Genomic DNA, 109,728 nt, shown 5'->3' on the forward strand with positions numbered 1-109,728 from the left:
GTCTGTCACCGCGTTCGCAGTTGGCAAATCGGAGCAAACGTGTTCGAAATTTCCGGACCGCGTTCGCAGTACACAGAAATTCCGAAAACTTTACTTTATTGTTTTATCTGTCTTATTTAACGTCAATCATTAACTAGTCGTTATACCTTCATCTGCTGAATAACCGCCAATTCTTCCACTCAACACCCTCAGTATTTATTGGCTTCTAACAACATCAACCATGCACTAGTCTTTCGTGTACACAGCATACACAACAATCTGTTCTTATTGGCTTCTAACACCATCATCTACTGGTCTTTCGTTTATACCACATAGACACCAATCTGTAACATTGGCTTCTACTCCATCATCGTCGTTGGGCTTAAGATGTTCGCGGCGAGCGGTTAGGGTTACGAGAAACGTCTAGCCTCCCAATGGCAGGGCTTCCACCAAAGGTTCACGCAATTGCGCATTTTCTTATCCTTTAGCGTGAATCAATCGCCTTATATACCCTAAATTTACAAAAGTTCTGATATAGGTGTTCCCTAGAAGTATAACGTTAAATATAGCTATGTTAAAAATTATTTTAGGAATTAAGTTTCTTAAACCGACTTAACTATAATTAACGTAAAATACTGACGATTAAAATAATTAATATCAGTTATATTTATTTAATTATTTAAGATTAACTTCTGTCTATGTAATGACACAAGTGAGAGTTTATATAGAACGAGTAATGAAGATTGCATCTGAATCGAAACACTACACGAATATCAAAGTTAATATAAAGCGAGTAGGACGAAAAGAACTCTTACAAAACGATAACATTTTTTTTGCAGAATATTAAGTGGAAATAGTTAAAATATTTTTCGGCATTAGGATTCTTTAAGTAGTTGTGTAGCTATAAAGCTCTGTTTCATCTCAATATTCCAAGAACATCTTTTGATATTACATTTTAAATTTGGTGTTTACTTTTTAATTCAGCTTTACTACATTTATATATAGTGTAAACGCAACTCTTAACTTCATTAGATAATATGGATGACAATACTTCATCTCTCCGTAAGTGTTGAAACGATTTTGTCTATGCATAGCTGTCCGCGCTCACCTCAATTTAGCGAGCCCGAGCGCGAATTGAGCGAGGCTCTTCGAAATAATTGATAAAGTCACGATCCCGAGCCGAGCCCGAAAGTTTATGAAAAAGATTTCTGAGCTTGAGCCCAGGCTCACAATACGTCACAAACAAAGTGAGCCTTGAGCTGAGCCCAGGTTCAACTGTAAAATCAACGAGAGCTTGGGCTGAGCTCTCTTACAAATGTTTTGGCTTTCCTGAGCTCGAGCGAGGCCAACTGAAAACTATGAGACCGCTCATTTTGAAAGGGCGCTCACTGTTTTGAGACTGCGCTCAGCTTGGCTCAGCGCCGTATTCAGTGTCAACAGAAACTAGCGTAACTCATTGGTACATGAAGTTTTGAAAATTTTTTAATACAAATGTAGTGCAAGTCATTTGGATAGTAAATATGTATTGTAGTTTTGCATTTATCGCGTAAAAATAGCTGCAAAATTATTTATTTCAACATCTACACTGTTTGGAAGAAATATTCTCCGGAAATATGAGACCAAGCTCGAGCTTGAGCTTACTAAATTGAATGAGCCCGAGCTCGAGGTGAGCCTCAAATTCTATCGATTTTGAGCCCGAGCTGAGCCCGCGAAAGATATTAGAGAGAGATTGAGCTCGAGCTTAGCCCATCAAAATTATGCGAATGAACCCGAGCCCGAGGCGAGCTCATTTATAAAAACTAACTGAGCTTGAGCTCACATTGAGCTCTAAGGAAACATTGTTTCAATTTTGAGCTTGAGGTGAGCTCGTTGTCAATTTCTATAAAGTAACGTGAGCTGAGCTGAGCCCAAGCGATGGTGGACAGGTATGGGTCTATGAAATAAGATATCCTAGATTTAAACCAGAATTGACCTTGTTTCGTGTCCTCTTATAGGAGGTGTTAACGGTTCAGAGTGAGCCGAAAGTTAAATACACACTTAAGTGATAGATATTAGGTCCTCATTAGAATTATTGAGGATACACTGGAAGTTGTTAAAGCTTAAACCCTTACAAATGACTTTGGCAATATCTCGCTAATTTGAACTATTTATTTCCGGCTTTTCTCGTTGGCTGGTGGACCTGTGTTTAGAAAGTAAATTCGTCTTGGCTCGGAGAGGTTATTTTGGTTTCCCAACTTGTTTTTTAATACAATAATAACTTTATATCTCGTATTTTTTGCCTTGTATAACTGCATGGTTTCTTCACATTTGATCGATAGTCGCGGTGGTAAAATAAAACGCGAAAGTTCTATAAAGGTAAGTGTCTTGCTTTGTTGATTCAAATGGCACGCTATGCACGAGTTACAGAACTGTTAGGACCTTAGTATACCAAGGTAATGATACTTTTTCAGCACTGTTTAACATTGGGTGCGAGGTAGGGGGATGTAATTGAAATTGAGGTCACTGTATGTCCTCGGGTAGCAAAATGTTGTTACTTCTTTGTTGTTTCTCTGCAATATTTGAACGCGCCTCAAGGAGTATGCATAAAAGAGGAGACTAAGGTTGTGGACAAGGCACGGGTTGTAAATTTTGAGGCGGGTGGAGCCAGGGTCAACACATAGTAAGGAGGGAGAGCCGTTGCAGAGCAGGACGGTCTTTGATTTAATTAGGAAGTTGGTGCTTTTTGCAAGGTGTGAAGGTCCGTAAAAAGTCTTTTCGAGAACATGTTTAAAAATAAAAACTATACACTCTAAAATATTTAAACTTTTTAGTGTAATAGTTGCGTTAATGAAACACATCTCTCATTAAAATTCCGGGTCATTTGGATTAATAGGGCAGATCATATGGCCAAAGAACGTCATGACTCCCAAAGATCCTCTTGTTAAGTTTCGCCTCATTTGAATTTCCCGCCGATAATTTGAGTCTTGTTTTTCGTCACATCGTACTTGTGCGCAGGGCCGGAAATAAGCACAGGACACTGGACATTGTCCAATAAAATTTTAAAATGTCCCATAACTTTTTAAAAATCTAAGGGGGTCACTGGACATTTTGACCAATAAATTTTCCGGAGTTTTGATAGTTTGACTATGAAGATGCGACATTATTTTAGCACACTCCAGTGGACAATGTTCAATCATTTTCCAGTCAAATGGGGGGTCACTGGACACATGTCCTATAAGATTTTTTTCTTATTTCCGGCCCTGCAAGTTGTGCGTGGGAACAGGACAACTCAACATCGAGAGGGCTATGGTAGAATTCCCTATTTCTCTGTTTGAACAGTTGAATCGAAGTCTCGAAGAACTTGAAAACAGACTGAAAAATAAGGTGGTGACTAGGTCTACTTGCCCTGTGACCAGGGCCGGAAATAAGAAAAATTTGTTATAGGACATTTGTCCAGTGACCCCCTGTTTGACTGGAAAATTTATAGGACATTGTCCACTGGCGTGTGCAAAAATGGTGTCGCTTCTCCATAGTCAAGGTATCAAAACTTAGGAAAATTTATAGGTCAAAATGTCCAGTGACCCCCTTAGTTTTTAAAAAAATAATGGGACATTTTAAAATTTTATTGTACAATGTCCAGTGTCCTGTGCTTATTTCCGGCCCTGCCTGTGACCACTTAATTAATTAATAAAAACGTTCCAAGGTTTCACTATTTTAAGTGGGCAATGTCTGGTTTTTTAATTAGAGGTGCTTAGGCTCTACTGGAACTGGATATTTGACCAGTTTAAAAAAATATTTATTTCTCATCCATGATCCATCCCTTTCCATCCATGCGAATGATATGTCGTCTGCTACAATGTCGTATCCATACGATGGTATTTGCAATTTCGCAGCCCCTGACTGTTCAATGTAATGTCAGTCGAGCGCAATTTATTGGAGAATAATTTTACTTGCAGGTAAATAATTATCTTAATTATTTAAATGTAGTCCATGATATTTGAAATCTGAATTTACGTTTAAGTAAGAAATTCTTACTTGAACGTGGAGTTAGGCTTTGCCCTAATTCTGTTTTCATTTTGGAGGTGGGGCTCCGTAAACCCTAATTAATTATCTACATTAAAATTAACGTGATTAATTTTTTAGGGTGAGTTCCGTGTTGCAAAGAGACGTTAAACAGTTTGGCAAAAATTATATGTTTGATGGTAAAGAAGATACTTGTTGGAATTCTGACCAAGTACGTTTGATATTCGCTTCGTTCGTTGGAAAATACGTTAACTTAAATTCGACTGTTAATTGCGTACGTAGGGTCAGCCACAATTTATTCTTTTGAGGTTTGAGCAACCAGTTTTGCCATCTACTCTGCGTATTCAGTTCCAAGGGGGTTTCGCTGGAAAAGAGTCTTGGTTGGAAGGTGCGGAATCCAACGAGTCTCCGTTAGTTAAAGCTCACGATATCTTCCCAGAAGATACCAATCAAGAACAAGTATCCTTTGAAAATAGAACTCGGGATGTCGGGGTCTGGGATTTTTCCCGACTAATTCTGTTTTTTTAGCAAAAATTTGAAGTGTTCAAATACCACTTTTTGGGTATCGAACTGGTTACCGTATACCAAACATTTTCCTTATCAAATACCCAATCGAATAGTTTATTCCAAATCAAATAGTTAGGCCTTGTTAATTTTTTGCTATCCGATTTAATTGCGAATAGTTAAGCCTAGTATTCGCGAATAATGGAGCCTAGTATTCTCGAATAGTTAAGCCTAGTATTCGCGAATAATGAAGCCTAGTATTCTCGAATAATGAAGCCTAGTATTCTCGAATAATGAAGCCTAGTATTCTCGAATAATTTAGTCTAGTATTCGCGAATAATTTAGCCTAGTATTCGCGAATAATTAAGCCTAGTACTGGCGAATAATTTAGCCGAGTATTCGCGAATAATTTAGCCGAGTATTCGCGAATAATTTAGCCGAGTATTCGCGAATAATTAACCCTAGTACTCGAGAATAATTTAGCCTAGTATTCGCGAATAATTAAGTCTAGTATTCGCGAATAATTAAGTCTAGTATTCGCGAATAATGAAGCGTAGTATTCGCGAATAATTTAGCGTAGTATTCGCGAATAATGAAGCCTAGTATTCGCGAATAATGAAGCCTAGTATTCGCGAATAAAGAAGCCTAGTATTCGCGAATAATGAAGCCTAGTATTCGCGAATAATGAAGCCTAGTATTCGCGAATAATGAAGCCTAGTATTCGCGAATATTTAAGCCTAGTATTCGCGAATATTTAAGCCTAGTACTCGCGAATGGTTAAGCCTAGTACTCGCGAATAATTAAGCCTAGTACTCGCGAATAATTAAGCCTAGTACTCGCGAATAATTAAGCCTAGTACTCGCGAATAATTAAGCCTAGTACTCGCGAATAATTAACCCTAGTATTCGCGAATAATTAAGCCTTGTACTCGCGAATGGTTAAGCCTAGTACTCGCGAATAACAACTGACATGTCATGTGGTTTAACTCTCATTAAAGTGCGCACTGTGACATCTTCTCTGCAAAACACACTCAATATAGAGTAATGGCAGTTTCCCAGCTTTGACTGTATTAAAGTCTATGGACAAATAACATGGGGTGCCATTAGTCACATGATCTAGGCCTAATAAATATTTTTATTAAAAAAACAGACCTTTTTATTTCGAAAATGAGATGCTATTTCATCTATAAAAATTGTCAAATCATTTCATTCTCCGTTAAACATGAGTGTCGAAACATTTCAATACATTTTTTTCTTAACATTATTTCTGAAGATTTTCAAGCTCTCATTCCCAAAAGCAATTACCGCTCTTAAACTGGTCTTTAACAACAGCACCGATTTCTTCGGACGAATCATAGTTTACAAATTAGCGTTATTGGGGTCGGCATAAAGTTATCTTCGCTATGAATGTCGAAATGGAGCACCCTCCAGACATCGGGGACCTGCCAGCGGAACTCTTGGGTCATCCTCAAGCTAACATAGCCTTTGTGGGTTTGGATACGAGCGCGAACGCGGTTCATTCCGCTATTTGGGATTCGTTTAACGCTTCTAGGAGGCAGGACAAATCGCCCTTGCTCATGAAACTCCTGAGCAAGGGACACGTGTTTCCTCAACAAAAGCCAAAGGTCAGTAATGGATTCTCTAATTAGAACTATCCTGGTTAGACAGGGTCTATTAGGGCGTGGGGCAAAGGCTTAGCTAGGTTAAAGGAAAAGGGTGCGGGGCAAAGGCTTAGCTAGGTTAAAGGAAAAGGGTACGGGGCAAAGGCTTAGCTAGGTTAAAGGAAAAGGGTACGGGGCAAAGGCTTAGCTAGGTTAAAGGAAAAGGGTACGGGGCAAAGGCTTAGCTAGGTTAAAGGAAAAGGGTACGGGGCAAAGGCTTAGCTAGGTTAAAGGAAAAGGGTACGGGGCAAAGGCTTAGCTAGGTTAAAGGAAAAGGGTACGGGGCAAAGGCTTAGCTAGGTTAAAGGAAAAGGGTACGGGGCAAAGGCTTAGCTAGGTTAAAGGAAAAGGGTACGGGGCAAAGGCTTAGCTAGCTTAAAGGAAAAGGGTACGGGGCAAAGGCTTAGCTAGGTTAAAGGAAAAGGGTACGGGGCAAAGGCTTAGCTAGGTTAAAGGAAAAGGGTACGGGGCAAAGGCTTAGCTAGGTTAAAGGAAAAGGGTACGGGGCAAAGGCTTAGCTAGGTTAAAGGAAAAGGGTACGGGGCAAAGGCTTAGCTAGCTTAAAGGAAAAGGGTACGGGGCAAAGGCTTAGCTAGCTTAAAGGAAAAGGGTACGGGGCAAAGGCTTAGCTAGGTTAAAGGAAAAGGTCACATGACATAATAAATTAAAATTAACGATCTCTTATTACAAATGATAATTAGCGTTTAATTAGTCTTAAAAACAATCAAGGACTACTGCTCCACCCGCCATAGAGTGCTGTCAGAAGCGGCGGTGTGACGTCACCCATGCTGTTTTCCCATAAAGAAAAAACGGTAACTGTCATGGCCGCCCATTGCTAAAGGCAGACTCGTGATGTTTAACCTTGGATCTGACGTCACAACTGACAGCACTCTATTGCTTTAGTGGCGTCTGTTAAATCGAACCACGTATGCGCGTGATCGAGTGGGTTACGCCCTACCTTACACTTTCTCTCTCAGCCTGAGAGCCAGTGGTGGTTCAATTTAGCAGACGCCACTAAAAAAAATAATGGCGGGTGGCGCAGTTGCAGGACCGGAAATAAGCAGAGGACACTGGACATAGCCCAATAAAATTTTCAAATGTCCCATAATTTTGTTAAAAACTAAAGGGGTCAATGGACAGTTTGACCAATACATTTTCCGAAGTTTTGATAGCTTGAGAGGCGCTACTATTTTTACACACTCTAGTCGACAATGTCCAATAAATTTTCCAGTCAAATGGGGGCAGGGCCAGAAATAAGCACAGGACACTGGACATTGTCCAATAAAATTTTAAAATGTTCCATAATTTTGTTAAAAACTAGAAGCCATCGTTCGAGTGGCACGTTCCGAAAGGAATTTTGAAATCGAATTGGCTTTGTAAGCACTTGTATCAGTTGCCCGCGGTGGCTGTGCTCTTCTATGATTTGGATTGGGACGATTCCAACTGGGCTGACAAACTCATTGACGTCATCACCAAAGTTACCACACTTCGGTTAGCGCCGTCAATCTTACCAAAAATTGAGCTGGGAATATTGTTCTGTCTAAAACGTGGTTTTTTGGTATTGTAGCGATAGTTTGAGAGGACGGAATTCCAAGATTGCTCTTGTGCTCATTCAAAAGAACATTCCTTTACCCGGAGGTCAGTTTTTAAAGCATTCTCACTTTAATACCGATGGGAAACCATTTTGATTAAAGCTCGCGAAATTTCCAAGGCTTAGGTAGCGTATTTTTCGCGTTAATAAGTTAGCGTCTGTTGTGTTAAAGCTGATACCCAATTAAACTGATTCTAAACCTTTTTTAAAACGAGTCTAGTTTAGTTCAAACAAATGCCACTAGATGTCCCTCCCATGGATGAGGAGTAGAGTTAAGTGTTCTGCTAAGCTTAGCAAAGGCTAGTTTTAGCTCCGCCCTTGCGGGCGAGTTCTGATTAGTTCTTGCCTTAGGCAATGGTAAACTAAAACTGGTGTATAGAATATTAGCCAGGCAACACAGGAGCCGACATTCGCCCCAGAACTTGCCTGTTTTAAGCCTTAGCTAACCTAAAGTAACCCGTTTTAAGCCTTACATAACCAAAACTAACCCGTTTTTAAGCATTGCCTAACCTAAACTAACCCCTTTTAAGCCTTGCCTAACCTAAAATATAACCCGTTTTAACCCTTGCCTAACCTAAAATATAACCCGTTTTAACCCTTGCCTAACCTAAACTAACCCCTTTTTAAGCCTTGCCTAACCTAAACTAACCCCTTTTTAAGCCTTGCCTAACCTAAACTAACCCGTTTTAAGCCTCACCCAACCTAAACTAACCCGTTTTAAGCCTTGCCTAACCTAACCTAAACTAACCCCTTTTTAAGCCTTGCCTAACCTAAACTAACCCGTTTTAAGCCTTGCCTAACCTAAAGTAACCCGTTTTAAGCCTTACCTAACCTAAAGTAACCCGTTTTAAGCCTTACCTAACCTAAAGTAACCCTTTTTAAGCCTTACCTAACCAAAACTAACCCGTTTTAAGCCTTATTTAACCAAAACTAACCCGTTTTAAGCCTTACCTAGCCCAAAACTAACCCGTTTCAAGCCTTACCTAGCCCAAAACTAACCCGTTTTAAGCCTTATCTAACCTAAACTAACCCCTTTTAAGCCTTATCGAACCTAACCTAACCTAACCCCTTTTAAGCCTTATCGAACCTAACCTAACCTAACCCCTTTTAAGCCTTATCTAACCTAAACTAACCCCTTTTAAGCCTTACCTAACCTAAACTAACCCCCTTTTTAAGCCTTACCTAACCTAAACTAACGCGTTTTAAACCTAAACTAACGCTTTTTAAACCTAAACTACAGCGTTTTAAACCTAAAATAAAGCGTTTTAAGCCTAAAATAACCCGTTTTAAGCCTAAAATAAAGCGTTTTAAGCCTAAAATAACCCATTTTAATTGCCTTTTTTAATGAAGCCTATATAAGAAGGGAATATTAAAAGAATGAAGGGTGTACGTGTTTCAGGGGAGAACACGGAAGCGACCGAGAAGGCAGCCGAGCTTTGTAGTATTTGCGAACTGTCTGCCAAGTCACTCTTCGCTTTGCCCTACTCCGATCACTTGCACGGTTACACTATGAGGTGCCAATCATTTTCCACTTATTCCCGGGGAATCAAATAAATTAGTAATTAGTAATAAAGATTAATTAATTAATTAACAGAATGGAAGGGGCTTTTTACGAGTTGGCCCAGAATTATTATCAACAGGAAGCCAAGAGGATTAAAAATAGCAGAGACAACTTAAACAAAACGACCCAACAAGTTAAGCCTTTGCTTTGCCTTAACCTTGTTAATTTGTTATTAATTGAAATTTGTTATCGTATCGCAGTTACTTTTTGTTCGATACCAGTTCAAAATAGCCTTCTTTAATGAACTGAAACAGGATTTATTACAAGCTGTCAAGTAAGAATTGAATTGATTTTTGGGAAAGTGGGCCTTAGTCAGTGCAGACTACAATTAGCATAATCACAACCTATTTAGTTACTTAGGGAATTTTTATAAAAATAACTATTCGTTTTAAACCTTTGAAACTTTGCATGATTATTTAAAACACTTCAATATACCTCTCACTAAAATTTCAAGGGATTCGAACCAGTGAAACAGAAGAATTAAACACATTTGAACCGTTTGAATTAAGACTAAGCTTGCATTTTAATTAATGGCTAATTTTCGTTAATTTTTTTTTACAAAAAAACTATGAAAGAGAAACTTTTGAAACTTTGCATACAAATAGCCAACCTTATTCTACACATCTCATTAAAATTTCAAGAGATTTGCACGAGAATTTTCAAAATTAGGGCGAAAAAACGGTGTCCCTCTAATTGATGGTACCATAAGGAAATTATCTCTCTCTCTAAGGGCCCAAGATTCTATGTTACGGTTGATATGTATGTATGTCCGATTTGGTCAGCCATCCGTCTCATCTCAAGTGGTATAATAATTGTATAGCCTAAACAGAGGCCGAGCGCATTCGCTGCAAAGTAACCCGGCATTGAACATTTTTCCCTCCCCTTCAAAGATTTCTCACGACATCTCGCTCTTCGTGATTTTTACTAAGCGCGAATTTACCTCTTGTGTCTGAGAGAGCTGGGGGGTTCTGGAAATTCTCTTACTTATTTTTCCCCTCAGTCCTTGCTCTCTCGCCTCCCCGCCTGTTTTAGTTTGATTCCCAACCGCTTGGGAGCGTTATCTCAGAGCTCGCCTCTAGACCACGACCGGCTTAGGATATCGATATCGGTCGTGGCTGATTTTGAAAATTATTTTTCTCTCCCGCGAATTTGACGAAAAATTCGGAAGGAGCCCCTATACAAAATCTACGTCACATCTACCTAGCAGAACTAGATGTTTTTGCTAATAGATGCGCTTGGGCCCTTAGAGAGATGATTTCCTTATGATGGTACTAATTATATTAAAAGCTGACAACTTTGATTTTTGGCTTAAAATGCGCGATACACGGTTTGAGGCCAATTGGGCGTGAATCCAAAGCAGGATCGAGTGGGCTGTGGTTAGATAAAGTAAAATCCTACCGATTTGGATGTTGTTTTATCAATCTAAACGATTATAAAAGGCCATTTCGTTTTATGCTGTAATATGGCGACACCCACGACTTAATGCAAAGCGCGGGTCCCCTACAAGGCGACTTTCCTCCTGAACTCCAGTTTTGACTTGGCAAAGGCTAGTGGGCGGGATTTATATGGACACTTATAAATCCCGCCCACAAATGCCTCCTGCCTTCGCCAAGCCAAAACCGGAGTTCGTAAGGAAAGTCAACTAGTAGGGGATACACTGGAGCCGCGCTATGCTTTAATGGTGTAGAAACACGCCCTTGGTGCTGTGACATCCAACCCTTTAGTGCTAGATAAGATATGTTCCATCCATAAGTTTGTAATTTCTGGTAACTTAGAAACTGGAGCTTATCATAAAGTGAGGTAGGTAGGTCATAGATTCGAGGTAAAGCGACGCCTGGTGAGGCGCTGCTGTCAAAGGCTTAGTACAGACTAAATAGGACTAGATGGACTACCACCGAGTGTAGGACTTCAATTCTCGCTTGTCGTTATCGAACTAGCTCGAGCTGTAAGTCTCTCAGTAGCATTACGAAGTGCAGGAAGTGTCTTATACTTATGGTATTAGTTATAATTATCAAGAAGTGATATCTAGTTTATTAGGGAGAAGGTATAAGATGCCTAAGTATTCGCGCGTCATAGTCCCAGTCCCCCTTTCAAAATACAAGGGGGGGGGCGTAAAAGGCCACCGGGGTATTTCGCTACACTCTCCTCAGTCGGAAAATACTTGTAATTTTCGTCATTCGCGTCGGACCAAAGAAGATACACGCCCCAGGAATGGAAAGTGTAGCTTCCTCTAGTGTAAATTTTTGTCTGGCCCCTCCTAGTACGCTCCAAAGGCAGGCTCGGTTGACCGAGGTATTTCATTGAAATTGCATAGACCGGAAGTTCCTTGGTCAACCCAACCCCCAGACATAGCTTCCATTCCTGGAGCGTATATTTTCTTTGGTCGGGCTGACGTGAGTTTTCAAGAACCAATGAGATGCTAATTGTAATTTAGAGGGGGCGGGGATTAACTCCGGACAGACTACGTCTTTTGGACTGGTGATGAAGCTAGATCATAAATGTGGAGGCGAATTGATACCTTCTCCCTAATAAACTAGATATCACTTCTTGTTACAATATTAGACCAAGCTTGTTATTGAAATAAAAGATTTTTTGACTCTTGACGCAATCGAAATCAACCTTATTTCATGTATTGTAGAAACTATAAGCAAGCTTACGCTTATCTTATGGAAGTTCGGGCGTCTGATACAAATATGCTCGAAGTCAAAACGGTCGGAGGTTTCCTTAATTATAAGGTAAAGAATAGGGTATACGGACTAAATACCCCCAAGACAAAAGACCCCTGGTCATAATCCCCCATTTTTAAAAACGTACAAAATCCCCCCTCTCTCAAGACAAAATCCCCCGGTCATTTTCCCCCCATCCAAGTTAAGAGTACAAAATCCCCCCACTATCAAGACAAAATCCCCCACTATGTAGACAAAATCCCCCTACGCTCTGGACAAAATTCCACGGTCATAACCCCCAGTTAGGTTTGGTTAGGTTAGGTTAGGTTTGGTTAGGTTAAGTTTAGGTTAGGTTTAGGTTGGGTTCGGTTGGGTTGGGTTCGGTTTTGGAAATATTGTAACAATGGTACGCCTTTTCCAAAATATTATTTTTTACATTTATTTTCTTCCGAAGAACACAGTTTGGGGGAATTTGTCCTGGGGCTGGGGGTATTTTGTCTTCGGCATCCATTCGGGGGGAATTGTCCGGGGGATTTTGTCTCCTACCTGAGGGATTATGTCCAGGGGGGATTATGTCCTACATTCAAAGAATAGACTAACGTATATGTTTACCTTATCAGGCTGCGTAATCTGATTCAAATTAAATTAAATTAAATTCATAGATTTGTTCGCTGTCATTCTCTCTGAATAAACCTCTGGACTCCATTTCTCAGTTCCGAAAGCACGTTGATATCTTTAAGAGTAAGATTGGACCTCAGGAAGTTGCCTTTGAACATAATGGATGGATGGCCAAGCAGTAAGTTGTACATTTTACATTTTATTTTATCATGAAAATGATTTAAATTAAATTTTAAAACATAATTTATTAATTTCCCTTTTGAGTTGATTATTTGTATTAATATTTTTATTTTTCAAGATACTCGTATTTTGGGGATTTGTTCGAGGAAGCCGTGAACCAAGGCTTAACTGCAATTCAGACGCAGCACCCTGGGTTCTATTACCAACAAGCCGCCGCTTGCGCCGTCAATAGAAAACTACAAGCTCAAAAACTGTGCAAGGTTTGAGTGATTAGGGAAATCTTTTTACGTTAGAATGCTAATGAACATTAAGTTTTATAATTATTTCCCAATTAGGATGCTAAGACCTACCCGAATCCAGACCCGTTAGAGAATGCCAATTTCATGGAGTATTATGGACAAAGACCTTGGAGAGGCGGAGTTCAAAGTAATTAAGACAAACACACTCTAATCATCCAGCATTCACTTATTTCTTAATTTTTCCCAAATTAAGGCATTCATTTATTTATTAATTCTTCCCAAATTAAGGCATTCATTTATTTATTTCTTAATGAAAATCTTTCCCAAATTAAGGCATTCATTTATTTCTTAATGAAAATCTTTCCCAAATTAAGGCATTCATTTATTTCTTAATGAAAATCTTTCCCAAATTAAGGCATTCATTTATTTCTTAATCTTTCCCAAATTAAGGCATTCATTTATTTCTTAATCTTTCCCAAATTAAGGCATTCATTTATTTCTTAATCTTTCCCAAATTAAGGCATTCATTTATTTCTTAATGAAAATCTTTCCCAAATTAAGGCATTCATTTATTTCTTAATGAAAATCTTTCCCAAATTAAGGCATTCATTTATTTCTTAATCCTTCCCGAACTAAGGCATTCATTTTTTTCTTAATCTTTCCCGAACTAAGGCATTCATTTTTTTCTTAATCTTTCCCGAACTAAGGCATTCATTTTTTTCTTAATCTTTCCCAAACTAAGGCATTCATTTATTTCTTAATCTTTCCCAAATTAATTAAGGCATTCATTTATTTCTTAACCTTTCCCAAATTAATTAAGGCATTCATTTATTTCTTAATCTTTCCCAAATTAATTAAGGCATTCATTTATTTCTTAATCTTTCCCAAATTAATTAAGGCATTCATTTATTTCTTAATCTTTCCCAAATTAAGGCATTCATTTATTTCTTAATCTTCCCCAAATTAAGGCATTCGTTTATTTCTTAATCTTTCCCAAATTAATTAAGGCATTCATTTATTTCTTAATCTTTCCCAAATTAAGGCATTCATTTATTTCTTAATCTTTCCCAAATTAAGGCATTCATTTCTTAATCTTTCCCAAATCAAGGCATTCATTTATTTCTTAATCTTTCCCAAATTAAGGCATCGAACCTCCCGATTTCCAACTTGAGAAACAAGGTTACCTTGCTTTGCAATATAAAGAAGCCCAAGTTAATCACTCTGTAAGTAAGAATTAAGTCTAAAGTCGATAATTGCGTTTAATTAACAATGCGAAATTAGTTGATACTGCTAGCGCCATCTAGCCTTCAAAATAAGGCGTTAAAAGTATAGTGATTCTAGTCCCTATTAAAAGCTTTAGCCAAAAAATGTTTCTAATCCGAAAACACTTAATGTTTGATACTCTACTATTAATTTAATTTAAATTTGCGTGATTGAATTAAGTTAATCGATATTGTTTATTGGAATATTTTCAGAACTTAATAATCATTCACCTCCGAAACGCCGTTACTCAGTTCAAGAAATATAAATGTCCCAGACTCAAAAGACAATTAAGTAAGCCTTGGGATTTAAAAACACCGGGGAAAATCTGAAAATGGTTTTGGTCCGTGAATTTGCATCGAGCCAGACTAGATGAACTGGACTCTGCTAATGATCCAAATATTGATCGCCCCCCCCCGAATCTGGTCCCTAATCCCCCTCGAATCTGGTCCCTAATTCCCCCCTCGAATCTGGTCCCTAATTCCCCCCTCGAATCTGGTCCCTAATTCCCCCCTCGAATCTGGTCCCTAATCCCCCCTCGAATCTGGTCCCTAATCCCCCCTCGAATCTGGTCCCTAATCCCCCCTCGAATCTGGTCCCTAATCCCCCCTCGAATCTGGTCCCTAATCCCCCCTCGAATCTGGTCCCTAATCCCCCCTCGAATCTGGTCCCTAATCCCCCCTCGAATCTGGTCCCTAATCCCCCCTCTAATCTGGTCCCTAATCCCCCCTCTAATCTGGTCCCTAATCACCCCTCGAATCTGGTCCCTAATTCCCCCCTCGAATCTGGTCCCTAATCACCCCTCGAATCTGGTCCCTAATTCCCCCCTCGAATCTGGTCCCTAATTCCTCCCTCGAATCTGGTCCCTAATCCCCCCTCGAATCTGGTCCCTAATTCCCCCCTCGAATCTGGTCCCTAATCCCCCCTCGAATCTGGTCCCTAATCACCCCTCTAATCTGGTCCCTAATCACCCCTCTAATCTGGTCCCTAATCACCCCTCTAATCTGGTCCCTAATCACCCCTCTAATCTGGTCCGTAATCACCCCTTTAATCTGGTCCGTAATCACCCCTTTAATCTGGTCCGTAATCACCCCTCGAATCTGGTCCGTAATCCCCTCTAATCTGGTCCCTAATCCCCCCTCGAATCTGGTCCGTAATCCCCCCTCGAATCTGGTCCGTAATACCCCCTCGAATCTGGTCCCTAATCACCCCTCTAATCTGGTCCGTAATACCCCCCCCCCCAAATCTGGTCCCAAAATTGGTCTGGGATGTAGTTCAAAATTTTCAAGAGAACCCTGTTTATACTAACGATGATTCTAGATTTTAATTGTTTAATGTGTTGTAATTAATTTCAGTGGTGCAAATGGGCCAAGAATATCATTACTGCCAAGAAAACTCAAAAGCTTTAGCGTAAGATAAATTGTTCTTAATTTCGTGTCTCGGGTTAATTTTTGCTTTATAAAATTTCACCACCACATGTTGCTCAAGTTGTTAGGTCAAATTTAATGCTTGAATGAATGAATGAATGAATTTGTCATTTTTATAGAAGAATGTCATTATAATGAGCAAAAGTGTTCTCTAAGTGGTGTTAGGCTTAAGTTAAAGAGACAAGAGAATGCGCAGTAAGAATCATAAAGTGTATTATGCGCGCGTGTTGCTGAATCCCTCCACGATATTAGTTTGTACTTTTGGACGTTGCCAACAGAAGCATATTTTGTAATGGTGAATAAAACGGTTAGGTTACTGAGTCACGTGTTATGGCACTATCGAATTGAGAAGTGGTGCCCCCTGGTGTCTAATATTTTGCTGACTGCCTTGAAATGCGCCTATTTGTCTGGAAATATTCAGGAGTATTTATCCCTCGGCCTTGAAGCTATTAGCAACTGTATCCTTTTCTAAATCTAAGGGAACGTCAAACGTATGTAATCTTATGGTATAAGTTAAAACGAGTACTCGGGAACGCCAAAGCCTATAAGTTACAATGGGTACAAGGGAACGCCAAAGCCTATAAGTTACAATGCGTACTCGGGAACGCCAAAGCCTATCAGTTACAATGAGTACTCGGGAACGTTACAATAGGTACTCGGGAACGTTACAATGGGTACTCGGGAACGCCAAAGCCTATCAGTTACAATGAGTACTCGGGAACGTTACAATGGGTACTCGGGAACGCCAAAGCCCATAAGTTACAATGGGTACTCGGGAACGCCAAAGCCCATAAATTACAATGAGTACTCGGGAACACCAAAGCCTATCAGTTACAATGAGTACTCGGGAACGTTACAATGGGTACTCGGGAACGTCAAAGCCTCTAAGTTAAATCGAGTTCTCGGGAACATCAAATTCAAAGCCAATAAGTTACAATGAGTACCCGGGAACGTCAAAGCCTCTAAGTTAAATCGAGTTCTCGGGAACGTCAAATTCAAAGCCAATAAGTTACAATGGGTACTCGGGAACGCCAAAGCCCATAAGTTACAATGAGTACTCGGGAACGCCAAAGCCCATAAGTTACAATGAGTACTCGGGAACGCCAAAGCCTATAAGTTACAATGAGTACTCGGGAACGCCAAAGCCTATAAGTTACAATGAGTACTCGGGAACGCCAAAGCCTATAAGTTACAATGTGTGCTCGGGAACCCCAAAGACTATAAGTTACAATACTCGGGAACGTTTCAATGGGTATTCGGGAACGTCAAAGCCTATAAGTTAAAACGAGTATTCGGGGACGTCAAAGCCTATAAGTTAATAAGACCTTTGTTCAAATTCGTGATACTATTTCTTTAACCAATGAATAATATCTCAGGGATACAATGCACTTCCGAAGATAGAATCCATATTCAATCAAATATCCACACAATTTTATCGGTAAATAGTTTTTCTCCTTTCTTCTTTCTTGTTGCAACTAACAGTCACAAAATGGCGTCTCTGTTAATTAGGGCAATACTCCATTGCCAATTTTGGGTCTAACTCCCGAAGAAATCGAGTCCTCCGAAGAATTTTGGAAGGAAAATTTGACGGCCATCAAAACTAAACCGTTAATTTTCACTATTCCCATGCCTAATGTGACTCCTTTTGGTAAATGATGCTACAAATCTAAATTTATAAGAAATCCATCCCATTCTTCATTTTCAATATTTTTAGTGGAATGTAAAGCCATGTTCACTTCGAAACATTTCCATGCTGATGAAAAAGTGTCCCTCAAAGTTTATTTAAAGTAACTTTAATTTAAAATAACTTTAATTTAAAGTAACTTTAATTTAAAATAACTTTAATTTAAAATAACTTTAATTTAAAATAAAATAAATTTAATGCCTATAATGTTAGTTATTTTTAATGATAATTAACTTTTAGAACTAACTGCCCGCAACCAGTAAAATTTACCAAGTTAAGCGTCATGTTCGGGAACACCGTGTACAATAAGCCCATGTTCTGCGAGATTCCAAATGAAAGTCAGAGACCGGGCGAGAATGCCAATTTGAATCTGGTGCCCAACAAAACCAGACTCTTTACTTTTGGGTTCTTGCCGAGTCCCGATGATGTTAATCGATCCATTCAGGTATCGTCCCCCTACTTTCTCCTGGCGTCTGCTAGCCCGAACCACTTAAGTTACGATAAGGGATAAAGAAAAAACTTTATGTACTTCTTTATGTTAGATTACGCAAATTGCTTTGCAGTTGGGTAGTGAAAAGTCAATTTGCGCAATATTAGTATGGCCCGATATCAGTCAAGATCAGGTACTGACTTCGGAAGAATTACAGAAAGAGTTTCCCTCTTTTAATTCCGCATCGTCTGACGATTTCAACTTTCACGAATTAATGGAGGAAAAATCTACTATGTAAGTTTGTGTCTTATTTCCTCTACCAGGCTTATTGATTGTAAGGGGTGGGACTTGGTGACTGGTAGGGATGGGACTTGGTGACTGGTAGGGATGGGACTTGGTGACTGGTAGGGATGGGACTTGGTGACTGGTAGGGATGGGACTTGGTGACTGGTAGGGATGGGACTTGGTGACTGGTAGGGATGGATACTTGTTCTAACTCCTTGGTATTGCGCGGAGAAAATGTGTAAGGGGTTTTACGGGTGCTAGTAGTAGATGAGATAATATAAATGAGTAAACGCTCTAGTGCTAGCGACATCTGGCGACGGGAAAACGCATACGCTACTGAACATGCTAATATGTAGTAGGCTTAAGCATACTAGACATTTGCGCATTTCCCCGATGAGTAGCGTCACTATTGCGCGATAAAGAATGCTCTTTGAGGAAACTTAGGCGAGGGGTCGGTCATTCATGAAATCCCGTACGCTGCCCTAACCAAGAAATCCGAAATCAATGCTGATTTCGAAATCAAATAAAAAAATCCGAAATCAGCAATGAAATCACAAAATCAGTAAAGAAATCGTGAAATCAGTAAAAAAAATCACAAAATCAACAAAGAAATCACAAAATCAACATAGAAATCACAAAATCAGAAGCGAAATCACAAAATCAGTAAAACAAAATCACAAAATCAACAAAGAAATCACAAAATCAACATAAAAATCACGAAATCAGAAGCGAAATCACAAAATCAGTAAAGAAATCGTGAAATCCATTGCAAAATTCACGAAATCCAAAATCAAAAGAAATCTAAAAATCCGAGGAAATCACGCGAAAAACCTCAAAATCCAACGAAATCAAGGGAAATATCGCAAAATCCAACGAAATCACGGTAAAAATAGCAAAATCCGACGGAATCACGGGAAAAATCTCAAAATTCGATAAAATCCATTGGATTTTATCGAATTCTGAAATCAAACAAATTCCGACGAAATCAAGAGAAATCCGATGAAATCAAATGAAATCCGACGAAATCAAATTGGATTTTGAAATCCCGTACACTTTTTCCTAAACGTCCGACCCCTCGAACTTAGGTCTAGAGACGAGTCGGGCCCCGATTTAATCGGGCTTTTTCGACCCGACCCGACCCGAACCCGATTCGGGTCGGGTCGGGCAAAATTAATTTCAAAATTTTCCGGGTCGGGTCGAGTCGGATTTTTATTTTAATTTTTTTTTCCGGGTCGGGTCGGGTTTTTATTTTAATTTTTTTTTCGGGTCGGGTTAAGTTTATAATTTTAAAGTTGGACTCGGGCCGGGTCGGGTCGAAAAGAAAGTCGACCCGACTCGTCGCTACACCTAACTAGAGACGAGTCGGGCCCCCAATTTAATCGGGCTTTTTCGACCCGACCCGACCCGAAACGGGTTCGGGTCGGGTCGGGCAAAATTAATTTCAAAATTTTCCGGGTCGGGTCGGGTCGGGTTTTTATTTTAATTTTTTTTTCGGGTCGGGTAGGGTCGGGCTAAGTTTATAATTTTAAAGTTGGACTCGGGCCGGGTCGGGTTAAGTTTATAATTTTAAAGTTGGACTCGGGCCGGGTCGGGTCGAAAAGAAAGTCGACCCGACTCGTCTCTACTTAGGTCTCTATGTAACGTAGTTTTGGGCGTGCTGACAAGAGACGAAAGCAATACTCATTTTCAATATCTAAAATCTCGAGGTGTTAGCTTTCACTAAACATATGGTTTTCGCCTCTAGGATTCTCCCTCGAGAACCCCGTTTGGGCATTCAAATATCGCACCAGGCACCCGTCCTCAAAGGGGAACTGTACCCCCTTCATTTGACCGTTACTTGTGACGAGAGAAACGCCATTTCTAATTTATCCGTTTGGCTGTCCCTTGATCAACAGGGTGAAAATAACGATGTTCGAGAATACAGTAAGATTAAATAAAAAAAATTGTAATTAGGTAAAGAAAATTCATTTTCAATGTTGCTCGTCTCGTTACATCGATCGTCGTAGCTGAATTCTACGATTGCCTACCAAGTGCAACAGCGCCAATAACTAGGGAGATTAAAGGAATTGACTTGGGTCAGTTAGCGCCTGGAGCTATGGTAAGAACATACCCATTGGTCATGCTCTCTAATGAGAAAATAGTTACCAAGCTAGATTTATTTTACCCGAAAAAAGCATCATTATTCTTTCACTTTCCTCGAGTGCCTCTGATATGCTTTTTCACCATACTTATAGGCCTTTATAGAAAGTTTTTACGGCTTGCGCACCTTGTTGATTTGTCCCGCCGCGCCTGCGCATTATAACAGCCATACGTCACCAAAATTCTCTCTGACGTGACGTCACTAACCTTAACCGTTCAGCCTAGGCTTCCATAGCTCAATTTAAGCGTAAAAAAACCCACCATTTTATCAGTCTGCTTTAAATCTTGCCTCCAGTTCGTGTTTTTTATTACACAAAACTGGCTGAACTAAACTGACTCAATTTCAACTACAAGAGGGGCCAAGTACCCATAATTCCTTTAGAACTATTGTTTAGCCCTTTTAATCCTAAGACTATTAAACCCAGATGGACTGGAAAAATGATAAGATAAGACGGTCCCCGTTCTTCTAATGGCATCGCCTGCCAGCAACGCCCCTAGCGGGAGAGTCCCGAAACTTAATTCGACTCATAAGCCTTGGTATGAGTCGAAAAAGTTTTAGTATTGGTTGGTGGCATGGCGCTGCCCTAAAAGAACTGCACGCACCACTCGTATCTCCATTCCAGGGTGGGAAATAAGGATTTTTTTAAACCGGACATTGGGCCAGCAACCCCTCTGGCCTGGAATAAATAAACTGGTCCATGACCACTGGCCAGGGCGCGTCGTCTGCTAAATTGAAGAAGTGTATAATTAAAATATATGAGCTAATGTCTGGACTCTGGAAACCCTTGAATTTTCTTAGTGGTCCTGTGGACCACTGACCCCCCTCCGATTTAATTTTTAAACTGGTCATTTGCCCTGTGCCACCGCCTTATTTCCCACGCTGCTCCATTCCATTCCAATCCATCTGTGTTTAATGCTCTTGCCAATAAATAAAGGCAATTAAGAAACATTGTGACGCAATTGCAGGTTGAAAAATGTTTCTACATGAAAGCTCTGAGTACCCACGTAAGAAACGTGGTTTTTAAGGTATAGTATTGTTTGTTGAGACCATTTGCCGGACCGGATTTGTTATTCTAAAAAAAAGTAACGAATTGGTTAGATTTCCTACATAACCGAAGTAGATGTAGATGATGAGACGCTGCAGTGCCAATGCGTCAAAGAGGAACTGCATACCTTTGAAGTGAAAGAGCCATTCTACTTCACTCCTCAACTACTCAACTTGAAAGTAGGGACTATAGATAGATTACATACTTAGGGGATTCATACCATTTACAACAGAAGGACAGAAGGACAAAATAATAATCTAAGCTTTGTCTATGAAGGGATTTCCACACTAAGCCTGTGGCTTGTTTACAGGTGGGTCCCTTCCCCAGTGCATAGAGGGGTGGTGGCTAGTCAGTCCCTATGCCCCCACAGATAACCTACAGCGCCCCCTATACTAACTATTACCGTTAAAGCAGACGGGTTTTTGTGCACTAGGTAGCCGGGCCTCTTGGTGTAAATGGTATGAATCTTCCATGTGTGTAAGTTATTTAATAATACTATTTAAATCTCAGAAATAATTAGATATGGTGGAAATACACGAGCCGGATGGTTTTCATAGGTTTAATGATGATATTAGTTTGAATTTTATCAATGTAGGCCTTAATAGGCTTAAAAAATGGTTATCACAGCAGAGCCATGCATGGGCCGGACTTTCCGAAATTGGAAATTTTATCGGGTTGGTTCGGGTCGGGCTTTCCCAATTTGGAAATTTTATCGGGTTGGTTCGGGTCGGGCTTCCCAAAAAGTGGGGTGTAAGTGCCAGGCTGGGACGGGCTTTGGTTCATTTTTACAAAATGGTCATCACAGTAGAGCCCTGTATGGGCAGCGCTTTCCAAAATTGGAAATTTTATGGGGCCTGGTCAGGTCGAGCTTTCCCAATTTGGAAAATTTATCGGGTTGGTTCGGTTCGGGCTTCCCAAATTGTGGGGTGTAAGTCCCAGGTCGGGCCGGGCTTTGGTTCATTTTTAGAAAATGGTTATCACAGCAGAGCCCTGCACGGGCCGGGCTTTCCAAAATTGGAAATTGGATCGGGTTGGTTCGGGTCGGGCTTCCTCAATTTTGAAATTTTATCGGGTTGGTTAGGGTCGGGCTTTCCCAATTTGGATAATTTATCGGGTTGGTTCGGGTCGGGTTTTCCTAATTTGGAAAATTTATCGGGTTGGTTAGTGTCGGGTTTTCCCAATTTGGAAAATTTATCGGGTTGGTTCGGGTCGGGTTTTCCTAATTTGGAAATTTTATCGGTTTGGTTCGGTTCGGGCTTCCCAAATTGTGGGGTGTAAGTCCCAGGTCGGGCCGGGCTTTGGTTCATTTTTAGAAAATGGTTATCACAGCAGAGCCCTGCACGGGCCGGGCTTACAAAATTGGAAATTGGATCGGGTTGGTTCGGGTCGGGCTTCCTCAATTTTGAAATTTTATCGGGTTGGTCCTGGTCGGACTTCCCAATTTGTGGGAATTAATGGCCAGGTCGGGCCGGGCTTTGGTTGCTTTTTAGAAAATGGTTATCACAGCAGAGCCCTGCACGGGCCGGGCTTTCCAGAATTGGAAATTTTACCGGGTTGGGCTTCCCCGATTTGGAAATTTTATCGGGTTGGTTCGGGTCGGGCTTCCCAAATTATGGGAATTAATAGCCAGGGCGGGCCGGGCTTTGGTTCATTTTTAGAAAATGGTTATCACAGCAGGGCCCTGCACGGGCCGGGCTTTCCAAAATTGGAAATTTTATGGGGCCTGGTCAGGTAGAGCTTTCCCAATTTGGAAATTTTATCGGGTTTGTTAGGGTCGGGCTTCCCAATTTGTGGGAATTAATGGCCAGGCCGGGCCGGGCCGGGCCGGGCTTTGGTTCATTTTTAGAAAACGGTTATCGGGCCGGGTCAGGTTGGGCTTTACCAATTCGGAAATTTTATCGGGTTGGTTCGGGTCGGGTTTTCCCAATTTGGAAATTTCATCGGGTATTCTCAGGTCGGCTTTCCCTAATGGTGGGAATTAATGGCCGGGCTGGGCTTTGGTTCATTTTAGAAAACCTTTATCATAGCAGAGCCTTGCACAGGCCGGGCTTTCCGAAATTGGAAATTTTATCGGGCCGGGTCAGGTTGGGCTTTACCTATTCGGAAATTTTATCGGGTTGGTTCGGGTCAGGCTTTCCATATTGTGGGAATTAATGGCCGGGCCGGGCTTTGGTTCATTTTTACAAAATGGTTATCTCAGCAGAGCCCTGCACGGGTCGGGCTTTCCAAAATTGGAAATTTTATCGGGCCGCGTCAGGTCTGGCTTTCCCAATTTGGAATTTTATGGGGTTTGTTCGGGTCGGGCATTCCAAATTGTGGGAATTAATGGCCAGGCCGGGCCGGGTTTTGGTTCATTTTAGAAAATCACATCTAAGCTCAAACTTGCATTCTGTGTTTCTAGTTTCAGCCGATACAGTATGCGAGAGCCGAAGAGCAGTTTTTACTTCAGCTTGACCTTCAATCTTGCTCCAATTTGCGCGTTGAGATAAAGGACAGTAGCGTTGCGCTGGTATGTTTCACGCTCTGTAAAATAGTTTCAAATGTATATCGAATAAAGCGTAAGTCTTTCTTATTTTTAAGACTAAGCATTTCACAGCCACTGATGAGGACCTCGAATCGCAAGTTAAGGGATGTAAGTTACCATTTTTGCTTGAGCATTGCTGTCCATTAGTGAGTGGAAAGCGGGGTTCGAATTAAAAAAAAACCATTTAAAAAAATTTCGAATCCCGGTGGGAAGAAAAGGGAACTTGGTTTCAATATTGTGTTCAATGTATTCGTATTAACGGAGAAGACGTGGAAATATCAATTAAATTAGTTTAAAGCTACGATTAACTTTATTCGCAGCTGAATTGAATCAAGATGAAATGGCCAGTGACTTTTATTGTATCTACGCTCCCGCGGATGTCGGAGAACTTGTTTCCCTTGGAACTTATACCTTAAATTGGAGACGGTAAGATGCGGATCAAAGTGGGGTGAAGTTATCGCTTTCACCTCGCAGTGTGAAAGAAATCTGTCGTTTGATTGGGTGGTCGTACCATAAGTTTATAAGACTTGTTCCATAAGTATGACTCTTCCCATACTTCGTGATGCTAGAGCCTTACAGCTCGAGATAGTTCGAGGGAGAATGTCAGAAGCGAGAATTGAAGTCCTACACTCGGTGGTGGTTAATTTTGCAGTCTATCTTTTCCTATTTAGTCTGTACTAAGCCTTTGACAGCGTCTCACCAATCTTCGCTTTACCTTGAATCTATGACCTACCTCACTCACTTCATGACAAACTTATGGAACATTTCTTATAAACTTATACTAGAACCAACTCAAAGACCATGGATTAACTAACGCTAGGGATTGTTCACTAACCGGGTTTCCCATGTATTGCTATCGCTAACTACATGTTCCGAATTATTCCTTGATTCCCCTTTTCATTCCCCCAATTTATTGGACCAAAACGGATGTAGATATAGCGCCATCTCTCGCCAAAATAAATAGGATTTGCCCAATTTAGGCAGTATTTCAATTTTGACGTCATAGACCACGTGATATTTGGCCCAATTTTCTTATAACTTCCTGTTAGGGATAGTAGCTGCTGCTAGGGGGCGTTTGGAACATGCATGCTTTATCTTTTTGGGGGAACGAACTATCCCTAGCGTTAGTTAATCCATTCAAAGACTTCCAAAGCCACACACAACTCCGTTCATATAAACATCATTCAGATCTATAAATGACGGGTCTGTAAAATTTGACCATTTGTAGGAAAGATTGTAATTTTGAGATTCCTTGGGTGCAACAAGTCTTTCGACTCCCAAATACGAATATCGTTAAGTCGCCACTTTACGCCGAGTTGGAGGCGCCATCGCACGGTTGCGTCAGGACGCCCATGACCATTTCGTACACTTTGTATAACCGTTCCACAACGGTTCAAGAACTATCGCTCGTCGTGGACGGAAGCGACGCTTTCATGTACGCTGGAAATAAACAAGTGAGTATAGATCATTGTAAATCTTTCGCCTCTAATGCAGAACACGAAGTCACACAAAGAGTAATTGACATTATTATTGGCCGGTTTTTAATCGGGGTCATTTTGTGACTGTTCATAAAACTTGCATTCTTACTGGTAGATAAGTAATTAAGACGTGTGTGGTATTGTTTGCGTAGCTTCATTTTTGGATATTGCCAAGAAACTCTTATAAAATCGTGTACAATCTGTACCCACTGGTGTCAGGGTGCGTTCAATTACCGAAATTAAAGCTACTGTTGAATCCAGGGAAGGCCACCGCTTACGCTCTTGATGATTTGCTGCAAGAACTTCTTCCAACGCACATGTTTATCATGGTAGGCCTTATTCTAGTTCAAGTCCAACACCGAGATTGCGTGATAAAACTGTTTTACGAATTTAGCCGCAAGGAAAGACTCTGGAATCGATTCCGGATGAAGGAAGATCAGCTTGAAATTAAATTTAATAAAATTAAAGTTATTAATCATAAGTTTTGCGTGCCTTATTTCTGCGTATAAAGATACCTCAGTTGTGACGTCAGTGCCTAGGTAAACAGTCACGGGCTTAGATTAGGTAGTGGGCGGCCATGTTTGATATCGGTTTTGGTTGGTTCTATGGGAAAATAGCATGGGTGACGTCACACTAAGGCTTCCGAGATAACTCGCTGTCAAAGCATAGCGCGGCTCCAGTAGATCTCCTACAAGGGGACTTTCCTCCTGAACTCCGGGTTTGGCTTGGCAAAGGATAGTGGGCGGGATTTATACCTGCACGTATAAATCCCGCGCACAAATGCCTCTAGCCTTCGCCAAGCTAAAACTGGAGTTCGTAAGGAAAGTCAACTTGTAAGGGATCCACTGGAGCCGCGCTATGCTTTAAGTAATTGAAAAACTTCAAAAATAGACCAGTTTGATTGATAAAGCAGTACCTCTATCACAAAATGTAGAGTAATTCCGGTTTGTGGAGATTACATTCACCATCTGAATGATAGCCTAATTTTGTAAAAGCTATTAGTTTAGCCATCGGGGTGGGGGGGGGAAACAAGGAGGAAACCAAAATAAACCTCTCAAGAGTCGAAACGAGGGCTATCTACTCAATTGAAAGGCTTTTCTTAAATAATTAAATATAATGATATTAATTATATTGAAACGTCAGTAATTGACCTTAATTCTAGTGAAGTCGTTTTAAGAAACGTTGTTCCTAAAATCATTTTAAACATTGCTACTGCTAACGTTTGATTTCTAGCGAACATCGGCTTCACAGTTTTCGTAAATTTAGGGTATATAAGGCGATTGATTCACAGTAATGGATAAGAAAACCAGAAATTGCGTGAACCTTTGGTGTAAGCACTGCCATTGGAGGGCTAGACGTTTCTCGTAACCCTAGTCGATCGCCGCGTACATCTTAACCTTAACGATGATGATGGTGTAGAAGCCAATATTGCTTTCTGTGCGAACGCGGTGCGGATATTGCATATAAGCATGATTCTATACAGTTGTATAGATTCACGATATACGTTTGCTCCGATTTCACAGCTGCGAACGAGGTGACAGACACACAGACAGATACGTCCAGTGTAATACCTCTCTCGTACCTATGGCGTCGTTTTTACCACTTTGCGCTATTTCACCTCAGAATTCGTAATATAGTTTTAACATTACACATAAATTGCGTCGGAAACATGGTTTTGAAACGAAAAGGAGCGTCCAAAGGCTGAACGACTAAATGTCTAGTTGCTATCTTGAGAAGAAGTTCATTAACGGCATTTTTATAACCTCTTACTTCAATCGAAGAAGGAAGAATAACTCATTGTTACTTATATCACAATAGTCATTTAATACTGATTCATTAGGTTACATAATATATTTTAGTTATAACAGTTAATTCCTGACTCATACTCTGAGCAGGGGGTTCCGGACGACTAACTCTTTTAGTGCCCTCTAGGTTGGGGACATAACACTCCTCCCCCCTAGGATACGAAGTCCGCTAAATACTTGGGACGGGCGTGAGGACGAGTTGAGCGACGTACAGGGGTGTCTTGATGAGGAGCTGGTGGTACTTGTCGTAAACTACCAGGAGGAGGCTCGTCGATAACCAACTGACTATCGGTTGAAGGGGTGGTATGGTCCGTTGATGAGTTAGGACCAGTTGGGTCGGCAGTCGGAACTGCTATGGTCGACGGAGAGAGAGAGTCTGGGACCGGTTGTGCGTGACGGCGAAGTTGATCGGTATGTCGGCGATAAAGTTGACCATCAGGTGTTTGAAGCCGATAGGACAAAGGACCTGTGCGATCGACGACATCCGCTTGAATCCAAGGCGGTCCAGCCGCAAAATTTTTCATATAAACCTTGTCATGTGGTTCGAAGGTTCGAAGTGTGTGGTTATCAAGAGAAGCCCGGGCGATATCTTATTTTTTATTTCGAATCGCGTCGTTGAGATCAGGATGTAATCTATCCAAAAGTGATGTTAGGCGGCGATTCATTAAAAGCTCGGCGGGTGACTTCCCCGTCGTAGTAGAGGGTAAGGTGTGCTGACCGAACAGAAAGCGGGTGAGGCGTGTTTTCCAATCTCCCTGAATTAACCGCTTTAAGTGTTCTTTAGTAGTAGCGACCATTCGTTCAGCTTGCCCGTTTGAAGATGGGTGGTAAGGGGCAACAAAAACCCCACGAATCTGATTGCAGGCGAGGAAGTTTTGAAATTCAGAAGACGTAAACGTAGCGCCGTTATCGGAGACGATGGTATTGGGAAGGCCATGGGTTGCGAATAACCCGCGAAGTTTGGTGATAGCGGTTGTTGCTGACATGGAAGTTACTGGTAAGACTTCCAACCATTTCGAATGGGAGTCGTCCACGAGGAAAAAGGTTTGACCTTGAAAAGGCCCCGCATAATCGATATGCAAACGAGACCATGGCTTGTCCGTCCATTCCCAAGGAAACAAGGGCGCCTTTGGTGGGTTTCTGCGAGTCACTTGGCAACTTTCACATTTTAAGACTTCCTCTTCAATTTGAGCATCCATACCTGGCCACCACACGTAACTGCGCGCCAGGCCCTTCATTCTAACAACTCCCGGGTGTGCCCCGTGAAGTAGGGTTAAGACTTCCGGTCGAACCGTAGGTGGAATGATTACACGACTTCCCCACAGAAGGCAATCCTTATGAACGCTAAGCTCAAATCGGCGGCGGAAGTAAGGCAAGAATGGTTCCTCATCGGTCTTTGATGGCCAACCGTTCAATACCCACAGAGAGACTCGTGAGAGGATGGGGTCCTTTTTTGTATGAGCAGCTATCAACGCTGCATTAATCGGTGTCTCTAGTGAAGATTCTAAGAGAAGGATTTCCTGTGGGGCCGGAATTTGTACTTTTGTCTCAAAAGGCATTGGGAGACGACTTAGGGCATCTGCGTTACTAATCAGTTTACCCGGGTGGTATTCTAAGGTATAGTTATAGGCTGCCAACAGGAGACTCCAACGCAAAATTCGTGGCGATACCATGTTCGGAAGTGGTTTCTGAGGGTTCAACAAACCCAGAAGAGGCTTGTGGTCTGTTATAATTGTAAAACGACGCCCGTAGAGGTATTGATGAAATTTCCGTACAGCGACGAGAATAGCGAGAGCCTCTTTGTCTGTTTGACTATAATTACGCTCTGCTGAAACCATAGTCCTGGAAGCGTAAGCTACGGGTGCCTGTCGACCATCTGGATAAACGTGGCCCAAAACCGCTCCCACGCCATAGGCAGACGCATCGCACGTGAGAACGATGGGCAATTTATCATCGTAATGGGCCAGTAAGTCGGAAGATTTTAAGAGATCCTTAGCTGCCTGGTAGGCCTTATCGTGCACCTCAGTCCAATTCCATTTCGCATCCTTATGAAGTAACTGATGTAGTGGTTCAAGCACGGTAGAGCGGTCTTTAAGGAAGATACCGTAGAAGTTAAGTAGGCCCAGGAATGCCTGGAGCTCTGTCAAGCATGTGGGAGTCGGAGCCTTATGAATGGCTTCGACTTTTTCAAGAGTTGGCTGAATTCCCTGGGAAGTAAATACGGAATCCAAGGAAAACTATTTCCTTGACTGCGAAAACGCATTTATCCTTTCTTAGGCGAATTCCTGAATCGGAAAGGCGTTTTAGGACTTGTTCTAATTTCTTGTTATGATCATCGAGATCCTTCCCGATGATTAAGAGATCGTCTAGGTATTTGACAAGTGAGTCAATTCCCGCCATTGCTTCTTCGATTCGTTTCTGGAAAATGGGAACGGCGGCCGAAATACCAAAAGGTAATCGCTTTACGCGGAAAAGTCCTTTAGGGGTATTTAACGTGAGAATTCGTGAAGCTGCGTCATCTACTGGAAGTTGTAAATAAGCTTGCGAAAGATCCAATTTTGAAAAAATCCTTCCGCCTTGAACCGTAGCCAGTATCTCTGAGATGGTTGGTAATGGATAGGTGAATTCCTTTATAGCTTGATTTACTGTCGATCGATAGTCTCCACAGATTCTAATACCATCATCTTGACCGGATTCATTCCTTTTAATTACTGGGACTATGGGCGTACCCCAATCTGAATAGTCTATTTGTTCCAAAATGCCCTTACTGACCATAGAATCCAATTCCTGATTCACCCGCTCCCGTAAAGCGAAGGGTACTGGACGGGGACGATAGAATCTAGGTCGTACATTTTCATCCAATAGGATCGAAACCGGCGGACCCTTAAAAGTGCCTAATTCTAGGTTGAAGACGTCCTTGTAACGGTGTAGAATTTGATCCAGGCCAGTTAACGTTACATAGTTTAATTCCAGTGCGGAGCTGTCATTGATCTCAAACCCTAATGGTGTAAACCATGATCGTCCAAGAAGTGAAGTGCCCTTTCCTTCCAAAACACGTAACGGAAGGGTAGCATGTTTAGAATTGTAAGAAACGTCTACTGTGCACGTACCCAAAGTCTTAAGTTTCTCGTGACTCCACGTGCTTAAGCCTTCATTTACGTCAACAGGGATGAGATTGGGTGGATGAACAGGCCAAAGTTTAGCGAAGGTATGCGAGCTTATGACCGCATGCGGCGAACCACTATCTAGATCCATAGTGTGCTCTAATCCATTGAGCTTCAATCGAACCCTATAAGGGAGCATGTATTTTCCACTTTCTTGCCCTTGTGTTAGAGAATACAATCCCTGAAATCAGAAGTAAATAGGGATCTGTGGCAGAAGACGATGTTGAAGCGTCCCGGTAGTCATCAATCTCCAAACAATGTGTTTTGGGAAGTTTTTTAAACTTGGCTGTCTGCTGTGTTCGTGGTTTTCCTTTCTGTGACTTTAGGTTACAGACTTTCTCAATATGACCAATTTTATGACAATAATGGCATTAGGCCGTAGCGAAGCGACAAGAGGTAATAGGGTGAAGTTCACCGCAGCGATGACATGGATTTTTTATGACCGTAGGTTGAACTTTTGGTTCCCGTTTTACTGACTTGTTCTTTGAAGTAACATAATTTACTTCTGTAGAAGTAGATTGACTTGGAGCTCGAATTTCAGCTGTGTTACGTGCTGTAGCCTCTCCCGCAAGGGCTTTGTCTACAGCATCGGTGAAGGATTTTGGAGGATCGTCAACTAGACGAGATTGAAGCTTTTCGTTATGAAGACCAACGATAAAACGATCGCGTAGTAACCGATCAAGAAATGTACCAAAATTACAGTGTTCCGATAAACGGCGAAGTTCAGTTACGTAATCGGCAACTGATTCAGAAGGAAGCTGGTGCCGTTTGAAGAAGCGAAAACTCGCGAGCACCTCCGAAGGTGCGGGGGAAAAATGAGCGTTTAGTTTAAGTACAAGATCGGCGAAACTCACAGTATCCGGACTGGCAGGAGAACATAACGACCGGACAATTGAATAAGTTTGGGAGCCGCACACGCTTAAGAAAATCGCGTGTTGTTTGGCGGCGTCCGTGACAGAGTTTGCTTTAAAAAAGTACTGTAAGCGTTCCAAATATTGAGGCCAGGGAGCACCCTTTCCCGGGTGAAATTCCTCGATGCGACCGAAAGTAGCCATGCGGGCGGCTACGGCGAAGAAAGAAGACGAGCCGTCCGACCGAACCCGAAGACGAAAAACGCGTGAAGCCTTGGCCTCCGGCACGTGGTCGAAAAAGAATCCGCGAAAGTACGGAAAGCCGTCGCCAGTTACTGTTACTTATATCACAATAGTCATTTAATACTGATTCATTAGGTTACATAATATATTTTAGTTATAACAGTTAATTCGTGACTCATACTCTGAGCAGGGGGTTCCGGACGACTAACTCTTTTAGTGCCCTCTAGGTTGGGGACATAACAGGCATTGCCATAAAGACAGGACGATTAATGACAATAAGCTCGATAACAGCTAGTGTGATGTGTTTGAAGCGTTGCCATGGTTATGAATGTAGCTTAATAGTTAGACTTTTAATCACTCGAAAGAGAACTCTAAAATTTCAACAGACGAGAACACTCATATTCGATTCTATGTCTTCAGGGTTCTTAGCATGTTTTGACATAAAGTTTATATTAAACCAAAGCGCGGGTTCAGTGGAAGTCTTTCCTTACAATCTCCAGTTTTGGCTTGGCGATCGAGGAGGCATTTGTGGGCGGAATTTATAAGTGCACTTATAAATCCCGCCCAGTAGCCTTTGCCAAGCTAAACCCGGAGTTCAGGAGGAAAGTCACCTTGTAGGGGATCCACTGGCGCATATATAGCTATGCTTCAATGAACCCTGTCAATGAAATATACACGTTAACCATGGATAATGTTTGATAATGTATGCGCTTGAGGAAATCTGTTTTCACGCTATAGAGAGCTTTCAGTTGGAGCAGAAGCTGAGTCTCGTGACATAATTTAAGCTGTCATATTGGTGGGTTTAAAGCAGGAATGAAGCCACGCAATATGGCTACTAGAACAGTGGTAAGACTTGGGAGGGTGTGACGTACTACTATCCCATCTGAAAGCTCTCTATAGAATAGGCAACTCGCTATCTCCGATGGCAGCTCATTCGATGTAAACCCTGTTACAATATCGCTTGTCAGCACGCGCAAAGCTAGATCTCTATGTAACGTAGCTTTGCGCGTGCTGACAAAAACGAAAGAATTACCGATTTTCAGGATTTTAAATCTTGATATTTAAATGCTGAAAATGAGTATTTCGTTCGTCTCTTGTCAGCACGCGCAAAGTAATGATAATAAGCTGACGTCGGGTGTAACGAGTTGCCTATCATATAGCGTGAAAACAAATTCCCTCACGCGAATTCTTCATTCGTGGTACCACTTTGCGTTATTAAACGACTGTATCCTAGACAGTAATTATTACATGTACATGAAGGCGACAGCGCAATTTTGGCATGGAAACGATAGTTTAAACACAGTTAGACGCTGAATAGGATCAATAATGGCCAAGTCATACGCTGTGAAACGTTTCGGTAGTTAGGACGGTAGTTTAAATTCAGAGACTTAAAGTTGGGCTCAAATCCTTGCAGTAGTAGGTATAAATAGGCACGAATTTAAGGTAATTAAACTAGATTACGAATTTAAGGTAATTAAACTAGATTACCAATTAAGTGTACTTAAAATAAATCATCAGTTAGAGGTAATTAAATTAGACTACCAATTAGATCGAGGTAATTAAACTAGATTACCAATTAGATCGAGGTAATTAAACTAGATTACCAATTAGATCGAGGTAATTAAACTAGATTACCAATTAGATCGAGGTAATTAAACTAGATTACCAATAAGGGTAATAAATCTAGATTACCAATCAAAGGTTATTAAACTAGATTACCAATTAAAGTTAATTAAGCTATATTACCGACGACTGGTAATTAAGCTATATTACCGACGACTGGTAATTAAGCTAGATTACCGACGACTGGTAATTAAGCTAGATTACCGACGACTGGCAATTTAGCCGGATTACCGACGACTGGTAATTAAGCTAGATTACCGATGACTGGTAATTTAGCTAGATTACCGACGACTGGTAATTTAGCCGGATTACCGAAGGCTGGTAATTAAGCTAGATTACCGACGACTGGTAATTAAGCTAGATTACCGACGACTGGTAATTAAGCTAGATTACCGACGACTGGTAATTAAGCTGGATTACCGACGACTGGTAATTAAGCTGGATTACCGACGACTGGTAATTAAGCTGGATTACCGACGACTGGTAATTAAGCTGGATTACCGACGACTGGTAATTAAGCTGGATTACCGACGACTGGTAATTAAGCTGGATTACCGACGAAATCTCTTTGAAATTTTAACCACATATTGAGGGTCCGAATTGTAGTTCTATGGAATTATTTCAAAACAGTTAATATAATGCAAAAAAAAACTACATCCAAACAAAAACCCTCCTTATACATTAAGAGCAGTATGAAGTCTTATCTAAGAGAACTACCGCTCTCTCAGAATTATGTATGTTCCAGCGCCGACTGTCAAAGCCGAATAGGCAGTCTAAAAAAACCGAGCGGAGTCTTCTATTCAATTCCACCGCTGTACGCATCGTTTCAACGAATTGGAGTTGATTATTTTGACCCGTTAGTTTAGTGGTATCAGAAGGCCGAAACTGGTATATTATTATTATGACAGATTATTATAGTAAATGGGCGGGGTGCCTAACAACACCAGACGTCACTGCCCTAACGGAAGCTAACGACGCGTACAAAAACAAATATGTCCCATTGAACTATCTGTCCCCAATATGAACTAGCAGATTGTAATTGAATGAGTATATATAACAATTTCATTACATTCTGCTAGTTTTTCACAACCTTCACTCGTGACGATGTATCCCAGTCAATTCTGAATCGAACCAAATCTACATTTGCAATGTAAAATATTGCTCCATAAATGTAAAAATCTGTGGAAGAAGGCATTGATTTCATCAGGCGTTCATAATAACCCGAAGTACGAAACTGGTTAAAAAGCCCGTAACAACAAAGTTTCGCCGTAAAGCTCGGCGGATTCATACACCGCTTAACTCCCAAAGAAATAGTTACCCCATTTTTTAGCGCCCACGCGCATTAACTTACACACTTCCGGTTTAGCACTATTTTTATCTTGTGATTTTGGGAGCGAAAATGGCTCACGTCTGCTTCTGTCGGAACGGTGTAAATTAAGCCTTGGCTAAGAAGTTGGCTTTTAGTCGGGGTTTCTAGTTTTCTACAAAACATTTAAAGGATCGTCAATGATGTTTTGTTGTGATATGTATGAGTGAGAATTCCGTGGTTAAATTAAAACGGTTTGGACAAATTTATTCGCGGTATCTTTAATATAAGAATTGCAACGTGTTTCTACGTCCACCATATCGCCATTTTTCTTTTCGACGGAGATCCCAGCCAACGGAAGTTTTGGAACGAAAACCAAGGAGCATAGATACCACTACCATATACTGTAAGGTTGTATGTCCATAAACAGGCTAATCCTTTCTATGCGCAACGACAGAATCTTGTTGTTCGTGATTTTTACCATTAGCTCTATGGCCTGTTTCATACTTCCCCCCCCCGAAGGGGGGTTATTATGAACTCCTGATTTCATTAAACGTCTGTCGAAAGCGTAGATTACATCAAAGCTATAACAATGTGTCTCGCTTTGCAGCAATCTTGATGCAAAATTGAGCGAGTCTTCGCTACTTCTGAGTCAGGCGAGAAACCTCGGAGCTCACGATGAAAGAGCCCATGAGATATGTGTTGGAGAGTGTGAGTATCGCGTATACCTTGGTGCGAATTAGGCAAAGCCACAATAGATTATGTTAGGTGCCGTGTTGCTTTTTTCGCAAGTCTACAAACATCTCTAGAACTAAAAAAACCCGTCTTTTAATGTTTTACTAAATGGTTGGATTAACTTAGACTGAGACGCACCGTTGAAATAGAACGCTTATATCCCATTGGATAGAATCCGTTGGGCAGAATTTCATTGGGCAGAATCCCATTCGACCGAAAATCCCATTCGATCTAATCCCATTCGGCCGAAAATCCCATTCGACAGAAATCCCATTCGGCCGAAAATTCCATTCGGTCGGAAATCCCATTCGACAGATTGGTCATGTATTTAAGCGCGTAAAGTGCAAACCCCGTAATAGATGAATTCATTAAGTACAAGAAGAGAAACCAACCGTACATGGGGCAAGCAGCCATTCTCGTTCTGCAAAGAGCCAACGCTAGAGGTAGTGAACGATGACTGGCGTAGCTTTTTGGCCCAAGCTTGAAGCTGCTGTTAACGAGAACTCCGGCTTATTTATGGAATAAATGAATTCGTCTATATCCGATTCCACACACCTAACCTAACCCAACCCAACCTAATCTAACCCAACCTAATCTAACCCAACTCATTCCAACCCAACCCAACCCAACCTAACCCAACCCAACCCAACCTAACCTAACCCAACCTAACCTAACCTAACCCAACCTAACCAAACCTAACCGAACCCAACCCAACCTAATCTAACCTAACCTAACCCAACCTAACCCAACCCAACCCAACCCAACCTAACCCAACCCAACCTAACCTAACCCAACCCAACCTAACCTAACCCAACCTAACCTAACCTAACCTAACCTAACCCAACCCAACCCAACCTAATCTAACCTAACCTAACCCAACCTAACCCAACCTAACCCAACCCAACCCAACCCAACCCAACCCAACCCAACCCAACCCAACCCAACCCAACCCAACCCAACCTAACCCAACCTAACCCAACCTAACCCAACCTAACCCAACCTAACCCAACCTAACCCAACCTAACCCAACCTAACCCAACCTAACCCAACCTAACCCAACCTAACCCAACCTAACCCAACCTAACCCAACCTAACCCAACCTAACCCAACCTAACCCAACCTAACCCAACCTAACCCAACCTAACCCAACCTAACCCAACCTAACCCAACCTAACCCAACCTAACCCAACCTAACCCAACCTAACCCAACCTAACCCAACCTAACCCAACCTAACCCAACCTAACCCAACCTAACCCAACCTAACCCAACCTAACCCAACCTAACCCAACCTAACCCAACCTAACCCAACCTAACCCAACCTAACCCAACCTAACCCAACCTAACCCAACCTAACCCAACCTAACCCAACCTAACCCAACCTAACCCAACCTAACCCAACCTAACCCAACCTAACCCAACCTAACCCAACCTAACCCAACCTAACCCAACCTAACCCAACCTAACCCAACCTAACCCAACCTAACCCAACCTAACCCAACCTAACCCAACCTAACCCAACCTAACCCAACCTAACCCAACCTAACCCAACCTAACCCAACCTAACCCAACCTAACCCAACCTAACCCAACCTAACCCAACCTAACCCAACCTAACCCAACCTAACCCAACCTAACCCAACCTAACCCAACCTAACCCAACCTAACCCAACCTAACCCAACCTAACCCAACCTAACCCAACCTAGGCCAACCTAGAAAATAAGAATATTTTGGAAAAGGCCCATGTTCATTTTTCAAGGACCTTAATAAATATAGCATTACTTATAGCAGTCTTATACCGTATCCATTACGCCATCAAGTCGCTGCACCACTCAATGTTTTAGTTTTTGTACTTTTTGATTAAATTATTTGAATTTTATCCGGATCAGTGGGAATACGATAAAATGCGAAATCGCACCAATGGGAAATTCGCTCCAACGAGACTTCTGTCCAACAGGAATGGGAAGTCTGCTCAATGGCTAATTCCCATTGCCATTCCATTGGGAACAGCCGGCTAGCTTCGGTCAATTAGAACAACTTATTTTTTATTTCGGTCCAATGGAATTTCGTTCCAATGGAATTCTGTTCAATGGTTATATACCAAATAGAACAGGCATAGTAGGACAGAGAGTTTATCTTAATTAGAAAAGAGCCCGCGTCCAAGGCATTTTGGTTGACTGGCGCGGACAGATTTCCTATAATTCAATACGGTGACGGACAAAGGTTTCGGGGATATTGGAACGTTCTTCTCGGAGAATATAAAATATAAATTCGAGTTGAGATTAGACCCTTCATAATCCAGTCTATTATAGTATAAATTGAAGCAATTAGACCTGGTGATAAAATATTTCGTTAGCTGTATAAGTGAAATCAGGTATCGCGTTGTACCTCGTACTCTTGGCCATATGAGTTCCGAAATAAATTGAAAGTCTCATTTTAGAGACAGTATGACTTTATGAAGAGAACTATGGACCTGAGATACCATGAGGGAGATAGGCTCATTAATGATTTAGTAGTAAATCCGAAAGGCCGGTAAATTTTCAATACGTTAACATCTTAAGTACTGGCGCTTAGGTTAAGTGTTGTATATTTTTGGCAGTATTAACGTAACGTACATTCCCAGCGATAACTTGTTTAAAACGGTAAGTCTTAAATTCGGACTAGAACGATTTTAGTCGTGCAGGCGAAAGAAAGAGAAAAAAATTTCATTTGTTTCGTATCCTGTTTTAGGAAGGAGATATATATGATACTTGGACACGCATGTACTTTCCATATTTCGCTTATTACGAAAAGATAAATCGAACTCTAAGCCATTCGTTTCGGTTATACGAATATAACATGTTGTCTTATTTCCAAAACCCCGAGTACCAAATATCACTGAGTGGAATCATTGAAGTCTTTCTGCCGAAGGTGCGTACAAGTTTCATCTTTAGGAGTCTTCTTATACCAAAACTAGTGTCTTTCGAAGGTGTGGACGATTATCATTCTCTTTCTCTTCTTGTTCAATTTCTTGACGATTGCTAAGCGATTCGTGCCGAGTGTACACCGTTTCCTTGTCGGCGTCTATGACAACTTGTAGGCTAGGGAATAAATGACAATTTTACGCGAAATCATAAACTTTTTGAAGAAAGCGTGAAACTGCACAATGATAAATAAGGGCATTTTCAAATAATTTAAAGATAAAGTATTTCAGTTCTTCGAGAGGGTTATGGTTTTCTGTTATTTATCTTTGTACACAGTTTCACGCAGTCCTCGCAAAGCGCGTGACTGTTTCCATAATCCTCCAGACTATGTATGGGGAACACGTACGAAGCCGCCAAGAAGGTTATTTTGGCCACCTACTTCGTCGGCTGTTTCATTTTGATAGAAATCTTCAAAGCCAACCTGTCGACAAAATTGACGGTGGACGTTGATAGGAACATAAATAGCATCGATGATATCTTCAAACACCCCAACATGCGCATTGTTCTTGGTGGCGACTATTTCCTCGTTGATTATTTGCAGGTATAAAAATTATGTTATTAATCTAAGGGTGACGATAGGTAGGGATATTCAAGAATGCCAAAGTTCGAAATCAGTACGGATTTTTCTTTGATCTCCTTGATTATTGTTTTTCCTCCTATTCTAAAAATTGGTATATAAATCGCAGAAGATAATTAAAACGCTTTTGTTTAGCTCTACAAATATAGCCACGCTCTAAATGTCCAGCTTTTTATTTCTCCGAGTGGCTTATGTCACGGAGAGGTTCTGTTTCGGGATCGTGTCGGGGTGTGTGTGTGTCACAGTGTGTATGTTGTCGCAGTTTGCAAATGAAAGCAAACGTATTCGCTATTTCCGGAGCGCATTCGCGGTACAAACGCAAAAATTTGGTAAATTGTTTTTCACTACGTTAGCTGTTCCACTTGAGTTCAATACTCTTCTTCTGGCCGCTATTCCTTCATCTGCATAGTTGTCCATTCTTCATTTGTAAACATTTGCTTCTAACACCAACATCTTCGGCTGATCTTTGTCTATTTCAAATAGTTACCTTCTCTAAGTAATGGCTTCTGACACCACTGTCATCTATTCTTTGTCATTGTGTATCCCACATATACACAAATCTCTACTTCTCGGCTTCTAACACCACCATCTTCTCATCTTTGTCTATTTTACATAGTTACCATCTCTTAGGCGAGCCCTTGGAATATAACCATACTTGGCTCATACACTATACAATTTAAATACGCAATTTCCATTCTAATTAGAAAAACCGTAAAGACGTTGTGCTAGAATACGAAAGAAGATACCACAAAATGAATCGAAGAATGGGAGACCACGACGTAGTCTTCAATCAAGGGAACGCCGTCTACTTTCAATCCGTTGATCATTTCGAATACATGTGCCGTTATGGCTACAGCGCGGGAAAAGACTTGCATTACGGTAGAGATTATATCAATCCGTCCTTCGCCGCTTTCCAAGTGTCCAAGGCGGCTTCGAATACATTGAAAGACTTGATCAACCTAAGGTAAGAGACAATGTCATTGGTTAACTCATTCAATGTCATTTGCATTACGAGACAGAGTTTTGAACTATATGGAGACTGGACATCAAATCAGAGCCAACTTTCTGTTGAACAATAACGCCTGCTCAAAATACCTGAAGACGAAGCAAAGCTTGATCTTTTCGAAGACATCTCTTGGTGACGTTGGTGCCATATTTCTCGTGTACGTCTCTTCAATGACCATTTCCTTTTTGGTAATGCTCATCGAGTTACGACACGCTTTCAACAACTAACACGTGAAAAGAAGTCCCCAAGCTCTTGAACTGAGGACCTACAGCATGGACAAAAAATCTGAAGTCGATTCATAGCGCTTATAATTTTGGTTGGATAAAATTCTTGTCACTTTGGGGTCGGATACTTCTGAATATGCATGCTCGGCCAGTTACGACACGTTTTCAACAATTGACACGAGTTCTTGAACTAAGTAACTATAGCATGAACTAAAAATCTTAAATCAACTAAAAAAAGAAAAAAAATTATTATTATTTATTTGGTAAAATACTTGTTAAAATTTAAAATTTATAAATTTAAATTTTGTTATCTAGTGATGTAGGCATAGAAGATTTAAGACCGCGTTTCTCAAAGACATAGACACGTTCTTGGGTACTGAGATTTTTAGATCAACTTTTAAGTGTCGAGTCTAAAAATTGACAAAATATATTACTCCCAAACATGCCACAAGGTGGCTCATTATGTCATTGTTGGATAACAAATAATTATTGACTCAGTCTCTAGGCGTCTAGTCTAGTGACTGCTTGTTTAACACAGGCTATAACATTCATATTTTCACCACCATATATCGGTCGTATAGAGCAAATTCAAATATAGGAACGGTTCATATTATAGCTCTCTGAAATTTAAATGAATAAAATTAAGGTTTAAATATGAGTCATATATTTATAATAGGACTAAAGATGTCAATTTTGAAACTTTGCGAAACACTAATATTGACTTATAATTCACTCTCCTTTTCGCCCACCATTGGAAAAAGGCCTCCCTCCTAGCTATCAACATTTTTTATGTATATTCATTTAATATGGAAGTCTCTAGCTTAATGAACTAATCGTATTATAATTAGAGCAGTGTTGTAATGTTTTAAATAGCTTTGATTGTATTAGACAAAGTCCCAAAATGAAAAAAATCTTTTTTGGGTTAATTAAAAAATACTGTCCTAGTAGACAAAGACTTAAAAAGTAAACGAAAAGCGGAGAAAGTGGATACTTTTGAAGATTCCCTCCCATTGGACGGAAATCCCATTCAACCGAAACCAAAGAAGGGAGGTCCCATTGGACCGAAATCCCGCACCTCGGGCGGTTTACGAAAAGTGGAGATAGCCAAGAATGGCTGCACATAACGTCAGTATACACTGCCTAGTTATCTCCGATAAGAACGAAGTAGCGATGAGTTGAAAGTGGAAACGGTTTTAAAGGCTTATGTAAATTTAAGGGAAAGCTAAAATAAGCCGTAAACCGTAACATTTTCTTTAATGTTACTTTAAAATGACACTTAAAACGAGAGATTTATATTTATATCAAGGCGAATAAACATATTACACTATATTGTTGATTCTAAAATTTTATTTTATGTTCTGTTTGTAATACAAGTTTACAGCAACAGAATCGAGTAATTTTATAGCGGAATCAAACAATAATGTTTTGGAAAAGGCATATTATTTGAGAAGTCAATGAAGCTAAACATCAATATTTTGGAAAAGGCGTACCAAAGTTAAATGATTTATAAAATATTACTAACCTAACTTAACCAACCCAAACCTAACCTAACATAACAGTAATATTTTGAAAAAGGCATATTATTTGAGAACTCAATGAAGCTATAAAACATCAATTTTTGGAAAAGGCGTAACATTGTTAAATGATTTATAAAATATTACTAACCTACTTACCACGAACAATTTATTAGCAATAATAGAAACATTTTGGAAAATATGTCAGATATTTAATAGGAGAATATTTTGGAAAAGGTGGCAGCTAATTAATTGGAGAATATTTTGGAAAAGGTGGCAGCTAATTAGTAGGAGAATGTTTTGAAAAAGGTGGCAGCTAATTAGTAGGAGAATGTTTTGGAAAAGGTGGCAACTAATTAATAGGAGAATATTTTGGAAAAGGTGGCAGCTAATTAATAGGAGAATATTTAGGAAAAGGTGGCAAATAATTAATAGGAGAATATTTTGGAAAAGGTGGAAACTAATTAATAGGAGAATATTTTGGAAAAAGTGTCAACGAATTATTGGAACCATTGTTTTGGAAAAGGTGGCAGATAACTATTAGGAGAATATTTTGGAAAAGGTGGCAGCTAATTAGTAGGAGAATGGTTTGGAAAAGGTTGCAGCTAACTATTAGGAGAATATTATGGAAAAGGTGGCAGCTAATTAGTAGGAGAATGGTTTGGAAAAGGTTGCAGCTAACTATTAGCAGAATATTTGGGAAAAGGTGGCAGCTAATTAATAGGAGAATATTTAGGAAAAGGTGGCAACTAATTAATATGAGAATATTTTGGAAAAGATGGCAACGAATTATTGGGACGATTGCTTTGGAAAAGGTGGCAGCTAATTAGTAGGAGAATGTTTTGGAAAAGGTGGCACCTAATTAGTAGGAGAATGTTTTGGAAAAGGTGGCAGCTAATTAGTATAAGAATGTTTTGGAAAAGGTGGCAGCTAATTAGTAGGAGAATGTTTTGGAAAAGGTGGCAGCTAATTAATAAAAGAATATTTTGGAAAAGGTGGCAGCTAATTAATAGGAGAATATTTAGGAAAAGGTGGTAATTGATTAATAGGAGAATATTTTGGAAAAGGTGGCAACGAATTATTGGGACGATTGCTTTGGAAAAGGAGGCAACTAATTAGGTAACCAAATAATCACGAGACCTAACCGTCCCGAGACCAAATAATCACGATACCAAATAGTCCCGACACCAAATAATCACGATACCAAATAGTCCCGAGACCAAATAATCACGATACCAAATAATCCCGAGACCAAATAATCACGATACCAAATAGTCCCGAGACCAAATAATCACGATACCAAATAGTCCCGAGACCAAATAATCACGATACCAAATAGTCCCGAGACCAAATAATCACGATACCAAATAGTACCGAGACCAAAAAATCACGAGACCAAATAGTCCCGAGATCAAATAATCACGATACCAAATAGTCCCGAGACCAAAAAATCACGAGACCAAATAGTACCGAGACCAAATCGGTGAGACCAATTAGTCTCGAGACCAAATCGGCGAGACCAAAATGGCGAGACCAAATTTTCCTGTTCCGCTTCCATAGAAGTGACCCCTATCGTTTAGTACATGTCATTATTGGTTGGAACATGTACTCAGCCGAAACAAGGTGAAGATCAATTCGTTCGGGTTTCGTTCCTTTGTGATACCAGAGAAAGTTCAACACATGCACCCTTCCCTTTAAAATAGTCGAACCCCATATGTTTTTGCTATATCACCGTCCCAAAACTTTTACTTGACATTTTTTAATTAAAATAACGATTTACTAACAGAAACGTTACTTTTGGGTCTAAATTTTGTTTAATTAAGTGTCCCATGCAGGTAAAATACTCAAAATAGCTTTTTAAAATGTTTTCTATATGATAGCTACGACCAAAGCTTAAGTTGCCTGTTTTAGGCTGTGTCTCTATTTAGTGTCTCTACGAGTGTATGCCTTGGGTGATTGCACTTCTAAATGCCACCTGCAAATGCCTTTGCCAAGCCAAGAGTGGAGTTCGTAAGGAAAGTCAACTTGTAGGGGATCCACGTGACCCTCCCTTTGCTTTAAAAGCTGACTCCTTTGACCAGAAAGAGAAAAGAAACATTTTATGTAAACAGAGTGAGAATGACATTTTTGAAACGAAAAGGCTCTTGGTCGTTTTAATGGACATTTGTATACTGACTAAAGCGGGACACCGTCTGCGGCGAGCCCAGCCAGGAGGTGGTCGGCGACAGGGACGGACTAAGGCAGCAGAAGTCTCGAGGGTACGGAGGATTTCCCAACGAGCACAGCAGTGCCATACGGTCGAGACGTGTATCCGCGACCCGAAGAGGGCTGGAAAGATCGCTGCGGATGAGCCAAAGCAACACCCGGGGGCGGGGGCGAAGCGGCCGATCGAAACGTTCGCGGAACGGGGCAAGGAACGGTCTGAACCAAGGGTGAATCCCAGGAACTCACGAACCGGCACACTGAACTCGGGCCCCCTCCACCACGACAAGGCCTTTCGCTCTGCTCCACCAGGGTGACCACCCGATGGAACGGGAGGGGGTATAATCGACCACAGGGTTAAAACACGCAAGAGGGTCAATATGTTGCTTAACGTGTTCATAGATACGAAGTAGTTCAGCCTTCTCTCGCAAACGAGAAAATTTTGAGCTGAAACACTCTTTAATGTCAAGAAAGTGTTAGATAATATCGAAGGCTTAATCCAATATCTTAGTTACACAATTGTCAGAAATCAGAATAATCTCGATCAGCCATTGGCTCTGTACAAATTTTACCAAATGCGATTGGTATTTCCTGCAATATAAAATTAAACACCGTACGTATAGCTTCGATTTTACCACTTTGCGCTATTTAACCACAGCATTAGTAAGAGAAAATGAACATTACACATAATGATGAAGGGAAAATGAACGTTTAAAGGCTGAACGATTAAAATTCTAATTGCTCCCTCGATATTAGAAGCCACACTCAAGTAGAAGGTGTTTATTGATTAACGACGTTGCCATGGAGACTGGACGTTTAACTGACTATAAACTTGCTTGCTCGATAACACCTAGGGTGATGTGTTCGAAGCGTTGCCATGGTTTTCAAAGTAATGCAGAAGTTCGTTTCATTGTGTTCAGGGTTCCTAGCATGTTTTGACATAAAGTTAAAATTAATGTCAAGAAATTTTGAAAGGTTAATCGTAAAAAATACAATCGAGTTCCTTATTTACATAATCGTCAATTGAGAAATTTGTTCATTATAATTTTCACCAATCTTAACTTTAAAGGCGACTTTCCTTTCCAACTCCAGTTTTGGCTGGGCAAAGGCTCCACAGTGTGTGAATCAAAATGTTCTAGTCTAAGCGAGGCGAAGAAGTCGCACTCGCAAAGTACGTGAGCGGATGTTTCTTCCTTCTCCTGGCACGACCTGCAGAGGGGGTCGTCAGCAAGACCCATCAGATGGAGGTGCCTATTTAGCCGACAGTGTCCGGTCAGAAGACCGGTGGCCAGCCTAATATCCCATCTGCTGAGCGAAATTAGGTCTCTAGCACGAGACCTGCAGGGACCATTGACTAACTGTTTTGTCTGTCTCTGGCCATCCATGTCATGCCAGAGCTGGTTTTGTATGACAGTCATCCTGTCATGCAGGCTCCGTTTGACATGCCCGTAGGGGATGGGGACGGCCGGCTCCGGCCCCAAGAGCTTGGCCTCCGCGCCCCTTTTCGCAAATCTATCGGCTTGCTCATTGCCATAATAACCGCTATGCCCTGGCACCCAGTACAACAGAACCCTGTTGCAGGACGCCAGTTGCGCTAGCAGATCAAGGCAGCTACGCACCAGTTGAGAGGTAATCTGACACTGGTTCAGCGCATTCAGGGCGGCCTGACTGTCAGAATAGATCCTCACAGTCCGTCCGTTATACCCTTTGTTAATGCAGTAGTCTGCGCAATAACAGATCGCGGCAATTTCCGCTTGGAACACACTAGCAAAGGTGCCCAGGCAAGCAGAAAAACCGACCCTTGTAGTTTGGCAGTAATAGCCGGCGCCAGCGCCGGAATCAGTCTTGGAACCATCGGTGAACCAAATAGTTTCACCCCCAGTGCCAAGAGGCAGCAGGTTAGTCCACTCGGCCCGACTGGGAAAGTGGATGCTGAATGGCTTAGTGAAATCAAAGCTGGTAACGGTTTTGTCAGAGCACATCGTTAACGACGGCTCAAGTGCAGCGTACTCCCGAAAGAGCTTCGTATGGCTGTAATCCCAAAGTCTTGGAACCCAACAGCCATTACTGTGGAGCCTGTAGGCCCCCATGACAGCCTCCTCCTCAATGAAAAGATGAAGAGGTAGCATGTCAAGAAGCACCTCCAGGGAAGCAGTTGGGGTCGATCTCATGGCCCCTGTAACACCAATGCAGGCAAGCCATTGAAGCTTGCGCAGGGCAGCCTGCACCGTCTTCAGCCGGACCCTTGTCCACCAGACAAGTGCCCCGTAAGATAGTATGGGTCTGATGATCCCAGTATAGAGCCAGTGTACAGTCTTGGGGTTGAGGCCCCAAGTCTGGCCGACTGAGCTCCTGGTCCTCCAGAAAAGCATCTTGGCCTTCTTGATACACCGATCAAGATGCGGCTTCCATGTGAGTCTGCAGTCAAAGGTCACCCCCAGGTATTTTACCTCGGAGGACTTTGTCAGGACCTGGCCAAAGAAGGAGATATCATTGAACAGATCCTTAGTATTCTTCCTCGTGAACGGAACAAGGACAGTTTTATCAGGATTAACGGAAAGGTTAACCGCCTGACACCATTGCTCCACGCTAGAGAGAGCAGATCTCATAAGTGTGGTGACAGTATCCGGGAACTTCCCGGTAAAGACTATTGCTACATCGTCCGCATACCCGAAGCAGCTACAGCCCCCAGCACCCCCGAGTCTCTCCAAGAGTTCGTCCACCACCAGGCACCACAACAGGGGGGAGAGCACTCCACCCTGAGGGCAGCCCCGGCTGGTAGTCACCCCTAGAGAGTCCCCAAGGAGGGACGCCGACACCTCGCGGTCGGTAAGCATGGACTTGATCCAACGGCCAAGAGTGTCGCTGATGCCAAATCTCTTAACAGCTTCAGTAATAACCGAGCTAGAGACCTTGTCAAAGGCCCCCTCAGGAGGTGGTCGGCGACAGGGACGGACTAAGGCAGCAGAAGTCTCGAGGGTACGGAGGATTTCCCAACGAGCACAGCAGTGCCATACGGTCGAGACGTGTATCCGCGACCCGAAGAGGGCTGGAAAGATCGCTGCGGATGAGCCAAAGCAACACCCGGGGGCGGGGGCGAAGCGGCCGATCGAAACGTTCGCGGAACGGGGCAAGGAACGGTCTGAACCAAGGGTGAATCCCAGGAACTCGCGAACCGGCACACTGAACTCGGGCCCCCTCCACCACGACAAGGCCTTTCGCTCTGCTCCACCAGGGTGACCACCCGATGGAACGGGAGGGGGTATAATCGACCACAGGGTTAAAACACGCAAGAGGGTCAATATGTTGCTTAACGTGTTCATAGATACGAAGTAGTTCAGCCTTCTCTCGCAAACGAGAAAATTTTGAGCTGAAACACTCTTTAATGTCAAGAAAGTGTTAGATAATATCGAAGGCTTAATCCAATATCTTAGTTACACAATTGTCAGAAATCAGAATAATCTCGATCAGCCATTGGCTCTGTACAAATTTTACCAAATGCGATTGGTATTTCCTGCAATATAAAATTAAACACCGTACGTATAGCTTCGATTTTACCACTTTGCGCTATTTAACCACAGCATTAGTAAGAGAAAATGAACATTACACATAATGATGAAGGGAAAATGAACGTTTAAAGGCTGAACGATTAAAATTCTAATTGCTCCCTCGATATTAGAAGCCACACTCAAGTAGAAGGTGTTTATTGATTAACGACGTTGCCATGGAGACTGGACGTTTAACTGACTATAAACTTGCTTGCTCGATAACACCTAGGGTGATGTGTTCGAAGCGTTGCCATGGTTTTCAAAGTAATGCAGAAGTTCGTTTCATTGTGTTCAGGGTTCCTAGCATGTTTTGACATAAAGTTAAAATTAATGTCAAGAAATTTTGAAAGGTTAATCGTAAAAAATACAATCGAGTTCCTTATTTACATAATCGTCAATTGAGAAATTTGTTCATTATAATTTTCACCAATCTTAACTTTAAAGGCGACTTTCCTTTCCAACTCCAGTTTTGGCTGGGCAAAGGCAAGAGGCATATGAGGGCGTGATTTACATGTGCACTTACGAATCCCGCCTCCTTTCTATATAAAATGAAAAGTGAACTTGTAGGGGATCCACTGGAGCCGCGCTATGCTGTAGTGAACCCTGTCGTTGCAATATGTTTCTATTTAAAAGAATAATATTAAAGCCTTCATTAGTACAACTTGGCACTATTAAACGACTACATCCTAGAAAAGTAATTATTCTTACATATATATAAAGTCGAAAACCCATTATTGATATGGAAAACTCGTTAAGAGGAATGGACGGTTAAAAGACTACTTAATTACTCTCAAAGAGTGGTAACTGCTTAAGAGGATCAATAATGGCCAAGTGACACGCTGTGGACGATACGACTTTAGTTTGACCTCCTCGTGAGAGAGTTTTGCTCAAATCCTTGCGGTAGGAAGTATTAATTTTCTATCGACGAAACATTGAAGAAGTCCATTGTAAGTCCCACACTTGAGTGTCGTAAGCTATCTAAAGATAATTGACCAAGGTATTTAGTTTGATGAAAAGACGGGAATAGCAAAAGAACGATAATCGAGATTTACCAGCAACTCGTTAATAGTCAACACGTAAAAGACCAGAAACTTGTATTCCACTACTTCGGCCCAAATGTATACTGATTTCAAGCCACGATGATCTTATAGCGGGTCATTTGGGTTTAAAACGAACTTGGGAGAAATTGACTAAAAGATTCTTATGGCCCGAGTATCTAATTATATATTTTCCAACGCCGACTATCAAAGCCGAATAGGCCTTCTAAGAAAACGAGTGAACTCCTCTAATCAATTCCACCGCTGAACGCATCGTTTCAACGAATTGGAGTTGATTATTTTGGCCCGTTCTTGGTATCAGAAGGTGCAAACCGGTATACTGTATTATTTTAAGACAGATATAAATGAGTGGGATGCCTCGCGACACTAGACGCCACTGCCCTAAGTACACGAGGTAATTTTGCGTCTCGTGTCTCAATGGACTCTGAAATAAAAACCAATATGTCCCAATGAACAACAGTTAATTCCCAATGAGCAGAACTACAAAAGTGGCATTTCCTCAGTATAAACTATACAGAATTGTTTTGAATAAGTACATAACTCTACGATTACATTCTGCTACTTTATCACAACCTCACTCGTGACGATGTATCCCAGTCAATTCTGAATCGAACCAAATCTACATTAGCAATACAAAATATTGTTCCATCAATTGAAAAATTGTAGAGGGCAATGATTTCTTAAAAGGTCTGTTGAAAGCATTTATAACATCTAAGCTTTATCAACACGTCTCGTTTTGCATCACGCTATAGTTTTCGTGATCAAAATTGAAATAATCTTTGCGTATTTTGCATTCAAAATAGCGCAAAGTTCGACCATGATTCCTTAATCGCTACGTCTGCCAGTCGAGGAACTTAGGAGCTCACCATGAACGAGTCCATGAAATTTGTGGTGCAGAGTGTGAGTATCGCGTGTGCATTGATGCGAATTAGGGCAAAGCCGTGATAGATTTATGTTACGTACCGTGTTGTTCTAAGGCTTTCTCGCAAGCCTACTATCATCTCTTGGTTTTAAAAATAAACCCGTCTTTTAAAGTTCTTTTAAATGGTTCGAACAACATAGATTGAGACGCACCGTGGCGTGGAAATAGAGCAGGAATTGTAGGACAGAGAGTTTATCTTTTTTAAAACAAGATGGTCAAGCCCATAATTAAGCCACATCATTTACGTACTCTCGCTATCCCTACTACAATAAATATACTTCTAGTGAAATATTCCCTAATATACCGGTCAGGGGGAATTATTTTTCAATGGATGCTTGGCAACGTGAATCACATGTCGCCAACGCCCGTTACTACTTTAATTACTAATACTACTACTACTACCACCTTACTACTCAGGTAAAACTATTAGTCCCATCAATACCTTGTAGCGGAGAAGAAACCAAAAAATTTCCAAAGCGGTTTTTTACTCTTTCCCTACACCTAAACCTCTACTAGATAAGTGTTTAGGATGGATTAACGCCTAACAAAAGTTGTGAGAAATATATGAGCATATATGAAATAAAGAGAAAATTTAAATACAGGTATACCTTCGTGTTCATTAGTTGACCCTTCCATCTTGAGCTATGGCAATACAGTATAGAGAAAGTGTGGATTCACGAAGAAAAACTACTTCGTAATTCTTCCCAGAATTTTGAAGCGAATCCTCCCCCGTTCGTAACTCTTAACTCCCCCGCGAATCCTCCCATTTCGTACCTGCCCCGCGAGTCCTCCCCCGGTGGCATACCCTGGGACTGCTCTTACCGCTTCTAAAGCTCGGACCGGTGCTATATACTTTCGTTCTCTCTCCTACTAAAAATTATGAAGCCTTTTGCCTCTCCAACCGCGAAGTTATATCTCCTGGCCTCGGATAAGATCATGCCTCATAGTTGAAGAGATAGAGAGAGAGAAGGGGACCGTGCCTCTGACAAACTTAGCTCTCTCGGAGAATCGCGCTCTATTCGAGACCGTTTCTTAATACTGCTCCATATACTTATGGTACCGAAGAACTGGTTTCTCTCCATTTCTTCCCTTAACGAAAAAATCTCGGATATACCATATACTTATGATACCGAATGTAAACTTATACCATATACTTATGATACCAAATGTAAACTTATACCATATACTTATGATACCGAATGTAAACTTATGCCATATACTTATGATACCGAATGTAAACTTATACCATATACTTATGATACCAAATGTAAACTTATACCATATACTGCTCCATATACTTATGGTACCGAATGATACCAAATGTAAACTTATACCATATACTTATGATACCGAATGTAAACTTATGCCATATACTTATGATACCGAATGTAAACTTATACCATATACTGCTCCATATACTTATGGTACCGAAGAACTCAGGTTTCTCTCCATTTCTTCACCCATTTCTTCGCTTAACGAAAAAAATCCTTATTTCCAAGACTGTATTCATAGTGGGGAATCTGGTCCGTAATCGCCCCCCCCCCAAATCTGGTCCCTAATCCCCTGGGGAATCTGGTCCGTAATCGCCCCCCCCCAAATGAAGTCCCTAATCCCCCGGGGAATCTGGTCCGTAATCGCCCCCCCCCCCCCAAATCTGGTCCCTAATCCCCCGGGGAATCTGGTCCGTAATCGCCCCCCCCCCTATCTGGTCCCTAATCCCCCGGGGAATCTGCTCTGTAACCGCCCCCCCCAAATCTGGTCCCTAATCCCCCGGGGAATCTGGTCCGTAATCGCCCCCCCCCCCAAATCTGGTCCGTTATCCCCCGGGGAATCAGCTCCGTAATCGCCCCCCCCCCCAAATCTGGTCCCTAATCCCCCGGGGAATCTGCTCCGTAATCGCCCCCCCCCAAATCTGGTCCCTAATCCCCCGGGTAATCTGCACCGTAATCGCCCCCCCCCCAAATCTGGTCCCTAATCCCCCGGGGAATCTGGTCCGTAATCGCCCCCCCAATCTGGTCCCTAATCCCCTGGGGAATCTGGTCCGTAATCGCCCCCCCCCCCAAATCTGGTCCCTAATCCCCCGGGTAATCTGCACCGTAATCGCCCCCCCAAAATCTGGTCCCTCATCCCCCGGGGAATCTGGTCCGTAATCGCCCCCCCAATCTGGTCCCTAATCCCCTGGGGAATCTGGTCCGTAATCGCCCCCCCCCCAAATCTGGTCCCTAATCCCCCGGGTAATCTGCACCGTAATCGCCCCCCCCCCAAATCTGGTCCCTAATCCCCCGGTGAATCTGGTCCGTAATCGCCCCCCCCCAATCTGGTCCCTAATCCCCTGGGGAATCTGGTCCGTAATCGCCCCCCCCCAAATCTGGTCCCTAATCCCCCGGGGAATCTGCTCTGTAACCGCCCCCCCAAATCTGGTCCCTAATCCCCCGGGGAATCTGGTCCGTAATCGCCCCCCCCCAAATCTGGTCCGTTATCCCCCGGGGAATCTGCTCCGTAATCGCCCCCCCCCAAATCTGGTCCCTAATCCCCCGGGGAATCTGCCCCGTAATCGCCCCCCCCCAATCTGGTCCCTAATCCCCCGGGTAATCTGCACCGTAATCGCCCCCCCCCCAAATCTGGTCCCTAATCCCCCGGGGAATCTGGTCCGTAATCGCCCCCCCAATCTGGTCCCTAATCCCCTGGGGAATCTGGTCCGTAATCGCCCCCCCCCAATCTGGTCCCTAATCCCCCGGGTAATCTGCACCGTAATCGCCCCCCCCCCAAATCTGGTCCCTAATCCCCCGGGGAATCTGGTCCGTAATCGCCCCCCCTATCTGGTCCCTAATCCCCTGGGGAATCTGGTCCGTAATCGCCCCCCCCCCAAATCTGGTCCCTAATCCCCCGGGGAATCTGGTCCGTAGTCGCCCCCCCAAATCTGGTCTATAATCCCCCGGGTAATCTGCTCCGTAATCGCCCCCCCCCAAATCTGGTCCCTAATCCCCCGGGGAATCTGCTCCGTAATCGTCCCCCCCCCAAATCTGGTCCCTAATCCCCCGGGGAATCTGCTCCGTAATCCCCCCCCAAATCTGGTCCCTAATCCCCCGGGGAATCTGCTCCGTAATCGCCCCCCCCCCCAAATCTGGTCCCTAATCCCCCGGGGAATCATGTCCGTAATCGCCCCCCCCCCAAATCTAGTCCCTAATCCCCCGGGGAATCTGGTCCGTAATCGCCCCCCCCAAATCTAGTCCCTAATCCCCCGGGGAATCTGCTCCGTAATCGCCCCCCCCCCCAAATGTAGTCCCTAATCCCCCGGGGAATCTGCTCCGTAATCGCCCCCCCCCCCCAAATCTGGTCCCTAATCCCCCGGGGAATCTGGTCCGTAATTGCCCCCCCTCAAATCTGGTCCCTAATCCCCCGGGGAATCTGCTCCGTAACCGCCCCCCCCAAAATCTGGTCCCTAATCCCCCGGGGAATCTGCTCCGTAATCGCCCCCCCCCAAATCTGGTCCCTAATCCCCCGGGGAATCTGCTCCGTAACCGCCCCCCCCCCAAATCTGGTCCCTAATCCCCCGGGGAATCTGCTCCGTAATCGCCCCCCACCCAAATCTGGTCCCTAACCCCCGGTGGGAATCTGCTCCGTAATCGCCCCCCCCCCAAATCTGGTCCCTAATCCCCCGGAGAATCTGCTCCGTAATCGCCCCCCCCAAATCTGGTCCCTAATCCCCCGAGGAATCTGGTCCGTAGTCGCCCCCCCCAAATCTGGTCTATAATCCCCCGGGTAATCTGCTCCGTAATCGCCCCCCCCCAAATCTGGTCCCTAATCCCCCGGGGAATCTGCTCCGTAATCGCCCCCCTCCAAATCTGGTCCCTAATCCCCCGGGGAATCTGCTCCGTAATCGCCCCCGCCCCCAAATCTGGTCCCTAATCCCCCAGGGAATCTGCTCCGTTATCGCCCCCCCAAATCTGGTCCCTAATCCCCCGGGGAATCTGGTCCGTAATCGCCCCCCCCCCAAATCTAGTCCCTAATCCCCCGGGGAATCTGCTCCGTAATCGCCCCCCCCAAATGTAGTACCTAATCCCCCGGGGAATCTGCTCCGTAATCGACCCCCCCCCAAATCTGGTCCCTAATCCCCCGGGGAATCTGCTCCGTAATCGCCCCCCCCTCAAATCTGGTCCCTAATCCCCCGGGAAATCTGCTCCGTAACCGCCCCCCCCAAATCTGGTCCCTAATCCCCCGGGGAATCTGCTCCGTAATCGCCCCCCCCCCCCAAATCTGGTCCCTTATCCCCTGGGGAATCTGATCCGTAATCGCCCCCCCACCAAATCTGGTCCCTAATCCCCCGGGGAATCTGGTCCGTAATCGCCCCCCCCCCCCAAATCTAGTCCCTAATCCCCCGGGGAAACTGGTCCGTAATCGCCCCCCACCCACCAAATCTGGCCCCAGAATTGGTCCGGGATGTTGTCCAAAATTTTCGAAAGAACCCTGTTTATACTAACAGGGATATATTTAATTTTAGAAGTAGGAATGGAGAACAGAGTAATCTGGGCGCGCGTTAATAAGTCCCGGACCCCCTTCGACGGGACGGGGGGTATGAAAAAAGAGGCGCGTCGTAGCGACAGAGGTAAAATGGAATTACGTATTTTTCGCCGTCCCCGTCAGCAACGTCATCAAAACGTAGTTTAAGTGAGCCAATAAGATGATTTAAAATTTTCGTTACGTGTTGGAGGGAGAGTACGCTCTATACTGGGTGGTCTATGAGTCGGACTGAAGTAAATACTAACCGGTCTCCATCTCTGCTGCTAAAATTAAATCTATCCCTGATACTGACAATGATTCTAGAATTTAATGTTTTGTAATATTTTTAGTGGTGCAAATGGGTCAAGAATATCATTACTGCCAAGAAAACTCAAAAGCTTTAGCGTAAGATAAATGTTTCTTAATTTCGTGTCTCGGGTTAATTTTTGTTTTATTAAATTTCACCACTTAGTTACTAACTGCGCGCGACACTTGTTGCTCGGGTTGTTAGGTCAAATTATAGCTTGAAATTAGTTCTTCCACGAGGTCAGCTGGTACTGCAATAGAGCGACCTTTACTGGTGTTGACACTCGCATGGTGCATGGTGTTAGGCTTAAGCTAAAGAGACAGGAGCGTGCTTAGTAAGAATAATTAAATGCGCGTGTTTGTAAGCTCAGTACATGAATTCCTACACTATATAGGTAAGTTTAAACTTTAGGACATTGCCACTTTAAGCGTATTTTCTAATTGTAAATTCGCGTTATCAAGACATTTAATTTTCTTTGCGATTTGAACGGTTAGGTTACTGAGTCACGTGTTATGGCACTATCGAATTGAGAAATGGTGCCCCCTGGTGTCTAATATTTTGCTGACTGCCTTGAAATGCGCCTATTTGTCTGGAAATATTCAGGAGTATTTATCCCTCGGCCTTGAAGCTATTAGCAACTGTATCCTTTTCTAAATCTAAGGGAACGTCAAAACCTATAAGTTCATAAGATATGTTCCATTAGTTTGTCTTAGTAATGCTGATTAAATAGGATAAGATGGAAGTCCTGCAAAACTAACCGAGTGTAGTCAATTCTCGCTTCCGTCGTTCTCGAACCAGCTCGAGCTGTAAGACTCTAGCATTACGAAGTATAGTTAGTGTCATACTTATGGAAGATATCTCATAAACTTATAGTTAAAACGAGTACTCGGGAACGTCAAAGCCTATAAGTTAAAACAAATACTCGGCAACGTTAAAGCGTATAAGTTAAATCGAGTTCTTGGGAACGTCAAATTCAAGGCCTATAAGTTACGATGGGTACTCGGGAACGTTACTACAATGGGTACTCGGGAACGTTACTACAATGGGTACTCGGGAACGTTACTACAATGGGTACTCGGGAACGTTACTACAATGGGTACTCGGGAACGTCAAAGCCTCTAAGTTAAATCGAGTTCTCGGGAACGTCAAATTCAAAGCTAATAAGTTACAATGAGTACTCGGGAACGTCAAAGCCAAACGAGTACGAGGCAACGTCAAAGCGTATAAGTTGAAACGAGTATTCGGGGACGTCAAAGCCTATAAGTTAATAAGACCTTTGTTCAAATTCGTGATACTATTTCTTTAACCAATGAATAATATCTCAGGGATACAATGCACTTCCGAAGATAGAATCCATATTCAATCAAATATCCACACAATTTTATCGGTAAATAGCTTTTCTCCTTTCTTCTCTCTTATTGCAATTAACGGTCACAAGATGGCGTCTCTATAACTGTTTAGGGCAATACTCCATTGCCAATTTTGGGTCTAACTCCCGAAGAAATCGAGTCCTCCGAAGAATTTTGGAAGGAAAATTTGACGGCCATCAAAACCAAACCGTTAATTTTCACTATTCCCATGCCTAATGTGACTCCTTTTGGTAAATGACGCTACAAATCTAAATTTATAAGAAATTGCTGTTTCTCCATTTTTAATATTTGCAGTGGAATGTAAAGCCATGTTTACTTCGAAACATTTTCACGCTGATGAGAAAGTGTCTCTCAAAGTTTATTTAAAGTAACTTTAATTTAAAATAACTTTAATTTAAAATAAAATAAATTTAATGCCTATAATGTTAGTTATTTTCTTTAATGATAATTAACTTTTAGAACTAACTGCCCGCAACCAGTAAAATTTACCAAGTTAAGCGTCATGTTCGGGAACACCGTGTACAATAAGCCCATGTTCTGCGAGATTCCAAATGAAAGTCAGAGACCGGGCGAGAACGCCAATTTGAATCTGGTGCCCAACAAAACCAGACTCTTCACTTTTGGGTTCTTGCCGAGTCCCGATGATGTTAATCGATCCATTCAGGTATCGTCCCCCTACTTTCTCCTGGCGTCTGCTAGCCCGAACCACTTATAAAGTTACGATAAGGGTTTTAATCAAGCAAATTAACATTTGTGTACTTCGTTTTTCGTTAGATTACGCAAATTGCTTTGCAATTGGGTAGTGAAAAGTCAATTTGCGCAATATTAGTATGGCCCGATATCAGTCAAGATCAGGTACTGATTTCGGAAGAATTACAGAAAGAGTTTCCGTCTTTTAATTCCGCATCGTCTGACGATTTCAACTTTCACGAATTAATGGAGGAAAAATCTACTATGTAAGTTTGTGTCTTATTTCCTCTTCCGGACTTATTGTAAGGTGGGACTTGGTGACTGGTATGGATGAATACCGAGGGGTCGGACGTTCGGCATTTTAGTGTACGGGATTTTGAGATTTCAAGATTTTAACCAAGATTTTGAGATTTTGCCCCAGATTTTGAGATTCTGACTCAGATTTTAGAAATCTGGAAATCTAGTCCAAGATTTTAAGATTTCGGGATTTTAAAGGAGATTTTGAACGCGATTTTCAGATTTCTAAGAAGATTTCGAGATTTTGTTCAGGATTTTCAGATTTTGAAGGAGATTTCGGGCTTTGGAACAAGATTTTCAGATTTTGAAGGAGATTTTCAGATTTCGAGGAGATTTTCAGATTTCGAGGAGATTTTCGGATTTCGAGGAGATTTTCGGATTTCGAGGAGATTTTCGGATTTCGAGGAGATTTTCGGATTTCGAGGAGATTTTCTGATTTTGATATTTTAGGATGAGATTTCGGGATTTTACGTTAAGATTTCGGGATTTCTAGATTTTAATGTGCGATTTCGGGATTTTAGGTGAAGATTTCGGGATTTTCAGATTTTAAAATAGGGATTTTGGGATTTCTAGATTTTGACGTGAGATTTTAAGATTTTTAGATTTTGACGTGAGATTTCGGGATTTCGAGATTTTCGCGAGAGATTTTAAACAGATTTCAAACGAAGTGTACGGGATTTTGACAAACGTCCGACCCCTCGATGGATACTTATTCTAACTCCCTGGTGTTGCGCGGAGAAAATGTGTAAGGGGTTTTACGGGTGCTAGTAGTAGATGAGATAATATAAATGAGTAAGTGTACTAATACTAGCGAAATCAGGGCGCTGCCCTAAAAGAACCACGCGCTGTATCTCCATTCCCGTCCTACAGTATTTAATGGACTTAAATTTCACTAAACATGTTTTCGCCTCTAGGATTCTCCCTCGAGAACCCCGTTTGGGCATTCAAATATCGCACCAGGCGCCTGTTCTCAAAGGGGAACTGTACCCCCTTCATTTGACCGTTACTTGTGACGAGAGAAACGCCATTTCTAATTTATCCGTTTGGCTGTCCCTTGATCAACAGGGTGAAAATAACGATGTTCGAGAATACAGTAAGATTAAATAAAAAAAATTGTAATTAGGTAAAGAAAATTCATTTTCAATGTTGCTCGTCTCGTTACATCGATCGTCGTAGCTGAATTCTACGATAGCCTACCAAGTGCAACAGCGCCAATAACTAGGGAGATTAAAGGAATTGACTTGGGTCAATTAGCGCCTGGAGCTATGGTAAGAACATACCCATTGGTCATGCTCTCTAATAAGAAAATACCAAGCTAGATTTACTTTACTCGAAAAAAGCATCATTATTCTTTCACTTTCCTCGAGTGCCTCTGATATGCTTTGTCACCATACTAATTGTTTAGCTCTTTTAATCCTAAGACTATTAAACACAGATGGACTGGAAATATAAGATAAAACGGTCCCCGTTCTTCTAATGGCATCGCCTGCCAGCAGCGCCCCTAGTGGGAGAGTCCCGAAACTTAATTCGACTCATAAGCCTTGGTATGAGTCGAAAATGTTTTAATATTGGTCGGCGTCGCCTGCCAGCAGCGCCCCTAGCGGGAGAGTCCCGAAACTTAATTCGACTCATAAGCCTTGGTATGAGTCGAAAAAGTTTTAATATTGGTCGGCGGCGTGGCGCTGCCCTAAAAGAACTGCACGCACCACTCGTATCTCCATTCCAGGGTGGGAAATAAAGATTTTTTTAAACTGGACATTGGGCCAGCAACCCCTCTGGCCTGGAATAAATAAACTGGTCCATGACCACTGACCAGGGCGCGTCGTCTGCTAAATTGAAGAAGTGTATAATTAAAATATATGAGCTAATGTCTGGACTATGGAAACCCTTGAATTTTCTTAGTGGTCCTGTGGACCACTGACCCCCTCCGATTTAAATTTTAAACTGGTCCTGTGGACCACTGACCCCCTCCGATTTAAATTTTAAACTGGTCCAGGCAATTTTTAAACTGGTCATTTGCCCTGTGCCACCGCCTTATTTCCCACGCTGCTCCATTCCATTCCAATCCATCTGTGTTTAATGCTCTTTCCAATAAATAAAGGCAATTAAGAAACATTGTGACGCAATCGCAGGTTGAAAAATGTTTCTACATGAAAGCTCTGAGTACCCACGTAAGAAACGTGGTTTTTAAGGTATAGTATTGTTTGTTAAAACTTCTTGAGACCATTTGCCGGATTTGTTATTTTTTTTAAAAAAAAGTAACGAATTGGTTAGATTTCCTACATAACCGAAGTAGATGTAGATGATGAGACGCTGCAGTGCCAATGCGTCAAAGAGGAACTGCATACCTTTGAAGTGAAAGAGCCATTCTACTTTACTCCTCAACTACTCAACTTGAAAGTAGGGACTATAGATACATTACATAATTAGAGGATTCATACCATTTACAACAGAAGGACAAAATAATAATCTAAGCTTTGTCTATGAAGGGATTTCCACTCTAAGCCTTGGCTTGTTTACAGGTGGGTCCCTTTACAGGGCTAGTCAGTCCCTATGCCACAGATAACCTACAGCGCCCTATACTAACTATTACCGTTAAAGCAGACGGGTTTTTGTGCTCTAGATAGCCGGGTCTCTTGGTGTAAATGGTATGAGTCCTCCATGTGTGTAAGTTATTTAATGATACTATTCAAATCTCGGAAATAATTAGATATGGAAATACACGAGCAGGATGGTTTTCATAGGTTTAATGATGATATTAGTTTGAATTTTATCAATGTAGGCCTTAATAGGCTTAAAAAATGGTTATCACAGCAGAGCCATGCACGGGCCGGACTTTCCAAAATTGGAAATTTTATCGGGTTGGTTCGGGTCGGGCTTCCCAAATTGTGGGAATTAATGGCCAGGCCGGACCGGGCTTCGGTTGCTTCTTAGAAAATGGTTATCATAGCAGAGCCATGCACGGGCCAGTCTTTCCAAAATTGGAAATGTTATCGTGTTGGTTCAGGTCGGGCTTCCCAAATTGTGGGAATTAATAGCCAGGTCGGGCCGGGCTTTGGTTCAATTTTACAAATGGTCATCACAGCAGAGCCCTGCACGGGCCGGTATTTCCAAAATTGGAAATTTTATCGGGTTGGTTCGGGTCGGGCTTCCCAAATTGTGGGAATTAATGGCCAGGCCGGACCGGGCTTCGGTTGCTTTTTAGAAAATGGTTATCACAGCAGAGCCATGCACGGGCCAGTCTTTCCAAAATTGGAAATGTTATCGTGTTGGTTCAGGTCGGGCTTCACAAATTGTGGGAATTAATAGCCAGGTCGGGCCGGGCTTTGGTTCAATTTTACAAGTGGTCATCACAGCAGAGCCCTGCACGGGCCGGTATTTCCAAAATTGGAAATTTTATCGGGTTGGTTCGGGTCGGGCTTTCCCAATTTGGAAAATTTATCGGGTTGGTTCGGGTCGGTTTTCCTAATTTGGAAATTTTATCGGGTTGGTTCGGGTCGGGCTTCCCAAATTGTGGGATGTAAGTCCCAGGCCGGGCCGGCGTTTGGTTCATTTTTACAAAATGGTCATCACAGTAGAGCCCTGTATGGGCCGGGATTTCCAAAATTGGAAATTTTATGGGGCCTGGTCAGGTCGAGCTTTCCCAATTTGGAAATTTTATCGGGTTGGTTCGGTTCGGGATTCCCAAATTGTGGGATGTAAGTCCCAGGCCGGGCCGGGGTTTGGTTCATTTTTACAAATGGTCATCACAGTAGAACCCAGCATGGGCCTGGCTATCCAAAATGGGAAATTTTATGGGGCCTGGTCAGGTCGGGCTTTCTCAATTTGGAAATTTTATCGTGTTGGTTCGGGTCGGGCTGTCTCAATTTGGAAATTTTATCAGGTTGGTTCGGGTCGGGTTTCCCAAATTGTGGAAATTAATGACCAGGTCGGGCCGGGCTTTGGTTCATTTTTAGAAAATGGTTATCACAGCAGAGCCCTGCACGGGCCGGGCTTTCCAAAATTGGAAATTTTATGGGGCCTGGTCAGGTCGAGCTTTCCCAATTTGGAAATTTTATCAGGTTGGTTCGGGTCGGGTTTTCCTAATTTGGAAATTTTATCGGGTTGGTTAGGGTCGGGCTTCCCAATTTGTGGGAATTAATGGCCAAGCCGGGCCGGGCTTTGGTTGCTTTTTAGAAAATGGTTATCACAGCAGAGCCCTGCACGGGCCGGGCTTTCCAAAATTGGAAATTTTATCGGGTTGATTCGAATCGGGCTTCCTCAATTATGAAATTTTATCGGGTTGGTCCTGGTCGGGCTTCCCAAATTGTGGGAATTAATGGCCAGGCCGGGCCGGGCTTGGGTTCATTTTTAGAAAATGGTTATCACCGCAGAGCCATGCACGGGCCGGGCTTTCCAAAATTGGAAATTTTATTGGCCCGTGCGGGCCTCTGTATCGCATTTAAACTAAAACTTGCTTTCTGCGTTTCTAGTTTCAGCCGATACAGTATGCGAGAGCCGAAGAACAGTTTTTACTTCAGCTGGACCTTCAATCTTGCTCCAATTTGCGCGTTGAGATAAAGGACAGTAGCGTTGCGCTGGTATGTTTCGCGCTCTGTAAAATAGTTTCAAATATTTATCGAATAAAGCGCAAGTCTTTCTTATTTTTAAGACGAAACATTTCACAGCTGCTGATGAGGACCTCGAATCGCAAGTTAAGGGGTGTAAGTTACCATTTTTACTTGAGCATTGCTGTCCATTAGTGAGTGGAAAGCGGGGTTCGAATTAAAGAAAAACCCATTTAAAAAAAATTCGAATCCCGGTGGGAAGAAAGGGGAACTTGGTTTCAATATTGTGTTTAATTTGTTCGTATTAACGGAGAAGACGTGGAAATATCAATTAAATTAGTTAGAAGCTTTGATTAATTTTGTTCACAGCTGAATTGAATCAAGATGAAATGGCCAGTGACTTTTATTGTATCTACGCTCCCGCGGATGTCGGAGAACTTGTTTCCCTTGGAACTTATACCTTAAATTGGAGACGGTAAGATGCGGATCAAAGTGGGGGTGCAGAAGTTATCGCTTTCACCTTGCAGTGTGAGAAAAATCTGTCGTTTGATAGGGTGGTCGTACCATAAGTTTATAAGATTTGTTCCATAAGTATGACACTTCCTATACTTCGTGATGCTAGAGCCTTACAGCTCGAGATAGTTCGAGGGAGAATGTCAGAAGCGAGAATTGAAGTCCTACACTCGGTGGTTAATTTTGCAGTCTATCTTTTCCTATTTAGTCTGTACTAAGCCTTTGACAGCGTCTCACCTATCTTCGCTTTACCTTGAATCTATGACCTACCTCACTCACTTCATGACAAACTTATGGAACATTTCTTATAAATTTATACTAGAACCAACTCAAAGACTTCCAAAGCCACACACAACTCCGTTCATATAAACATCATTCAGATCTATAAATGACGGGTCTGTAAAATTTGACCATTTGTAGGAAAGATTGTAATTTTGAGATTCCTTGGGTGCAACAAGTCTTTCGACTCCCAAATACGAATATCGTTAAGTCGCCACTTTACGCCGAGTTGGAGGCGCCATCGCACGGTTGCGTCAGGACGCCCATGACCATTTCGTACACTTTGTATAACCGTTCCACAACGGTTCAAGAACTATCGCTCGTCGTGGATGGAAGCGACGCTTTCATGTACGCTGGAAATAAACAAGTGAGTATAGATTATTGCAAATCTTTCGCGTCTGATGAAGACCACGAAGTCACACAAAGAATAATTGACATTTGTAATGGCCGGTTTTTAATCGGGGTCATTTTGTGACTGTTCATAAAACTTGCATTCTTCATTTAAGATAAGTAATTAAGACATGTGTGGTATTATTTGCGTAGCTTCATTTTTGGATATTGCCAAGAAACTCTTATAAAATCGTGTACAATCTGTACCCACTGGTGTCAGGGTGCGTTCAATTACCGAAATTAAAGCTACTGTTGAATCCAGGGAAGGCCACCGCTTACGCTCTTGATGATTTACTGCAAGAACTGCTTCCAACGCACATGTTTATCATGGTAGGCCTTATTTTAGTTCATGTCCAACACCGAGATTGCGTGATAAAACTGTTTTACGAATTTAGCCGCAAGGAAAGACTCTGGAATCGATTACGGATGAAGGAAGATCAGCTTGAAATTAAATTTAATAAAATTAAAGTTATTAATCATAAGTTTTGTGTGCCTTATTTCTGCGTATAAAGATACCTCAGTTGTGACGTCAGTGCCTAGGTAAACAGTTACGGGCTAAGATTTGGTAGTGGGTGGCCATGTTTGGTATCGGTTTTGGTTGGTTCTATGGGAAAATAGCACACTAAGGCTTCCGAGATAACTGCTGTCAAAGCATAGCGCGGCTTCAGTGGATCCCCTACAAGGGGACTTTCCTCCTACACTCCGGGTTTGGCTTGGCAAAGGATAGTGGGCGGTATTTATACATGCACGTATAAATCCCGCCCACAAATGCCTCTAGCTTTGCCAAGCCAAAACTGGAGTTCGTAAGGAAAGTCAACTTGTAGGGGAACCACGTGATCCTAGCTATGCTTTAAAAGCTGACTCCTTTGACCACAAAGAGAAAATGAACATTTTATGTAAACCGGGAGAAAATTACATTTTCGAAACGAAAAGGCTCTTGGTCGTTTTAATAGACATTATTTGTGTACTCGACCACAGAGTTAAAATGCACAAGAGGGTCAATATGTTGCTTAACGTGAAGTAGTTCAGCCTTCTCTCGCAAACGTTTTAGCTTTGAGCCAATATAGAGGTGATGTTCTCTTCAATATCAAGAAAGTGTTAGATAATATCGAAGGCTTAATCAAATATCTTAGTTTCACAATTGTCAGATGTCAGAACAATCTCGATCAGCCATTGGCTCTGTACAAATTTTACCAAATGTGATTGGTATTTCCTGCAATATAAAATTAAACACCGTACGTATAGCTTCGATTTTACCACACGGCAGCTAGTGTGATGTGTTCGAATTAAGCGTTGCCATGGTTTTCAAAGTAATCAAGCGGTTGGGACAAACTTTGAAGTTTTATCCACTCGAAAGAGCGTGCTAAAAATATCAACTGACGAGAACACTCCTATTCGTTTCATTGTGTTCAGGGTTCTTAGAATGTTTTGACATAAAGTTAAAATTAATGTCAAGAAATTTTGAAAGGTTAAACGTAGAAAATACAATCGAGTACCTTATTTACATAATCGTCAAAATATATTATCTTTGAGAAATTTTTTCATTATAATTTTCACCAATCTTGACTTTGAAGCAAAAATTGGGTCACGTGGATCCCCTAGAAGGCGGCTTTCCTTTCGAACTCCAGTTTTTGCTGGGCGAAGGCACGAATCATTTGTGGGCGGGATTTACATGTGCACTTACAAATCCCGCCTACTTGCTATGTAAAATGAAGAGTCAACTTGTAGGGGATGCACTGGAGCCGCGCTATGCTGTAGTGAACCCTGTCGTTGCAATATGTTACTATTTAAAAGTATCATTTATAAGCCATTAGTACAACTTGGCGCTAGTAAACGAGTATATTCTAGAAAAGTAATTATTCTTACATATATTTAAAGTCGAAAAACCATTATTGAGACTGGAAAACATGTAAACAGTAATGGACTATAAAATGACTACTTACTCTAAAACAGTGGTAGGCCCTAAAGAGGATCAATAATGGCCAAGTGACACACTGGGGAACGTTTTCGTGAAAACTCGGAGAGACTTTAGAGTTTTGCTCAAACCCTTGCTGTAGGAGGTTTAAATTTTCTCTCGATTAAACATTGAAGAAATCCATTGCAAGTCCCGCACTAAGGGAATCGAGTTTTATAAGTTGTCTAAAGATAATTGAACAAGGTAACTAGTTTGACGAAAAGACAGAAATAGCAAAAGAAGGATTATCCAGATTTACGATCAACCAGAAAAAGCATTTCGCTACTTCGGCACAAAAGTATGCTGTTTTCAAGCCACGATATAGCGGGCAATTGGGTTTAAAATTAACTTGGGAGAAATTGATGAGAAGATTCTTTTGGCCCGAGTATCTAATTATGTATTTTCCAGCGCCGACTGTCAAAGTCGAATAGGCAGTCTAAAATAAAACCTCCCAGGTGGAGTCCTGTAATCAATTCCACCGCTTTACGCATCGTTTCAACGAATTGGAGTTGATTATTTTGACCCGTTAGTGGTATCAGAAGGCCGAAACTGGTATATTATTATGACAGATTATTATAGTAAATGGGTGGGATGCCTAGTAACACCATACGCTACTGCCCTATCGGAACCTAAAGACCCGTACCAAGCGGTAGTTTTACGACTCGTGTCACATTGGACACTGAAATAAAACAAATATGTCCTATTGAACTAACTGTCCCCAATATAAACTAGCAGATTGTAATTGAATGAGTATATAACAATACGATCACATTCTACTAGTTTTTCACAACCTTCATTCATGACGATGTATCCCATTCAATTCTGAATCGAACCAAATCTACATTTGCAATACAAAATATTGCTCCATCAATTTAAAAAGAATGGAATGATTTCTTAAAACGTCTGTCGAAAGCTATAACAACGTGTCTCGCTTTGCAGCAATCTAGATTTTTCCTGATCCAAATTGAGTGAGTCTTTGCGTATTTTGCTTTCCAAATAGCGCAAAGTTTGACCGTGATTCCTCATTCGCTACGTCTGTGTCAGTCGAGAAACCTCGGAGCTCACCATGAAAGAATCCTTGAGATTTGTGGTGGGGATTGTGAGTATCGCGTATGCCTTGATGCCAATTAGACAAAGCCACGATAGATTATGTTATTTGCCGTGTTTCTGTAACGCTTTTTCGTAGGGTGTACCTCATATGAGCAGTTCCCTGTAGAGCAGTTCTCGAAATAGCAACCGCGATTCCAAAAAAACAGCGGAGTTTTTCAAAACTGCTGTTTTAGAAATAGCGGCCGCTATTTTGAGAAATAGCAGTGTTTGTCTTGAGTTTCGAGCATTTCTTAACAATACACTTATATTCGTTGGTTTCAAATACTACCTTTTCCGTGATCATTTAATCAGGAATGTGACCTGTGTTTTTTGGTAGATAATTGTAAACAGTAATTTTTTGGAAAAGGCATATTATAATTCGAGAAAGGTTATTTTATTTCGGAAGTAGATAATTGTAAACAGTAATTTTTTGGAAAAGGCGTAACATTGTTACACAATTTCCAAAATATTACTAACCTAGCCTAACCTAACCTGACCTAATACTATTTAGTTGAAATAATCAACTTTAACCTAACCAAATTATCCATATCTGACCTAGTTCTTTTTGAGTTCATATAATCAAGCTGGGCAAGCTTACACCATAATAAACAACTATAGTTTTTCGCATATCTGATTTTCCGCTCTTTAGAGAACTGCTGTAACGGTACGCCGCGTTTACAAGAACCGCTGTATCGGTAATTGCTGTAATGAGTAAACTGCCATTTCGGGAACCGCTATTTAGAGAACTGTTGTTATGAGGACCGCTATTTTGAAATCCGCTCATATGGAAACTGCTCATATGAAGGCTTCCCTTTTCGTAAGCCTCCAAGCATCTCTTGTTTTTAAAGGGCGCCACCGGAGGCTTGCGGGGTCAAACTGTTGCGAAGCATAATGCCTAGCCCCCCGCCGCGACAGTGGCGCCACTCCCTATAGCCAAAAAGCTGAGTGTTTTCCCCCGTCCCTAAAGGCAGACTGCCTCGGGAGAGGTCCGGTTAGCCCCTTTAAAAAAGAAATCCGTCTTTTAAAGTTGTTCTAAATGGTTCGAACAACAGATTGAGACGCGCCATGGAAATAGAACAGGCAAAGGTAGTAGGACAGAAAGTTTATATTAATTGAAAAAGAGCCCGCGTCCAAGGAATTCTGGGGGACTGGCGCGGATTCATATCCTGTAACTCAAAACGGTGACAGGCAAAGGTTTCGGAGATATTGGAACGTTCTACTCGGAGAATATAAAATATAAAATTGAGATGAGAAGAAACCCTTCATAATCCAGTCTATTGAAATATAAATTGAGGCAATTAGGCCTGGTGATTTCGTTAGCTGTATATGTGAAATCAGATTTGTGTAACTCGTACTCTTGGCCATATGAGTTCCGAAATAAATTGAAAGTCTCATTTTAGGACAAGTATGACTTTAAGAAGAGAACTATGGACCTGATAGAATACCATGAGGCAGATAGGCTCATTGATGAATTCGTAGGATATCCGAAAGGCCGGTAAATTTCGAATATGTTAACCGCTTACTGGCATTTAGGTTAAGTGTTAAATATATTTTGGCAGTATTAACGTAACGTACATTCCCAGCGTTGATTTTCAAAAAACGGTAGGTCTTAAATTCGGACTAGAACGGTCTTATTCGTGCAGGTGGAACTGCGAAAGGAAAAATACAATTTAATTTGGTTCGTATCCTGTTTTAGGAAGGAGATGTTTATTCTTTTCCGGCACTTGTGGCCTCTGGACATTTTAATTATGTGGAAGCGTTAAATCGAACTTTAAGCCACCCGTTTCGGTTATACGAACATAACATGTTGTCTTATTTCCAAAAACCCGAGTACCAAATATCACTGAGTGGAATCATTGAAGTCTTTCTGCCGAAGGTGCGTAAATATTTCATCTTTAGGAAACTTCTTAAACCAAAACCACTGTCTCTCTCGAAGGTGTGGACGATTATCATTCTCTTTCTCTTCTTGTTCAATTTCTTGACGATTGCCAAGCGATTGGTACCCAGAGTACACCGTTTCCTTGTCGGCGTCTATAACAACTTGTAGGCTAGGGAATAAATGACAATTTTACGCGAAATCATGAACTTATTGAAGAAAGCGTGAAACTTTGCACAATGATACATAAGGGTACTTCTATTTAATTTAAAGGGTATGAGAAGCTTCGTTTGAAAATCCTCTGATTTATATAGCAAAAGATAGAATTAATTACTGTCAATTCAAAAATATCAAGCTTTAAATTCTCCGATTTCTGGTTATTTGGCAATATGCATTTGAAAATGCTTCATACGAAATTATTTGAAATCAACTTTTTAAGAAAGGCTAAAACGTTTTCCTGTTTTTGACGTCACACACGCGAGATGGTGCCACTCTCTCCGCTATCAGACCCAGAGTTTAGACAGGGGAGAAGCATGGACAAAGCTCGAGACGCGTATACCTCGCGCGTATAGGATTCCCGCGCTTTTTTCCCTCAACGTCATAGTGATGTCATAAAACAGACGAACAAGCTCGACAAAATGATTTATATATCGAAACTGAGTTTTCGTGATTTTCCAATGGATTTTAAAAATATAAACTTTGGTTCAATTATATTAAAAACTTGATATTTTGAAAGTAGAGACTTGAAAGTGTAATATAATACCACTTTCGTGCTAAAATATGATATGAAATTGTAATTTCCCATACCCTATAAAATCGGAGCCCAACTCCAACTCATTTGCGACAAGCTTCCAAAAAAAAATCTTATAATGACCACGTATATATTTGAAATCGAAATTTTATGAAGTTCCCTAATCTTGGTTGCATAGCCAAAAGGTTTCCCGTCAGGAACCCCTAGCGGAATTTTCAAAGGGGACGCCTCTATAGGAAAAATATACAAAATACATGCAGTCTTACAGATGAAATATCTCAGCTCTTCGAGGCGGTTATGCTTTTCAGTTATTTATCATTGTGCAAAGTTTTACGCTTTCCTCACAAAGTGCGTGATTGTTTCCCTAATCCTCCAGACTATTGGGGAACATGTACGAAGCCGCCAAGAAAGTTATCTTGGCCACCTACTTCGTCGGCTGTTTCATTTTGATGGAAGTCTTCAAAGCCAACCTGTCGACAAAATTGACGGTGGACATTGATCGCAACATAAATAGCTTCGATGATATCTTCAAATACCCCAACATGCGCATTGGTTCTCAGGACACCCCAATGCTCGTGGATTATTTCCAGGTATAAATATTATCGTAAGAGGATAAGATATGATCCATAACTTTGTCACTGGCTATTGATAGCGCGTAAATAAAGAGACGTAGGTGAAACGTCATATATTCTCATAAAGTGACGCCTGGTGAGGTGCTGTTCAAGGCTTAGATTAAATAGGAAGATGAACTGCAAAATTTAACCGAGTGTAGTCAATTCTCGCTTGTCGTTCTCAAACTAGCTCTCAGTAGAGCATTTACAAGTATAGGTAGTTCTTAAAAACTTATGATATTATGCTATAAATCTGGGGCTGACAATAGCTAAGGATGAATCACAGTCAAGAATGCCAAGGTTCAAAATTAGTTAAGATTAACCCTTGATCTCCTTGATTATTGTTTTTTCTCGTATTCTAAAAATTAGTATATAAATCCAAGAAGGTAGATAAAACGCTTTTTGTTCAGCTCTACAAAAATAACCAATGACTAAATGTCAAGGAGGGGTGCTGTTTCGGTCGTATCTGTCTGTGTGTCTGTTGTTACAGCCTAGGGTATCGCGTTCCGAGTTTGCAAATCAAAGCAAACGTGTTTACCATTTAATTGTTGTATAAATAGTTGAATTTATCGGATTTAATGCATTCCTCTCGCATGTACACCGAATTAGGAGTCTAACAAGTTGGGAAAACCAAAATATTACCTCTCCGAGTCAAGACGACTACTTACAAACTTATTTACCCAGATATGGAAATGTTTATGAAATATTAAAGCAGTATACAAAGCATAGCAAATATACAGTAAATCAGACGACATTTTACATCCAATAATGATATACTTGTACACATTAAAATCATCCGATTTAAAGCGTGCAAGCAAAGAAGATACACGCCCCAGGAACATAGCTGTCCGCGCTCACCTCAATTTAGCGAGCCCGAGCGCGAATTGAGCGAGGCTCTTCGAAATAATTGATAAAGTCACGAGCCCGAGCCGAGCCCGAAGGTTTATGAAAAAGTTCTCTGAGCTTGAGCCCGGGCTCACAATACGTCACAAACAAAGTGAGCCTTGAACTGAGCCCAGGTTCAACTGTAAAATCAACGAGAGCTTGCGCTGAGCTCTCTTACAAATGTTTTGGCTTTCCTGAGCTCGAGCGAGGCCAACTGAAAACTATGAGACCGCTCATGTTGAAAGGGCGCTCACTATTTTGAGACTGCGCTCAGCTTGGCTCAGCGCCGCATTCAGTGCCAACAGAAACTAGCGTAACTCATTGGTAGATGAAGTTTTGAATTTTTTTAAATACAAATGTAGTGCAAGTCATTTGGATAGTAAATATGTATTGTAGTTTTGCATTTATCGCGTAAAAATAGCTGCAAAATAATTTATTTCAACATCTACACTGTTTGGAAGAAATATTCTCTGGCAATATGAGACCAAGCTCGAGCTTGAGCTTACTAAATTGAATGAGCCCGAGCTCGAGGTGAGCCTTAAATTCTATCGATTTTGAGCCCGAGCTCAGCCCGCGAAAGATATTAGAGAGAGTTTGAGCTCGAGCTTAGCCCATCAAAATTATGCGAATGAACCCGAGCCCGAGGCGAGCTCATTTATAAAAACTAACTGAGCTTGAGCTCACATTGAGCTCTAAGGAAACATTGTTTCAATTTTGAGCTTGAGGTGAGCTCGTTGTCAATTTCTATAAAGTAACGTGAGCTGAGCTGAGCCCAAGCGATGGTGGACAGGTATGCCCAGGAATGGAAACTGTAGCTTCCTCTAGTGTAAATTTTTGTCTCTCCCCTCCTAGTACGCTCCAAAGGCAGGCTCGGTTGAAGGAGGTATTTCCGGCTACTTTGAAATTGCATAGACCGGAAGTTCCTTGATCAGCCCAACCCCGAGACATACCTTCCATTCCTGGAGCGTATATTTTCACTGGTGCAAGGTACCAAGGCTTAACAAAAATTGTATCATAACATATTTATAGAGATAGATAACAACTTTTATAATTAAAATTAGAAACTAACATATCTCTTAAAATTCTCGCGTGATCAACTGGTTTCACGCCAATTAAATTGTTACAGTCCCATAGAGCTATTTGTATTAATTCCTCCATGGTTTTTTCGCCAAGCTGAGAACTATGCGTTTTACGTCACGTTATCCAAAGAGCCGACTATTTCCTTTGAAGACCGCGCTAGCTCAGCGCTAAGCACCGTGACGTCAAAATTCAAAAACCAAATCCCGTTATGTAGGACACTGCTCACAGCGCTGGGCTCTGCTGAACGCGGCCCAGATTTCCACCATGATTATATAATCTAAGCCTAATTATTTAAAAGTGTATTTAACTTTCGGCTCACTCTGAACCGTTAATGTCTCTGCATTACAGAAACGAAAACCACACCCAAGCGTTTACTTTTTGGTTCACTAGGCCTATTGACAAATAAAAGTTCATTTGACCAACATAGTAGCGTTGTGCTTGTATTCACTTTAGAAAGGATTATGCTATAAACAGATGTAGTATAGCTTAAGTAATATATAAACATCCATTTTAAATAATAATATTAAAAAAAATCTTTGGAATATCAAAATGAAATAGAGCTTTAAAGCTACAAAAGTACTAAATACATCATAATTACGAAAAATATTTCCACATATTCACTTTATATTAAGGATAAAGGGAATATTATGGTTCTGTAGGATTCCTTTACACATCAAAACAAAACGAACTTCTAACGCAGCGCACTACTGTAACAACGGACGGACACACACAGACAAAAACATAGACTGCTTTTTAACTCTTTCCGTATTAATTTTGAATTGAGAAACAAGATTATCTTAAATATTAAAATAAATATAATTAATATTTAACATTTTCTTCGTTAGTTATTCGCCTTATTAAACGTTACATCGTTTTAAAAAAGAACAATTAAACATTCTTGAGAGACTTGACTAATATTGGCGTTTGAAATGAAGCATACGCCGGTTGCTTCGTCTTAATCAAATAGGTAGTATATAAGGGTGTCGAACTACAGCTAAAAGCAAGAACAACCGCAATTGCGAAAACCTATCGTGGACAACCCACCCTAGGGAGGCTAGACGTTTCTCGTAACCCTAGCTGATCGCCGCGAATGTCTTAAACCCAACGATGACGATGGAGTAGAAGCCAGGTGTGCAGACTGGTGTCCATGTGGGATGGACAAAAACAAAGACCAGTAGATGGTCTCTACCCCCTACCGTATTTCAGAGAGTCACACACTTGAAACTTCATTTTATCATTTATCGCAAATCAAATATACAATTCTGTTTTAAATAACTAACAGTATCAATACTCGTTCTATATTAACTTTGAAACAAGAATGAAAACTTCAAATCTATGATCCGATAACGATTAGCCCTTTCACTGATCTAATTGCTACCATGATGCTTTCTTCTATTATAAAATCTAAATTTGATTATTTAAACGTGTATTTAACTTTCGGTTCACTCTGAATCGTTATTGTCCCTTCATTACAGACACGATAATCAAAACCCAGAGTTTACTCCACCTCAGGTCTCAATTATTTACTCTTTGGTTCACCAAGCCTATTGCGGAACAATCTTGATTTACCCGACAGAATCGAGGCCATAGCTTTCGTCTTGAAATACCTAAACCAAGGATTATTCTATATACAGATGTAGCATAGCTTAAGTAATATATAAACAGCCATTTCAAATAATAATATTAAAAAACATCCTTGGAATATCAAAATGAAACAGAGCTTTAAAGCTACAAATGTACTAAATGCATCGTAATTACGAAAAAGATTTCCACATATTCACTTTATATTATGGAAAAAGTGAATATTAAGGTTCTGTAGGATTTCTTAACACATCAAAACAAAGCGAACCGCTAACTCGGCGCACTATACTAGTGTGATAACGGACGGACACACACAGACAAAAAATAGACTGCTTTTTAACTCTTTCCGTATTAATTTTGAATTGAGAAAAGAGATTATCTTAAATATTAAAATAAATATAATTAATATGTAATATTTTCTTCGTTAGTTGTTCGCCTTATTGAGCGTTACATCGTTTTAAAAAAGAATAATTAAACAACCTTGAGAGACTTGACTAATATTGACGTTTGAATTGAAGGATATGACTGTTGTTTCGACTTACTCAAATAGGTAGTATATAAAGGATTCGAATCGCAGCTGTAGATAAGAACATCGCAATTGCGTGAACCTTGGAGGAAGACCCCTCCATTGGAAGGCTAGACGTTTCTCGTAACCCTAGCCGATCGCCGCGTATGTCTTAACCTTAAGGATGATGGTGGTGTTAGAAGCCAGGTGTACAGACTGGTGTCCATGTGGGATGGACAAAAACAAAGACCAGAAGATGGTGGTGTTAGAAGCCAGGTGTACAGACTGGTGTCCATGTGGGATGGACAAAAACAAAGACCAGAAGATGGTGGTGTTAGAAGCCAGGTGTACAGACTGGTGTCCATGTGGGGTGGACAAAAACAAAGACCAGAAGATAGTGGTGTTAGAAGCCAGGTGTACAGACTGGTGTCCATGTGGGATGGACAAAAACAAAGACCAGAAGATGGTGGTGTTAGAAGCTAGGTGTACAGACTGGTGTCCATGTGGGATGGACAAAAACAAAGACCAGAAGATGGTGGTGTTAGAAGCCAGGTGTACAGACTGGTGTCCATGTGGAATGGACAAAGACGAGAAGGTGGTGGTGTTTAGAAGCCAGTAAGTACAAACTGGTGTCGATGTGGAATGGGCGAAAGACTAGAAGATGGTGGTGTTTAGAAGTTAGTAAGTTCAGATTGGTGTCCATGTGGGGTGGACAAATGAACAGAGTTGTTAGACAGGCAATGGAGTAATAGCCTGTAAGTGGAATACAATTTCCGGGACTGTAAATGCAGTCTGGAAATTGAATACACGTTTGCTCCGATTTGCAAACTGCGAACGCGGTCACGTGGGTGTAACAACGGACAGACAGACACACAGACAGACACACAGACAGACAGACACACAGACACGTCGAAATTAGAACCTCTCCGTGACATACGTCACTCGGAGAGGTAATTAAATATGCTACATTAAAAATGAACAAGTTGGGCAAACCAAAATATTACCTCTCTGAGTGGGGATGACTACAGGGTCTTTGCGCGTGACGTCAAGTTACCTTACCCCTTTCCTCTTCCCTTGCCGGCTCCCCGCTCTGGCCACGTTAGGACGCCATGTTGACATCCCCTGAAAACCGGTTTTCGCCCCCTATTTCTTCCCCCTTTTTACTCTGGCGGAAACACCCTATAGTCAAACCAGCGAGAGAATAGCGCTGAGCCCCATAGGTTAACATGTATTTCAGCGCTATTCTTTCGCTGGTTTGACTATATCACTGCCCACTTACACAACAAGAATCGCTTTTTATTGCTTGGCAACTGCAGGAAGTTAATTTTACAATGGTAAACTGTTCAAGCGCTTTCAATATTTATCAGTTGCCATGTAAGCACTGTTCTACCACTATAACTCATTGTTTCGCGAATCAGGGATACTATCCGTGGGCGAACCTTTATGTCTACCACGTTTCCAATCTTTATCGTCTGATAAAACTCTGAGCTGGGTTCAGCGAGAAAAAAATAAAATTTGTATTTAATTTTCGGCCCACTCAAAGCCGTTAGGCTCTCTTTACAAAGGGTATGAAACACTACGTAATTCATAGTGTCTCGAATATCTACGTTTCTATCCATTGTGAACAGTGCCGAGAGAGTGATACAGCAAAAAGTGCAATTCAAAGTGATTGCTTCATTGAAGCCAACATTGTCAAATACATCGTTCACGCAGAAGGCTATAAATAAATGTAGTATAGCTACAAGTAGGGATGAACGCGCATTTCAAATATAATAACAAAAGACTTTCTTGGATTATCGAACTAAAACCGAGCTAAATAGCTTCTAAACAACTAAAATAATCGAATTGCCGAAAATATTATCCGTATTTTCATTTCATATACAGAGAAAAAGAAATTATTATGGTTCTGAGAGGAACTTCTCATTTTGGTTGTTGTTTTGAAAAATATAACGCAATGCACGGGCCTTGATAGATATAGCAGGCAATGAATAAAATATATCGCAATGCACGGACCTTGATAGGTAGAGGAGGCAATGTAGGAAATATAACGCAATGCACGGGCCTTGATAGATATAGGAGGCAATGATTTAATCGACTTCGGTACTTGAGAGGTTTATCTTCAATATTTAAATAAATACAAGTTGGGAAAACCAAAATATTACCTCTCCGAGTCAAGAGTTCTACTACTACAAAGTTATTTACCTAGATATGGAATTATTTATCTTTTTTGAAGTAAAAATTTACGAAATATTGAAGCAGTATTCCAAGCATAGCGAATATACAGTAAAGCAGACGACATTTTACTTCCAATAAGGATAAATCTTGGACACATGGAAATCAGTTAATGGCAAAAAGAACAGGAAATGGAGTCTACGCTTCAGCTGTTTACCCTAAATTCTGATAGCTACGTTCACAACTGGTTAGCAGTGTAAACACTATCGTCTCGTCTCACCTCAACAATATTCTTAGTTTGCCAACATGCGTGTTAACGTTAAATAATACCAAAGCTAAATTGTAGCTAGACGCACTGATAGTCAATGCGCACCATAAAGAGAATAAAAACTCTGTAGCTTAGCCCTACTAATCTAATTGCCACCATGATCTTTTCTTCTATTATAAAATCTTAACCTGATTATTTAAGAGTGTATTTAACTTTCGGCTCATTCTGAACCGTTTCAGACACGAAAATCAAAACCCAAAGTTTACTTCACCTCAGGCCTCAATTATTTACTCTATATTTCACTAAGCTTATTGCAAGTAATACTAGATACACCCGCCGGAGTCTAGAACTTAGCTTTCTTCATGAAATTACTAAACCAAGGATTATTCTATATACTGATGTAGTATAGCTTAAGTAATATATAAACAGCCATTTCAAATAATAATATTAAAAAATATCTTTGGAATATCAAAATGAAACAGAGCTTTAAAGCTACAAATGCACTAAATGCATCATAATTACGAAAAATATTTCATCATATCCACTTTATATTAAGGATAAAGGGAATATTATGGTTCTGTATGATTTCTTTACACATCAAAACAAAACGAACTTCTAACGCAGCGCACTGCGGCACTAGTGTAATAACGGACGGACACACACAGACAATAACATAGACTGCTTTTTAACTCTTTCCGTATTAATTTTGAATTGAGAAACAAGAATATCTTAAATATTAAAATAAATATAATTAATATTTAATATTTTCTTCGTTAGTTATTCGCCTTATTGAACGTTACATCGCTTTAAAAAAGAACAATTAAACATTCTTGAGAGACTTGACTAATATTGGCGTTTGAAATGAAGCATACGCCGGTTGCTTCGCCTTACTAAAATAGGTAGTATATAAGGGTTTCGAATCGCAGCTATGGATAAGAACAGCGCAATTGCGTGAACCTTTGGTGGAAGCCCCACCTTAGGGAGGCTGGACGTTTCTCGTAACCCTGGCCGATCGCCGCTTATGTCTTAACCTTAAGGATGATGATGGAGTAGAAGCCAGGTGTGCAGACTGGTGTCCATGTGGGATGGACAAAAACAATGACCAGAAGATGGTGGTGTGTAGAAACCAGTGTGTACAGACTGGTGTCCATGTGGGATGGACAAAGACTAGAAGATGGTGGGGATTAGAAGCCAGTGTTTACAGACTGGTGTTCCATGTGGGATGGATAAAGACAAGAAGATGGTAGTGTGTACAGACTGGTGTCCATGTGGCATGGAAAATGAGCCAAAATGATGGTGGACTATAGAAGCCAGTGGGTAAAGACTGGTGTCCATATGAGATGGACAAATGGCCAGAGGATGGTGGTGTTAAACAGGTAATGGATTATAGCTATGGTAAGTGGAATACAATTTTCCAAATTTCCGGGAACTGTAAATGCGGTCCGGAATTTGGGAAAACGTTTGCTCCGATTTGAAAACTGCGAACGCGGTCCCCTGGGGTGTAAGTCAATAACGACAGACAGACACACAGACAGACAGACAGACACGTCGAAATTAGAACCTCTCCGTGACATACGTCACTCGGAGAGGTAAAAATTATTACCTCTCCGTGTGACGTAGTCCAGGAGAGGTTCTGTAACGGCCGTATCTGTCTGTCTGTCTGTCCGTTGTTACACCCACGTGACCGCGTTCGCAGTTTCCGTATCGGAGCAAACGTGTTCCCAATTTCCGGACCGCATTGACAGTTCACAGAAATTTGGAAAATTGTATTTCTCTCCGTTGGCTACTCTATACTTGAGTTCTCACACCACCATGTTTGATCTTCGTCCATCCCTCATGAACACCAGTCTGGTACTTTTCTGGCTTCCAACACCACCATATTCTGTTCTTTGTCAATCCCACATTGACACCAGTCTGCACTTACACTGGCTTCTAACACCACCATTCACTGGTCTTCCGATAGACCAATCTGTATCATTGGCTTCTACTCCATTATCATCGTTTGGTTTTAGGATATACGCGGCGATCAGCTAGGGTTACGAGAAACGTCTAGCCTCCCTAAGGTGGAATCGGCCACCAAAGGTTTTCGCAATTGCGCTTTTTCTTTACTATATACTATTATAAGGGAAACGATTTCCATATATATACCTAAATTTAAAAAAAACATCTGGTAAGTGGGGTACGCTTCAATTTAAACGTCAATATTAGCAAAGTTTGAGAAGATAATAGGTATAACTTTATTTTAAACGATTTAACTATTATTAATGTTAATTACTGAAGATTAAAATAATTATATTTATTTAAATATTAAAGATAAACCTCTCGTGCAAAGAGAGAGATTAAATCATTGCCTCATATCTATCAAGGCCCGTGCATGCGATATATTTCCTTCATTGCCTCCTATATCTATCAAGGCCCGTGCATTGTGATATATTTCATTCATTGCCTCCTATATCTATCAAGGCCCGTGCATTGCGATATATTTTTCAAAACAACAACCAAAATGGGAAGCTCCTCTCAGAAACAATAATTTCTTTTCTCTGCATATGAAATGAAAATATGGATAATATTGCGCTCCTTCTTTAATGGTATGAATCCTTGCCTGTCTATTAATATTTTACGTAGGAGTCATACGTTTTTAGCGAAGTCTACAGAGAAGAAACATAAGCGATATTGTTTTGGAAAAAAAATACTGCTTCCACTAATGGGTTTATTCTCCTTGTTCCTGTTGTATAGAGTAATCATGATAAAGCTTAAAAAAATTACGAGAGGACTGACCTTTTTTATCCTCTTGTTTTATTCTTAATAAGAATATAAAACATTTTGTATCAAAAAATATTTTTTGTTGCTAAGATTGCTTTAGAAAAATCCAAACGGTTAGGCATTGGTAAAAAAGACATGTGTAAGCTATTTGCAGAGATGATAATGGTTTTACATGTTTTAAATAAGACTGAAGCTTCCACTATTGTGTTTATGCTCCTTGTTTGTTTGACTGAAAACCATCTAGGTGTAGATAACAGTCAGACCAAAAATTTTAAATCTAATCAGATACACCCACCTAGTTGAAAATAGACCTTTTAAATTTGCGGGAGCCATTCTTGAGAATTTTTCTTTGCTTGTAGGTTGTCAATTTATCTAGGACTACCAGTAAATATTTGTGTTTGTAAGTTGGATATTAAGTCAAATTAAGTGGTTGTAAAGAGCCAGCAGGTTTTTGCCGCTTCTTTTTGTGAGTATTTGATTTTTGTATGTAAAATGGAGGAAGATAATGTGATGAAATGCGGAAGCGCAAAGCGCGGGAAAGGATGAGGGCAAAAAGGTCGACGTTTTCCTTGAATACTTAAGGTTATATAATCTTCCCGACACGGAGAGGTAATATTTTGGTTTTCCCAACTTGTTTTAATTATTTTAATCTTCAATAATTAACATTAATAATAGCAAAAGTGGATGAGAGGAAAAGTATGAAGATGGCCAATAGTCGCGAGTCATCAGAGTTTCGCCGTAGTTGACCGTTTGAAAGGCGTAGCTATACTGGGACTGTTCACTCCCTTAAAATAGGTCTTGTGGTAATTCGCGGTTACGCGGTTACCTTCGTCTGCTATTGTGTAATCTCGGTAATTTAGCTATAGCACGAGCAGCTTGCGTCGTGATGCGCGTGATCGCGTGGGCTATGGTTAAACCAAGTATCATAAATGTCTGAACTACTTTCAGTCGTGAGTTTGCAAGTCCATCAGTCACTAGTAAACTAAATAGTTATTGGCGAAACTTTGATGTCCGCGTTTTTTAACACAGGCTCTATGGCCATCGTCATACTTTCCTTCTCATCCACATTTGATAATAGTTAAATCGTATAAAATTAAGTTATTCCTATTATCTTTTGAAACTTTGGAGTGGACAAAAACCAAACCTGGTGGTGTGGGAACTCAAGTAGAATAGCCAGCGGAGAGAAACACAATTTTCCAAATTTCCGTGAACTGTCAATGCAGTCCGAAAATTGGGAACACGTTTGCTCCGATACGCAAACTGCGAACGCGGTCACGTGGGGTGTGACAGACACACACACAGACAAACACACACACCGACACACACCCCCACACGTCCAGTGTAATACCTCTCCGAGACTACGTCACTCGGAGGGGTAAAAATTAGTACGCACATCATTTAAGTGCATGTCTGCAAATATACAACAAAGAAACGAAAATTTTTAAAGTTTGAACTGCCTTCATTTTTATCTGTAGAAACAGTAGGCTTTACCGATTTCCCCTTCTCAAGTCATGTGGTCTAGCCCAAATATTATACATTAAGAGGCCCTTACTGGGCCCCCTAACGGCGTTTATGGGCCCCCAAAGTGAAACGAAAAGTAGGCTATAGCCTAATAGCCTGTATCACCTACACCTGGCGCCGCTACTGCGAGTGAAGTATGTCACGGAGAGGTTCTGTTTCAGCCGTATCTGTGTGTCTGTTGTTACACCCTAGGGTACTGTGTTCGCAGTTTGCAAATGAAAGCAAACGTGTTCGCCATTTCCGGAGCGCATTCACAGTTCAATCACAAAAAATTGGTAAATGGTTTTTCATTACGTTAGCTATTCCACTTTAATTCAACACTCTTTTACTGGCTGCTTTTCCTTCATCTGCAAAATCTTCTGATCATTGTCTATTTCAAATAACTACCATGTCTTTGTATTGGCTTCTAACACCATCTTTCAGATAGACACGGTAGATACGATTGTTTTTCATAAAATTGGAAATCAGCTGCAAAGCGACATACTTAGAACTTATTTAACGTACTGTCGGGATGCAAAACATAAGCTGTAGCAATACTATCACTTGCACTGGTAACCGTTGATCGACTTGAATATTATTTTTCGGTTATGACATTGCAGAAATTTCTTGCTCTGTGAATTACTGAGAGAACAGCAGCAGGGGCTTACATACTTCCCTCATATTATTACATCACTTAATTTCTTTGTATAGGGAGGGTGGCTCACTAGTGTAAGTCAAGCTTCTCAGAGACGAGTTTTCATATCCCCAACACGCCGACTGCCCTCCCCCCTGTGTCCGCCGGAGGTGACTTGACCCCACCACCCCATCCGTCACCTCCAAACTAAAAATAATTCCCTTCCCCCTCGCTTTGGTAAAACTATTTACTAAGGCGAGTCCCTGGAATCTTTCTAGACTTGTCTCATACACTTTACAATTGAAGTATGTAATTTTCATTCGAATTAGGCATACCGTAAAGACGTTGCGCTAGAATACGAAAGAAGATTCCAAAAAATGAACCGAAGAAAGGGAGACGACAACGACGTCTTCAATCAAGGGAACGCCGTCTTTTTTGGCAGCGTTCACCATTTGGAATACTTTTGCCTTCACGCTTACAGAGCGGGAAAACCTTTGCACTACGGTAGCGATCCTTTCTATCAGTTCACCATCGCTTTCGAAGTGTACAAGGCGGCTTCGAATACATTGAAAGACTTGATCAATCTAAGGTGAGAGACAATGTTATTGGTAAAATCATGTGCTGACATTTTCTTTACGCGACAGAATAATGAACTATTGGGAGACTGGACATCAAATGAGAGCCAACTTTCTGTTGGACAGAGGGGGCTGCTCAAAATACCTGAAGACAAAGCAGGGCTTAGCGTTTTCGAAGACATCTCTTGATGATTTTGGCGCCATATTTCTCGTGTACATCTCTTCAATGATCATTTCGTTTTTGGCAATGCTCGGCCAGTTACGACACGCTTTCAACAATAGACATGTGGAACGAAGACTTCAAGCTCTTGAACTGAGGAGCTACAGGGTGGACTAAAAATCTGAAATCGACTCTCCCGCTTTGAAATGAAACAAGACGACCCAAGGGCTCGTAATAGTAGCCACATCGTACGAGTGAATAGCCCCTCTATACCCTACCCTAATGAGTGGATAACCCCCCTAATGAGTGAATAGCGCTATCTCTTACAACTCTTAAATGATTTACCGTGCATAAAATCACAGTGAATAGCCCTCGATGCTCTACCCTAAACAGTGATAAAATTATTACCCGTATAAATTTACTAATGCCGTAATTGTAATATTCCGGCGAATCGAAGAACAGATAGTTTTAGTGATTATCCCCTCGATAAGTTAACAACATAGACTTATGCCGATGCGCACTTATCGCTTCTTATAAACAGAAAGTTTTAGTTTATGACACAGACTTATGCCGACGCATAATTTTCGCATCTTATAAATTTCTAACATGAACTTATGGCCAGAAGAGTTTGAAAGAGAAAGAATTCGGTAAAACACCCAATAATTGAAATATTCCGGTGCCTTAAGAGTTAAGACCATTATAAACAGACCATCAGAAAATACTTGCTTTTGCTTACAAAATTGCCCTCGATTTCTGGAATGTTGAAATAGGGGAGCGTGAAACTCTTATTGTCGACGGGTGAGAGGAATTTTTAAGGGAGAGTATATGGCTTAACCTAACTATCATAATTCCCTTCCTTTTAAGTAAACGAACGAAAAATATCAACTTCATCACAATTCTCTCCCTTTCACTTTCCCTTCAATGACGATCGAAAAGTTTTATACTGCCAAAGGCTCTACTATCGACACTACTACTACTACTACTACTACTACTACGAGAATGACAACAGGGCAGCTCAAACTAAGAGCCTCATCGTAGATGTACATCATACGATGTGGCTAAAAATATTGATTATAATTTGTTCGGTAAAATACTCGTTGCAATTTAAAATTTATTTATTATAAATTTTTTTTCATGTGACGTAGAAGATTTAAGAAAGTGTTTCTCAAAGACAAAGACACGTTCCTGTGTCGTGAGATTTCTAGATCAACTTTTAATTGTGAAGTCAAAAAATTAACAAAATATATTACATTTAAACATGCCACGATGTGGTTCATTAAGTCACTAATGGATAACAAATAATTATTGACTCAGTCTCTAGGCGTCTAGTCTAGTGACTGCTTGTTTAACACAGGCTATAACATTCATATTTTCACCACCATACTTCGGTCGTATAGAGCAAAATCAAATATAGAAACGGTTCAAATTATAGCTCTCTGAAATTTAAATGAATAAAATTAAGGTTTAAATATGAGTCATATATTTATAATAGGACTAAAGATGTCAATTTGAAAACTTGACGAAACACAAATATTAATTATAATTCACTCTCTTTTTTGCCCACCATCAGAAAAGGTGATTAAGGGGAATTGTTTTTACGAACTTTTACCAAATTCGTTTTGAATAGAGGAACCACACCAAGAATGAGAGATTCAGTAATTCCCACGACGCCGTGTGACATAAGTTCTGTCAGAGTCGACAAATGAAAGTGAAATCTCGATAGATTGTACATATTGCATATTAAATAGAATTTATTTTAAAAATAACACATCCAGCACATGCACGAGAAAAAGACAGTGACACTTTCGGGTTGTCAAACCCTAAATTAGATATATTAACTAAGAATAGGCCTTTCCGAAAAACGTTTTAAGGGCCCGGGGCAATCTTGTTGAAACGGTCCCGCGCCACGTGCGCGTAAAGTTGATAAACGTGAGCGGGTGAGGCTTTTAACGTTGAAATCAGGTTAGTTCTTCGTTTCAATTATGAAGCGACCTTTAATTTAGCGTAACTGCGCTGGCGATTGTAGGCATAAGACAACTCACCCAGGATTCCTTTCGATTTATTCGCGGAAAGGCCTATTTCATAACTTGTTAGGTAAGAAGTTTAACACGATTCAATACCATTAACACTGGATTGAGATATTTCAAACGGTTTTAATTCAAAACACAAAACTGCACATGTATAACTCTAACGTGTCAAGATGCAGTTTTAAGATATTACTGTTGTAACTCTTTAAAATAACTAAATGTATACTTGTAATTGGTTCTGTCAGGAACCGATACCATAACTTATCGGTTCCATAACTTAGTTATGGTATCGGTTCCTGGTTCTGTGTAGGCTTAATAAACATTTATGTAACGTAACGGAAATAAGTATGACAATCGATTTAACACGCATATGAAGGTATGTTTGCGCCAACTTAGATAATATTTTTTCAATACTAGCTTCCGTAGAGGTGACCCCTACCATATCGTTCAGTTGTCTCTAAAATAGTCAAACGCCATGTTCTTGCTATTTCACCGCCCCAAAACATTTACTTGATAATTTTTTAATGAAAATAACACTTATGGCGTTTTCCTTTGGGTCCTCGCAGAGCGCTCCCATGGAGGAATAAAACTAGGAGATCCTATTCTTCAAAAACAGTCTTTAACGAAGCTGGAAACTACTACTACCATTTTTATTGCTCCTTGGGAGCGCTCCGCGACGACACAAAGGAAAACGCTATTATTCTAACAAAAACGTCACTTTTGGGTCTAATTTTTATTTAATTAAGTGTCCCATATAAAATACTCAAAATCGCTTTTTAAAATGTTTTTTAAATGTTAGCTACGACCAAGGCTTAAGTTGCCTGTTTTAGGCTGTGTCTCTATTTAGTGTCTCTACGAGTGTATGCATTGTATTATTGCACTTTCAAATTCCGCTGCAAATGCCTTTGCCAATCCAAAAATGGAGTTCGTAAGGAAAGTCAACTTGTAGGGGAACCACGTGACCCTCGCTATGCTTTAAAAGCTGACTCCTTTGACCAGAAAGGGAAAATAAACATTTTATGTTAACAGAGTGAGAATGACATTTTTGAAACGTAAAGGCTCTTGGTCGTTATGATAGACATTATTTGTATACTCAGCGCCCCTCTGTTTCGCGACTAATTCGTATCAGAAGTTTATGACTTCTTATCCTGGGAAGTATTGGATTCTAACCATATCCGGAACCATCTCTGTTAGCCAACTTCTTATTAGGTCCGATCACCGCGCCACCTACGGCGCTTCTCTCATTTTAAGCTGGCAGGCTGATTTGCGCGCCAGCAGCGGGCAAGTAACGAAACTTTAAGGTGTGTCCCGTGGTTTGAGGTAACGAATCAGAAACGGTGACAAGAACAGCTGTTTTAATAGGGTTTGCTAGAAATTCCGGTCAAACTAGTGTGGGGTCCTAGACTCACGGATTGTAATGGATTTTCATAGAGTTCTAGACAGACGGCTTTTCAACGATAGGCGCTGAAGAAGTTTAGAACACGCCCCACAGTTTGAGTGCCACAGCCTCGGCGTGGGATTTTTTTCAGTAGATTAGATAGTTTTCCTAGTGGGGAGGAAACTTTCGACCCTCTTTTACGATTACCATAGGCAATTTTGACTAGCAGGGATGGATACTATCAGGAGTTCATAATAGCCCGAAGTACGAAACTGGTTAAAAAGCCCGTAACAACAAAGTTTCGCCGTAAAGCTCAGCGGATTCATACACCGCTTAACTCCCCAAAAAATAGATACCCCATTTTTTAGCGCCCACGCGCATTAACTTACACACTTCCGGTTTAGCACTATTTTTATGTTGTGATTTTGGGAGCGAAACTGGCTCACGTCTGCTTCTGTCGGAACGGTGTAAATTAAGCCTTGGCTAAGAAGTTGGCTTTTAGTCGGGGTTTCTAGTTTTCTACAAAACATTTAAACGATCGTCAATAATGTTTTGTTGTGATATGTGTGAGTGAGAATTCCGTGGTGAAATTAAAACGGTTTGGACAAATTTATTCCCAGTATCTTTAATATAAGAATTGCAACGTGTTTCTACGTCCACCATATCGCCATTTTTCTTTTCGACGGAGATCCCAGCCAACGGAAGTTTTGGAACGAAAACCAAGGAGCATAGATACCACTACGAAATGCTGTAAGGTTGTATGTCCATCAGCAGGCTAATCCTTTCTATGCGCAACGACAGAATCTTGTTGTTCGCGATTTTTACCATTAGCTCTATGGCCAGTTTCATACTTCCCCCCCCCCGAAGGGGGGTTATTATGAACTCCTGTTGTAAATATTTCGCGTCTGATGAAGACCAGGCAGGAAGTCACACAAAGAATAATTGACATTATTGGTGACAACTTTGTAATGGGTTTTTTAATCGGGGTCATTTTGTGACTGTTCATAAAACTTGCATTCTTACTGGTAGAAAAGTAATTAAGATATGTGTGGTATTGTTTGCGTAGCTTCATTTTTGGATATTGCCAAGAAACTCTTATAAAATCGTGTACAATCTGTACCCACTGGTGTCAGGGTGCGTTCAATTACCAAAATTAAAGCTACTGTTGAATCCAGGGAAGGCCACCGCTTACGCTCTTGATGATTTGCTGCAAGAACTGCTTCCAACGCACATGTTTATCATGGTAGGCCTTATTTTAGTTCATGTCCAACACCGAGATTGGGTGATAAAACTGTTTTACGAATTTAGCCGCAAGGAAAGACTCTGGAATCGATTCCGGATGAAGGAAGATCAGCTTGAAATTAAATTTAATAAAATTAAAGTTATTAATCATAAGTTTTGCGTGCCTTATTTCTGCGTATAAAGATACCTCAGTTGTGACGTCAGTGCCTAGGTAAACAGTCACGGGCTTAGATTAGGTAGTGGGCGGCCATGTTTGGTATCGGTTTTGGTTGGTTCTATGGGAAAATAGCATGGGTGACGTCACACTAAGGCTTCCGAGATAACTCGCTGTCAAAGCATAGCGCGGCTCCAGTAGATCTCCTACAAGGGGACTTTCCTCCTGCACTCCGGGTTTCACTTGGCAAAGGCTGGTTTCAAGTGCAACGTCACACTAAGGCTTTCGAGATAACTCGCTGTCAAAGCATAGCGCGGCTCCAGTAGATCCCTACAAGGGGACTTTCCTCCTGCAATCCGGGTTTCACTTGGCAAAGGCTGGTTTCAAGTGCAATGTCACAATAAGGCTACCGAGATAACTCGCTGTCAAAGCATAGCGCGGCTCCAGTAGATCTCCTACAAGGGGACTTTCCTCCTGCACTCCGGGTTTCACTTGGCAAAGGCTGGTTTCAAGTGCACTTATAAATCCCGCCCACAAATGGCTCTAGCTTTGCCAAGCCAAAACTGGACTTCGTAAGGAAAGTCAACTTTTAGGGGATCCACTGGAGCCGCGCTATACTTTAAGTAATTGACAAACTTCAAAAATAGACCAGTTTGATTGATATAGCAGTACCTCTATCACAAAATATAGGGTAATTCCGGATTGTCGAGATTACGTTCACCATTTCAATGAAAGCGCGGCTCCGTTGATGCCCCTGAAAGATGCCTTTTCTGCTACACAGTGGCTAAGCTTGCTAAAGGCTAGTTAAAGCAAAGGGCGGCTCCGTTGATGCCCCTGAAAGATGCCTTTTCTGCTACACGTTGGCTAAGCTTGGCAAAGGCTAGTTAAACCAAAGGCAGGAACCAATGGGACCTAGTGCATTAGGTATGATTGCTTCCTGCCTTTGGCAAGGTAAAATTCGTGTCCAGAAGATTAGCCAGCATGCTAGGGGTGATAATGGAGCCGCCTGTTACTTTAAGCCAAAGGCAGGAACCAATGGGACCTAGTGCATTAGGTCTGATTGGTTCCTGCCTTTGGCAAGGTAAAATTCGTGTCCAGAAGATTAGCCAGAATGCTAGGAGTGATAATGGAGCCGTGCTTTCCTTTAATTTCGTAAAAGCGAATTAGGATAGTTTAGCCATCGGTTGAAAAAACAAGTTGGAAACCAAAATAAACCTCTCAGAGTCGGAATTGGGCTATCTACTCAATTAAAAGGTTTTTCTTAAATAATTAAATATAAATGATATTAATTATGTTAAAACGTCAGTAATTGAGCTTAATTCTAGTGAAGTTTTAAGAAACTTTATTCCTAAAATAATTTTAAACATAGCTACTGCTAACGTTTGGTTTCTAGCGAACATCTGCTTCACAGTTTTCGTAAATTTAGGGTAGATAAGGCGATTGATTCACAGAAATGGATAAGAAAACCAGAAATTGCGTGAACCTTTGCTGTAAGCACTGCCATTGGAGGGCTAGACGTTTCTCACAACCCTAGTCGATCGCCGCGTACATTTTAACCTTAAGGATGATGGTGGCGTGAAAGCCAATATTGCTTTTTGTGAACTGCGAACGCGGTCCGGATATTGCATATACGCATGTTCTATACAGTTGTATAGATTCACGATATTTGTTTGCTCCGTTTCACAGCTGCGAACGAAGTGACAGACACACAGACAGAAACGTCCAGTGTAATACCTCTCTCGTATGTATGGCGTCGTTTTTACTATGCGCTATTTCACCTCAGAATTCTTAATATAATTTTAACATTACACATAATTTGCGTCGAAAACATGGTTTTGAAACGAAAAGGAGCGTCCAAAGGCTGAACGACTATATGTGTAGTTGCTATCTTGAGAAGAAGTTGATTAACGGCGTTGCCATAGAGACAGGACGATTAATGACAATAAACTCGATAACAGCTAGTGTGATGTGTTTGAAGCGTTGCCATGGTAACATGGTTTTGAATGTAGCTTAATAGTTAGAGCCTTTTAATCACTCGAAAGAGAACTCTAAAATCTCAACAGACGAGAACACTCATTCGATTCTATGTCTTCAGGGTTCTTAGCATGTTTTGACATAAACTCTATATTAAACCAAAGCGCGGGTTCAGTGGATCCCCTACAAGAAGTCTTTCCTTACAAACTCCAGTGTTGGCTTGGCGAAAGAGGAGGCATTTGTGGGCGGAATTTATAAGTGCACTTATAAATCCCGCCCACTAGCCTTTGCCAAGCTAAACCCGGAGTTCAGGAGGAAAGTCACCTTGTAGGGGATCCACTGGAGCATATATACCTACGCTTCAATGAACCCTGTCAATGAAATATACACGTTAGCCATGGATAATGTATGCGCTTGAGGAAATCTGTTTTCACGCTATAGAGGGCTTTCAGTTGGAGGAGAAGCTGAGTCTCGTGACATAATTTACGCTGCCATATTGGTGGGTTTAAAGCAGGCTACTACCCAATATGGCTACTAGAACAGACTTGGGAGGGTGTGACGTACTACTATCCTATCTGAATGCTCTCTATAGAATAGGCAACTCGCTATCTCCGATGGCAGCTCATTCGATATAAACCCTGTTACAATATCGGTTGTCAGCACGCGCAAAGCTAGGTCTTATGTAACGTAGCTTTGCGCGTGCTGACAAGAAACGAAAGAATTACCGATTTTCAGGATTTAAAATCTTGATATTTAAATGCTGAAAATGAGTATTTCGTTAGTCTCTTGTCAGCACGCGCAAAATAATGATAGTAAGCTGACGTCGGGTTGCCTATCATATAGCATGAAAACAAATTCCCTCACGCGAATTCTTCATTCGTGCAGATTCGTGGTACCACTTTGCGTTATTAAACGACTGTATCCTAGACAGTAATTATTACCAGAAGTGAGATGAGACTAGAAGTGAAGGGCTCTAGCATTGACAGTAGATCCTGGCACTAGTGAACAAATTTGAGGATTTTATGCCGCTCCCACGCGCTAAAACTAGAGAGAAAAATATTTTGTCGAGTTTCAAAAACCTTTCCTACCCCCTTCCCCTCAACCTAAAGCCGCGGAACACGGACGCGGGTGCTTGAACCTAGTTCGGTCGTCTACCACCGCGAGCGTCTCACGTTTTGGAGAGGAAATTCTGAAACCGCCAGCAGAGGGCCAACCGTTGGTGTGTTATCAAGAATATTCACTTTCGCCGAGTGAAGAATTTGGTTAGCTCAGTACTTCTGGTCTCATCTCACTTCTGTTATTACATGTAAATAAATGAAGGCGAAAGCGCAATTTTGGTATGGAAACGATCGTTTAAACACAGTTAGACACTGAAGAGGATCAATAATGGCCAAGTCATACGCTGTGAAACGTTTCGGTAGTTAGGACGGTAGTTTACCCTCCTCGTGAAAATTCAGAGACTTAAAGTTGGGCTCAAATCCTTGCAGTAGTAGGTATAAATTTTCTCTCGATTGAACGTTGAAGAAGGCCGTAGCATATACGTACTAAGGGAGTTGAATGTGATAAGTTGTCTAAAGATAATTGAACAAATTAAGTAGTTTAAGGGTAGATGAAATGAAAAATCTAGTGATTTTTTATCGATTGTTCTGCTAATTATAAGACCAATCAGCAAAATGAAACATCCAGGAAATATCTCCGAATGATTTTAAAATTCAAATTACGTTAAGATTTTAAGGTTAATTTGAAAATAAGGGTGTACCTCATATGAGCAGTTCCCTGTAGAGCAGTTCTCGAAATAGCAACCGCGATTCCAAAAAACAGCGGAGTTTTTCAAAACTGCTGTTTTAGAAATAGCGGCTGCTATTTTGGGAAATAGCAGTGTTTGTCTTGAGTTTCGAGCATTTCTTAATAATACAGTTATATTCGTTGGTTTCAAATACCTTTTCCGTGATCATTTAATCAGGAATGTGACCTAATAAAACATCATGTTTTGGTAGAATTATTGTAAACAGTAATATTTTGTAGAAGGCGTAACATCGTTACACCATTTCCAAAATATTACTAACATAAGTCTAACCAAACGAAACAAAACCCGACCTAATACTATTTAGTTGAAATAATCAACTTTAACCTAACCAAATTATCCATATCTGACCTAGTTCTTTTTAGGTTCATATAACTCAGCTGGGCCAGCTTAAACCATAATAAACAACTATCGTTTTTCGCATATCTGTTTTTCCGCTCTTTAATAGAGAACTGCTGTAACGGTACGCCGCGTTTACGAGAACCGCTGTATCGGTAATTGCTGTAATGGGTAAACTGCCATTTCGGGAACCGCTATTTAGAGAACTGTTGCTATGAGGACCGCTATTATGAAATCCGCTCATAAGGGAACTGCTCATGTGAAGGCTTCCCGAAAATAAGCCCCTCCGACCAATCGAGTAACGCCCTGCCTTCCTGTTAACAAAACTCCTGAGGCACGCGCCACGATTGGCACATCGCGCGCAATTTTTCTCAAATCAGGCGATAAATTTCATTCGGCATGGAGCTTGCCACGAGAATTTTGTTATTAAAAGGGGATTTTTCGGAGGTACTTATTTAAAATTATAAATTATCCATAAAATTTGAATGTAATTCTAATAGACCATTCCTGTAAATACTTGTAGAGAAACAAACGTGCAGGGGCGGAGAGGTGTCTTCCGACTCGCTAAGAGGCAACGCCAGATGGAGCCACAGTTCACTAAACGCGGGAGGCTAGGCAACACGCTCTGCCTCTAGCGGTGCTTCTCAAAACACCTCTAGCCCCTGTTAAGTTCTCTTCAGCCATGTCAATAATGGAATGGTCTATTTTAAAATCATTCGGTATTCTCTTGGATACCGCTCTGTCAGAATTATGTATGTTCCAGCGCTGACTGTCAAAGCCGAATAGGCAGTCTTAAAAAAACCGAGTGGAGTCTTCTATTCAATTCCACCGCTGTACGCATCGTTTCAACGAATTGAAGTTGATTATTTTAGCCCGTTAGTGGTATCAGAAGGCGGAAACCGGTATATTATTATGACAGATTATTATAGTAAATGGGCGGGATGCCTAGCAACACCAAACGCCACTGCCCTAACGGAAGCTAACGACGTAGTTTTATGACAAAAAAAATACAAATATGTCCTATTGAACTATCTGTCCCCAATATAAACTAGCAGATTGTAATTGAATGAGTATATAACAATACGATTACATTCTGCTAGCTTTTCACAACCTTCACTCGCGACGATGTATCCCAGTCAATTCTGAATCGAACCAAAACTACATTAGCAATACAAAATATTGCTCCTTCAATTGAAAAATCGCAGAAGGCAATAATTTCTTAAAACGTCTGTCGAAAGCGTAGATTACATCAAAGCTATAATAACGTGTCTGGTTTTCAGCAATCTAGATGCGAAATTGAGTGAGTCTTCGCGTATTTTGCTTTCAAATTAGCGCAAAGTTCTACTGTGATTCCTCGTTCGCTACGTCTGAGTCAGGCGAGAAACCTCGAAGCTGACCATGAACGAGCCCATGAGATATGTGGTGGAGAGTGTGAGTATCGCGTATGCCTTGGTGTGAATAAGGCAAAGCCACGATAGATTATGTTATTTGCCGTGTCGCTTTTTTCGCAAGACTACAAACATCTCTTGAACTAAAGAAACCCGTCTTTTAATGTTTTACTAAATGGTTGGATTAACTTAGATTGAGACGCACCGTGGAAATAGAACAGGCATAGTAGTCATCCAGAGAGTTTATCTTAATTAGAAAAGAGCCCGCGTCCTAGGCATTTCTCGGGACTGGCGCAGATTGATTTTTTTAAAACCTAATACGGTGACAGACAAAGGTTTCGAGGATATTGGAACGTTCTTCTCGGAGAATATAAAATATAAATTCGAGTTTAGATTAGACCCTTCGAAACTCTGTCTATTATAATATAAATTGAAGCAATTAGGCCTGGTGATAAAATATTTCGTTAGCTGTATAAGTGAAATCAGGTATCGCGTTGTACCTCGTGCATCGATATGGACTACTCGTGACGACCTCATTACCTTTCTTGGCGATATGAGTTTCATAATAAATTGAAAGGACTTCTCATTTTAGAACAATTATGACTTCATGAAGAGAACTATGCTCGTGAGAAATCGCCATGAGGGAGATATGCTCATTGATGATTTCGTAGTATATCCGAAAGGCCGGTAAATTTCCAATACGTTAACATCTTAAGTACTGGCGTTTAGGTTAAGTGTTGAATATTTTTGGCAGTATTAACGTAACGTACATTCCCACCGATAACGTGTATAAAACGGTAAGTCTTAAATTCGGACTAGAACGATTTTAGTCGTGCAGGCGGAACCGCGAATGAAAGAGAAAATTTTAATTTGTTTCGTAACCTGTTTTAGGAAGGAGATATGTATTCTCGTTGGATGCAAGTGCACTCTCCATATTTCGATTCTCTCGAAAAGCTAAATCGAACTTTAAGCGACCCGTTTCGGATCTACGAATATAACATGTTGTCTTATTTCCAAAAACCCGACTACCAAATATCACTGAGTGCAATCCTTGAAGTCTTTCTTCCGAAGGTGCGTACACGTTTCATCTTTAGGAGACTTCTTATACCTAAATCACTGCCTTTCGAAGGTGTGGACGATTATCATTCTCTTTCTCTTCTTGTTCAATTTCTTGACGATTGCCAAGCGATTGGTACCGAGAGTACACCGTTTCCTTGTCGGAGTCCCCGACACCTTGTAGGCTAGAAAAGAAATTAAAATTCTATTGGAAATCATACACTTTTTGAAGAAAGCGTGAAACTTTGCACAATGATAAATAAGGGTATCTCTAATTAATTCAAGATTGGAGCCCAACTCTAACTCATTTGCGACAAGCTTCCAAAATATATTATAATGACATATATATTTGAAATCTAAATTTTATGAAGTTCCCTAAACTTTGTCGCAGAGCGAAAGGTTTCCCGTCAGGAATCCCTAGAGTCAATGGTTTTCTGGCATTTATCATTGTGCAAAGGTTTAACGCATTCCTCATAGAGTGCGTGATTGCTTCCTTAATCCTCCAGACTATTGGGGAACACGTACGAGTCCGCCAAGAAGGTTATCTTGGCCACCTACTTCGTCGGTTGTTTCATATTGATGGAAGTCTTCAAAGCCAACCTGTCGACCAAATTGACGGTGGACATTGATCGCAACATCCATGTCTTCGATGATATCTTCAAATATCCCAACATGCCCCTTGTTTTTGATGTCGAGTTTTACCTCGTGAATTATTTGCGGGTATAAATATTATGTTATTTATCTAGGGGTGACGATAGGTAGGGATGAATCATAGCCAAGAATGCCGAAGTTCGAAATTCTAAGGGAGCGGTAGATAAGGCCTGATGACGGCTCTAAAGTATAAGGAAGGTTTTTGGGTTGGTTGTAACGGAGCCTCCGAGGCTTACTTAAGTTCATTGTTTTGATCTTTTCATACTGAACTAAAATCCGGGCCCTATTCAAGATAATCCATCCAATAATTTATTTTATAAAACATAAAGTGGTTTTTGTTTCCATAAAATTAATTCAAGATTATGGCGAAAAACTAGAAAATGTGCTTAGAAATAACATAGGAAATTTTCCAAACTCACCCATTTTTTAACTACCGTTGACAATACGTTTGTTAGATTTGAAAACGGTCTTAAATGAAAGCCCCAAACTTATAATTGACGCCTATAATTTTTCATTAAGAAAAATGAATTTTAAATATTTTTTTTCATAGATTAAATTACATGCTCTGAATTATGTGGTTTACCCTTAAACTTTGTAACTTACTTTTTTTAAGCATGGGTGAAGTAGCGTCGTTTTACCGTAGATATAGTGACTTGCTTTAGCTAATCAAATTGGTAGGGCAATTAGCTAGCTTAATTGTCATTATAACTTTTGCGCGTCCAACTAATTTAGTTGCGAAGTACAGATTAAATCTAATTAAACTAGATTACTAATGAAAGCAATTAAAGATAACTACCAATTATAGGTTATTAAACTAGATTACCAATTATAGGTTATTAAACTAGATTACCAGTTATAGGTTATTAAACTAGATTACCAATAAAGGTAATTAAATCAGATTACCAATTAAAGGTAATTAAGTTATATAACCAATTAAAGGTAATTATATTATATTACCAATTAAAGCTAATTAAACTAGATTACCAATTAAAGCTAATTAAACTAGATTACCAATTAAAGCTAATTAAACTAGATTACCAATTAAAGCTAATTAAACTAGATTACCAATTAAAGGTAATTAAACTAGATTACCGATTATAGATAATTAAACTAGATTAAACATTAAAATAATTCGACTAGATTACCAATATCTATAATATATGTTTATACACAAGTCTTGTCTATAACATATGTTTATACACAAGTCTTGTCTATAACATATGTTTATACACAAGTCTTGTCTATAACATATGTTTATACACAAGTCTTGTCTATAACATATGTTTATGCACAGGTCTACAGAATATTTTTGTGCAAAGGGGTATAAAATCTCTTTGTGCACAGGCCTATGCAATCTTTTTGTGCACAAGTCTATGGAATATTTTTGAGTACGGGTCTACGGAATCTTTTTGTGCGCAAGTCTATGGAATATTTTTGAGTACGGGTCTACGGAATCTTTTTGTGCACAAGTCTATGGAATATTTTTGAGTACGGGTCTACGGATTATTTTTGCGCAAATGGGTATGGAATCTGTTTGAGCATAGGAGTATGAAATCTGTTTGTGCATAGGGGTATGAAATCTGTTTGTGCACAACTCTATGGAATCTGATGTTCACATGTCTATGGCATCTTTTTTTGCGCAAGTCTACGACATTTTTTTGTGCACAAGCCTGTGATTTCTGTTTGTGCACAGGTCTACGGAATATTTTTGTGGACAGGCGTACGAAATATTTTTGTGCACAGGTGTACGGAATATTTTTGTTCACATGTGTACGGAATACTTTTGTGAAAATGGATATGAAATATTTTTGTGCACAGGTGTAAGTGATATTTATGTGAACAGGTGTACGTGATATTTTTGTGCAAATGGGTAAGGAATATTTTTGAGTATAGGGGTATGGAATGTTTTTCTACAAAGGTCAATGGAATGTTTTTGTGCACAGGTCCATGTAATATTTTTGTGCACAGGTCCATGTTATATTTTTGTGCACAGGTATATGACTCATGTTTGTGCACAAGTATATGACTCATGTTTGTGCACAAGTCTATGACATATGATTGTGCGCGAGTCTTTGACATCAGTTTGGAGTCAGTCTAAGGGATCTGTATGTATACAGGCCTACGGAAGATGTTTGTGCACAGGTCTATGGAATCTTTATGTGCACAAGTTTATGACTTCTGTTTGTGCACAAGTTTATGACTTCTGTTTGTGCACAAGTCTATGGAATCTGTATGTTCAATACTCTTTTTCTGGCCGCTATTCCTTCATCTGCATAGTTTGTTGTCCATTCTTCATATGTAAACATTTGCTTCTAACGCCACCATCTTCTGATCTTTGTCTATTTTACATAGTTACCCTCTCTACGCATTGGCTTCTAATCCCTCCATATTCTGGTTGTTGTCTATTCCAGATAGACACGGTAGATACGATTGGTTTTTCATAATATTGGAAATCAACTCCGAAAGCTACAAAGCAACATACTTAGCACTTATTTAACGAACTGTCAAGATGCAAAACATAACGCTTTAGCAGTTCTATCACTTGCCCTGGTGAACGTTGATCGACTTGAATATTATTTTTCGCTTTTGACATTGCAGAAATTTCTTTCTTCGTAATTTACTGAAAAGAACAGCAGCAGGGGCTTACATACTTCCCTCATATTATTACTTCACTTAGTTTCATTCTATTGACAACGTGGCGCACTAGTGTAAGTCAAGCTTCTCAGAGGCGAAGTTTGATATCGCCAGCACTGCCCCAATGTGACGACTGTCCGTGTCCGCCGGAGGTGATTCTCCCCCGCGTATTTGCATAGCCCTGGCATAACCAATTACTTACGCGAACCCTTGGAATATAACCATACTTGGCTCATACACTATACAATTAAAATATGTAATTTTTATTCTAAATAGGAAAGCCGTAAAGACGTTTTGCTAGAATACGAAAGAAGGTTCCAAAAATGAATCGAAGAAAGGGAGACGAGGACGACGTCTTCAATCAAGGGAACGCCGTCTACTTTGGCACCGTTCATCATTTTGAATACATGTGCCTTCACGGTTACAAAGCGGGAAAAGACTTGCATTACGGTAGAGATCCTTTCTACCAGTTGACCCTCGCTTTCCAAGTGTCCAAGGCGGCTTCGAATAGATTGAAAGACTTGATCAACCTAAGGTAAGAGAAAATGTTATTGGTACAATCATTTTCCGATATTTTCTTTACGCGACAGAATATTGAACTATTGGGAGACTGGACATCAAATCAGAGCCAACTTTCTGTTGAACAGAAAGGCCTGCTCAAAATACCTGAAGACGAAGCAAAGCTTGGCATTTTCGAAGACATCTCTTGGTGATGTCGGCCCCATATTTCTCGTGTACGTCTCTTCAATGACCATTTCCTTTCTGGTAATGCTCATCGAGTTACGACACGCTTTCAACAACTAACACGAGAAAAGAAGACCCCAACTGAGGACCTACAGCATGGACTAAAAATCTGAAATCAACTCATAGTGCTTATAATCTTGGTTGGATAAACTTCTTGTCTCTTTGGGGTCGGATACTTCTGAATATGTATGCTCGGCCAGTTACGACACGTTTTCAACAATTGACATGAGTTCTTGAGCTAAGTGACTATAGCATGAACTAACAAGTTGGGAAAACCAAAATATTACCTCTCCGAGTCAAGACGACTACTTACAAACTTATTTACCCAGATATGGAAATGTTTCTTAAGTTAAAATTTATGAAATATTAAAGCAGTATACAAAGAATAGCAAATATACTGTAAATCAGACGACATTTTACATCCAATAATGATATACTTGTACACATTAAAATCATCCGATGGGGGAAAAACGGGAAATGAAGAGATAAAACTTTGGAGGGATATTACCTTTACGTGTTTGTAAAGGCCCAATTTTCTACTCCTCAACTGTATGCCCTCTATGTTCAAAGCCATATTCACAACAGGGTTGCCATGTAAACACTATCCTCTCGTTTCATCTCAACGATTTTCTTAGTTTGTCAACATGACTGTTAACGTTACATAACACCAAAGCTTATTTGTGGCTACACACACTGAAAGTAAATGCGTACCATAAAAAGCATGAAAACACGAAGCTATTATCCGATTACGATCAGAGCTTTCACTGGTCTGGGCTGCGTTCAGCAGAGCTCACCAAAAAAGACAGCGGAATATGGAAATTTTACCGGTGAGCTCTGTCGTCATAGCTTTTCTCCGGTCATCGGCGTTTTATAAATGACGCTAGCGCAATAAAGCGTGCAATGTACCAAGGCTTAACAAAAATTGGATGATAACATATTTATAGAGATAGATAACAACTTTTTTAATTAAAATTAGAAACTAACATATCTCTTAAAATTCTCGCGTGATCAACTGGTTTCACGCCAATTAAATAGCTGTAGTCCCATAGAGCTATTTGTATTAATTCCTCCATGGTTTTTTCGCCAAGCTGAGAAATACGCGTTTTACGTCACGTTACCAAAGAGCCGACTATTTTCTTTGAAGACCGCGCTAGCTAAGCGCTAAGAACCGTGACGTCAAAATCCAAAAACAACATCCCGTTAAGTAGGACACTGTTAACAGCGCTGGGCTCTGCTGAACGCGGCCCAGATTTCCACCATGATTATAATATCTAAACCTAAAGTGTATTTAACTTTCGGCTCACTCTGAACCGTTAATGTCTCTGCATTACAGAAACGAAATCCGAACCCAAACGTTTACTTTTTGGTTCACTAGGTCTATTGACAAATAAAAGTTCATTTGACCATCATAGTAGCGTTGTGCTTGTATTCACTTTAGAAAGGATTATGCTATAAACAGATGTAGTATAGCTTAAGTAATATATAAACATCCATTTTAAATAATAATATTAAAAAAAATCTTTGGAATATCAAAATGAAATAGAGCTTTAAAGCTACAAAAGTACTAAATGGATCATAATTACGAAAAATATTTCCACATATTCACTTTATATTAAGGATAAAGGGAATATTATGGTTCTGTAGGATTCCTTTACACATCAAAACAAAACGAACTTCTAACGCAGCGCACTACTGTAACAACGGACGGACACACACAGACAAAAACATAGACTGCTTTTTAACTCTTTCCGTATTAATTTTGAATTGAGAAACAAGATTATCTTAAATATTAAAATAAATATAATTAATATTTAATATTTTCTTCGTTGGTTATTCGCCTTATTGAACGTTACATCGTTTTAAAAAAGACAATTAAACATTCTTGAGAGACTTGACTAATATTGGCGTTTGAAATGAAGCATACGCCGGTTGCTTCGCTTTACTCAAATAGGTAGTATATAAGGGTGTCGAACTACAGTTAAAAGCAAGAACAACCGCAATTGCGAAAACCTATCGTGGACAACCCACCCTAGGGAGGCTAGACGTTTCTCGTAACCCTAGCTGATCGCCGCGAAAGTCTTAAACCAAACTATGACGAAGCCAGGTGTGCAGACTGGTGTCCATGTGGGATGGACAAAAACAAAGACCAGAAGATGGTGGTGTAGAAGCCAGGTGTACAGACTGGTGTCCATGTGGGATGGACAAAAACAAAGACCAGAAGATGGTGGTGATTAGAAGCCAGTATGTACAGACTGGTGTCCAAGTGGAATGGACGAAGACCAGAAGATGGTGGTGTTTAGAAGCCAGTATGTACAGACTGCTGTCCAAGTGGGATGGACGAAGACCAGAAGATGGTGGTGATTAGAAGCTGTATGTACAGACTGGTGTCCAAGTGGGATGGACGAAGACCAGAAGATGGTGGTGATTAGAAGCCAGTATGTACAGACTGCTGTCCAAGTGGGATGGACGAAGACCAGAAGATGGTGGTGATTAGAAGCCAGTATGTACAGTTTGGTGTCCGTGTGGAATGGACAAAGACCAGAAGATGGTGGTGTGAGAACTCAAGTAGAGGAGCCATTTCCGTGACTGTGAATGCAGTTCGGAAATGGCGAACACGTTTGCTCCGATTTGGAAATTGCGAACGCGGTCACGTGGGTGTAACAACAGACACACACACAAACACACACACAAACACACACACACACACACAAACACACACACAAACACACACACACACAAACAGACACACACGATCGTTACAGAACCTCTCCGTGACATACGTCACTCGGAGAGGTAACAAGTTGGGAAAACCAAAATATTACCTCTCCGAGTCAAGACGACTACTTACAAACTTATTTACCCAGATATGGAAATGTTTCTTAAGTTAAAATTTATGAAATATTAAAGCAGTATACAAAGAATAGCAAATATACTGTAAATCAGACGACATTTTACATCCAATAATGATATACTTGTACACATTAAAATCATCCGATGGGGGAAAAACGGGAAATGAAGAGATAAAACTTTGGAGGGATATTACCTTTACGTGTTTGTAAAGGCCCAATTTTCTACTCCTCAACTGTATGCCCTCTATGTTCAAAGCCATATTCACAACAGGGTTGCCATGTAAACACTATCCTCTCGTTTCATCTCAACGATTTTCTTAGTTTGTCAACATGACTGTTAACGTTACATAACACCAAAGCTTATTTGTGGCTACACACACTGAAAGTAAATGCGTACCATAAAAAGCATGAAAACACGAAGCTATTATCCGATTACGATCAGAGCTTTCACTGGTCTGGGCTGCGTTCAGCAGAGCTCACCAAAAAAGACAGCGGAATATGGAAATTTTACCGGTGAGCTCTGTCGTCATAGCTTTTCTCCGGTCATCGGCGTTTTATAAATGACGCTAGCGCAATAAAGCGTGCAATGTACCAAGGCTTAACAAAAATTGGATGATAACATATTTATAGAGATAGATAACAACTTTTTTAATTAAAATTAGAAACTAACATATCTCTTAAAATTCTCGCGTGATCAACTGGTTTCACGCCAATTAAATAGCTGTAGTCCCATAGAGCTATTTGTATTAATTCCTCCATGGTTTTTTCGCCAAGCTGAGAAATACGCGTTTTACGTCACGTTACCAAAGAGCCGACTATTTTCTTTGAAGACCGCGCTAGCCAAGCGCTAAGAACCGCGACGTCAAAATCCAAAAACAACATCCCGTTAAGTAGGACACTGTTAACAGCGCTGGGCTCTGCTGAACGCGGCCCAGATTTCCACCATGATTATAATATCTAAACCTAAAGTGTATTTAACTTTCGGCTCACTCTGAACCGTTAATGTCTCTGCATTACAGAAACGAAATCCGAACCCAAACGTTTACTTTTTGGTTCACTAAGTCTATTGACAAATAAAAGTTCATTTGACCATCATAGTAGCGTTGTGCTTGTATTCACTTTAGAAAGGATTATGCTATAAACAGATGTAGTATAGCTTAAGTAATATATAAACATCCATTTTAAATAATAATATTAAAAAAAATCTTTGGAATATCAAAATGAAATAGAGCTTTAAAGCTACAAAAGTACTAAATGGATCATAATTACGAAAAATATTTCCACATATTCACTTTATATTAAGGATAAAGGGAATATTATGGTTCTGTAGGATTCCTTTACACATCAAAACAAAACGAACTTCTAACGCAGCGCACTACTGTAACAACGGACGGACACACACAGACAAAAACATAGACTGCTTTTTAACTCTTTCCGTATTAATTTTGAATTGAGAAACAAGATTATCTTAAATATTAAAATAAATATAATTAATATTTAATATTTTCTTCGTTGGTTATTCGCCTTATTGAACGTTACATCGTTTTAAAAAGAACAATTAAACATTCTTGAGAGACTTGACTAATATTGGCGTTTGAAATGAAGCATACGCCGGTTGCTTCGCTTTACTCAAATAGGTAGTATATAAGGGTGTCGAACTACAGTTAAAAGCAAGAACAACCGCAATTGCGAAAACCTATCGTGGACAACCCACCCTAGGGAGGCTAGACGTTTCTCGTAACCCTAGCTGATCGCCGCGAAAGTCTTAAACCAAACTATGACGATGGAGTAGAAGCCAGGTGTGCAGACTGGTGTCCATGTGGGATGGACAAAAACAAAGACCAGAAGATGGTGGTGTTTAGAAGCCAGTATGTACAGACTGCTGTCCAAGTGGGATGGACGAAGACCAGAAGATGGTGGTGATTAGAAGCTGTATGTACAGACTGGTGTCCAAGTGGGATGGACGAAGACCAGAAGATGGTGGTGATTAGAAGCCAGTATGTACAGACTGCTGTCCAAGTGGGATGGACGAAGACCAGAAGATGGTGGTGATTAGAAGCCAGTATGTACAGTTTGGTGTCCGTGTGGAATGGACAAAGACCAGAAGATGGTGGTGTGAGAACTCAAGTAGAGGAGCCATTTCCGTGACTGTGAATGCAGTTCGGAAATGGCGAACACGTTTGCTCCGATTTGGAAATTGCGAACGCGGTCACGTGGGTGTAACAACAGACACACACACAAACACACACACAAACACACACACACACAAACACACACACAAACACACACACACACAAACAGACACACACGATCGTTACAGAACCTCTCCGTGACATACGTCACTCGGAGAGGTAAAAATCTGAAATCGACTTAAAAAAGAAAAAAAAAATTATTATAATTTATTTGGTAAAATACTTGTTACAAATTAAAATTTATTAATTTAAATTTTGTTATCTAGTGATGTAGGCATAGAAGATTTAAGACCGCGTTTCTCAAAGACAAAGACACGTTCTTGGGTACTGAGATTTTTAGATCAACTTTTAAGTGTCGAGTCTAAAAATTGGCAAAATATATTACTCTAAAAAATGCCACGAGGTGGTTCATTATGTAATTATTGGATAAACAAGTTGGGAAAACCAAAATATTACCTCTCCGAGTCAAGAGGTCTACTACTACAAAGTTATTTACCTAGATATGGAATTATTTCTCTTTTTTGAAGTAAAAATTTACGAAATATTGAAGCAGTATTCCAAGCATAGCGAATATACAGTAAAGCAGACGACATTTTACTTCCAATAAGGATAAATCTTGGACACATGGAAATCAGTTAATGGCAAAAAGAACAGGAAATGAAGTCTACGCTTCAGCTGTTTACCCTATATTCTGATAGCTACATTCACAACTGGTTAGCAGTGTAAACACTATCGTCTCGTCTCACCTCAACAATATTCTTAGTTTGCCAACATGAGTGTTAACGTTAAATAATACCAAAGATAAATTGTAGCTAGACGCACTGATAGTCAATGCGCACCATAAAGAAAATAAAAACTCTGTAGCTTAGCCCTACTAATCTAATTGCCACCATCATCTTTTCTTCTATTATAAAATCTTAACCTGATTAATTAAGAGTGTATTTAACTTTCGGCTCACTCTGAACCGTTGATGTCTCTTCATTTCAGACACGAAAATCAAAACCCAAAGCTTACTTCACCTCAGGCCTCGATTATTTACTCTATATTTCACTAAGCTTATTGCAAGTAATACTAGATATGCCCGCCGGAGTCTAGATCTTAGCTTTCTTCATGAAATTACTAAACCAAGGATTATTCTATATACAGATGTAGTATAGCTTAAGTAATATATAAACAGCCATTTCAAATAATAATATTAAAAAAATTCTTTGGAATATCAAAATGAAACAGAGCTTTAAAGCTACAAAAGCACTAAATGCATCATAATTACGAAAAATATTTCATCATATTCACTTTATATTAAGGATAAAGGGAATATTATGGTTCTGCAGGATTTCTTTACACATCAAAGCAAAACGAATTTCTAACGCAGCGCACTGCGGCACTAGTGTAATAACGGACGGACACACACAGACAATAACATAGACTGCTTTTTAACTCTTTCCGTATTAATTTTGAATTGAGAAACAAGATTATCTTAAATATTAAAATAAATATAATTAATATTTAATATTTTTTTCGTTAGTTATTCGCCTTATTGAACGTTACATCGCTTTAAAAAAGAACAATTAAACATTCTTGAGATACTTGACTAATATTGGCGTTTGAAATGAAGCATACGCCGGTTGCTTCGCCTTACTAAAATAGGTAGTATATAAAGGATTCGAACCGCAGCTGTAGATAAGAACATCGCAATTGCGTGAACCTTGGAGGAAGACCCCTCCATTGGAAGGCTAGACGTTTCTCGTAACCCTAGCCGATCGCCGCGTATGTCTTAACCTTAAGGATGATGGTGGTGTTAGAAGCCAGGTGTACAGACTGGTGTCCATGTGGGATGGACAAAAACAAAGACCAGAAGATGGTGGTGTTAGAAGCCAGGTGTACAGACTGGTGTCCATGTGGGATGGACAAAAACAAAGACCAGAAGATGGTGCTGTTAGAAGCCAGGTGTACAGACTGGTGTCCATGTGGAATGGACAAAGACGAGAAGGTGGTGGTGTTTAGTAGCCAGTAAGTAGAAACTGGTGTCCATGTGGAATGGGCGAAAGACTAGAAGATGGTGCTGTTAGAAGCCAGGTGTACAGACTGGTGTCCATGTGGAATGGACAAAGACGAGAAGGTGGTGGTGTTTAGTAGCCAGTAAGTAGAAACTGGTGTCCATGTGGAATGGGCGAAAGACTAGAAGATGGTGGTGTTTAGAAGCTAGTAAGTTCAGACTGGTGTCCATTAGGGGTGGACAAATGAACAGAGTTGTTAGACAGGCAATGGAGTAATAGCCTGTAAGTGGAATCAGAAGAAAATAGGGGAAGTACGTATTCTTAGCTATTTCGCGAGACGTCACTTTATCGGTTTTTTCGCGCCACTGAATATCCGCTTTTTTTGGCGGGAAACCGCGGATGAATACAAGAAACTATTTTCTTCGAAGGTTCGTCTGCTATCCAGCTGAATGCTGACTTTGTTATGGTACCCGACTTCTTGAGTTTACTATGGCCGAGGCTTAACGAGTCACTCGAATTTGGCGAAAATTCTACTTGAATACCTTTAGTTTTGCCTTTAAAACTTGTCTGGCTTTTCTTGTCACTAGTTTCACGATATACTAAATTACACTGGACAGAACTATCCATTTTTAACTCTTAATTGAACGATAACTTTCCATGTCAATCTACCCGGGCGAAAGAAGGACGGAAATCGTCGTCTATACTCTGTAGTTCGGTTTCTCACGGTATGGTGGCGCACCTTCAAAAATTTCTATCGGTTCTCTGCCTATCTCTGATTGGCCAATTTAAAGCGATAGCTTGTTTCTGGGAGAGAAGGACGACTTGCACTAGCTAAAGGTACGAATACGTACTTCCCCTATTTTCTTCTGGTGGAATACAATTTCCGGGACTGTAAATGCGGTCTGGAAATTGAATACACGTTTGCTCCGAATTGCAAACTGCGAACGCGGTCACGTGGGTATAACAACGGACAGACGGACAGACAGACAGACAGACAGACAGACACGTCGAAATTAGAACCTCTCCGTGACATACGTCACTCGGAGAGGTAAAAATAATTATTGACTCACAGTCTCTAGACGTCTAGTCTATTGAAAGTTTGTTTAACACATGCTACAACATTCATATTTTCACCACCATATATCGGTCGTATAGAGCAAAATAAAATATAGAAACAGTTCAAATTATAGCTCTCTGAAATTTAAATGAATAAAATTAAGGTTTAAATATGAGTCATAATAGGACTAAAGATGTCAATTTGAAAACTTGACGAAACACAAATATTGAATTATAATTCACTCTCCTTTTCGCCCACCATTTTCAAAAGGCCTCCCTCCTAGCTATCGACATTTTTAATTTTATTCATTTAATATGGAAGCCTCTAGCATAATCGTATTTTAATTAGAGCAATGTTGTAATGTTTTAAATAGCTTTGATTGTATTAGACAAGTCCCAAAATGAAACAAATCGTTTTTGGGTTAATTAAAAGAATACTGTCTATAGTAGACAAAGACTGAAAAAAGTAAACGAAAAGCGGACAAAATGGATACTTTTTACAACACGATTATAATTTTCAATTATTTTAAAAAATAACTGCATTAGGTTTTTATCGAAGTTCCATTTGCCGAAAATATTTTACGATGAAATGATATCATACAACTTTCATTTTTTTATTAGTATTTTTTAACGAATTTTCCACTAAATTAAGGGGAATTGTTTTGACGAACTTTAACCAAATTCGTTTTGAATAGAGGCACCACACCAATATTGAGAGATTCAGTTATTCTCGCAATGCCGTGTGACATGACAAATGAAAGTGAAAGATCGATAGATTGTACATATTGTATATTAAATAGTATATATTTTAAATATAACCCATCCAGAACAAGCACGAGAAAAACACAGTGACACTTTCGGGTTGTCAAACCCTAAATTAGATATATTAACTAAGAATAGGCCTTTCCGAAAAACGTTTTAAGGGCCCGGGGCAATCTTGTTGAAACGGTCCCGCACCACGTGCGCGTAAAGTTGATAAACGTGAGCGGGTGAGGCTTTTAACGTTGAAATCAGGTTAGTTCTTCGTTTCAATTGTGAAGCGACCTTTAATTTAGCGTAATTGCGCTGGCGATTGTAGGCATAAGACCACTCACCCAGGATTCCTTTCGATTTATTCGCGGAAAGGCCTATTTCATAACTTGTTAGGTAAGAAGTTTAACACGATTCAATACCATTAACACTGGATTGAGATATTTCAAACGGTTTTAATTCAAAACACAAAACAGCACATGTATAACTCTAACGTGTCAAGATGCAGTTTTAAGATATTACTGTTGTAACTCTTTAAAATAACTAAATGTATACTTGTAATTGGTTCTGTCAGGAACCGATACCATAACTTATCGGTTCCATAACTTAGTTATGGTATCGGTTCCTGGTTCTGTGTAGGCTTAATAAACATTTATGTAACGTAACGGAAATAAGTATGACAATCGATTTAACACGCATATGAAGGTATGTTTGCGCCAACTTAGATAATATTTTTTCAATACTAGCTTCCGTAGAGGTGACCCCTACCATATCGTTCAGTTGTCTCTAAAATAGTCAAACGCCATGTTCTTGCTATTTCACCGCCCCAAAACATTTACTTGATAATTTTTTAATGAAAATAACACTTATGGCGTTTTCCTTTGGGTCCTCGCAGAGCGCTCCCATGGAGGAATAAAACTAGGAGATCCTATTCTTCAAAAACAGTCTTTAACGAAGCTGGAAACTACTACTACCATTTTTATTGCTCCTTGGGAGCGCTCCGCGACGACACAAAGGAAAACGCTATTATTCTAACAAAAACGTCACTTTTGGGTCTAATTTTTATTTAATTAAGTGTCCCATATAAAATACTCAAAATCGCTTTTTAAAATGTATTTTAGATGTTAGCTACGACCAAGGCTTAAGTTGCCTGTTTTAGGCTGTGTCTCTATTTAGTGTCTCTACGAGTGTATGCATTGTATTATTGCACTTTCAAATGCCGCTGCAAATGCCTTTGCCAATCCAAAAATGGAGTTCGTAAGGAAAGTCAACTTGTAGGGGAACCACGTGACCCTCGCTATGCTTTAAAAGCTGACTCCTTTGACCAGAAAGGGAAAATAAACATTTTATGTTAACAGAGTGAGAATGACATTATTGAAACGTAAAGGCTCTTGGTCGTTATAATAGACATTATTTGTATACTCAGCGCCCCTCTGTTTCGCGACTAATTCGTATCAGAAGTTTATGACTTCTTATCCTGGGAAGTATTGGATTCTAACCATATCCGGAACCATCTCTGTTAGCCAACTTCTTATTAGGTCCGATCACCGCGCCACCTACGGCGCTTCTCTCATTTTAAGCTGGCAGGCTGATTTGCGCTGTAACGCAAGTAGGGCAAGTAACGAAACTTTAAGGTGTGTCCCGTGGTTTGAGGTAACGGTGACAAGAACAGCTGTTTTAATAGGGTTTGCTAGAAATTCCGGTCAAACTAGTGTGGGGTCCTAGACTCACGGATTGTAATGGATTTTCATAGAGTTCTAGACAGACGGCTTTTCAACGATAGGCGCTGAAGAAGTTTAGAACACGCCCCACAGTTTGAGTGCCACAGCCTCTCGGCGTGGGATTTTTTTCAGTAGATTAGATAGTTTTCCTAGTGGGGAGGAAACTTTCGACACTCTTTTACGATTACCATAGGCAATTTTGACTAGCAGGGATGGATACTATATAAAGCCTTAGTGTCCAATACTTCCCAGGATAAGAAGTCATTAACTTCTGTTCGTATATAGAGCCGAACGTAGAAATAAATATACGGGGTTAAACTAACAAAATATATTTATTAGCGAGAGTAAATTAAATAATGTCCATAACTGAGTACGACCGATGATAACAGACTACTGACTGTTGAATGCAAATGTGTCGATTTATATTGGGTTTACAAAGAATTTAGATATTTACTTACATCTACCGATATCGATATTTTTAGTAGTACAGTGCCATTTGCATATGTATTAAAAATACTAGAAAATAATTGCAGAGTAATTTCATGAATTATACTACCAAGTACAATGTTTAGAGGTACTTCCAAAATAGTATCACGGCATTTTGACATTCATAAAAATGTATTATCACTATCAATACATTACTGTAAGACCTAGAAATGTTATGTAGCGCCATCTAACGCGCGTTTAAAACGAATATCGGTATAGTATCATATAAAACCAACCGATCCGATACTATCGGGAAACCCCGAGTATCGGCGCCGATACCGATATGGTATCGGTACCGGTTCATCCCTAATTGTAACACACCTCTCATTAAAGTTTCAGGACATTTGGACCATTAGATCCAAAGATATTGTGGATTAAATACTGAATTTTGACATTGGAAATTTTTATTATAAAAACTATTCATTCTAAAAGCTTGACTTCCTTCTAGTATAACATAATAGATTGTAACACACCCCTCATTAAAATTTCAGGACATTTGGACCCGTAGATCCGAAGATATATTCAGTGAACCCATCATTTTGAATTTGGAAAATGAAGTTCTGACTGACTGACTGATAATCAACGCCCAGCCCAAACCGCTTCCCCTAGAAGGCTGAAGCCGCTGAAAATTTGCAGAAACGTTACTCGTAAGTAGTAGGCGCGTATTAAGAAAGATTTTTCTAATCCGCCGCCATCTTAAAAAATGGCGCCCAGAAATGTAAAAAAAATCTTCTCTTTGCAACAAAGTCCGCGCGTTTCAACCCATTTATCAAATATTTAGTACACTGGTTTCCTTTAACCTATAGACGGGCTGAATGGTCTTTCGGGTTCGATTTGTCGCCATCTTTTTAAATGGCGGCCAAAAACTAAAAAACCCTTCTTTATGGAATAATGTCCGCGTGAAAAGTAATAAAAAATGCATCAATAGGGGCTGACGGGCAACGCCGTGTGCCTTTGCTCCTAGGGTGCTACCAAAATATTAGTCATCAGTAAAATCTACCCATTCTTCATATTATTTTGATGGAAGTTTTTATTACACGCAAGCGCCGCCGCGGGTAACAGCTAGTTTTTATCTTGTTTAGAATAATACAAGTTGGGAAAACCAAAATATTACCTCTCCGAGTCAAGAGGTCTACTACTACAAACTTATTTACCTAGATATGGAATTATTTCTCTTTTTTGAAGTAAACATTTACGAAATATTGAAGCAGTATTCCAAGCATAGCGAATAATACAGTAAAGCAGACGACATTTTACATCCAATAAGGATAAATCTTGGACACATGGAAATCAGTCAATGGGGAAAAGATCAGGAAATGAAGTCTACGCTTCAGCTGTTTACCGTATATTCTGATAGCTACATTCACAACTGGTTTGCAGTGTAAACACTATCGTCTCGTCTCACCTCAACAATATTCTTAGTTTGCCAACATGAATGTTAATGTTAAATAACACCAAAGCTAAATTGTAGCTAGACGCACTAATAGTCAATGCGCACCATAAAGAGAATAAAAAGTCTGTAGCTACTACCCGTTTACCATTAGCCCTTTTACTATTCGAATTGCCACCATGATCTTTTCTTCTATTATAAAATCTTAACCTGATTATTTAATAGTGTATTTAACTTTCGGCTCACACTGAACCGTTGATGTCTCTTCATTTCAGACACGAAAATCAAAGCCACAAGTTTACTTCACCTCAGGCCTCAATTATTTACTCTTTGGTTCACTAAGCCTATTGCGGATGATACTTAATATACGCGAGGGAGTCTAGGTCTTAGTTTTCTTCATGAAATCACTAAACCAGGGATTATTCTATATACAGATGTAGTATAGCTTAAGTAATATATAAACAGCCATTTCAAATAACAATATTAAAAAAAATCTTTGGAATATCAAAATGAAACAAAGCTTTAAAGCTACAAAAGTACTAAATGCATCATAATTACGAAAAATACTTCCACATATTCACTTTATATTATGGAACAAAGACCAGAAGATGGTGGTGTGAGAACTCAAGTAGAGGAGCCATTTCCGTGACTGTGAATGCAGTTCGGAAATGGCGAAGACGTTTGCTCCGATTTGGAAACTGGGAACGCGGTCACGTGGGTGTAACAACAGACAGACAGACACACACGATCGTTACAAAACCTCTCCGTGACATACGTCACTCGGAGAGGTAAAAAGTGTATTTAACTTTCGGCTCACTCTGAACCGTTAATGTCTCTGTATTACAGAAACGAAAACCAAACCCAAGCGTTAACTTTTTGGTTCACTAGGCCTATTGACAAACAAAAATTTATTTGACCAAAATAGTTGCGTTCTTCTTGAAATCACTTTAGAAAGAATTATGCTATAAACAGATGTAGTATAGCTTAAGTAATATATAAACATCGATTTCAAATAATAATAATTAAAAATATTCTTGGGATATCAAAATGAAACAGAGCTTTATAGCTACAAAATCACTAAACGCATCGAAATTACGAACAATATTTCCAAATATTAATTATACATTATGAGAAAACCAAATTTTAAGGTTTTGTAGGATTTCTTTCCACAAAACAAAGCGAACTGCTAACGCGGTGCACTAACGGACGGACACACACAGACTAAAACATAGGCTGCTTCTTAACTCTTTCCGTTTTAATTTTGAGTTGAGAAACTAGATTATCTTGAATATTAAAATAAATATAATTAATATTAAATATTTTCTTCGTTAGTTGTTCGCCTTATTGAGCGTTACATCGCGTTTATAAAGAACAATTAGACATTCTTGAGAGACCTGACTAATATTGGCGTTTGAAATGAAGCATACTCCGGTTGCATTACCTTATTCAAATAGGTAGTATATAAGGGTGTCGAACTACAGCTAAAAGCAAGAACAACCGCAATTGCGAAAACCTTTGGTGGACAACCCACCTTAGGGAGGCTAGACGTTTCTCGTAACCCTAGCTGATCGCCGCGAATGTCTTAAA

General features: G+C 40.6%; 8 protein-coding genes and 3 long non-coding RNA genes across 12 annotated transcripts in view; 10 read left to right on the top strand and 1 right to left on the bottom strand.

Annotated features, from left to right (window-relative positions):
- LOC149647289 (uncharacterized) overlaps positions 1-1,139 on the top strand; it is a 2,141-nt gene extending 1,002 nt beyond the window's left edge. The window contains exon 3 of the long non-coding RNA XR_016371918.1: positions 1-1,139. This exon is cut by the window's left edge and continues 541 nt beyond it. This is a non-coding gene — a long non-coding RNA (uncharacterized LOC149647289).
- A 2,540-nt stretch (positions 1,140-3,679) lies between these two features.
- Positions 3,680-5,897, top strand: LOC149647290 (nuclear receptor 2C2-associated protein). Its single transcript, XM_089850168.1, has 4 exons — positions 3,680-3,914; positions 4,102-4,192; positions 4,264-4,440; positions 5,758-5,897. The coding sequence occupies exons 1-4, from the start codon at positions 3,871-3,873 to the stop codon at positions 5,872-5,874; spliced, it is 429 nt and encodes a 142-aa protein (XP_089706294.1). The 5' UTR covers positions 3,680-3,870; the 3' UTR covers positions 5,875-5,897.
- On the top strand, positions 5,888-62,387 carry gry (trafficking protein particle complex subunit 11 gry). 2 transcript variants are annotated; one of them, XM_089850166.1, is made up of 29 exons: positions 5,888-6,109; positions 7,467-7,636; positions 7,713-7,783; positions 9,136-9,250; positions 9,331-9,430; positions 9,498-9,571; positions 11,936-12,032; positions 12,626-12,759; positions 12,880-13,021; positions 13,097-13,187; positions 14,144-14,223; positions 14,476-14,554; positions 53,863-53,917; positions 54,314-54,459; positions 55,145-55,206; positions 55,281-55,419; positions 55,484-55,556; positions 55,649-55,853; positions 55,964-56,145; positions 57,091-57,269; positions 57,353-57,444; positions 58,309-58,368; positions 58,451-58,576; positions 60,649-60,756; positions 60,828-60,879; positions 61,093-61,198; positions 61,657-61,882; positions 62,059-62,235; positions 62,301-62,387. In XM_089850166.1, the coding sequence occupies exons 1-29, from the start codon at positions 5,888-5,890 to the stop codon at positions 62,349-62,351; spliced, it is 3,414 nt and encodes a 1,137-aa protein (XP_089706292.1). In that variant the 3' UTR covers positions 62,352-62,387. The 2 variants fall into 2 exon arrangements, with proteins under 2 accessions (XP_089706292.1, XP_089706293.1); XM_089850167.1 differs by lacking the exons at positions 53,863-53,917; positions 54,314-54,459; positions 55,145-55,206; ... (12 more) ...; positions 62,059-62,235; positions 62,301-62,387 and adding exons at positions 15,616-15,670; positions 16,000-16,145; positions 17,064-17,125; ... (12 more) ...; positions 25,426-25,602; positions 25,668-25,754.
- On the bottom strand, positions 30,512-31,297 carry LOC149647292 (uncharacterized). Its single transcript, XM_089850290.1, has one exon. It carries the CDS (start codon positions 31,295-31,297, stop codon positions 30,614-30,616), a length of 684 nt encoding a protein of 227 aa, XP_089706416.1. The 3' UTR covers positions 30,512-30,613.
- Positions 39,263-39,786, top strand: LOC149647293 (uncharacterized). Its single transcript, XM_089850170.1, has 2 exons — positions 39,263-39,502; positions 39,558-39,786. Exons 1-2 carry the CDS (start codon positions 39,291-39,293, stop codon positions 39,769-39,771), a joined length of 426 nt encoding a protein of 141 aa, XP_089706296.1. The 5' UTR covers positions 39,263-39,290; the 3' UTR covers positions 39,772-39,786.
- LOC149647294 (uncharacterized) lies at positions 45,808-46,389 on the top strand. Its single transcript, XM_089850171.1, has 2 exons — positions 45,808-46,313; positions 46,372-46,389. The coding sequence occupies exon 1, from the start codon at positions 45,884-45,886 to the stop codon at positions 46,274-46,276; it is 393 nt and encodes a 130-aa protein (XP_089706297.1). The 5' UTR covers positions 45,808-45,883; the 3' UTR covers positions 46,277-46,313; positions 46,372-46,389.
- A 3,988-nt stretch (positions 62,388-66,375) lies between the features above and the next one.
- LOC149647295 (uncharacterized) lies at positions 66,376-83,009 on the top strand. The gene is made up of 7 exons (XM_089849625.1): positions 66,376-66,443; positions 66,508-66,550; positions 66,645-66,824; positions 66,885-66,991; positions 67,952-68,165; positions 79,904-80,163; positions 80,219-83,009. Exons 1-7 carry the CDS (start codon positions 66,376-66,378, stop codon positions 80,484-80,486), a joined length of 1,140 nt encoding a protein of 379 aa, XP_089705751.1. The 3' UTR covers positions 80,487-83,009.
- Positions 83,010-83,955: 946 nt separating this feature from the next.
- Positions 83,956-85,109, top strand: LOC149647296 (uncharacterized). The gene is made up of 2 exons (XR_016371805.1): positions 83,956-84,957; positions 85,023-85,109. It is a non-coding gene; the product is annotated as an uncharacterized LOC149647296 (long non-coding RNA).
- A 5,200-nt stretch (positions 85,110-90,309) lies between these two features.
- Positions 90,310-92,809, top strand: LOC149647297 (uncharacterized). Its single transcript, XM_089849727.1, has 6 exons — positions 90,310-90,658; positions 91,208-91,302; positions 91,370-91,412; positions 91,507-91,686; positions 91,745-91,851; positions 92,178-92,809. The coding sequence occupies exons 1-6, from the start codon at positions 90,626-90,628 to the stop codon at positions 92,395-92,397; spliced, it is 678 nt and encodes a 225-aa protein (XP_089705853.1). The 5' UTR covers positions 90,310-90,625; the 3' UTR covers positions 92,398-92,809.
- A 1,709-nt stretch (positions 92,810-94,518) lies between these two features.
- Positions 94,519-95,959, top strand: LOC149647298 (uncharacterized). The gene is made up of 2 exons (XM_089850169.1): positions 94,519-95,491; positions 95,547-95,959. The coding sequence occupies exons 1-2, from the start codon at positions 95,280-95,282 to the stop codon at positions 95,758-95,760; spliced, it is 426 nt and encodes a 141-aa protein (XP_089706295.1). The 5' UTR covers positions 94,519-95,279; the 3' UTR covers positions 95,761-95,959.
- A 5,211-nt stretch (positions 95,960-101,170) lies between these two features.
- On the top strand, positions 101,171-101,630 carry LOC149647299 (uncharacterized). Its single transcript, XR_016371919.1, has 2 exons — positions 101,171-101,267; positions 101,350-101,630. It is a non-coding gene; the product is annotated as an uncharacterized LOC149647299 (long non-coding RNA).
- The last annotated feature ends 8,098 nt before the right edge of the window (positions 101,631-109,728 follow it).

Source organism: Phalangium opilio, unplaced genomic scaffold, assembly GCF_054372755.1.
Source record: "Phalangium opilio isolate 3A_F unplaced genomic scaffold, DU_Popi_V2 ptg000089l_1, whole genome shotgun sequence".
NCBI lineage: Eukaryota > Metazoa > Arthropoda > Arachnida > Opiliones > Phalangiidae > Phalangium > Phalangium opilio.

Bases quoted from the DNA above. Each gene is read 5' to 3' on its own strand.
- LOC149647290 (XM_089850168.1), top strand. From the start codon at position 3,871: ATGTCAGTCGAGCGCAATTTATTGGAGAATAATTTTACTTGCAG. The intron at 3,915-4,101 runs GTAAATAATTAT...TTAATTTTTTAG, and splicing joins GAGAATAATTTTACTTGCAG to GGTGAGTTCCGTGTTGCAAA. The intron at 4,441-5,757 runs GTATCCTTTGAA...TTATTTCTGAAG, and splicing joins AAGATACCAATCAAGAACAA to ATTTTCAAGCTCTCATTCCC.
- gry (XM_089850166.1), top strand. From the start codon at position 5,888: ATGAATGTCGAAATGGAGCACCCTCCAGACATCGGGGACCTGCCAGCG. The intron at 12,033-12,625 runs GTAAAGAATAGG...TTAAATTCATAG, and splicing joins GAGGTTTCCTTAATTATAAG to ATTTGTTCGCTGTCATTCTC. The intron at 61,883-62,058 runs GTGAGTATAGAT...TTATTTGCGTAG, and splicing joins TGTACGCTGGAAATAAACAA to CTTCATTTTTGGATATTGCC.
- LOC149647292 (XM_089850290.1), bottom strand. From the start codon at position 31,297: ATGGCTACTTTCGGTCGCATCGAGGAATTTCACCCGGGAAAGGGTGCT.
- LOC149647293 (XM_089850170.1), top strand. From the start codon at position 39,291: ATGAATCGAAGAATGGGAGACCACGACGTAGTCTTCAATCAAGGGAAC. The intron at 39,503-39,557 runs GTAAGAGACAAT...ATTACGAGACAG, and splicing joins AAAGACTTGATCAACCTAAG to AGTTTTGAACTATATGGAGA.
- LOC149647294 (XM_089850171.1), top strand. From the start codon at position 45,884: ATGCGGCTTCCATGTGAGTCTGCAGTCAAAGGTCACCCCCAGGTATTT.
- LOC149647295 (XM_089849625.1), top strand. From the start codon at position 66,376: ATGGACCTGATAGAATACCATGAGGCAGATAGGCTCATTGATGAATTC. The intron at 66,551-66,644 runs GTAGGTCTTAAA...ATCCTGTTTTAG, and splicing joins GCGTTGATTTTCAAAAAACG to GAAGGAGATGTTTATTCTTT. The intron at 66,992-67,951 runs GTAGGCTAGGGA...CTAATCCTCCAG, and splicing joins GTCGGCGTCTATAACAACTT to ACTATTGGGGAACATGTACG.
- LOC149647297 (XM_089849727.1), top strand. From the start codon at position 90,626: ATGAACGAGCCCATGAGATATGTGGTGGAGAGT. The intron at 91,413-91,506 runs GTAAGTCTTAAA...AACCTGTTTTAG, and splicing joins CCGATAACGTGTATAAAACG to GAAGGAGATATGTATTCTCG. The intron at 91,852-92,177 runs GTAGGCTAGAAA...TTAATCCTCCAG, and splicing joins GTCGGAGTCCCCGACACCTT to ACTATTGGGGAACACGTACG.
- LOC149647298 (XM_089850169.1), top strand. From the start codon at position 95,280: ATGAATCGAAGAAAGGGAGACGAGGACGACGTCTTCAATCAAGGGAAC. The intron at 95,492-95,546 runs GTAAGAGAAAAT...TTTACGCGACAG, and splicing joins AAAGACTTGATCAACCTAAG to AATATTGAACTATTGGGAGA.